Source organism: Sycon ciliatum, chromosome 3, assembly GCF_964019385.1.
Source record: "Sycon ciliatum chromosome 3, ocSycCili1.1, whole genome shotgun sequence".
NCBI classification, from domain to species: domain Eukaryota; kingdom Metazoa; phylum Porifera; class Calcarea; order Leucosolenida; family Sycettidae; genus Sycon; species Sycon ciliatum.
In genome coordinates this window covers 16361999-16468946 of record NC_088645.1, presented here as the reverse complement: position 1 = coordinate 16468946, position 106948 = coordinate 16361999, and the positions used below count along the sequence as shown (strand labels likewise).

The following is a 106948-nucleotide window of genomic DNA, read 5'->3' as shown; positions in this document are numbered from 1 at the left end:
GTGTGTGGAGCGTGCGTGTACACACACTACTTGGAAGCGTGTTTATTTTTACACACTACTACTACAGACTGTACTATGTACAACTGCCACAAAATGGCCACATCGCTCCCAGAAGCGGGAGACACACACACACACCAAGAGTTGCAAGCTTACTAATCGCTGATGCTCCTGTAGCGTGGCCCAAGTGGTTGGGCACACAACAACCAACAAGTCTCGCCAGAGCAAGGAGAAGTGGTTGAAGAAATGAAGGATGATCTTTCTTCAGAGACAGAGCTTTTTATATGTGCCAAGACTAAAGAGAGTTCAGGTTTCACATAACAACGAGCAACGGTTTAGACCAATCAGGAGATAGAGAGATGGCACAGATTCGGCCAATCAGAAGACATGTATTGGAAGAAAGTAAAGAAAAAAAGGAAAGCTTCTGAAAAAGGTAGGTTCGAACTTCACATGCAAAGGATACTAGTCCTATTACTGTGCAGGTTTTAACACACCAAGCTACAGTGACACAGGCACTAGACTACAATGCAACAGGTACAAGGTTGAAGAATCTGCATGCTCTACATGGATTTAGGCTCCAGTCATTTCGATGGCGTGGGTTCGAATCCCACCGCTGCCACCAGTTGTAGCGTGGCCCAAGTGGTTGGGCACACAACAACCAACAAGTCTCACCAGAGCAAGGAGAAGTGGTTGAAGAAATGAAGGATGATCTTCCTTCAGAGACAGAGCTTTTTATATGTGCCAAGACTAAGAGAGTTCAGGTTTCACATAACAACGAGCAACGGTTTAGACCAATCAGGAGATAGAGAGATGGCACAGATTCGGCCAATCAGAAGACATGTATTGGAAGAAAGTAAAGAAAAAAAGGAAAGCTTCTGAAAAAGGTAGGTTCGAACTTCACATGCAAAGGATACTAGTCCTATTACTGTGCAGGTTTTAACACACCAAGCTACAGTGACACAGGCACTAGACTACAATGCAACAGGTACAAGGTTGAAGAATCTGCATGCTCTACACTCCCTCATGCACACATATACATCCCACCCCCATCCACATAATGATGCCACACAGGGTCGGTTGAGGCAGCTCGAAAGGAATCGCAAATGCTGCTCCTCTGATTATCGCTCAAATGCGCCGCGAAACCTGAGGTTACAGCTCCACAGCCGTTCACCACATATGCCATCCTTCTGCCTGAGAATTCAAACAGACCACTGGCTACTGTTCTAAGTTCTTGCACTGCATGATCCAATTACACATGGGATGCTGAGAAACTCACCACCACTATCACCACTATGGTAACATACCCCGTAAAGTCGTGTATAAAAGCCGCGGCTTATACGACTTTTTGGGGGAAATTTGGCAGCCTTCTATACAAGACAGGTATTTCTATGTATGTCAAATGTCAACACTAAAACCAGACTTATGTGCCGATAGTGTATCTTGAAAATCAGGCTTCTATTAAAAACACGCTTCTATATTAGACAGGCTTTAATACAAGACACTACGATCAGTTACATAACCCTGAGGCACACCGCTTCAACACTGCAAGGATGCAAGACACACTGAGCATGAAACAGCCACTCAAACATTTATTCAGGACAGACAGGTCAGCACCAATCGCGCACGCACAAAAACAACGATGCCTTGGGAATTTAGCAATAGCCTAGAAGAGGTCTGGGCTGGGCTGATAAAGTACAGTAACACATTTCCATGGTAGCACAGGCACAAGAACATTGTGCTTTTCGTGGGGGTTATGGGGAGAGCTTACAGCACCTAATCACGAGCAGCAAACTAGTGTTCATCCTCACGCTGCAAACAAATTATAATTGCAAATAAGACACGATTCAACAGGCTTCAGCAGTAGCAGCAGCAGCAGGAGCAGCAGTATAGCAGGGCAGAAGGTGCATGAGAGGCGGCCACAGTAGGGAAACGTGCCGATGAGAAGACAATAGAAAACACTTTACCAAACAACAATTCACTTCTTCTTGGGACCGAATGTTAGAGGCTGTCCAATGTCTTTACCACGTAGCTTGATACCTTTCAACAGAGATACACAGAAAACGAAGGTTTAGGTATTATCAAAGTGTCCTACAACACTGATAATAATATAGTATGCCCGGTAAATGCAACAATAGCACGCATCTGGTGACATACTTGATTCTAGAAATGGTCTGTATACAAAGTGCACAGCACATAAAGAGGACATACACCGTTGCACTGAAATTTCACATAACACGGATGTGCTAATTTGGCTTTCTTTACATCCCCGTAGGGATGCTGCAAGGGAACAAGTCGCACCGGTAGCTCCAGTGACGAAGTCTTACCGGCCAATGATCCGCGAGTTAAGAAGACCAACCATGTGCATAATTTCGATTAAAGAGCCTACTGTACTTCAGCATATGAATGCCCTGGAGTTGCACAAAACTGCACTGCGCTCTGAGATAAGTCATCCGTGAATGGTATTTTGTCGTAGTCGATCTACGGAAAGTCTTTTAAAGTAAACAGCATGCGGATCTGTGTTTCGCTGTACGGAGTTTTCAAATCAAGTAGCTGCCCTTGGCAACTCCGAACGCGGCAGTGTACGACCGGTTCGACCTGGGGAGAGAGTCATAAATTTGAACCCGAATCCACTTACGGAGCACTTACGTTATCAGAGCCCTATCTACGTACTCTCCGTAGACAACTTTCCGTAACTAGAGTGCAAACTCGCAAATTCACTTGTTTTTCCCGCCCACTAACGTAAAGTTGCTGAACTTTAAGTATTGCAGAACCTCTCTATTATTGGACGCAGTAAGATGGAGTTGTGCATCGTATCACAAAATCGTATTACAAAATAATTCTAAGAGTCCCATTTTAAGCAGCATGTTTTAGTGCAAGGATACAGCATTCCACTTGACAGTTTCGCAGAATGATTACACACATGTGGGAGTGACCTTCAGTTCAGGAAAACTCACCAAGAGCTCTCTCCATCTTCGCTAGGACGGTATTCTGTGGAATAGCCTTTCCACTTTCGTATTCGTTCACAACCTGAGGCTTCTCATTAATTTTCTGCACACAGAAAGGATAAGATAGCAGTTTAGTTATCATCAAAAACAGGTACATTGAACGCCCTAGCATAATTATATTAAATTCATTCAATATGACCCCACACACACACACACACACAGGGAGCACACACGCAGGCACCACACACACACGCACACACACACACACAGCGCCACACACCGGCTGTTGGCGACTACCCGGAGAATGAGAAGAAAGAGGTGAGCGACCACAATAACCGGGAATTGCACCCACAATCTCTCTTCATAGGAAATCGACTGTACATACCACTGCATTATGGGACGTACGAATGCACAACACACACACACACACACACACACACACACACACACACACACGTATATCCGTGCACACACACACATACAACAGCAGCAACGTTGACAGCGGCGACGACGACAACAACAACCCACACAGAGTCGTTCAGGGTCCTCACCGTTGACAACTCTTTCTGTGTCATGGACTTATCTTGTCGTCCTTTCTGAATAGCACGGCCTACTGACATGGACACACGGTCATCTGAATTTTGGAGAGTACAACAAGAGCCACACACACACACATCGACATGATCACACAGACATAAACAGAGCCACATGAAATGAAGACAGCAGTAGCAACACTAAGTGACAAGCCGCCTTACAACAGCACAACGGTAATACTTGAATATGACCGTGCTGTGGAAAGACATCCAAGGACAGACTGACTGTGACTCCATGTGTGAACGCAGAAGGCAAGTTCAAACTGCCGCTCGTAATTAGACTTGCGAAAACCACGTGGCTTCAAGTGCGTCCGCCACTGACAAATTCTGCTAAAAAACATCTTCTTCGACGCCGGGGAGAAAGTGGAACTTACGATGTAATTCTTCTGTCTCTCTATCTAATTTCGATGTGTCGGCGCCCTTTCCTTGTTGCTTGTTTGTTCCGGCTGCGTCTGCACAAGTATATACACATACATAAACATGCATGCTGAATGACAGTTTACCAGGAAAAAAAGAACACTTTCTTTCCTAGATTAACACCCTTCAGCTTGCTCATCCAAACAAGTACATGCTCCATCAAATTACAATCCCATCAGAGTGTCCCCTCTCCCCCAAGCGCCCCGCCCGCCTCACCTTGATTTCTCTCAGGTGTCGCATGTTGGGTCGCAAAAGTGGTACAGTGAACGGGCCTTAACTTTTCTAGTTGTTTCACACTATGATCCTAAGTTTTTCTTCTTCTAAATCGCAGACATGCACATTCTACCAAATTATTTCACGCCATGATCCTACCTTTTTTTCTCTTTTGAAATTGTCAAGCTGTTAGATCTGTGGTAGAAGGAAGAGGGTATCCTTTTTGACACGTGAAGAGTGCCTGCGGTATAGCCATGTTTTGCGATCTTGCTGGGAGGGCAATGTTGATGCAGCACTCTGTGCCAAAGTTTAGCTTGGCTAGTGGGTATGATTTCGGAAGGTTGCAGATGCTGGAGCAATTGTCATTACTTCAGAGTTTCCTGGAGGTCATGTGGTGATGTTCCACCTTGAGACCATGTTGGTATCCTTCACATCTACCGTAGCTCTGTGCTGTTGTAGCTATGATATCTTGACTATAAAACAATCCGTTGCTCTCACAAATAAGTATAATCACTGCGAATATGAATCATAACAAAGGCCTTGATGAAACGAATGGCCGTAAAGAAGTTTACGCACCAATAAAATCAACAGATATTAGGGAACAACAGTGAAGCCAAAACGAGGAAACCAATCATCAGCCGAGTTCTGAATCTGTTCCCATTCGAACTTGGTGAAATCGGTGGGTGATGTTTCACAAACCAAATGGTCACACACGGCATTTCATGAAGATATTTTTTAAGAATCTTCAGATTCAGATACCCCTGAGTCTGATGCTGGCAAGAGAACGGACGCTAATGATATGGTTCCACCCATGACGGTCACTTCCCAGGGCCCCAAGTAACCTAACAACTTTCAAGAGAACTACCAGCTTGTTTATCAGAGGCCCAAGGTACCGTTTACCCTTTCACCCCCCCCCCCCCCACACACACACACCTCTCAACTTACATTTCTTTTGCGTGTCAACGTCCAATCCGTGCCGTTGAGCAGAGTTAACCGCCTAACAACAGCCACACAGTCACAAACACACACACACGCAAACACACACACACACACAACAAACAAGCGTGAAATAAAGACAGAGCCACGTGAACCCACAGCGTGTTACTGGTGAATTCCAGTTCAATAAGTTGTGGCCAGGGATAACACACAGATGTAAGAACACGGACCAAAGTTACCTCGTGTGAATACTGAACTTTAATTGTATGCTCCATGCCATGCTCCCATGCTGCATGCTGGCTTTGTGTGGAGGACTCTCTGTGTTGGCCCTGTGTTGAGGACTCTCTGTGTTGGCCCTGTGTGGAGGACTCTGTGTGTACTGTTGGCCCTATGTGGAAGACTCCGTATGTTGGCCCTGTGTGGAGGACTCTGCATGTTGCACATTGAGCCCTCCAACAGTAATGGTGCCTACCCAAGTATCTCTGTGCACTCACGAATGTCTGCGATCGGTCACACTAAACCCTACCATGACCCAGTCAAACTAAACCCTACCAGCACTCAGTTACACAAAGCCCTACCAGCACTCAGTCACACTAAACCCTACCAGCACTCAGTTACACAAAGCCCTACCAGCACTCAGTCACACAAAGCCCTATCCGTTCTCAGTCACACAACACTCTACCACATCACCCCAGGAAGATTTCCCCTTCCCCATCTATGGGTGCTCACAGAAGTGTAATGACTGTGCTCGCACAAGATCCAAAACGACAAGGAAAGGGATTATGGCTCATCAGGTGTGCAAAGTTGAACTCGGATGGTGAGCCAATTTCATTATGGTAAAAAAGGAGAAGGACAAAATGTTACAAGTTATGACTGTCGCACTCACTGACTGTATATGATCTGGTTGCGTTGGTGGACAGTTAGGCATAACTCGTAACATGTTGTCCTCCTTTTTTCTCCTTTTTTACCAAAAGGGATTACCTTTCCAAATTTCTTGACGTTGCTCTAGTCTACTGAAAAACTCGAAGGAGTGAAACAGCTGTCTAGAGGCGCTAACAAATTATCTGTCAACAGCAGTGTCCTTGCTGTGCTGGTGTGTTTAGGCTTCATGCATGGGTTCGGCTACGAGTGCATGGTGGTGACGGGTGGAAGATATAGTAAGTGGTATATGGTCGAAAGCTCTGTCGCAATATTTTAGGGGTCAAACGGGTGTACCTTTAACGAACGAATGGGTAATTTTCTTAACGAGCGGGTTAACGAGTACCCTTTAGCAGCCATGTTTAATTTTTGCGCAGTTTTCACATAAATAATGACATTAATTTTTCTGTTCTCAGGTTGAATTTTGACATCACATTATGATTCCCAAATTGATCTGTGCCTGATAGTTGCAGAGGTAGATCTACTAGGTTCACAAATGCAACAGCAATGCAGACATCCAGCGTGGAGTTGTAAATAATTGACTCCCGCCTGGAATGCGCAATCCCAGCAGTGTCGTTCCGTACTGACTGGATCATCGAAATCCAAACGGGTACCCTTTTACTAACGGTACCTGAGATTAACGGTCGGGTACCCGGAACACCCCTTTGACCCCTACAATATTTTATCGTGAAGTTCCGAAAGAGGTGAGCTTTTTCAAGTTTAAATTGAATGAGCTTTTAGTACCACCAGTAGAGGTTTGATCCTTGAGGGTGGCGGGGTTCCTACGGAAGCGGAAAACTCAGTCTAACGTAAACTTTGAGTTTTCGTAACTACCAGTAAACTATTCGTGCCTTCACCGAATTGCTATTTGAGCGAATAATCGTTTATGGATATCACGGCTCGCTACATCACTAGTACAGGCAGTCAACACCATTATGTCATCAGAGGCTAGGACCAGAACTCAGCTGAAACTCCAACCTCCCGCATTGACTGACGGCTGTTTTGCTCTTCTTCACGAGAGACAGTGCTTTTCCCTCGCATGGGTCCCCGAGTAGGTCAAATTCTCTGGCCGATGACCACCTTGAACGCAGGTCGAGATCGATCGAAAACACGGTTTGCATCCAGCGACTAGATGCCCAAAATATACAAAAAATCATGCCAAACATTCTTGATCTATGGCACTCTTGATGTCATAGTACTTGTGTGTGTGTGTGTGTGTGTGTGTGCGTGTGTGTGTGTGTGTGTGTGTGTGTGTGTGTGTGTGTGTGTGTGTGTGTGTGTGTGTGTGTGTGTGTGGAGGGTCCAGGAAGTCAGCAAAATATTCAGCGCATACTATTTTTATTTTCGCCCGTTGCCCATCTATTGGGTAGCAGCACGTACAGGCTGACATTTTAATGTGGCCATAAATTCATAGTGTTTTAGCCTGGGAGGCCGAAATTGAGACATGCCGAAAATCTGTAAACTTACAGTACACGAGATTTCCTGCTAGGAATGAGATTCTGGGCACAAATTGAATACCATCTCAACAGCATAATCGCTTGAACGCGAATAGCAGTGTTGTCACAGGATTCACTACCAAGTTTCACCCTGCATCGTCCTGGTTCATTTTCGTCCGTTTCTCTATCACCGCTCTTTATGGAAACCTTAGACTTCCAGACATCACAGTAGACAACCAATAAAGATACACTCAGCGATACATAATGAACGCACGTGCAAGGAGTTTGCTGGAAAGCACCAAGTGCTACCGAAGAAGAATAAAACTGCAAGAGCCACTTTCCAGAGAACTATTTTCTCCGTGAATTCGTGAATTTCTGGCCATTGGCCTGGAGGACCTCTTACACTTTATACTGCAGTAGCTCAATGATTTGGGTCAAATGAATTCGGCTGATTTCTCGCGTACCTGTTGAGAACGAGCAGCCTGTCCTGTCTTGGGCTTGGCACGAAGGTACGTGACAGTGTCCCAGTCTTCTCCACCTCCAGTGGCCATTCTTGACTCTCTATTTTACTGCGAAAAACCTGCAAAGTGAAGGAAAGTCTCCGACCTGAAGCTTGGTTCGACGGAGCTGAAAAGAAGAGATAAGTATGTACGATCGAGCTGGGATTGCGAATGTTCAAGAAAACTAACTTCAACAGTGTGAATAAAGGAGTTTTTTTTCTTCAGCTCTTTGACTTTGCAGTGAAACCACTCCACTCAAGCTCAATCCAGCTTCCAAGACAACCGATCAATGCAATGAATCCACTGACGTAATGAGTCTTTGATTGTACAGTCATGTACATGTGTTGGTTGCATCATCAACTGTTAGTCATTTTTGCTAAATAATTATTTAGTATAATCGTACCTCGGCCTAGCGCCTATCGAGTATCGTACACACTGCTCGATACGGTGTACAAAGTCAACATGGTCAAATAATTGCAAAGCCAAGTAAAGGTACAGAGAGGTTCTGCTACACGGAACTACGTACCAAACTCCGTGTCAACTGCAGTGAAGTTTGACACGGATTTTTCGTACGTTGCACCGGTTCTGCTGTACGTAGCATGCTCGAACCATGCACTAACACCCCGCCACATGTACTCTGTACGCTCACTTTTCACACGGAGTCCGGTCCGTGTGAACCGCGCTTCACACGGAAAACGGTATGAAAAAATCCGTATCAAACTAAATCCCGTACCGCGGCGAAGTTTCCATACGTACTTTGGCACGTTATACCGTGTGGCAGAACCTCACTACTAGGTAGAGATCTACGCAGTACTACTGTTTTTTTGTTTGAAGTAACTTCAGGGCTGGTATTTGGGATCACAAAACGGCAAACACGTCAGAGGCCATCTTGAATCACTCTACGTCATCAGATACCCGCACGTGATGCGGGGCCGCGAGATCGCGACTGTGCAAAAGTGTACTTGCCAGTGCAGTCTTTGACCTAGCTGCAAGAGCAAGTGCTAGTTTTTTTTATTTTTTGGTGGTGCTTGAACTAGTTCGAACTGCTTCCCTTCGACTTTCTTTGACAGAGCGGGTTCTGTTAGGGTTTCCTGTTGTCAGTTTGTATCCACCACCGGTCTTGTATGTCAGTGCTTGTACAAGGAGGTGTTCAGTAGTTATTTTCAGTCCGCGCCATGGGTCGCATCCAGGGTAGGAAAAAGTCGCACTCTGACCGGCTTGATTATCCCGAGTCGAGAAAGAAGCGAACTAGTGGCCAGTTCGGCTCAGTATCATGGCCAGCTGGACGTAGATCAGATCGCCCAGAGGTCGAACAAACCGGCAGTAGTCCTGAAATCCTTACTTCGCAGAACATTGACGATGTGGAGCGCGGTGTTCAAGAACAAGGAACCATGGTAATAATTGGATTCGCTCCAGAAAATTATTCTCGTGGTTCCCGGTTCCTTTCCCATGACTCTAATATTTCCTATGGTCTGGATACGTGCATCACGCTGAAGCCTAGATGAATCAGATTGTAAGTCAGTCTTCTCTCTAGCTCAAGATTTTGCGAACATGTTATCAGTGAACAATAAAAGCAAAGTACACAGTACAGTGCAACAAATGGAAAATGCACGTCTCCTTCTTTTCCTTGCCGTGCGCACTGTCACAGTCTGCAGTTCTGACTGGAACTTGGAAGGTGTCTTCCGTTTGTGAAAGAAGCAGCGCAAATCGCGCGTGGCGCAGCGTCCTTCAAAACGACACAAGTGAGCTCCACATGAGCCGATTTTGACAATCGATGGCTCAAAATTTTCAGTAGGAGATGCTCCATACTTTGACCGAAGCGAATTTCGCCAAAACGATCCTAGAGGTGAGACACGTTTACCGAGTTTGAGGGTGTTATTTGAGGTCCAAATTGCGAAAATCGAAAAATCCTTCGGTGAATCCCTTTGCCCACATCTGAACTCGGTGCCTGCAAAATCTCAGCCTGCTAGAGAGAACTGTGGCTCACTTGCGTGGATTTGAACCAGTCCGTGCGCCAGATTCAAAAAAGTCGTCTAAAAGTTGACTTTTCATTTTCCGCACGGGGCAGTTTGCGGGTACTTTTTGAGTCGCATTCTCAATGGTGGACAATTTTGGAAAATGGTTTTGTGTCTATGGCTCGTTTGTTTTGGCATTTCGCTACCTGTGTGGTGAGCCTAAAAATTGCGCTTAGCCGTGGCAACACAATGGTGTATTCCGTTTTTCAGCCAGATGACTTGCTTCGCTGTGGTCCGGCATCTTCCTAGATTCTCAGCCGTCGTCGAATTTGAGTATTTTCGAAACATTTTTTAGGGTGCAGGCGTGGGGCAAGGCTTTCACTCCCAGCCAATGGCACCATTTGGCATAACTCAGCCCTATGAACACGTCACCAGGCCCTCGTTAGTGTCCAGCCCATATTTCCAAAAAATGGACTGGACTTGAAACTTGAGTGTACAGACAGTACTATGCATTATGCACGTAATGACCGTATGCAATAACTTTCGCAAGCTACACGACAAGGACTCGCTGCAGAATAACATAATGATATTCACACCATATGCCATTGTGGTGCACCGTGATACCAATGACAGTATATTTATCGGTGATCAATTGCCTACTGGGTCGCTCCGTTGCCGAGAACGTCAACGTTGCGGACTGTGGAATGACCCGCGACACCGCCAACCATCCCTGACACAACGCCAAATGCTGAAAGAGCTGACTGATACGGTACCTAACAAGTTAACTGGATAATGTTTATCTTCAACAAAACCAGGACATAAAACAGTGCTATGATAAACTACCTCCAGTCACCGGAAACAAATACAGTGCAATACGCATATGGATAGAGATTGCACTAGTACATGTATAATTGTATACCAATCTTAGAGAAACAAAACAGTTATCGGGTCTATACCATCAGAGTTGGCAGCTATATGTATTGGATTCTCCTGGTGTGCAGAATGATGCTGGCGGCGTGGTTCATATCCACTGTTGGCTTGCTGTCGGCAGTACCTTCACTATCTCACGTCTAAGGCATTTTATAGTCCGCATGACTTGGATCACAACGCCATAGTTATCCACACGAGAATGGTAATAAATCCAGATTACTAAGGCCTTCTTCATTGCAGTTGGCGCAATACGTTCACGGGATCGCGTCTCCGACCTCCAAATTGTAATTATAGCTGGCTAGTCTGTTGTTTATTGGCAGACAAGAATTGCGATGCTTCTTCAAAAGAGGCAGTTTAGCGATGTCTGTCCATGACATATTCCGCATTGCTGTGTGTGGAAGGAAAGGTGCAACAACATTAGATTGCTGCTGGCCATAGACATCAAACTGCAACATCTGGGCTTCAGCTGTCACAGGTCCATTGACAGAGAGACTGCCGCATATTGCACATACTGCAAACTATTGACTTCATGCCATCGCCTCATGGATCAGAAGTCACCACACTGAAAGAAGAACAGCAGAGGAAAACAGAACTGATGCAGTTAATTGATGCAGTTATTGGGCAGCAACAAATTTACTCCTTCATTTCATTCGACGAATTTGAGTCGTGCAATGCAAGAAAAAAGTCAGAGAGCAGGATCTAGGAGAGGGCATGCACCAGTGCTGTTGTGCCTATAATAATTAGATGCTCAGAATTTCACCACAATAATGCACATAATACTGACATATTTACACTATGCAACCTAGTTGTCAACAAATTCAGAAAAAAATCTAGTACTTCAGCTGGTGAAATATCCCACCTCTATCCCCTAAGCTCAAATGTCCCTGTAAAATTGATAAAGGATTGGTAGATGCTCACTCGGAGTGGTGTTTGAAAAGTAACACAACAGGTCATGACGATTTAGAGCATGCTCAATTGTCTCTTCTCATAAAATCACAATATTGCCTGTGCGTGGTTTATTTCGGGTGCAATTGTGGGGCACATAGGTATCACTCTAATTTCTCGTGCATTCGAAAGATAAAGCTTTGGTCTATCACCCCACAAAGCGGCTTTAGTGTCCGCGATGGGTAAATGCCTTACCTGGTGTGAAATTGGTGACCATATTCCTCGTTTCAGCAATTACAAAAGTGAGACATTCGTCCTTGGTGGCTGCTCACGAACTGCAAGCTCCAAAATAATTTTCCAGGGTACGGCCATAGGTGTCTACATCACTCCGAGCCATCTCTCCAGTGTAGGAAAGGTCTCCTGATGAGACTAGAAGGGCTCTAAGCAGCAAATTTCATTGAAATATTCACCATTCGGAGATAGGCGAAATCAACAGAAAACAAGCCCGCAGGTGCGGCGCCTTGGAGGCTACGATTCCCGCGAGAAAATGAAAATCGGTCTCTCAAGGGCCTCGGCGCACGGACTGCAAACGTTAAACGGGCATTGATGCCCAATAATAATATAATTATTATGATGGCGATGGAATTAAAAGTGTGGATCGATAAAGCTGCACTTGAGAAAATGAGAAAACAGTCAATACTACAATAGGAAGTACAAGTCAAGTTCGAACGAAGTAACAATCAGGGAGAAATAGGAAGATGAGGACCTACATGTATGCCAGAGAGAGGTCACGCGGCTATTCGGCCATATTAACCGTAGAAAAACACTTTCACTAGTTTCAACAATCTTTTCTGTCCCTGCGGGAATTATTTGCGGAAAAAACGCTCGAAAACTTGCGCAAGAAATTGCGGCAGAAAACAACAAAAAATGCGACGAAAAGTGCGGAATGATGCAGAACTACTTGCCAGGAATTCGCGGAATTATTTGCAGAAAATTGCGGATTTGGGCCAAATCACGAAATTTGTTGCATTGTATATCTACTAGGCCTATACATAGGGAGTAGTACGAGTCGTACTGTAGGCCTTCCCTATCAAAATAATAAATTCTACTACTACTACTTCTACTACTGTGCAAATATTAGTATTCAGCATGGAAAGCACTGCGTGAAAAGTGCATAAGAAATGTGAGGTATAGTGCAGAAAACAACAAAAAAACGCGGGAAATCGCGGATTTTGCTGAAAATCGCGGAATTTGTTGCATCCGTGGAATCGCGATTTCCTGGAGGGACAGTCTTTTATTAGTTTTAAACAGGGAGTAGTATTGTACTACTCCCTGGTTTTAAACGGGGTTGGACGACGAGTGGACGTGAGTTCCCGGTGTGGCAGGGTGTTCCAAAGCTTCACGGCGGAAACCAATGGTCGGCTGTCGCCAGATGTTCGCCGAGTTAGCGGACCTGCGGCAACGTATTTGCAATTGTCATTGCCACGGGTGTTACTGGGAGGTTGGAGGGCCACTCTATCTTTCAGAAGAGGGCTGATGCTGCTGGTGTGGACACGGTGCATAAGGAAACGGAGTTTGCATTTGTATATGAGTGGTATATATGGGACGGGAAGGGCAGATCGGCTACGCAGCGAACACATCGCTTGTCGAGGACAGTGAGCTAGCTGGTGCCGCTGCTGAGCCGTAAGTGCAGAGAAGAACGCGTGTGATCTGTCTACTACTAGTGCTAGCAGTACAATCATGTACATGTAGATCCAGCTACCACATCCGGTCTACCGACGTTACACTTGGGTCATGGGTCCGCTGTAGACTCTGCTTTCCCCTCCTCCGACGCTCCGTGCTATAAAAAATATTATAGCCTATCAGGTGCTAGTGTGATTGAGCCTCCGTGGATCCCGCACTCTGCGGGCCTCCATTGGCTCCAACTCCCCTGCCTCGACCTCGCTTGTTGCAGCTGAGCCTGAGGCAGTGATCCCAGGACACTGATCATTTACTTTTGTTATTATTCTCAGCGGGTTGTTTTGGTTAATTGTTATGATTTCTTGGTCTTGGGCAAGTTTTCACCCGATTTTTGTAATCCGTCCATGACTGTTTTCAAAGCCAATAATATTACAGTATTTGCCATGTTTTTGAAAGCCTCTTCAACGGTATGGGGACATTGGCAACATAGCATCACAATGTCAGTGAAAGCAGACAACATACATGTACCAGTATTTTACTCAGTAAATTATTTGTGATACATTATTCTATCTATCCTGGTCCAACGACACATGTACATGTAGCGTAGCTACTGTGTCGTTGAGCCAGGAGTCTACTTAGGTCTCAAGACCGGTCTACCAACCATGGATGGTTTTAGACTGAAGGTCACTGTTTCCGAACATTATTTTTATTTTTACTAAGTACACAACCTACTCGTCAGAAGGGGAGAAGACAACAGAATATACAATAACAAAACAGCACGGAGAGTAGGGGCTGCAAAGAAAGCTGTGAACATGATGCAATACTTGGGGGGGGGGGGCGGGCGGAGCTTCAAGATGGAAAAAAGTCTGAACTGTTAGAGGGAATCTGTGGCCCAAAGCGACTGGATTCCGCGAAGATGGTAGTGGACATTCGTTTTGAAGGATTGCAGCCCATGGCTTAGGAGACGGTGGTTTGGTGAAGAGGGAGGATGGCAGCGCGTTCTAGGTGTTGATGATGTTGTATGGAAATGCGCGTTTTAGGTAGTTTGGATCACCTGGAGGGAGAACATTTTCCAGTTGGTAGGGGTGTGAAGCAGACTGTAGGCATTGCCTCCGGGTTACAGGTGGGGCGTGGTGGATAAGGAGAGGGGGACCATGGATCTCAGCAGAGGAGAACCTGGTTGGCCCAGTTGCTTGTAGACGGAAGTCAGCACCGCCACTGTCCGTCGGGCCTCGAGGCTCTGTAGCAAGATGTTGGGTCCTAGGATGTTACATGCCGTCAACCAACAACACGAGAGAGCTTGGAAGCTCAGGGCCCTACGCTATGCTTTTTTTCCTTGATGACCTAGACAAAAAAAAGCATAGGGATGTTATAAATTCTTTAAAAAATTCCTTTTTTTAAGACATAACCTGGGATTCGAACCCGCACTATCGCGCCCTGCATGCATCCCCCGATACACTTTGCATACATACTAATTCTTCCAAGTTGCTTCACATTATGATCTTGCATTTGAAAGCCCTATTTGAATTATCAAGAGTAGATAAACATTTTTTTCATCTCCTCTTGGAATTATGCATTGTGGCCAGCCGTCTTTGAATGTACGGTACGGTAGGGATAGGTACGGGACAGGTACGATCGAGGGTAATACGACACCGTCTCCCGTACCGTACCATCAAACACAGCTGGCCACATACAGCTGCCCGCAATATTCAAATAGGGCTTTCAAACGCAAGATCATAACGTGAAGCAACTAACACTGTTACTTGGAAGAATGGGTATGAATGCGAAGTGTATGGGGGAATGCATGTAGGGCGATAGTGCGGGTTCGAATCCCAGGATATGCCTGAAAAAAAAATAGGAGAATTGAAAAATTTATAACATCCCTATGATTTTTTGCCGTCAGATACGGGATAGCGCCAGGCGTGACACAAACAAACAAACACACAAACAAATACCAAACGAGAGAGCTTGGAAGCTCAGGGCCCTACGCTATGCTTTTTTGCCTTGATGACCTAGACAAAAAAAAGCATAGGAATGTTATAAATTCTTTAAAAAATTCCTTTTTTTAAGACATAACCTGGGATTCGAACCCGCACTATCGCGCGCCCTGCATGCATCCCCCGATACACTTCGCATACATACTAATTCTTCCAAGTTGTTTCACATTGTGATCTTGCATTTGGAAGCCCTATTTGAATATGCATTGTGGCCAGCCGTCTTTGGCTGTGTTTACATGAGAAATTTCAACCCGGGTCGAGTTCAGCCCGGGTTGAAAGTCTGTACGATAGACAAAAGAGGTGAGCGTTTACATGAAGACAGTTGACCCGGGTCAAATACTGATATGCCGCCAAAAGTCCACTTCTACAGTCCTGTATGGTCACGTGAATCTGTTCGCGCGAAATTTGCATCTGCAGTGCCGTTCAAACCTGGCGCGAGATACGCACAGAAGTACGTTTGTACGATTTTCTTGACCCGGGTTGATTTCAACCCTCCCCTTGGGGGGAGGGTTGAAACCAACCCGGGGCGAAATTTCAACCCGGGTCAAGCGCAATGCGTCATGTAAACGCGCCATTCACTTTGTGCACATGGCGGGTTGAAATCTGACCCGGGTCGAACTCAACCCGGGTTGAAACGCTTCATGTAAACACAGCCTTTGATGGCACGGTACGGTAGGGGATAGGTACGGGACAGGTACGATCGAGGGTAATACGACACCGTCTCCCGTACCGTACCATCAAACACAGCTGGCCACATACAGCTGCCCGCAATATTCAAATAGGGCTTTCAAACGCAAGGTAAAGCAACTTGGAAGAATGGGTATGAATGCGAAGTGTATGGGGGAATGCATGTAGGGCGATAGTGCGGGCTCGAATCCCAGGATATGCCTAAAAAAAGGAGAATTGAAAAATTTATAACATCCTATGCTTTTTTGCCGTCAGATACGGATAGCGCCAGGCGTGACACAAACAAACAAACAAACACACAAACAAACAAATACCAAACGAGAGAGCTTGGAAGCTCAGGGCCCTGCGCTATGCTTTGTTGCCTAGCTCCTCGTGCATGTTGTTAGAACTGATGGAAATGCTTTTTCCTTTGATTAGCTACATCATTGTATTGCAAAAACGTTTCAATGAGATACTGAAGTAACGTCTTCTGCATAGCTATGGGACCGGCGCTGACTCTGCCGATCACGGGCGTTCTGGAGTCGACGGGATGTCTGTCCTGACGTTTCCTGGGACCGGCGCTGACTCTGCCGATCACGGGCGTTTATCTTCTTCTTATTATTTTACTGACGGCAACTAAAATCCATTCTGATTGCATTTACTCGTCTCCCTACTTCGTATTTCTTTCCAGAAAAGCTCCCCATACAGCAGGGAGCCGTTTACATAATAATATGCCTCCCTGCTATACATCTACATGACTGCATAAACGTTATAATTATGATGCTATCCGCCTACATGCGATTCACGGGCTGGTCGACAGGCGGCCCAGCCAGCCTGCTAGAGGGATCTCGGCCTCGCACACAAATCCACACAAAATGTTGCTGCACTGAATGCATTCCCCCAAGAGTACATAAACCAGAGTGTGCAACTGACTGAGTCTGTGCATATCAGATCTGAAACAGCGCAGTTCGTGCACTACGTCACCCTGATGAGATCAGCCAAGCCGCGACTTGCGTACAGCTCAAATTTTCATGTTTCATAGCCCGGAAATCAGCCAAGTTTGCTTGATTTTAGACGGCTGGACACCTCCTCGGCTCCCAAGCCTCTGCGTGTGCAGTAAGCCGCTGAATGTGAGTCACGCCCTGTCGCGCCCGTTTGGTGGCTTCCCGACGCTGCGACACAACGAGGTGAGGGACATCACCGCCAGAGCTCTAAGGCAGGTCGCTCACAACGTGACAGTGGAACCCCACCTCCAGCCCGTCACCGGAGAGGCCTTCCGCCATCGCACAGCTGTCACGGAGGAGCAAGCTCGGCTGGACGTTGCGGCTAGTGGTGTGTGGGGTGGCCGATTCGAGCGCATCTTTATTGATGTACGGGTGTTCAACCCTTTTGCGTCTTCGAATCGTGCCACCTCCCTCGCTGCTAGCTACAGACGCCATGAACAGGAAAAGCGCCGGAAGTACGAGGAGCGAGTACGTGAAGTTGAGCATGCCTCCTTCGTGCCCGTTGTGCTCTCTGCCTCTGGTGGCTATGGCAAGCATGCCAATGCTCTTTTCACGCGGATCGCCTCTCTCCTGGCTGAGAAGAGTAAGGAGCCATACGGGCAGGTTATCTCCTTGCTGCGCTGCCGCCTTGGGTTTGCCCTGGTGCGTTGTGGTGCTATGTGCCTGAGTGGCTCAAGGAGCATGTTTGCTCCTGCCATGCCTGAGTCCCCTGCTGTGCTAGTGGCGGCGGAGGCACGCATCCAGTGAACCTGCACAGTGCAGTGATCCTACTGAGTGACAGACTCTGTAAATACTGTATCTGATGTATGGAATCGAGCATGAGTACGAGGACGAAAGTGCGGAATCGGAGCCCGACGCGCGCTAGCGCGGAGGGCTCCGATTCTAGCACTTGAGTCCGAGTACGAATGCTTTGATACCATTTCTGACATGCATTGCACGAACTACGCCTAGGCGTGCTCCGATTCAATCGGAGCACGCCTGGGCGTGCTCCGATTGGAAAATCGGAGACCTGCAAGCGCTCACAGGTCTTCAGTGGCTGATTCAAAGCACGGCAAGTCGCGCTAGGATTCGCTGTTGCCATGTCGATTGTCATGTGACATGTCAGAAGATTCGTTTTATGTGTTGATTCTTCACAAAATGTGTTATTTTGCCCGTACAAGAGGCTCAGTGAAAATTTAAAAAAAAAAAAAAATTTTTAGACGTCCTGTTTCAGGATTTCGGTGTTTTGTGTGACTGTGTACGCTGCGTACATCCACCGACAAGTAAAGTCACCAGGCTATCCGTCTCAAAAAACCGAAATCAGGACAAACTCAGTGAACTGCACCACCGCGACTGGTTACGCAACTTTTCACCGTACCTGTGGCTTACCATGCCGTCAGAAATGACGTAGTGCACGAATTACGCTCCCACAGGAACCATCCCGAGTTGCACACTCTGGTTTATGTACTCTTGATCAGTTGGAACACGCCATTGTTACCAAGCTGCTGCCAGCCCTGACTGGAGAAGAAGTCAGTCTGGAGCTGCGACGGCTGTTTGCCTTCCCTTGCCGGGATGGTGGCCTGGGCATCGTCAATCCAACATCTCTAACAACCCAATACGCCTCATCCCGCGCGATCACAGCGGCGCTCACCACCAACATCCTCGACCAAGACTTCAGTGTGACGGAAGCTCTTGCCAGCATTGCCTCAGCCAAAGCGTCACAGCGTGCAGATCACCGCCAGAAAGCGAAGACCGACATCCGTGGCTTCGCTGCCGACGCATCGCCCACTTTGCAGCACACAATTCAGTTGGCAAGTGAGCCTGGCGCCTCCAGCTGGCTCACTTGTCGTCCGCTATCCCGTCATGGATTTGTGCTATCCAAAAGCGAGTTCCGCGATGGTTTGGCACTGCGCTATGGCTGGCGGCCTTCTCGCTTACCGTCAACCTGTGTCTGTGGAGCCAGCTTCACAGTAGCCCATGCCCTGACATGCAGCACCGGAGGTTTCCCGTCACTTCGACACAATGAGGTGCGGGACATCACTGCCTCGCTATTGAAACGTGTCGCCAATAGTGTCGCTATCGAGCCACACTTACAACCGCTCTCTGGTGAGCAGCTCCGCTACAAGACTGCCTCCACAGAGGACCAGGCTCGACTTGATGTTGCGGCGAGTGGTGTTTGGGGAGGTCGGTTTGAGAGAGTCTTTCTCGATATTCGGGTTTTCAACCCCTTTGCTCCCTCAAATCGATCCTCTTCCATCACCGCTTGCTACCAGCGTCATGAACGTGAAAAACGGAGGCGATACGAACAGCGCGTCAAGGAGGTCGAGCGTGGAACCTTCATCCCTGTGGTTTTCGCTGCAACTGGTGGTACTGGTCGAGCTGCTGCCGCTCTCCTCAAGAGAATAGCTGCAATGGTTTCCGACAAATCTGGTGAGCCATACTCTGCAGTGATGGCATGGATCCGCTGCAGGTTCAGCTTCGCCCTTCTCCGTGCAGGCGTGGCTTGCCTGCGTGGTGCACGACGGCTGTATTCGCACCCGGAGGTGGCTGAGTCATCCGCTCGACTCGCTGTCTCGGAAGCTGCCATACAGCACTAGACACTTGTTTATGCTTCGTCATCATTGCTTTTTCTCGTATGGTCCATGTATGTAACTACTGGTAAAAAAAAAATAAAAATTTTTTTTTTTTGAGGTTTATGTACTCTTGATTCCCCCGATACACTTCGCATATATACTCATTCTCTTGATGGTAGAGGGGACGGTTTCAAATAGGACACCGGTTGCAAACCGGAACGGACTCAATATTCACTTTCTCTCTTGGTATTTTGATTAGAAAACATATGTCACAGTGAGACTACTATGTGTTATACTCCGAGCCAAAATTTCATGGCTCTGCGATGACCAGAAGCGCCATATCAAGCAGGTGAGTTTTTGACGTGTTGCTTCGCACTGCGACTTGAGTTTTACGACTTTCGAAAAATCAACTTCTTGTCGCAGGTAAACAGCGGCTCGCCTCTCGCCAATAAAGCACCGCATACCAATCAAAACTAATGGAAGCACACACAAGGCTTATTGTTACTCTATACTGGCCGTCGTGGAGCGATAGCAATTACCTAATTTCAGACCCAGAGTGAATTTGACGTGCACTCTAAAACGTGTCCGGTTTGGAGCCACCTCTGATTTGAACTTTTTTGAAGCGAAAAATTGGGCAACTTGGAGGCAATGGGTCAACACAAAGGAGTGGCTCAGTTCGATTGACTCTGGCCCCAGAGCAAACTTCAACATGCCAGTTTCCTTCCACAAACATATTTCGAGTGAAAAATCAACGCTGATGAACGGTTTGGGTCTATACAAATTTGGCTGTCAAAACGTCCCGGTATCGAGCCGTCTCCTCTACCGTACTCTTGATGGTACGGGACAGGTACGGGATAGCGCCAAAAATATTGTGGCCAGCTGTCTTTGCTGGTACGGTACAGTACGGGACAGATACGGGATAGCGCCAGGCGTGACACAAACAAACAAACAAACACCAAATTAAAGCTGTGTGGACCCTGGCTAGCGCCAGACGTTACTGAAGTAACGTCTTCTGCATAGCTACGGGAATTAAAGCTGTGTGGACCCTGGCTAGCGCCAGACGTTACTGAAGTACAACGTCTTCTGCATAGCTACGGGAATTAAAGCTGTGTGGACCCTGGCTAGCGCCAGACGTTACTGAAGTAACGTCTTCTGCATAGCTACGGGAATTCACGCTGATCATTAATTTTGGCCTTTTACTTTGAGAAAAAGTTGCGTCAAAGAATCTTTGCTGTGGAAGACTCCGAGCTCAGTTAAGAGTTGACGTCTGCGTGGTCTGTGATCTCTCAGTCTCAGTGCCATGCTCTTGACCCTGATGACTACACGTAATGAGTCCGCTAAGGCGCTAACTAGCTCGTAGATCGTCATGTGGGATGGTGTCTGCTCATATCGATCTCTACCGTGGATATATGCTGCTCTTGACCCAATTGGACTCTAAACTGGGAAGCTAAGGACTCTGAGTACGGAAAGTCGAAAACGCCGGTTCTAGCTCTCTCACCTCGGCCAAACCCTATCGACATCCTCTTCACAGCGTGGGTGCGTGTTGCACAGCTACACTGCACAATGTACATGTACATGATTGTACATGTTGTTGGTTGACAGCATGTAACAAGGTGGAGGACCACCGTGTTCGGAAACAGTGATCTTACCACAACCATCCACGGTTGGTACTGAGTGGCGCAGCACCTACCAAGGGCCTGACAATGCGCCTGAGCCTCCGCCCCGAGTGGTATGTACGGTATGCGGACGGGATTTCGCACGGAAAGTAGGCATGGCTCGGCATAAGTGTCTGGAGGAGCGTGCGCGGCCTGTATCTGAGCAGCGGGGCGCCAGTCAGTGCAGTCGGTGTGGGCGGTGGCTGAGAAGCCGCGGTGGATCATGGATTGGTCCGGCATGTGTGTGCCTCGGCGGTGGATGCCACAGTGCCATCTGGAGCTACCGGAACGACAGGGCAGGCATCGCTGTTCAAGGGTGGCCCATAGACCAACAGCGGATGCGACTACCCATGCACCTGGAGCGTCATCGGGCGTCGTGCCCTCTCTCTCTCTTCTCAAGTTTCCCAGTGATGGGATCACGTGACCCTTTTGCGGCAGTGACTCTACAGGACAGGACACTGGCTGAGGACAGGTGTGTGTGTGTGTGTGTGTGTGTCTGTCTGTGTGTGTGTGTGTTTGTGTGGTGTGTGTGTGTGTGGTGTGTGTGTGTGTGTGTGTGTGTGTGTGTGTGTGTGTGTGTGTGTGTGTATGCATTTCAGTATTTAAAAAAGCAGTAATAGTGGCGGTCATCAGCCTTGCAAGCCATTGGATGGTGTAATCCTAGCACAAGTTGCTATCTAACATACATGTAGCTGTTGAGTATCATCGCTTCCGCGTGGGCATGTCTGAGTCTGAGTGTATGCCTTTGGATGCCTGCTGCTGGGCGTATGCAGTCAATGTATTGTGTGCCTGCACATCAACTTTCCTTCCCATTTTGCATAATAGTGTGTGAACGTGCAGCCACCCTTAAAATAATTTCTCCATTGGCTCTGTAGTGTTTCTGCTCATTACTTTTTCCATTTTCGTATTTTTCTGTTTGGCGCGCATGAGCAGTGCTGAAACCGAGACCCCTGGTCGGTTTAGCTGCTCTTGCCCCGCCTCCACTGCTTCGGCTGCCAGCGCTATGTGCATCTCTGTGCGTTTTTGCCGGAGTTTGCACCGTGATGGTTTGTGGTTATCTTGTAAAAAAAGAAGAAGAAAAAAAGCACCCCTCAGGCACATCACACTGGATATGACCGAGAGAAAGCTGATCTGAAGCTATGGGGCACTGCAGTGATACTTCACTTCGCGTAGACCTAACGGCAAGCAATCGCGTGATCGTCGCACGATGGGCCAGAGTAAAATCAGTTGAGCTCAAGTCCACTTTTTCGAAATACGACGCGTTTCCCGTACGCGAAAGAAAGTATGAATCATGCTTGAGCCTCGCCCGTCTTGCCGACGATGAGGGACGCTATTTTTTATTAATTTTGTTATCACAGTGCACATACCTACGGAATAACAGGAAACAAAACAAAGACAAAACAAGAAAACCACAACAATGGGTGTGTAGGCGCTACACGAGCTGTGCTGGTGAGCTGCGGTTGACTGCCCAGCCAAGGGTCTGGGATCACAGCTAGCACCATGGGGGGGGGGGGGAGGAGGAGGAGGGGCGAGAGGAGGGTGCGGCAGGAATGCATACAAGACATGAGGTGAGGTACATAAACAGAACAACACAGTAGATTCTGCACAGACGAGGAGAGCATCATACATGGGCAGTCAACCATAACAATACACGCTCAGATATAGCAAATCATACAAGTCACACAACACACTACTAGAGTTACTGGAGCATGCATTTGACCTGCAAGGTTGACTGTGTGCAATATGATCTGGCATACAGACAGGTGAATTGCATCGCGACCATGATGTATTTCCGAAACGTGTTGGGACAGAGGTGTAAGCTGAGTTGCACATTCTGGGGGGTCGTGTACTCATGATTGTACTGGATTACTTGTTTCATTGGAACAAGGCACGTCGAGCGGCGGATATTTCCACTCCACCCGGTTTGGCGATGTCCACCTATAGTAAACACACGGACACCGGCACACAAGAAGGCAATGAGAACAACTGGTTTGTAAAGAATCATTGGTGGTCACACGCACGCACGCACCCCCTCCCCCCCCCCCCCCACACCCACACACACAACACACACACAACACACACACGCACGCACCCTCTCCCCCCCCCCCCCCCACACCCACACACACAACACACACACAACACACACACACAACACACACACACAGCACACACACAACACACACACACACACACACACACACACACACACACACACACACACACACACACACACACACACCTGGCCTGGTGTACGCTGCCAAATGCTTGGCGACGCCGCCCCCGAGACAGGGGAGAGTAGAAGAGAGAGTTCGGGAGAAGTCAGCACTGCCACTAGGAAGCCGCTCCGCCACGACGCCGTCCACGATTGCAATTGTGTCGCCGAAAGCCAGGAGCAGATTTAAAACAGCGATCACAGGTAGCGCAGTGCTGGTTGCAACACGGATGGCTGGTGATTGGTATGCGCTGGGGTGTGGGCGGTGATGCCGGGGCGGGTGCTGTGCACTTGTGCACAGCAAGTCCACCGGCACTTCGGAACCACCGAAGGCAGGCATGGCATTGACGTGCGTCCGGCTGTTCCGCTACAGGGAGCTGGCGATCAGCAGAACATTTGTGTCGTTCGAGTCCAGATTTACTCTTGAATGTCCGTTCTAACACACCAGGCAAGAGAGCGGTACCGGGGCAGGCCGCTGCACACGAGTGCGTTACGCATCTCTCCATTGCTGACGATCATGGGCCAGAGTAAACCATTCATCAATTTGGCACAGTTTCATGTCTGACTGTATTCTGTCCTTCCACCGAAGACGAGGTCCCTGAGCTGGTCGGGGAGCGTCAAGCCATCCAAACAGCAACTGCTTAGGGAGACGGTTGTCAGGCATCCGAGCTACATGGCCCAACCACTGGAGGCGGCGACGACGCATAGTGTCCGGCATCAGATCCTCATCCCCCCAACGCTTATGGAGGTCACAATTCCGGACATGATTCAACTCCTGATCCCAACGCGAGACTCCCAGGATACACCGTAGACATTGATGATGAAAGTTGTCAATACGGATCTCATCACGACGAAGAACCACACGCACGCGCGCGCGCACGCGCGCACGCACGCGCGCACGTATGCACGCACACATGCACACACACACCTTCCTTCCTTCCTTCGCCCACTGCCACGATTGGCTATGTGTCCCCAAACGGGGCGACTTGGAGGAGTGCTGTCTCCGGGACGCGGCATGAGGCCCTGCGAGTCCGGCGGGACGTGAACGGCTGTTTCACTGTTTGTTTTTTGCCTTTGCGGAGCGACGGGAGGTGCAACTATGTCTAGCGATGTCTTGAGGACGGCTGAAACGGCGTGTGCAGACCATACACAGGAGTGGTTTCACGGCAGGTTGTACACGAGAGCATACCACACTGTAGACTCCATCCTGACACCTGGTTCTCCACTCAGATCTATCAATGTGTGAGTGGCTGAAATGCAGTCTGCGAGTGCTTAGAAAAGTTTCCCAACTACCTTCATTAAACCTGGGGTATTTTGTCCCTCTGTAACCATCGGCTGAGAATGCTTCCGAAGTGCTTATGAAATCATCGGCACACACACACACACACACACACACACACACACACACACACACCTGTCCTGTCCTGTCCTCTCCTGTCCTGTTGAGCCACTGCCATGAAGGTTACGTGGGCCCCGGAGGGGCAGCTGAGAGAGAGGAGGAGCACACAACCCTGTGATGATCCAGGGGATGCGGTAAGCGATATCGGCGGGAGCAGCCGCAAACACATGTAAAACCCTGACGGTCCTGAACGGTCGGACGACTACAAGTCCGTGAGCAGCGATGACGGGCGCGGCCACGTGTAGACGCAAAGCAGCGGTCACAAGCCTGGCAGTGAGCGACGCAGCACAGCGGAGAAGCAGGCAGCGGCAGGAGCGCACCGACTGCTGACTGGGGGTAAGTACACTTGTGCCTTGCCAGACCCCCACGGGACTTCAGCCAACGGCCACACTCTCCACACTGGTATGCACCTTTCTGCTCCGCAACCGGCTTCGCACGCTCAACCCTACACTTGTGGCGTGCGCGATCACTGGGGCGTGCAAACTGTCGGTCGCAGGTGTAGCAGGTGACGGGAAAGGGGGGGGGGGGGGGATGCTGGGCATCTACCGGTGCTGAGTACGCCGAGCGCCAGGTGGAACGCGACTCGCATTCAGCTCGCCATTCCCCCTCGAGGCCGCGAGAACGAAGGTTGGACACAATACAATCCTTCCTGGAAGGATTGTATTGTCTCCGACACACACACACACACACACACACACACACACACACACACACACACACGCGCGCGCGCACACACACAAACATGTGAAAGAATATTTTGACCAAAAATTAGTTGTATTAAGGAAAAAATTGGAGGCGTATCCAATTTCGAAAGAAAAGGTGTCAGCACCGACGCAATCCACACAGTCAAGTAAGCCTATTTTGTTACCGAACGTTTTCGTTCCCTTCTCATCAAAAGTTAATTCTTGCTCAATTGAAAAGAGAGAAACGAAAATTGTTTTTCTTTTTAGGAAGAGATATTATTGTAGTGAGAACATCAAGTGCTTACCATGGAATATTTCTCTCTATTTCTTTTTTCTCTACATCTTTTTTTACGCGACTTCTTGACAGTGACTGGCAACAGCTTCTTCTCGACACTCTTTACCTGAGCATGATGGATATGAACAGCATACATCAGAGCTAGAATTATTGTATGCTGGTAGAACTATTGCTACAAATATCACACTGATGAAACAAGTCCTGAAAGACCCGCCAGACCTCTCCAAGTCAACATACTTGAAGTAGGTGACAATGAGAATGTGGTGTAATCCAGGAATTGTACAGGAGCACCTACTCAAGTCTCAAGTGAGCCTAGGCATTCTCCTACTCTGCCAACAACTCTGCTTACAACTCTGATTGAAAGTAGTAAAGCAACAGAGTGAGCTGGTGGACTGGTCTTGATCAATTCACATCACGACAGATTGTAACACGGCAAAGGGGAGATGAGAGTACTGTAACAGTACATGTACTGCACCAGTACATCAACAGATCTGGGATAAGCAGTAGCACTGGCAGTAATGCTTGATAGAGGGGAACAGAATTGAAGAGAGGAGAGAGAGAGAGAGAGAGAGAGAGAGAGAGAGAGAGAGAGACAGACAGAGACAGACAGACAGACAGAGACAGAGAGACAGATGGACAGACACAGAGAGACAGAGAGACAGACACAGAGACACAGACACAGAGAGACAGAGAGACAAAGAGACAGACAGAACAAAAAGACCCGAAAAGAAACAGATATAGAAAATAGAAAAGTCACTACTAACCTTGGGCCTATCATGTTCCTCATTCCAAGCATCCTCCTCATCGTCGACAATGTCTCGATCAGTTTTCCCCTGCTTGGTTGTCTGCGGCAAGGCTACACTCTTGGTATTCTCTGCCAATGGTAATATGACAATTGTTTGAAAGTTACTTTGCATCAGCTTTGGCAAGGTGTGAGCAAAGTTTAAAGAGGAGTTAGAGGTAGTAACCCTCAGTGATTCAGTATCACCCCTTTTAGAGCGACACCAGCAACATCTTTGCATCCTTGTGCGCATGATCTTGCTAGACCTGGTTCCCAAACACCTTGCTAAGTACAACCGGTTTGTGTCCACCAGATCCACACGTAATTCCTTCTTCGTCCTAAATAATCTCACCATTTTCATCATGCCTCTCCTTGCAGTACTCTCTTTTGCTTCTCTCCTTAATATTTAGTTCGCCGTGGTTGGCTACCACCCCGCTTCTCGTAAGTATTGGCAGTCTTACGATGAACCAGGAGATGTTGAATAAATAATAATTAAAAAAATTGGCTTTGTGAATAAACCCGTTCTCAAGTAACCTTAAGTGACACCGCTAATTGAAGGAAAAAGTCGATTGCTAAGTGTCTATCTGTGTCCAGCTGTTTCCATCACTAGCACACACCTACCAATAGCAGGGGGGAGGGGGGGGGGGGGGGGAGGGCATGGGATTTCCCCCCTCTGGACGTTGATGCTGCATGTTGGAAGTAGTGTCACTGGGACGTAAGGCAGTTTACCACATGAAAGTATTACGCAATCATACATTTTTGTTGTTGAGGAACCAACCCTAGCTTCCAAATACACAAACGCGATGAGTAGGCAACAATAGATGACTTGCACACATATTGTCTGGGTAGACGGGGCAAGTGGACCTTCTGACTCTGACTTCCCGACCCTTTGAGTTGAGACTTTTGCTTTTTGCCTGACGAACTTTGAGCTAGTTTTTTTGGTATCAAAAAAGTATTCTTTCTAGACTAAAGAGTGGTATATTTGATAAAATTTAATAACGATAGAAATATTTACGATACTTCTCCAGACGTTTCGTTGTTCTGAAGAAGTATCGTAAATATTTCTATCGTTATTAAATTTTATCAAATATACCACTCTTTGGTCTAGAAAGAATACTTTTTTGATATTACAATGAGAGTGAATAATCAACGGCTTGTCCACCAACTCTTCTAGTTTTTTGGCTAGAGTTGTTTTAATTTGGCTTGTATCGTCATGCCGAAGCACTGCTGCGCTCCCGAGTGCACTAGCAGACGAGAGATGGAACTGAGGCTCTCATTCCATGTGTTCCTTTCCGAGCCAGAAGGCAGAAAAACGGATTCATGCCATATCGAGATGAGCTTGAATGAGGGAATATTTAGTATCATAGGTGTAGGCTGCAGCAAGCAGGCTTGAAGTGTGACTAATTTCCCGGCAGTGGAAGCGAAGTCAAGCACAACGAACGTTTGTGGACGTCTGAGACTCGATTCCCTCTGCATTAGCTCCAGAGCGACCCTCTCGTGAGGACAGAGTGCGGAGAGGCCAGGAACCTGCCGAGTCACGAGTGGAAGCCCAAACCACGAAAATGAAGGGCGGAAGGACCGAGGGTGAGAGCCAGATTGCCTTTAGTAGTGCTTCAAGTAGTATCATGACCTGCACAGAAGCCGGATGCCCCAGAAGACCAGTTTGTGACTTAGTATCGAGCTACCTTAGGCTGCGGTCACACCGCACACTTTCAGACATTCAACTGCAGAAGCGCGGACAGTTTTTGCCTTTCCATGGTAACGGCTCAGTTCCGCAGCCTTTCCGCTGAACGTTTTTCAGCCAAAAAATATCCGGCTGAATTCTGCCAGACACATTCAGCCTCACGTCTTGTTCATGCTTTTGAATACCTTTCGATTGATCACCCAATTCTCAGTTTGACTGTCTTTCTCCCACAACGTCTTCACGTCCCTTTCAATGAGTGTCCCCTCCACCATATCTACTGAGGCGTGGCCTCTGCAGCCGGAGACGAGACTTGTTGTGAAGCTGAACATGGTTCTCTCAAGATCCGAAACGCCAAAAAAAATGATAGTTTGCCTCAACTCACACAATCAGTATAGAGTCTCTTTGCTGCTGCATACATCATTTAAAATGTTCACCAAATCTTCGGCCATGGCTCGTCATCAGGGTGAAAACTGTAAACTGTTTTTTACCCTGATGACGGGCCAAGCCAGAAAATTTGGTGAACATTCTAGTGATGTATGCAGCAAAGAGACCGTATTTTGAGTTGAGGGACCCTACTACTTTCCCTTTTCATTCCCTAAAGTTGATGAAAATAAGACGTAGACCGACATGCACGGTGCTCTTACCTTCAGTTAACTTCTTCAATATGGAGTTGATAGCGCGAGCAACCCATGAAACCGGTCTCTTCCAGCGTGAACCAGCGCTAATGGTGTAATGCCTCTTCCTCTTCCTGCCTTCACGACGGTCGATCATATCCCAGAAGTTCGCCACAGGTACACATAAAAGCACGGATGTAAGCACATACGCATTCACCCGCATCAAAATACGCGTATAAACAAGATAGGCCACATCATGTGGTGGGTCCAAAGCATTACGCAGCAAGTGAAATGTGTCGCTCATACGTGACATGCTCGGAATGCGCCGCAATCAAAAACTGATTATAATATGTCAAGCCAACATAAAAGAGAGGATCATTAGCAAGCATTCGTGATACAAAGAGTTGCATGCTCTGGGACGTGCCAAACTATACACGCACAAATGCTTTTGAGTGAGCGTGGCCAGTAGCAAGTACTTGACGGGGAAGAACTATTGAAGAACACACACGCTTCTTTTCCCGTCAACACCCGTCCTATTCCGTATGCAAAATGGTTGCAGTGTACAAGTTCACACTGATCCTATTTGAGCCTCCGGATCCGAAAAGGGGGCTTATGTAGTTTCGCGCAGTACTGAGAAGAATGCATTTGAAAGGTGAGTTTTCCATATGAAGTGATGTAAATGAACTTAAGTTACTTAACCCATAACTCTGGGATAGATGGAAATTTTGGACTTTGTTTTTTTGCACAGTGATCTGATGGATGACAGCAAGGTCATGCTACAGATAACCCAAAATACACCTCCCCCATTTTTGGATCTAGAAGATGATTTGGTATTCAATGCGACTGTCTGTATTGTACAAGCCCATACTTCGTAGAAATATCAGTTCCGGTCAACACCCTGCCCTAGGTAGAGAATTGCACAGTAAAAACTTGGTCTTCAATCTCCCCCTAAACACACACATACACACGCACACACACGCACACACACGCACGCACACGCACGCACACACACACACACACACACACACACACACGCTCGCATACACACTACTACTACTCCTGCTACTCCTGCTACTCCTGCTACTCCTGCTACTCCTGCTACTCCTGCTACTCCTGCTACTCCTGCTACTCCTGCTACTCCTGCTACTCCTGCTGCTGCTGCTGCTGCTGCTGCTGCTGCTGCTGCTACTGCTACTGCTACTGCTACTGCTACTGCTACTACTACTACTACTACTACTACTACTACTACTACTACTACTACTACTACTACTACTACTACTACTACTACTACTAGCAGCATGACTGCCCAGATGGGCAAGTGTCACCCCTAGGACTCAAAGGGGACCAGAAAACGGGAGTCGGATCACAGGCAGAACCGCGAATGTCTGGCTAGGTCCTGCTGCCGGCGGAAATTGCGTTTACAATGTGGGCAGCTGAGGGGCAGAGCTGCTCTCTCTCAGCAGCAGATGGTCTCGCACCACGATTGCAGTGGTGACGCTTGAACCCGGCTGCAGAACGGAAGCATTGCTGACATATTGGGCAGTGCTGCTGGCAACAAGCTTAAAGTGGCACAGACAGACTGACTGTTGGTGTAGGAGAACTCGTGACAGGCTGGCATCGATGAACAGAGTAGCCACCCTTGCTGCGGAACCACCTCTGGCAGTTCTGGCACTGCACTGATCCACGCTGGAGCTGGATGGGAAGCTGTCTCTGAGTGGTGCACTTGTGCCGCGTTCGATCGGAGACCCGTGAGAAGTTCCGGTCACACACTGCGCAATGCACAGACTTGGGCATGGTGGAGCTCGACTGAGGGGCACCCCGTACTTCCCTCCACTGTTGGCGGTCCTGAGCAAGGATGAACCACTGAGATGGCTGCTGCAGTGAAAACTTGAAGTCAGTCATCACCGTGTCCTTCCACCGTCGCCGGGGACCACAAAAAGGCCGAGGCACAGGTAGCCACCCAAAGAGGAGTTGGAGGGGGGGGGGGGGGGGGAGGGGTGCGATCCTCATCCATACGCGCAACGTGCCCAGTCCATTCCAGACGCCGATTGCGGAGGCGTGTAGACATCAGTACTGGGTCTCCCCAACGGTTCCGCAGGTCTGTGGATGACAGCCGCTCGGACCACTGATGATGCTGAGGACAGTGCGGATGCATTGATGGTGGAATTTATCCAAACTTCTGATATCCCGTTGGAGTGGGGTCCAACACTCTCCGCCATACAGTAATATTGAGGAAACGCAGGCCATGTACAGGTGTCGTTTACAAGAGAGGGACAGAGACCTGTCAGTAAATACCTTCTGGAGGGCTCCGAAGGCCTTTGAGGCTTCGGCAATGCGGCGCTTGATGTCGGATGAAGAACGACTGTCAGGGGTCACTATGGATCCTAGGTAAGTAAACTTCAGCACGGCTTCGATAGTGCCAAGGGGGAGAACGATGTCAGCCGAGTCTTCAGCAGAGACCCCATGGCCCGCCGTCATGATCGCATACACACACACACACGCACACACACACTCGCGCACACACACACACACACACACACACTCGCACACACACACACACTCGCACACACACTCACACACGCGCACACACACACACTCGCACACACACTCGCACACACACACACACTCGCACACACACTCGCACACACACACACGCACACTTCTTGTTGCTCACTGCCAAAACTGGTCACGTGGGTCTCCCCGGGAGAGGGGAGAGAGACTCAAAAGGAATCTTGGAAAGATGACTCAATTGGCTATTGAACCGCCCAACGGCCGACACCCCCCGAAATCCCCAAAACTCTGGGTGGACTTGAAAATGATCCCACTTATGGGCTCACCACACCTCAGTAAGTGGGTGAGGACAAGGTGCAGAAAAAAGGATTGACGGCATCAGGGTATCCGTCCCGGGATCCAACTGCAGTTACCCCTGCCCCCAGTGAAGGCAATACTTGCTACTAGTGTGGGTGGCTAAATCAGAGTAGATCTGATATAAGCATCACTAGCACTATTGATTACACAAGAGTTAATCTAGCCAGAAGCAGTCCATGGTTAACAGGTATGTATACTTCAAATAGAAAGTATGAACTCTGCAACCAACAAAGGTGGCAGGTACAACATTACACCTTCAAGCAGCCGAGCCAATTGGCAACAGGCCCAACACAATCAGGCATAAGTGTACCCACCAACCGAACTAGCTGGCACACACTCGCACACACACACTCGCACACACACTCGCACACACACTTGCACACACACACCGAACTAGCTGGCACACACTCGCACACACACACACTCGCACACACACTCGCACACACACTTGCACACACACACTTGCACACACACACTTGCACACACACACTCGCACACACACACTCGCACACACACACTCGCACACACACTCGCACACACACTCGCACACACACTCGCACACACACTCGCACACAAACTAGCACACCCCACACGCACACGCACGCGCGCGCGCGCGCACGCACGCACGCACGCACGCACGCACGCACGCACACACACACACACACACACACACCAGGGGCGTGCTTGGCCCCCCAACTAGGGGGGTGCACGGGGCCCGAGGGGAGCCCCCCCCGGGCAATTTTCTGCAATTTGTTTGCAACCTTTCTTGAATTTTAGAGCATATTTGCATACATTACAATTGCAATTACCCAGATTGAAAATTTGGGGGGGGGGTGCACGTGCCCCCCGTGCCCATCGCCGAGCACGCGCCTGCACACACACACACACACACACACACACACACACACACACACACACACACACACACACACACACACACACACACACACACACACACACACACACACACACACACACACACACACACACACACACACACACACACACACACACACACACACACACACACACACACACACACACACACACACACACACACACACACACACACACACACACACACACACACACACACACACACACACACACACACACACACACACACACACACACACACACACACACACACACACACACACACACACACACACACACACACACACACACACACACACACACACACACACACACACACACACACACACACACACACACACACACACACACACACACACACACACACACACACACACACACACACACACACACACACACACACACACACACACACACACACACACACACACACACACACACACACACACACACACACACACACACACACACACACACACACACACACACACACACACACACACACACACACACACACACACACACACACACACACACACACACACACACACACACACACACACACACACACACACACACACACACACACACACACACACACACACACACACACACACACACACACACACACACACACACACACACACACACACACACACACACACACACACACACACACACACACACACACACACACACACACACACACACACACACACACACACACACACACACACACACACACACACACACACACACACACACACACACACACACACACACACACACACACACACACACACACACACACACACACACACACACACACACACACACACACACACACACACACACACACACACACACACACACACACACACACACACACACACACACACACACACACACACACACACACACACACACACACACACACACACACACACACACACACACACACACACACACACACACACACACACACACACACACACACACACACACACACACACACACACACACACACACACACACACACACACACACACACACACACACACACACACACACACACACACACACACACACACACACACACACACACACACACACACACACACACACACACACACACACACACACACACACACACACACACACACACACACACACACACACACACACACACACACACACACACACACACACTGAACCAGTATTAAACTTGGCGTTGTGTAATTAGACAGTAAAGCAGTAGCCTCTGTGAACTGTAGCCAGGACGCCTCATCTCGCTACCCACGCAGCTTCAAGTCAGAGCGAGTACCCGGCAACCCATACCTTGCAGCAATACGCATCAGGCAAGTATTTGTCAAAGTGCCGCATGTCGCACACCGCATCGCAGAAAGCTGTGAATCGTGCTTTGCGTAAAAGCCAATCTTACCATTCCCAGCTGGCATGCATGTTCTCTTAAGCTTATTCGTGTCACTGCTGACGACACCATTCTTCTTGGCCAAGCCATTTTGAGATGGAGATTGCTTGTGGTGGTGCTGCTGCTGTAGTTTTTTCTTAGTCGTTTCTGCCAAGGGTGCCTACACAAGAAAACACATCATCCAACAGTAATGATGAATGATCACTGCTAGCTAAAAGAACAAAAGGAACAACGACGATGACGACGACGGCGGCGGCGGTGGCGGCAGCAGCAGCAGCAACAGTAGCCACTTCACTAGCACACAAACAGACAGAAAGAGAGGTCATTCCCCCACCCCACTCCCATAACACAATACCATCGTTTACTTGGTCAAAGTTGCACTTTTCATGACGATTTTATAGGTCAACATTGCCTTAGTAACCCATGCCTGGAAGTTCCCATTTTCATACAAACTGTAGTACAATGTAGGACAATTTGCTTTCAAGATGTGCTGCAGCATATACACTCAGCATACCGTAAAATGAGCGTTAGCATGCTAACGGGAGTTTGCAGCCAGCCCAGCGAGCTGGCCCAACCTGCACGCATGAGCGAGTCACGTGGGCACGCGCCCTTCAAAATTCTGCACAATGTCTCTTGCATGTCATTGCTGTTTGGACTTTCGAGCGTGAAACTTGCGGTTGCTCTGTTGTGAGGTGGGGGGGGGGGGGGGGGATGCTAAGTTTTGTATAAAAGCCGCACTTCAATAGAAGCCGCCCTCGAATAGAAGCCGCAATTTTGGGCCCGTCAAATCACACATAAGCCTGGTTTTAGTGTTGACATACATAGAAATACCTGTCTTGCATAGAAGCCTGTCTCATATAGAAGCCTGCAAAGTTTCACCAAGAAAGTCATCGAAGCCGCGGCTTTTATACAAGACTTTACGGTTTAACTGAAACCAGTGAGGGTAAGACTTTTAGGAGTCAATGTCTGAAATGACCAAATATCACCAGACATGGCCGAATTTCCAATTGATGGTTTGGTCCAGTTCCTTGGATAGTGCGCAAAATAAAAAGAATCAACCAAATTACGCACTGAAACAAGGTACAAGAACGAGGGCTAAATGCTGCTCACAATAAAACAGCACAACCAAACCCACTATGTTCGCACACTGATCCAAGTTACCTACATGTAGTAATGTTTCGCCATCCAAGTTTTGACCGGCGACTTGGCGAGTTCCTCGAACGATTCGATCAATTCAACCTGTCCAATAGCGGCCATTACAAAGTCCAACTTCAAGGGCCACAAGCAGCGAGGTTACGTCCTGAATTTGGCGGTAGACCATCACCATAGTCTGCTACAACATGTCCCCAAGCGCCACCAAGTGGTCTTCAATAAAGTTATTCAATAAATATCACTAGGGGAAATATTCAAATTTTGAACTCTCCAACGACCATGCAACAGGCAAATCCAACCATGCGCCAGGAAAGCACACACGGAGCGCCTCCATTGCATTTTCGTTACACTACCAACACTGAGACATTATCGGAATAATCCCTGCCCTCATCGCAGAAACTCGAATGAAGGCGCCACGAAGCGTCACTTGCTGAACAACAAATCAGCAAGGACGAGAGAGAGAGAGAGAGAGAGAGAGAGAGAGAGAGAGAGAGAGAGAGAGAGAGAGAGAGAAAGAGAGAGAGAGAGAGACAGAGAGAGAGAGAGAAAGAGAGAGAGAGAGAGAGACAGACAGACAGAGAGACAGACAGAGAGAGACAGAGAGAGAGAGAGACACAGAGAGAGAGAGAGAGAGAGAGAGAGAGAGAGAGAGAGAGAGAGAGAGAGAGAGAGAGAATGAGGGAGTGAGAGAATGAGTGAGAGAGAGAGAGAGAAAGAGAAAGAGAAAAAGAGAAAGAGAGAGAGAGAAAGGGAGAGAGAAAGAGAGAGCGAGAAAGAGCGAAAGAGAGAGAAAGAGATACAGACAGAGAGACAAATAGACAGACAGACAGACAGACAGACAGACAGACAGACAGACAGACAGACAGACAGACAGAGAGACAGAGAGACAGAGAGACAGACTGAGAGACAGAGAGACAGAGAGACAGAGAGACAGAGAGACATAGAGACAGAGCAACAAAGAGAACATAAACGACCAGAAAATAAACATATATAGAAAATAGAAAAGTCACTGCTAACCTTGGGCTTATAATATTCCTCATTCAAAGCATCTTCCTGATCACCGGCAATGTCTCGATCAGATTTCCTCTGCTTGGTAGTATGCGGCAAGGCTACCCTCTTGGTATTCACTGCCGATAGTGATAGGACAATTGTTCAGAAGTTATTTCGCATTAGCTTGGGCAAGGTGTGAGCAAGGTGTAGAGACGAGTTAGAGGTAGTAACCCTCAGTGATTCATACAATTGGCTTTGTGAATAAACCCGTTCTCAAGTAACCTTTTAAATGATACCACTAATTGAAGAAGAAACTCGATTGCTACTACTTAGTGTCTATCTGTTTCCATCACTAGCACACATTTACCAACCGCAGGGGGGAGGGGGGGGGGGGGGGGCATGGGATTTTCCCCCCTCTGGACGTTGATGCTGCAAGTTGGAAGTAGTTAGATAGACAGCATGTAACAAGATGGAGGACACTGTGTTCGGAAACACTGACCTTTCTACAACCATCCACGAATACCAAGTTGGAAGTAATGTCAATGGGGCGTAAGGCAGTTAACCACATGACAGTATTACACAATCATACATTTTTTGTTGATGGGGAACCAACACTAGCTTCCAAATACACAAACACGACGAATACGCAACAATTCGTACAAGTCCGAGAAACATTAGCTAGTACATTGTAAAAGGTATTTTGTCCTCTTTTCATTCCCTCAAACTAATGAATAATTCATGCATTGGGGCTCCCCGCATACTATTATAATAGTTCAGGTATATGTGGGACAGTGAGGGATGTATTCCACCAGCCTGTGTGGTTTCCTTCATGGAAGCCTGAACTTCGAGGTCTGAGCAAAATGTTTCAGAAGGTAGCAATTTAGTCTGGTTTCTCCCTACGACCTACTTTTACACCAAGGTTCAACTCGAGTGACAGGAAGCGGCTGTAAAAGTGACTGGTGCACGCATGAGCAAGTGACCACTTACTCACCCGTGTTTGATTGGGAATAAGGGCTGAACGCTGCATCGCAGCCTTTTCGGACCAAAACCAGTTGACTCAGCGTCCAAGAGACTACAACATTTGGACCAATTGCGGTCATCCGTGCTTTTATAAGAACGAAACTGCGCTTTTAGTGACTTTTGCATACAAATCTCCATCTAGTAGGGCGCAGTCACCCAGTTTCGGTGGAAGTGTGCGAGTTGGATTGGGAATAAAGTAGGAAGAGAGCGTCTCAACTTCCTCGGGCCAAAACCATTCGACTCGGCACCCCGAAGACTACAACTGGTGAAAATTTGATTTTAGGGTATACTTCTCCTTCAAGGTTCGCAACACCCATCCTTTAAACTCGGATACTGAGCCAGTTTTTTACATTTTTTAACACCCATCCTATTCGGTATTCAATCTATTTGTACTGTACAAGCTCGCAGCCATCCTATTTGAGCCTCCAGATCCGGAAAGGGGGCTTATGTGGTTTCACGTAGTGTTGAGAAAATGCATTTGAAAGGCAAGTTTTCCATATAAAGCGATGTAAATGAACTTATTCAAATGCCCATCACTCTGTAATAGATGAAGATTTTGGACTTTGCTTTTTGCACAGTGATCTGCTTGATGACAGCAATGTCATGCTACAGATAACCCAAAATAAGCCGCCATTATCGGATCAAGAAGCTGATTTGGTATTCACTATGACTGTCTGTGCTGTACAAGCCCATACTTTGCAGAAATATCAGTTCCGGTCATTACCCTGCCCTGGGTAGAGGATGGCATCATAACAAATGCTCTTCCCATTCCCCTAAATTAACCACACACACAACCACACCCACCCACCCACCCTGAGCAGACATGGGGTAGGTCGCTTGAGTACGGTACGCTGCGCGCTCCGCAGGCTAGCGGCCAACGAGAGTTTTGTTACATTTCGCAGTTGGAAATCCCTCTTTGATCGCCAGCACCTGCCACATGCGCTGCAATGAGCCTGGCAGCAGGGTAGTGCTATCCGAGTCCTCGCCGGCACCGGTACTGCCGCAACCGAGTTGGGAACAGACAAATAAAGGGCCATCCACTGGGCACGTAGAGCGAACGTTCTCGGGTAGACACTTATGGACAGCGAGGCCTCCGGCGCTCCTGAACCATTCTATGCACGCTGGGCATTTCCTGCTCCCAATCTGATCCGCGATCGGCTTGCTGCGCACCTCTTCGCACTTGTGCCAGGTCATACAGGTTGTCCCCGTTAGTACGAGTCCGGTTAGTACATAAACCCCGTTAGTACATAAGAAATTTCAAGTCCCGGACGAAACGTGGTCACTTCCATACAAATTTTGTCGGTTAGTACATAATCTGTTAGTACATAATCCGTTAGTACATAAACCCCGTTAGTACATAAACCCCGTTAGTACATAACATTTCTCTGTACCCGCATGTCACCTACCTTAATAGTACATAATTTGTTGGTCTTTTGGCCTTCCAGTGGAGGCACATCGTGTTCAAGTTTCTACTTGTGGACGCAATTAGCATAGAAATCAGAGCGCACATCACAAACCGACAAAGCTCTGTTTTTTTTCGAGTGACTGTACAGGTGCGGCTGGGCATGTACCATGTCAACTGTAGAATCGTCGCTGACTGTGACCGTTATAACATAAGTTTTATGTTATATCGAGGGAATCAAGAATATCTCGCTGCCTAGTCATGGTAGCAAGAAACACTCAGAAAAGTGGAAAAAAGTGAAAAATTCTGGTACACAAGCAAGCTATGTACACTTTCGTTTAGTACATAAACCCCGTTAATATTATAACATTTGTCAAGTCCCAGAGATTATGTATTAACGAGGGACGACCTGTACCACTCTTTGACTGACCGGCCACAAACCGTGCATGGTGTTCGTGGTTGTGGACGTGGTCCAGATGAAGTAACGCTGGAGTACGCCCCTCGTCATTCACTGCGCTCCTGTGCCAGGTCAAACCATGCCTCATCGCTCAGGTCGAGGCATCGAACATCCACTCCCACGGCGTCACACCACCTCTTCCGAGGGCCACAGGCAGGACGAGTCGGCAAGAGGGAGCCAAACAGCAGCTGACGTGGAGTACACTCCTCCCCCATTCTGCACAGATGACCAAGCCACTCCATCCGGCGACGCGTGAGAAAGGGTCGGTAGATCATCAACTGTCTGGCGGAGTTCCAGATTGCCACAACCTCGGTGCTAGTCAAGCGGGATGTCCACATGTCAAGTTGGGTGATGCTCAGGATCGATCGGATACATCTCATATGGAATATCGAGAGAGCGGCTACATCCCGGCTCAGTGGCACCCAGCACTCAGAGCAGTAGAGCAACAGGGAAACAACACACGCCTCATACACCTGGTGCTTAGTGGCAACTGATAGGTTGCGGTCCATGAAAACTGTACGACGCAGCGCCCCAAAGGCCCCCGATGCTCCAGCAATGCGCGACTTGATATCATGAGCCGATCTTCCATCTGTATGTATGATGGAGCCGAGATACCTGAAGTCAGCCACGCTCTCAACAATATCACCCGCTGCCATCAAAGGCAGACGGTCATGTGCTGTGAGTCCGTAGCTGACCGGCATGCCCTTGGTCTTTGCGAGATTCACCTTCAGGCCAAATGCACCAGCAACATGTACAAACGCAGCCAGAGCCTGTTGCGCACCCTCATGGGAAGTGGCAACCAATGCAGAGTGGTCATCAAGCTGGCAGTTCTTCTTATCCAGATCTGACAACAAAATTGATGTGCATATCATATGGATAGTATTTATTTGAAGGTGCATGCTGTGGCAAATGTAAACTTTTTTTCTTTCAAAACATAACCCAGCAACACGTGAGTACAATGTACAATGAATTCATGACAGCATGTCCTCCGCCTTGTAACATGTGGCCTTGCGACTGCTTGCAACAATACGCAACAGGCAATTCTTTGCCGCAAGTGCCGCATGTTGCACATGGCATCGCAGAAAATTGTGAATCGTGCTGTTCGTGAAAACCAATCTTACCATTCTCAGCTTGCTGCGGTCTCTTATGCTTGTCCGTGTCACTCTTCTTGGCCAAGCCATTGTGAGATGGAGACCGCTGCTGTTGCTGTCGTTCTTTGTTAGCCTTGTTTGGCTGAGGACTGATGGTTGGGCTGGACGAGGGTGCCTACAAAAGAAAACAGATCCAGTGTTGCCACATCATTTTACCCAAATGTGAGTATGTTTGATAAATATGGTGGTAAAGACACACCTGGCAATATGGCGGTAAACACACGCCTGCCCACACACGCTCTCTAGGCTGCAAAGTTCTGGCACTGAGCTCTCCTTCTCACCACCACCACCATCAGTTCGCGCCTGGCGCCTGGTCGATGCATGGCTGGCGGTATCCGGCATAGCAGGCTGGTACATCAAGTAGCACATGGCACATAGATGATGACACAGCAACGACATAGCTCGATTTGTGAGTATGTTAATCCAAAAATAAAACGGGGAGGGAGACCGCGGACCCCATTCCTACCAAACCCAGTATACACATACAGAACTTCCTCTTTTTGTAATGTCACTGCCCACGACCTTTCTACAGACAGATGATTAACTTGCTTAGCACTTTAGGGGAGAGCTGTGGAAACGCCTATGATGTTCAGTGACAACAAAGAAATCTGGACCATAACTTCATAACCAAGATTGTCAAAAGTGGACATTCATGACTGTTGTCGGCAAGGGAAGGTCAAATTGTCGGCAGGTCATGACGTGCCTCCAAACTTGGCAGGCAACTGATATATGAGCAGGTGTGGCAACAAAGCAGATCTGCTACATGACTAGTAGTTGCACCAGCACCAGAACCAGCAGCAACAACAAAGTCTACATAATGGCACTGGGACGAGCCACTCCACACCAAACCTACACAAACTGATGCGCGGCCTCCAATCCTCAACAACAACAACAACAACAACAACAGCAACAACAGCAGCAGCAGCAGCAGTAGGAACAGCAACAGCAAAAGCAATAGCAACAACAAAGTCTACATAATGTAAGTAATGGCACTGGGACGAGCCACTCTACACCAAACCTACACAAACTGGTGCATGGCCTCCAGTCCTCATAACGACCTACTCTGCCAGACATGCTCTCCTATGGTCAGACTCTCTCAACCCCTGCTGAAAAAGCAACCGCCCTGAACGCTTTCTTCATCCCGCAGAGACAACAGTCAGTCAAGGGTGCGACGAGGAACGCCCCCCCCCCCCCCCATTCATTTCCCCACCCCCAATACACCTGGTCTAACTAAACTTGAAACAACAGCTCCAGAGGTTTCAAAGCTACTGCCTAACCTCGACCCGTCAAAGAGCCCGGGTTGTAATGGCATACCAACCCGCCTACTGTAAGAGGCAGCCAGTTCACTTGCGCCATCCCTAGCAACCCTTTTTAACGTCTCCTTTGAACGTTGCACTATCCCTCAAGAGTGGAGGGATACAACAGTCACCCCCTCAACAAGAAGGGCAGCAAAACCGAGCCCTCCAACTATCGACCGATATTACTGCTCAGTGTGACGCCGAAAGTGCAAGAGAGGATTGTTGCTGACCGGATCTCCAAGCACATTCAACCTCACCTCCCCAAACGCCAATCAGGCTTTCGGCCAAAAGGCGGCACCACACAGCAGCTGTCCCGATTAATCCATCAAATCATCGAGAAAAGAGCTGCTGGACAATCAGTATTTGCTTGCTTCTTCGACTTATCTAAGGCGTTTGACCGAGTGTGGCACCAAGGACTGCTTGCAAACTTGGCCCACCTCTGACTCGATGGCGAATACCTCAAGTGGCTTGTCTCTTATCTCACCAACAGACGACAACGTGAACAAGTGGAGAGCAGCAAGTCAACCTGGCTGAACATTCCAGCAGGGATCTCCCTAGGCTCTGCCTTGGAACCGCTTTTGTTCACGGCCTACATAGTCAATCTGTCAACCGCCTGCATAAATGCCAACACCGGGTGCAGCCAGTTTGCAGATGACACTGCTATCATTGTTGCCCATGAAACATTTCTAGCCGAAGAGGAGCACCTGCAGTCAGCTGTGACAACCGCTGCAGAGTGGCTGAAGGATTGGCATCTCCTGGTCAATAACAGTAAAACCACTGTCATCCACTTTCACCATGCGAACCGCCCACCTCCTAGACCACCATCAATCACACGCAACAATGCCAACCTCACTGTGGCCTCAAGGCATCGCCACCTTGGTCTCATCATACAGCATAATCTATGCTGGAACTCACATGTTGATTATGTTATCACTAAAGCTTCCAGGAAGATGTTCCTTCTCCTGCGACTACGCAATTCCTGAAACACTTCTGCTCACTCCTCCATCTATCTATCTTACATCCGCCCCATTCTTGAGTATGGCTGCACTGTCCTCTCACCCCTACCCTTAACCCTCAGTGACCGGCGTGAGCGCATCCAACGGCCCGCCGCTCGCTTCTCTTTGCATCTCCCCCTCTTTGAACACAGAACCCACTCCGTGCTGCTGCACCGGCTCAAATGGCCATCACTTAGCAGCCGCCGTACCCTCTTCCATATTCTTCTTGCACGTAGCCTGCACCATAGATATGCACCACAACACCTTCTTGCAACTCACCTATCCCGAATACAACCCATTCGCACGCTCAGGTTCCCCCCAAACTTTTGAGCTACCCACAACACGCACAAACCAGCTAAGAGATTCACCCCATCTGTGCTGCGGAGCTGCGGCAGAGGGTCGCAGAGTTAGGGAAGAAAATCACACAGTCCAGACCCTCTAGCAACGACAGCAGCATCCTGAATAGTAGTGCCATCGCGAGGAAGCCAGCCATCAAGATGCCTAAGGTTGATGGAAAGCAAACGGTAGAGTTCTACCTTGAGTTATTCGAAGATGTGGCGGCACAGAACGAGTTTAGTGAGGACGAGTACCTGATAAGATTGCACTTTGCTGTTGCAGGCAGCAAGCTAGAGAGCGCATGCTACGGATGCAGCACGTTTGCGGACGCCAAGCGCGAGCTACTAACTGCACATGGAAAGGCCGCCGACAAGGCCTGGCAGGCATTGGTGGTCATAGTGCGGAAAAGTGATGAGAGTTTCTACCAATTTGTGGTACGAACAACAAGAGAAACGGAGAAATGAGCGAAACTTGCCATGCCTGAGTCATCAACTCGCAGTTCATCGACCCGCAATGGGACCAGCCAGGCGGACGAGAGTGGACTGTTCGTGTCCATAGTACGGCAAGTGCTGCTGGAATCAGTCGGTGCTGACATGAAGGCATTCATGATAGAGAAAAGGTGCTATACCAAGAACCTGAAAGCGTTCGCCAAAGATGGTATGGCGTATCAAACCGCCCATGGTTGTAAGGCGAAGACAACGGAACCGATCATGGGTGACAAGCATCAATTCACGTCGGCAGAGTGCCTGACTGTCTGGGTCGAGTTGTCGGGTCCAGCTATGTGCGCTGCCCAGCCACCGGCCGTCAGTGTCTGCTGCGTTGAGATCGACCGCCTGAGGAAAATGGAAATATTTCCCGAAGTCACCAAGACATTACCCGACTTTCCGATTGATCGTTGCAGTACGTTCTACCCGGTTGGATTGCTGTGGCGGTCGGAGAAACGCCTCCCAGACAACCTCAACCAAGCGATGGCAGCGGCACAATCGCTACTGAAGCAGTTGTAGTGTAAAGGTCAGCGTACAGCGTATGATGAAGTTCTGATCATTGAGTATTTGGCATTGGATGCCATCGAGAAAGAGCCACACCCAGAGAATGCTGGCTACTACATGCCACATCACAAAGTATTCTGTGTCATTTGTTGTTAACGACTTGAGTGTGCCCATTCAAAAGATTGTGAGTTGGACCGACAGTCTCCCAAGGTGGCCCTGGATACTCGGCTTGATTTGTGATTCAGTTGACTGAAGCCCTTTGGTGGGGAGAATGTTGTGTATGGCGTTGTCATGGAAAGGTCTTCAGTGCATGTTTGTCAGATCTCGTCATGACTGTAACTCCTGCTTGGTTCCCTGGCTAGGTGCTGCTGTGCTAGGCTATGCTATGCCTGTTTTGTTTGAATTATTTCTTGAGCATTGAATTTCTTGATTTGTATTTGACTGGTCTTACCTCTTATCCTTGATCGTTGTGTTAGGCAATTGCCCAGATGTCGTAGTATCCATGCTGGTTTAGTCAGTAGACTGCTCTGCTGCACTATTTGACGACGGAGTTACGTTCTTCTATTTTGCTTCGCACTCGTAGTTTGTATTTCTTGAGTGCACACGCGGTGTATTTTTTGTGTCTAGTTTTAAGTTGACGTCATGAGGTACTATGTTAGCTACCCGGACTGTACGAACTGTAGTCAGTCGTGATCGAGTATCGATCTGGCTACATTTTCGGTGCATGTGTTTCCCGTATTTGATGCATGCAGTACGCTGGCGTCGTTTGCGCTGGTTGTAGGTGCACTTGTACGTGCACGTTCTGATGAGGACAGCATGTTTGCATCCGCTTGTGCTTTGATAGTCCGTTTATCTGTGTTTCTATTTGGTTCTTCTTCTCTCTTGCTTCAACACAGTCATGCATTTTCATTTGTCTCCTTTTCTATCCTGCATATCCTCTATATCCTTCGTGCCATGTAAACATATACTGGTCGGTCTCAGTTCTTGGACTTTTTAGTGTAAGAATAGATAGACAACAGACAAAGAAACAGAGGAGGAGACAGAGAGAGGGGGGGGGGGGGGGTAAAGGGGCATAAATGGCCACAACAGAACAAAAACCCAGAAAGGAAAAAGATGTACAAAAGTGAAAAATCACTGACCTTGGGCTTATCCTCTTTCTTATCGTCGGCAATGTCTCGATCAGATCTCCTCCGCTTGGTTGTCGGCGGTTCGATAAAACTCCTGGTTTTCTTGTCCCATGTCCTTATGTCGAATGGTTTCGCTGCCAATAGCAATAGGACAATTGTTCAGAAGAGTTACTTTGCATTAGCTGAGGCAGTGTGACAACGAGGTGTAAAGAGAAGTTTGAGGTAGTAACCCTCAGTTACTCACGCAATTCGCTTTGCGAGTAAACCCGTTCTCAGGTAACTTTCAGTGATACATCTCAGTTTATACGTAGTATTAACTGTAGTTAACACGCATGTAACGCTCTCTCAGCGCGTGTCCGCCTGCGTTTACTGCACATAGCACTCAATATTTACCCGTAGCGATGCCGCTACTTCACACTGCATTCCACATCTACCCGTAGCGCTGTCGTTGAGCTGCCCACGCACACCGCTGTGCACGTGACACGGGCACGGTTCGCGCCACGAGGGAGCATGTTCCCCTCTAGCTCTGTCGGCAGCTTAACCTACCAGCGCATCTGAGCCCATATGTACATGCACTCGTGTTCTTTGTTCCTGTTGTTGCTTACCACTCTCACTTGCTGTTTGCTCCAACACTAGCTCTTTGCCAAAATTTCCCCATCCCAACCCACCCAATTTGGCGTGGTACTAGTATCACACTACTCATTACTACATACTATCCGAGTCACGAATAAAAAATAAGGAACTCACGGAAAGGGTGGCATTCACATGGAGTGGGTGGCTACAAAGCACTCCGTAAGCCTGTGAGCTGATACCCAAGTCCAGGTTACCAGCCCCTCTGCATTCGTCCTACCATCCAGATGTCCGGGTGTAAGCGTAACCCCGTTAGCAGCCTACTTCCACATCTGTCCTACCATGTGGAAGTGCGGTGTAAGCCTAACCTTGTTAGCGGCCCCCTCTAGATTCGTCCTACCATGTGGTGGCCTGGGTGTAAGCCTAACCCCATTTCCCCCGCGTGAGTTCCAGTCTAGCCCAAACCTTGTCTTCAATGTCTGTGCGTGCAGTGGGATGTTAACACTAATTAAAGTATGACACTTGATTCGACCTATTCCTGGGAGAAAGGCATGTGGAAAGAATTGGCTGCCACCAGGACTCGAAATCAGAGGCCTCGACTCCCTGATGCTCTCCTACTAAGTGTCTCCTCGTGTCCAGCTGTGTCCATCACTAGCACATATTTACCAATAGCAGGGGGGGGGGGGGCATGGGCTTTTCCCCGCTCTGGACGTTGATGCTGCATGTTGGAAGCAGTGTCACTGGGACGTAAGGCAGTGTGCCACATGACAGTATTACGTAATCATACATTTTAGTTATTGAGGAACCAACCCTAGCTTACAAATACACAAACGCGACGAATACGCAACAATTCGTACAAGTATGACAAACATTAGCTAGTAGTACATTGTATAAGGTTTTTTGTCCTCTTTTCATTCCCTCAAACTAATGAATAATCCAAGCATTGGGGCTCCCCGCATACTATTATAATAGTTCAGGTATGTGTGGAACAGTGAGGGATGTGCAACTGTGTAGCTTCCTTCATGAAAGCGTGAACTTCGAGGTCTGAACAAAATGTTTCAGAAGGTAGCTCAATACCAGAAAATTGGTCCGAAGATTGGCCTGTTTTTGTTGTTGTTGCTGTTGTTGTCTTAAGCCCTTCTCTATTGATGTTTGGAACAAGAAATGGCCATTTATTTGGGCATCATCTTCCAGTATGCCGCTCTGAAAAATATCGTATTTTGCGATTATGCAGAAATTTTGTGAGATTTCTCCCTATGGGCTACTTTGTTAGATAGCTCTGCACAGGCTAATATCATGGTGTAGTTCCTGCCAATAGGTCTCCTGTACAGAGCAACATCTCTACACAACAAATTCCAGACTTTTCACCCACTGCAATCCCGCTCCATAGCCTTTCGCCTGCAGTGAATTTTGCGTGAAAGTCATTGTGAGCATGGTGAAATACAAAGAATGGTCCGAAGATGTCCCTGTTTTGCAGCCTCTATGTCAAGTCACAGCCTTGTTGAGTAGGAAAAACAAAAGGTTATAGGGGGCATGTGGGCAAATTCTTGCTGTAAAGCCTCGATTTCTGTGGAAATGGGGTATTTCAGTGAAAAACACCACGCAGAAAAAGTTGTCCACGAGGGGGCTAGACCCATGAGGGGCAGAAAGTCATAATATTACCACTGATGACATGCGCAGAAGGATGCTCAGAAGACCAGTTTGTGACTTACCGTAAGTCTAAAAAATCGGCCTATTTAAATTACGGCCTCCCATTGCTCAAACCCATTTCGACCGCATCAAATTTCCAGCCTGTACTGCTGCCGCCGGTATACACTGTCACTGTCACACTGTACCTTGCAAACAGTGTTTTTTTTCACGGCTGAGCCTAGCGAAGCGTGTAGCATATGACATATCCTGTTTAATACATTCAGGTTTTCTTGTTTCTCTCTATTCTTGGGTCTGACTGAAAGTGAGGCAGGCAGTAATGAAATAGATGGGTTTTTTTGGCCTGAAGACGTGATTTTTCTATAGCCCGGTTGAGCGGTCGTGGCCAGGAATGTAAGGAGTCATTGTTCTCAGGTACTCCCCTGCTGCCCAGTCACCCATGTTCACCACTTACCGTGCTGTTTCTCCTGATTTTGCGGCCGTTTCTCCCGGATGCTGGCAGTTCTTTTACTGATTTTAAAATAATAGATTGTTTTATCTATTATGTGGCTGCGAGGGTGGTTTTCTTCTACTCATTTCTGGAAAACCACTACGGTGGTGAGTGTGATCGCTCGGGTGGACCACTACCCCATGTACCAAACAGTCCCTTTGTGAGTGAAAACTATTTTGGCCGCAACAATTTTTTAGCCAAACATGACCAGGCCGAAAATAGCCGAAAATAAATACGCGCCGAATATTTGTTGACTCGCAGTATCGCGCTACATTGAACGGTCTGAGTTTGGATAGCGACCGCAGCATAACTTAGCGGTGGCATTGCTTTGTGGTAGAGCATCGCTGACCTATAGCGAAGGTCCCTGGTTTGAGGCCTGATGTCAATGTGGTTACAATCATATGTTCGCACCCTCTCCTTTTCTAAGAACTCGCAGACTCCATTGCAGCCATCTACACATTAGGGTACCTCAAATCAGACAATCAATATAGGGTCTCTTTGCTGCTGCATACATCATTTAAGATGTTCACCAAATCTTCGGCCATGGCCCGTCATCAGTGTGAAAACTGTAAACTGTTTTTTACCCTGATGATTGGCCAAGCCAGAAAATTTGGTGAACATTCTAGTGATGTATGCAGCAAAGAGACCGTATTTTGAGTTGAGGGACCCTACTACTTTCCCTTTTCATTCCCTAAAGTGGATGAAATGAGATGTAGTACTACTGCTGCATAGCCGCAAGTCTGAAGACTTGGCAACTTCACGCCTGCACCTGACTCTTGCGCTATGATACGCGTCGCCTATGACGCCCCTCAGAATTTCCCACCTTGCTCCCCCTTATGTTCTGGCTGCCCGTTTTGGATCCATCAGTTGCCTGATGATCGTAGTAATACGTGAAACTCAGAGTTGTAACAAAGCTTCCAAACTCTCTCTTGTGAAATGAGATGTAGACAGACATGCATTGCACTATTACCTTTAGACGAACTGATCTTCTTCGGTTTCTTCGGGAGTGGATTTGCGTTGTCGTCAGCAGTACTTGTGTCGGGACTCTTCAGCTTTCTGCCTTCAGAATCATAACCATCGAGTATTTTATCTTGGGCTGGAAGGAATATTCGAAATACGCAGACCAGACAAAGAATTTACAGAAAAGAGAAAGGACCAAGGAACTACTTGTACAAGTTACGCTATAATGTCCACTAACACCACCAGTTCCTAAACAATAAGCTCATGCGATAACATTGCACATTATAGCGTAACTTGTAGTTCCTTGGCCCCTTTTCTTTTCTATTAATTTATCCTTGGCTCTCCATCCGAGTCCAGAAAAAGAATATTCTTCATTCATGAGGAATAAGAATATTCGTAAATGCGCAGAAACCCACCTTGTTGATATAGAATAGGCTTATGTGGTGCAGAATATGTGTAGGCTTGTCTCCATCCATGTGTTATCATCAGCAAGCCAATGATAACAATGGCTTCTCAAATGGCTCTCTCATAAAATGGGCAGTCACCAGTTGATGGTCTATGGTTACCATGGATACAACTAGGTATCCATGGATATTGCATAGTTCAAAATATTCGGAATATTCTTCGTTTCAGGTGTATTCGGAAAAAAGAATATTCGTTCGCTTCATTGAGCGTTCGTTTCCGCCCTAGTGTTATGAAAGATATAGTGGAGTCGTGATATAACGACACTCCCCTCTGGAGAGAACACAATGCCAGATATTGATTGCAGATGTGCATGTACAGGCATGTGTCATAAACATGCAGTACATACCGGTGTCATGCATGTACAGGTCTCCTCTCCATATAATAACTCTCACTGGTACGTAACCCTCGCTAGTACGTAAAAAATCACTCCCATACAAATTTTGTTCTGAACAACGTAATCCTGGATAACGTAAACCTCGACATAATGCACCCTACGGCGAGGTTCTCGAAGTGTGCACTCTCAATACAACGTAGATTTACGCGAGCGGTACAATGAAGCTGTAGCTGTAGCTAGCCAGTTTAGGCCAGTTTTATCCTATATAACCTAACCTCGACATAATGCCTGCTACAGGGCAGTGCATGACGTGCGCACTCTCGATACACCAAAGTAAAGATTCACGTACGCGGTACGATCAAGCTGTACATGTAGCTGTAGCTAGCCAGTTTAGTCCTATTGTGCACATTCTGGGTCATTGATTGCATCTGATGTCGATGGTGGTACAGTTTGTACATGTTGGTATGGTTAAATCAGCCTTCACTTTGAGGTACATCTTGTATTTTACACACGGTTTCCTACATAACTCTCGATATAACATAATTTTTGGGTGGTCCTAGAGAATACGTTACATGGAGAGGAGACCTGTGATACATTATGTTCAAGCCAAAAGACATGCACGGAAACAGCACTACTGCACGGCGGCATGTACATGCATAGAATACTTCTGCTCTGCAGTGTATGGTGTACAGGTCGCGTGGTCCTCGCAGGTGACACAGCCACGTTCCATGCATGCCAGTCGGCCTGATGAAGCGAAATTGTACAGAAAAGTTGTCATATTCGATCCATTTTCAGGTCTTCGGGCACCAAAACCGTGTCAGTAAATTCGATCTGTCGGTATTTTCGCGGTCGTTATACCCGATCTAAAATGTACGCAAATGACTTGCTAAACGACTTGGGCAACAGAATTGTGTCCCTTAACAATAATATCATTATATGCAGGTCATTATATCCGATCCCCACTGTACACCTAAAGCACTGAAGCAAGCATATACGCAGTCACCCAAATCAAAATACGCGTATAAACAAGATAGGCCACATCATGTGGTGGGTCCAAAGCATTAGGCAGCAAGTGAAATGTGCCGCTCTGCGTGACATTCTCAGAATGCGCCGCAATCAATCAAAACCTGATTACATGTAAAGCCAACATAAAAGAGAGGATCACAAGCAGGCATTCGTGATACAAAGAGTTGCATGCTCTGGGATGCTACAAACTCTACAAATGCATACACTTTAACACTATTCATAAATCTAGGCTTGAAATGAATGCACCATTATAATCCATTTCAAAAAGATTTAACAAACCTTTAAGGGAAATTCGGACAACAAAGTACATAGGAGACGGTGTTGTGGCATGGCGGACTGTTCTGTAAAGGTTTCGGAACAATTGGAACAGCCGTTAAGGAGTGAGAATTTCGGCCAGGTTTCTGGCCCTTTCCCATGGTTTAGAATTTCCCCTGAAAACCAGTAGCGACATTTCGTCAAAAATCCACCATTTATCTACGGCTTTTTGGCTGTGCGGTTATTAATACTGTCTGCTGACAATGAAGTAGTGGGTTCAAAACCCAAGCTATCTTCAACTAAAACTTTGTTCACCGTTTTGGTGATCAAGCTGCTACATAATTGTACAAGATTCAAGAAGGTGCTGCTCCAGACGTTGGAGCTTGCGCTTCCTGTCGACTGCCCTGACACCGGACTGGCTTACGGCAAAGTTACGTCAAAATGGTGTGAATGAAGTCATTGCACCGTCAGCTGTAGCTGACACCGGCACATCGATCAATCGACTTCTTGTAGAATTTTTTATTATTTCACAATCACCAATATATTTGAATTTAGGAGTCGGCACCGGCTTCTATCAGCTTTCACAGGCGTCTGCCTTTCTCAAAAAGTTGTCGAAGTCACACGGATGGCTTGGCCAGGTCATGGCCTTGAGAATGAGTCTGTGCCCATGTCGTTTTAGTCCCATACTGGAAGCAAATTGCACCGCAGCTCAAAGAAACTGTTTGATGACAAAACGGGACCCATGGCGAGCTTAAACAATTACCACGGTTTCGACATGTTCTCTGTGACTCCATATCGAGGAAGAACTTGTTTGTTGTAAAAACCAGACGTACCTACATGAGTGATTTAGTCAATTTTTCATGCTTTTGCATGGAATATTTCTTCGAGTTCGCAGAGTTTTTCCAGGCACCTCATACGGTGAAACGACAAAGTCCCTGGGTGATCGCCAGGATTGCTAATCATTTCGCTGCGGACTGTAGGTTTTGGGCGAGCCTGGCCAGCAGCAAGTACTTCACGGGGAAGAACTATTGAAGAACACACATGCTTCTTTTCCCACCAACACCCATTCTCTTCGGTAAAGAAAATGTTTGTACTTGTACTGTACAAGCTCATACTTCGTAAATATCAGTTCCGATCAATACCCTGACCTGAGTAGAGAATTGCACCATAAAAAATGATCTTCCCCCTCCCCATAAACACACACGCTTCTTTTCCCGTCAACACCCGTCCTATTCAGTATTCAATCCATGTGTACTGTACAAGCTCACAGCCATCCTATTTGAGACTCCAGATCCGAAAAGGGGGCTTAGGCCGCATTCACACTACTTGAAAAAGTGCAGTATAGACCATTTTTCAGGCCATTCTCCTTGGCAACCTAGGTAATTTGGCACGAAAGTATAAAAGTTGGCTATCCATGTCAGCAAAGAAGGATTTCCTTGCAATATCACCACGGCAAATTGAGAACGATCAACAGAAATTTGATGTGTGTTCAGATCGCCAGAAAATGTGGAGTTGAAATATTATGACACACTCGTCAGGGCGAACGTAAAAAGTGCATCACGTGATGCGCGTCGCATATCGTGTGTGAACAGATTTTTTCAAGTCGCCTTCAACATACTTTTGCAGGCAGTTGCTTTTGCGTAGTGTGAATGCGGCCTTATGTTGTTTCGTTCAGTGTAGAGAAAAAGGCATTTAAAAGGTGATTTTCCCATATATTATATATATACTCAATCTGCGGACAGAACTGTTTCGTCCTTTGTGAACTCGTCAGCGCAGCACAGAGGAAATGAGGCCGAACCTGGTATATACAAAATGCTTTGCTTCACGGAAACGTATTTCATTGCGAAGCGCTGCGCTTCAGTCCTCTGAGCTGTGTTGAGGAGCTCTAACAGAGCGAAACAGTTGCTGTCCACAGAATTTTGAGTATTATGCTCCCTAGCAGTCAGCAATGTCGTTAGGTTGAGCACTCTTACCTTAGCGCGAACCCTTGCCGCTCGCCTTGTGCAACGCTCACTGCTCTTGGAGCATTTAGAGCACTCTTGGCGGGGTTGGCAGCTCTTTTTGCTTTGCTTCACGGAAACGTATTTCATTGCGAAGAGCTGCACTGCGGTCCTCTGAGCTGTGCTGAGGAGCTCTAACGGAGCGAAACAGTTGCTGTCCACAGATTTGTATATATATACCCAATGCTGTAGACAGCAAGCAGTTTGGCCATAAAGGCCTCATCAGTACAACTACGAGCTAAATAGGCCGAGCTACCAGCCATGGTATATCTTGCGATGTATTTTTTAATGTGCACAAGCTCCACTGCAGCCACTTCATTACATGAAAACCTTACACACACCATCTTCAAATCAAGTGGTCTCTTTGCTGCAAATTACACTATCGTAATTAATCCTAATGATGGTTCCTGGCCGATTTAATTGAGACATTGTAATTTGCAGCGAAGAGACCACTTGATTTGAAGATGTTGTAGTACGTTATTTTGTGTACGTCGTGTGTACGTCATGTTGGTGCATGCGCGTGTTGCTGTGGTATGAAAAGCTGTCTTCGTCTTGAGTTTATCATGTCTTCGTCTTGAGTTTATGATGTCTTCGTCTTGAGTTCGTCATGTCTAGTTGTGTTTCGTCGTCGTGTCAATAAACAGTCTTCTAAATGTAGTTATCGTCGTCCCTTTGTACAAGTGTGGAGATGGCACGGGACTGGGAGCAGGTAGAGAAAAGCGAGTTACAACATTGGTGGCAGTTACAACATTGGTGGCAGCGGTAATGGAAATTGTTGTACACTTCAACTTCTGGATTCGTCCTGCGTGGCCTTCGCTCCCAGTTTCCGATGTCATCTCCAGTCGTCCTATCGTCACAGTTTTGTCCGTCTTGAAGAAGTTCGTCCGTCGTCCTCGTCCTTCATCATTCGTCTCTCCCGTCTCTTGGCAGTCGTCGTCACTGGTGGTCCCGGACACGACGTAAAACTGTGCCCAGAAAACCTGAAAAAGAAAAGAAAAAAGAAGGATGGAAGGTGAAGAGAAGAAGAAGAGGCTGCAGAAGTGAGGATGTCGACGCTGAGCAGCGCTCCTGGAGATGGTGGACGACATGGCAGACGGCGTGAGGAGTTTCGTTGGTGAGAGGGTACGTGTGTTGTTGTGAATGTGATGAGAATGTGAGTTTTGTATTTTCTGTTCTCCCAACATTTTGTTCTTTATTATTTGCTCTCCTCGAGGGTAAAGAGGCGCCCGCACAGCGCGTGTGTTCTGTTTGTTTCTTTATTTGCTCTTCTATGAGGATAACTAGAGGCCCCCACAGAGCCAGTGGATTTTGTTCTTTTTGTTATTCATATGATTTGTGCTCTCACATTTTTAGAATTTTTGCGTGATCGTGAGGTGGTGTGTTGTGTGAAGTAGAGTTTTTGAGGTTATCAGTTCCTACACGTGTGACAGCGATCGTGGCTGGTGTTCTGGGTGGGCGGACAGAGTTTTTGTAATCTGCAGTGCAGGCAGAGGTATTTTATTTCTGGGTGTGACTGGTGTGGTATGATTGAGTGATTTGTGTGATCTTTTCCTCTTTTTACTCTGTTTTATTATTAGAATCGAGGACGATTCTACTCTTGGGAGGGAGTTATGTTGTAGTACGTTATTTTGTGTACGTCGTGTGTACGTCATGTTGGTGCATGCGCGTGTTGCTGTGGTATGAAAAGCTGTCTTCGTCTTGAGTTTATCATGTCTTCGTCTTGAGTTTATGATGTCTTCGTCTTGAGTTCGTCATGTCTAGTTGTGTTTCGTCGTCGTGTCAATAAACAGTCTTCTAAATGTAGTTATCGTCGTCCCTTTGTACAAGTGTGGAGATGGCACGGGACTGGGAGCAGGTAGAGAAAAGCGAGTTACAACATTGGTGGCAGTTACAACAAAGATGGTGTGTGCAAGGTGTTTCATGTATGGCAATGTAAATGAAGTTATACAAACGCCCATAACTCTGTGATAGATGAAGAGTTTGGACTTTGTTTTTTTACACAGTGGTCTGATGGATGACAGCAAGGTCATGCTACAGATAACCCAAAATATGCCCCCATTTTTGGTTCTAGAAGATGATTTGGTATTCAATCTTCTTTTTTTCTCTTTTTTTTTGCCATGGCTGGCTATAATCGCCCTCACTTCCTCCTTGATTGGCCTTGGCCACGAGTGTGCGCGTAATAATAATAATGTGACTGTATTTTACAAGCTCATACTTTGTACTTGGTCCGACTTATTAAAATGTGCGTTTCGCTTCGAACGTCAACCAAACAAATTCAAATAATCTCAGGACGGAATAAACTATCCAGCTACCTAACACTATCCTTCAGTTGTCAATTTGTGATGTTGAAGAAGAAATGGCTCCAACTCCAAAGGAGGCAGCGGCTCAGGATCCTAGTTGACTCGAGCATTTTGCGTCCAAATTTTGTCGTCAGAGGACTCCCGTTGCTTCTCGCGCTACACAGAGAAGGCCTGGTGCTGAAATCAACACCCTACTGCGATGGGGGATTGTCACGGAGTACCAGAAACTCCTGGGCGATCGTTCTCGAGTACCTCCTGGCGGATTGAAATCGCTGCAATCGCTGTTTCCTTGACAGAAGAACAGCAAACGCGTCATCCAGAAATCGTGCAGAAAGCACCATAATCGCTCCGTCCAGTTTGCTGATCTCTCTCGCAGTCGTTCACGATGTGGCGGCCGACGAATCAAGATTACAGAAGAGATCGTCGAGAAGTTGATCGAAATAAATAACCGGCCTTGAGGTCGACTTTCAGGCGACAACCTGGCTGGAAAACTGAAGCGCAGAAAGGGTGAATTATCCGGCGGATACGGTGCGGAGTCCTCAGAGCCGCGATCGCGATGCGTCACAACTGACACAAGATCGCCAGTCTCCGGGGCCAGTGGATTCGTGAAACAGGCAAGGAAGAGCAGTTAGAGCACGCATGGTCTGACTGCATGACATGTCGATACAGATCAGACTCAGTACTAGTGACAGTACGCGAAGTGTCTTTACGCGTGGTGGTTTACTTGTTCGCCTCATTTGAAGGTGTCGTGGGAGTGTCAGGCGAAAACACCTACAGCCACCATTCTGGCAGTCGTACTGCATGAGGAGGAGGCGAAGTCGATCGTCTAAATCGTGCCTATGGAGTGAAAAAATCAAGGAAGCGCAGTGTAGCTTGGAGGAGATGAAAAAATGTCGACGTTTTGCAGGTTAACGCACTTACAGATGCGCCCGGAGACACCAGCAGCGATGAAAACTAGAAGGTCAGGCCAAGAAACGACACAGTAGTTATCTATCTATCGTTTCTTGGTTGATTTTTTGTACAGGTGCTCCTTTGTACATACGCTTGAGTTTTGAAGTGAAGCGCACATTTTAAGAAGTCGGACCAAGTAGAAACATCAGTTCCGGTCAATACCCTGCCCTAGGTAGAGAATTGCACCGTAAAAACTTGCTCTTCCGTCTCCCCTTAAACACACACAACACACACACACGCACACACACACACACACACACACACACACACACACACACACACACACACACGCACACACACGCACACACACGCACACACACACACACACACACACACACACACACACACACACACACACACACCTGTCCTGTCCTGTAGAGTCACTGCCGCAAAAGAGTCACGTGATCCCATCCAGTGGCGTGTCCAGGATTTGGCTGAGGGGGGGTTGCGGCCGGGATCAAGGCGGGATGGGGTGGGGGTAGATGACATCATGCTACTGTCCCAGGTCAGCCATTTTGAAAACCGATGTCAAGAAGCTCCTCCTGTAGCCCCCTTCTTCAACAGTTATTCACCCGAACGGCCCCAGAGACTGTTCCGGAGGATCAGCGCACCACACGGGGACAAGTGTCGAACTTGCTTCAAGTTCCCTTTCTTCGTGCGCATGCGGGACGATCGACCATGATGTTTCGGGGAAGCATTCTCTGGAACGCTCTCCCCTCTGATTTTAGAGTGATACCTGTCCCTGGTCCCTTCCGGAAAGCTCTTTCTGCCATTGATCATACTTTGTGAATATCCTCGTTAAACTTTAATTATCTGCCATAAATTCCAACCTTCTCATCTATCACATTTGTGCATGCATGTCTATAAAATCAACCACGTGTTCCTGACTCCATGAGATTGTCTTTCTATTCTTTGACTTCATGAAATTATTGTCTTTCTATTTCTGACTCCATGAAATTGTCTTCTTATAATTTTTTCCTTTTCTTCTTTTGGTCCTTTCTGTCTTATAATTATTATTATTATCATTTCTTGTTTTCCCTTGCATATCATCCCTTCATCATTCTGTGAGAACCTGTCCTATGGGCACGTGAGAAGGCATCTCTGCCTGCTCATTTGGTGAAGTAAAATAAACAACAACAAGCCGTAAATCTCACACACCACGAGCAGTATTTCTATACACGCAGCAACAATGTACATTGTAAACTTCAAATTTGCCGTTAGGTGAGCGAATCAACTGCAATTATTTATGCGAGTCCAACAATTTCTCACCGCTCTCAAAGAGTCAAAGCATTCTTTACATAGGCAGCGGTACTTGTCACTGTGCGCGCGCTGTTCTTCATGTTCTGGCTACTCGCTGACAACAGATTCTTCCGCGTCTGGCGGAGTGTGACTGTCAGTCCGCTCCGAAAGTTCAACTGGAATAACAGCGACTTCATCACTCCGACTGTTTCCTGTTGGAGCGGCAGCAGGAGTTGCGCCGCCACAGGAACGCTTTGCAAAAATTCCAGGCTCTGCTGGCTAGAGCTTGGCCTTTTGGGATGCCCCTGAGACATCGAAGAAAAGCCTTCGAGTCAACAAAAACACGATTCGAACGAGGATGATCGCCTGAGCCCTCGGCATTCGAATCGTGTTTTGGTTGACTCGATCGAAAATAGAAGACTTTTCTTCGATGTTTGTACCGTTGAAGACGCGTCGAGCGCGTCCCAGCGCAGCATGCAGGGATCACACTGTCAACAGTACACAGTCGACAGTCATGAGTCTAGTCAGGTCACCGTGTTTCTGTAGCCGCGCCGTGCATGCTCACTGTACGTAGACTCTACTCTGTAGACTGTACTGTACTAGTCTGTAGTGCGTACTCGTACAATCAACACCAGCTCGACCGTGCAACCGCTTTTGGACAATCGTTTCAGGCCGCGCGCGCCCCGAGCCTAGTCTAGCTCGACCCGGCGCCGGCGCCCTAGCGCCCTGCCTATTATTTTTCGAAACCTAGGTCGAAATTTTTGAGGGGGGGGGGGGCGCGCGCAGGCCCCGGAGGTTTGGGCAATCCTTGCGGCGATGTCCCGGGACGAACGGCAACCGCTGTCCACTACAGAACCTTCAGAGAAGGCTGCAGGTATTCGCAGAGGAATTTCTCCCCGAATCCCAGTGCGGGTTCCGGCGAGGGCGTGGCTGCTCTGACATGATCTTCACCGTCCAACAGCTCACGGAAAAGTCAATCGAACATCAGGCCAAGGGATTTTTTTGTGTTTATCGACCTGAAGAAGGCCTATGATTCAGTGCCCAGGGGGTGTCTGTGGCAGGTCCTCGGCCGTGCGGGAGTACCAGAAAAGCTTATCAACATCATCCGGTCATTCCACGACCCCATGTCAGCATCGGTGCAGTTCAACAACATATTATCAGACCCGTTCAGCATTGGCAATGGTCTTCGCCAGGGGTGCTCTATGGCGCCGGTCCTTTATATATTTTTTATGTGGGCCGTGATGACCCAATGCCAGCACCGCATCAGGAGATTTGACTGGGTTGGCTTCGAGCTCCGCTCAGCATACAGCAGCGATCTATACCGTAAACCCCGCCGTGACGACCAACACCATTGCTTAACAGATTCCCAGTTTGCTGACGACTCTTGTCTATTCGCTACGACTCGGTCTGGAGCGGGGGCAGCATTGTGCTGTCTTCACGAGGTGGCGTCGGGATTCGGCTTGACCATCAGTGCAACGAAGACTCAGTTTGTAGTTGTTGGCCCCGACATCACGCCTACTGACCGCGCTCCCCTCCAACTTGGTCAAGCGGAGGTGGAATGCGTACGGCATTTCCAGTACCGACAACACACACACACACACACACAAACACACACAAATACACACACACATGCACATACACACATGCACATACACACATGCACACAAACACATGTACACACACACACACCTTGAAACCTTGAAACCTTGAAACTGCCACCTAAAGGTGATGCAGTGCCTCAAAGAGGCAAGGAGGGCAGAGTTACTTCTTGCATTTGTGTTGAGCCAGGTACCGGAGACGTGTGAACTTCCGAGAGCAGGTCGGGCATGGGATGGTGCGGCGCTCTGAGCCAGAGCTGCATGTTCTGCGGTTGCAGTGGCAGTTGTGCCGGCGGTGCCCAGCTTTGCTCCGGAAACAGCGGTCACAGGTGTGGCAGTGGTAATGACATTGACTGCAATCAGGTGGGCGAGGTGCAACAATCTCTGGAACTGGAGCGTCACCAAGACTGGGAGAGCAGCTGTGCACAGCAAATCCACCTCGGCTAGCAAACCAACGATGGCACGTTTCGCACAACACAGCACCGGCCTGTTCATGGATCGGCTTCAGTCGCTCTTCCCTGCATTTGTGCCGCCGAAGTCCGCTTTCACTGGCAAAGAGTCGCTCACAGACCGCACAACACACTGACTTGGCTGTCGTTTCAAGGCGTAAGTGCCGTGCAACAATAGCATCCGAGATGGACTGGATCCACTCGCCACGTTCAGCTGCGAGGTCGTACTAACCGGTGCATAGACCGAACGCCTTGAGGTCATCGCGTACCACATCACGCCATCGACGCCTGGGGCCATGAGCAGGGCGTGGTGTATGGAGCCACGAGAACAACACTGCCTTTGGAAGCCGGTGGTCGTCCATCCTGGCAATGTAGCCGTCGACGGGCAACCATGTCAGCAACTGGCTCTGTAGCGCACATTCTATGCAGCGAGGCAGATGACAGGTGGTCCTCCCACTGTTTGGAACGCGAGATGCCGAGAATGACACGAACGCAGCGGTTGTGGAATTGTTCAAGGCGACGTATGTCGGCACGCAACAGTGTCCAGTTCTCAGCCCCGTACAACAGCACCGACAACACACAGCATCTGTACGTGTGTTGTTTCGTCTTAGATGTTAGTGAAGTGTTCCGAAAAACTGACGAGTAGAGGCTGCCAAAGGCCTTAGATGCAGCAGCTATGCTGTTGGACACATCGGTGTAGAATCGTCCGTCTGGTGTTACCACTGAGCCGAGATATGTGAACTGGCTGACATGCTGGATGGCGTTGCCTTGTACGCTTAGCGCGGTACAGTCACTGTCGTTGATCTGATGCCCAACAGCCATGAACACTGTCTTTGCCATGTTGAGAGACAGCCCGAATGCTCCACTGACCTCCGCAAATATCTCAAGCATACGCTGAGCATCCGAGTGGCTGGGTGCAAACAATGCTGCATCATCAGCAAACTCACCATCTGTGATGACCATATCATTACCACGCTTAGATCTCTTGAAAAGCTGACCATCGGCACAGGTACGGAGTGGAAAACCAGACACTCCACGCTCTTGGACGCGTGCGCACCAAAGTTCCATCACTGCACCAGCAAACAAGTTGAAAAGGACTGGTGCCATTGTACACCCTTGGCGCAGTCCGTTGCACACTGGGAAGCCTTCAGTGGGGGAACCATTGACGATGATCGTGGCTGTCATGTTGTCGTGAAAAGACTTCAGAAGGCTGACCAGTTGCTCCGGGACTCCCAGCTTCAGCAGGACAATCCACAGTGCAGCACGCGGAACAGAATCGTATGCCTTCCTCAAATCGACAAACACCAGGAATCCCTTGGATTGGTGCTCGTGGCACTTCTCCACAACCCGGCGAACAACAAACGTCATGTCCGTGCGGGAGCGACCTTTTCGGAAACCACACTGTGATTCAGGCAGCACACTTTCGGCGACTTTCTGCAATCGGTTTTGCAGCAGGCGTCCGAATAGCTTGCCAATGACGTCGAGGAGTGCGATGCCACGCCAGTTGTCGCAGCTAGTGAGGTCACCCTTCTTGGGTATCGGTATCATCTCAGCATTCACCCAATCTTGCGGTACTACACCCTCCTCCCAAACCGCGGTAATGAGCTTAAACAGATTGGCATAGAATAGGTCGCAGTTGTATTTGACCATTTCCGGTAGAATGCCGGAGCTTCCAGCAGCTTTCCCGTTCGTAAGATAGCGAAGGCAGCGCTGGGCCTCTTCAGCATTGGGTGGGGTGGCCAGGTGTTCCATGATGTTGCGCTGCTGGACCAAGTCGATTTCAGATCGGACAAAGCCGCTTGGAAGGTTCAGCAGCTTTTCGAAATGTTCAGACCAGCGGTTCTGCTGTGCCTCAACGGACGAGCATGTTGAGCCATCAGTCTGTCTGATCAGGCACGACTTAGTGGGAATCAATCCGCGCCGGGCAGTCTGTAAATCCCGGATGCTGTTCCACACAGCCTCACACACAAACTTCCTAGATTCGGCATCAGACGCAGTCTTACGGAACCAGTCCTCCTTAGCACTGCATACAGCATCCCTTGCAGCTGAGCGCGCGCGCGCGGACAAACTCTCGCCGGACCAGAGGTGCTGGATCTGCTAAAGATTTCTGGAATAGAGTGTTACGATGTAAAAGGAGGGGCTCGAGAGTGGCAGAACTGGCTGAGAACCAATCTGGCTGACGACGGCGACTCTTGCCTAGGACAGAGGTAGCTGCTTTAACTGTGGCGTCCCGTAGTGAACTCAATTGATCCTGAACTGAGATCCCTGGTGCAGCGTCTTGCAGACAGTCGGATGAGGTATGGTACCACTCAGCCACAGTTGCTTGCCTTACTAAATCATCATCCTCTGATGCAGTTGGTTCAGCAGGTCCGAGCTGTGATACATCAAATCGACGGCGATCAGGGGCCTTGCTCTTTGGCGGGTAGAAACGCCGGCGGCAACCAAGTGACAACGTTAGCCCAACAAGTTTGTGATCGGTCCCACACTCAGCAGACCGGTACACACGACAATCTGTACAGCGCTGAAAATCCCGCTGCCGGGTGATCACATAATCAATACAGTGCCAGTGCTGTGAACGTGGGTGCTGCCAGGTAACTTTGTACGTATTACAGAGTCGAGAGTTGAACATGGATAGAACGCTCAACAGTTCCTCACCAGCTTCATTCATGGTACCAACGCCATACGGACCACGCACTTGCCTCCATGCGTCCTCTTCATGACCTGGGCTGCTGCCAACACGGGCGTTGAATTCACCAAGTACGACGTACAAATCGCGCTCCGGGATGGATAACAGACAATCACGAAGTTCGCCATAAAATTTCTCCTTTTCATGGCGAGGCCTCGCGAACGTTGGAGCGTAGCAGGAAATGATATGCAGCCACTGATCGCCAAACAACAGTTTCGCCACAACAACTCACGAGCTGACAGCTCGCCACTGACACCCGCCGTTTTTCCACGCTCGTTGGGCCAACCCTAAAAGAACGATTGCGACTCCCTCGCCGCGATATGCGGGCATTCCTCGCTCTGTTGGGACGGGGCGTCCTGCATTTAGAACAGACGCTCCACTGATCAAATACTCGTGATCGCCAAACCATTTCGTCTCCTGAAGACCTGCGACTGAGAAATTCAAATTTTGAATTTGGTGAAGAACAAATTGAATTTTTCTGTCTTCCGCGACGGGCAAGCTTCTTTCGTGACGAGCTGTCTCGATGCTTCCATCATTCTCCACTAAGCTGTTGACGTTCCAGGTACAAAACTTCACACAAACGCTTCGTTTCTCCGTCTCCTACTTCGTGCAAGGGGGTCTACCTGGAGGTTTGCAAAACCGTCGCAGGTGTTGTGGGTACGTGGCGGGTTGCAAGTGGCAACATCAGGCGTTGCCCCGTCATTGCTTCCCATGTCTCCACGCACCATACTCACAACCTAGCCAGGGGTGGCCCTAGGCCACCCCTGGGGATATTATAGCTGAGCAAACTTGTGAACCAGCAGAGCTCAAAAAAGTGCTTCCTACTACAACTACTCATATACACACCATACACCCACACACACACACACACACACACATACACACACACATACAAACACACACACAAACACACACACACACACACACACACACACACACACATTGAACCCGTATCAAACTTGGTGTTGTGTAATGAGGAAGTACAGCGTGCTTTACGTAAAAGCCAATCTCACCATTTTTAGCTGGCGTGCGTGTGGCCTTACTCCTAAGCTCATTGAGGTACTTGGTTGCACTCTTCTTGATGCCTTGTTCTTTCAGCCACCGATTCGTCTTCTGCAGGAATTCTATCTCAGCCTTTTTTGCCAAGGCCGCCTACACAAGAAAACAAATCATCCAATAGTAGTGATAAATGACCACAACTAGCAAAAACAACAGTGGCCACAGCACTAGTACACAAGGAGACAGAAAAATAGGTCATTTCCCCACCCCACTCCCATAACATCATACCTCATGTACTTGGTCAAAGTTGCACATTTCATGAAGATGTATAGGTCAAAATTGCCTTAGTAGCCCATGCCTGGAAGTTTCCATTTTCCTACAAACTGTAGTACAATGTAGGACAATTAGCTTCCAAGATATGCTGCAGCATATACACTCAGCGTATACAACTGAAACCAGTGAGGGTTTGACTTGAGAAAATATCATGCATGCTTATAAAAGAACACCTGTCCAAATAGTGCCCAGTGCACTGGATGCACTTCTCCATACACCTGGTTGCTTAGTAACTGAAACACAGAGGAACAACCCAGTCGTAAGCAGTTTCGATTCCCTGGATGTAAATAGAGTAACCCCACCTCCACCAAACGTGCTCTCTGGCCGACCTCACACACCAGAAGATGACTCCAAGTCGTAGCTACTGACAAATAGTTTTTTCCTTCATACAGTGCTGTTTTGGCCACTATAGGTCTCATCAGTGAAGGTTGAGAACAATGAATGGCTAGAATAAATTTGAAAGCATGGTGTATACGTAGAATGAAATGAAGGAGCGCGATCCCGCAATCAGAGGTCACAGACGTGCGATGTCCTAACACGCGGAGAAAAGGTGCAAAATGGCACTGCTTCGTGCCATACGTGTGCTGAGAACATCATTGAAACTTGCGCAACCGATTCTAGCACTCTGAAATACAATCATGTAGTGTACATGTACTGAAAATAAGGGTGACAGTTCCGACATAGCGCTCCAGCCCAGTACTCCCAGTACTTTATTTATAGACAGGCCGAAAGCTGCTGCTTACCCTTTGGGAACAAGTATTTGCGCCGTTCAACCAGCAGCCAACGGAGTTGGAGAAAAAAGAGGAGAGACGAAGAGCAACGACGATGAAGAGCTACGACTAGAACAGTATCTAACGACCATGTGGCGGGTGGAGTGAATGCCCCACGGGCCTCTCAAGTGTCCACAAGCGTGGCCGTAAAACGTGTATTTTTCAACACCATACCAGAACCAGAAACAGAACTATAATTATGAGACAACAGCCGCATGACGCCCGTCTATGTGACGACGGCCCAGTATAGTGGTGAGCGAGTTTACGGAGCGAATGCCCCAGGGGCCTCTCTCGTGACTACTTGCAGTACTGCGTTGGAGCGCTATGTCGGAAATTTCACCCTTATTTTCAGTACGTGAATGCTACATGATTGTGTTTCAGAGTGCTAGAATCTGTTGCGCAAGTACGGTATCAATGATGCCCTCAGTACACCTATGGCGCGTAGCAGTGTCATTTTGCACCTTTTCTCCACATGTTAGCACATTGAACATCTGTTACCTCTAATACTGTAAAAGCCAGATAAATAAAGAAGTGCTAACTCTAACGAGTTAACGAGGAGAAATCTGTTGTTAAAATAGAAATTGTTATACAGAAATCGATACATATACTGTCCTATTGAGCGTTGAGAATGAGTGAGAATCGTTACCTTTGGTACACGTAAACCAGTCAATTTTGGGAAATCGTTATATATGTGCCTCGTTAGGATAATGGCTTTTACAGTAGCGGGATCGCGATTCTTCATTTTATTCTGTATTCAGAACGAAGTCTGTCTGGTTGTGCAGGAGACTACCAATCAGTGACGTTCCCGCCAAGGGCCTTTTCAGAGTTTATAGTCCGCTCAATTATAATTTTACTACTCTTTGAGGCGCGTACAACTCCCTGTACGCATTCTAGTACGGTGCAAATAATGAACTCTGCATAAAAATGTACGGTGTACTACAAAAAGCTACGCATTTCAGAAGTGTGTACGGTTTTTTGCCTCCCATACTCTTTCATCTGTGCGATTTTCCTTTGTCAACAGCTTGCGGAACCCTATAAAACCGAAGATCAAAGTCATTGTAGGTACCGAAAAGGGGCTCTCGAAGCCCTAAATAGCTCCACAAGCTATGAATAAGAATGAAGCTCCCAATAAGAGCCCAGCATTTCATTTGCTTCTATTCTCCTTTTAGTAGTCCTCAGTGGTGCTGAGTTACCACGCCCATTCTCTCTGCACACAAACAACACACCTATCCAATATCAGGTTACACATGCATAATGCAAGTGAGACAATGAATGTAACCTCGTTCTAAAATAGTTAGTGCATGGCAGGGAGGGCCCAATGGCTTCTTTGTGCCCTTCAGGTTAGCTCTCGGACCTACCGCCCTCAGGCTAACCTGTCGGGCACTAACAAGCCATAACGCCCTCCCTGCCGTGCACTAACCTAAAAATAAAACCTTGCTTTCAAATAATTATTAATTCTAGCCATTCCATGGCCAGCAATCGAGGACATCTGAGAGTTGTAATTTTTGTACTCCTCCGAGGTGTGATTTTTGGCGTGCTGGGCCAAGCACAAGGAAGCCATCTGCAACAAAACTGCAGAAAATGGTTGTTGTTTGATCCTTTGGTGTAATCTTTGTTTCTAGTCGAAGCTAGTTGCTGTTTGGAGCAGAAACGCTGAAATTGACTATTTTCTGCATGTACTCATGTACTCAGGCATGCAGTCTCACTCGTATTTTAGCTCTTTTTTCTGGAATGGATGCTGCTCTGCGCCCCTTGGTGAACACTTCCTGCGCTCGTGGAGCAGCTGAAAAGGATCACTGGTATGTCTTGTTCCTGGTTCGAAAGTGGAGAGTCGACTTTTGTGCCTTGAAAAGGGAGTAGAGAGCGATAAAGGTACGTCTGTGGCTTATTTCTGAGTGCTCCTCGTACATTTTTGATCGTGATAGAAATTCTCAGACCAAAGTCAGACCAAAGTCAGCGCGATGATGGCCGTACAGTTTTCTTGTGGATTTTTTAGTTGTTTCATCTCGTATCTATGTCAGTATCGTGATGGTGAAGTGGAGAGGGTGATTTTCTTCCTCTAGGCTTCGTTCGGCCGACTTTGCTTCGTCCTCGTTGAAAAGTGATCCTGAAAAAAAGGTCGATTCGCAAAATTATGTTGATTTTCAATGTACGTGATGACATGCGATTGCTGGCTATGAATATTCTCAACCTTCACTGATGAGACCTATAGTGGCCGAAACAGCACTGTATGAAGGAAAAAACTATTTGTCAGTAGCTACGACTTGGAGTCATCTTCTGGTGTGTGAGGTCGGCCAGAGAGCACGTTTGGTGGAGGTGGAATTACTTGATTTATAAACAGGCCAAAAGCTGCTGCTCACCCTTTGAGTACCTGTATGTACATGAAAAAATAACCTAACGCAGTCGAGGGAGACAGAATGTGTCTGCTGCAGAAAAAAGTGTGGCATTACTGTAGAAGGTCCAAATCATTATCCAGCAAGCTTCTAGAAATGATGCAGAGCTTGAGTGTACCTTGCTTGGACAGACGAGGAGATTTGGGCGAATCCAACCATATGCTCAGAACGACATAAACAACCAAATGAAAAAATTAATGTGTACAGTAGAGCATATTGGTGCTGAAGTGATTTTTCTCTGTTCTCCGGCTATGTGCAACTGCTGGCCTTCAGATACCAGTCGCAATCACTTCAGGACTGACTTGCGCCAGATATGCTTTGTCTCTCTTGTAGTAGTAGTAGCCTGGCTTCAACCTGTAGGCGCAGTTGCTGTGTTCCGTGGAGTTTGTGTGTGTGGGGGGGGGGGGGGGAGTGCATGCCTGCAGTGGGTGTAGCGGGGTGTGAACAATAATTTTGAACAAAATTTGGCTCTCGCTCGCAAATTGAAAAGAATGAAATGAAAAGTGTTTTTGTTCTTTTTTTAGGAAAAGATATGGTTAGTGAGAACATCAAGCGCTTACCTTGGAATATTTCTTCTCTTGTATAACCTGGAAAGGATTGACTTTCGGTTTACTGACGTCATTGTCTGGCAACGGTTTCTTCTTCTTCTTCTTCTTCTTCTTCTTCTTCTTCTTCTTGACTTTCTTTACCTGAGCATGATGTACATAAGCACAATACATCAGAGCTATACATTGTATGCTGGTATGACTATTGCTACAAAATAATATCACACTGATGAAACCAGTCCTGAAAGACCCGCCAGTCCTCTCCAAGTGAATATGCCAGTTGTCCTCATACTTGAAGTAGGTGACAATGAGAATGTGGTGTAATCCAGGAATTGTACAGGAGCACCTAGTCTCAAGTGAGCCTAGGCATTCTCCTACTCTGCGAACAACGAGAGAGAGAGAGAGAGAGAGAGTGTGTGTGTGTTTTATTTTTTTATTTTTTTTACTATGTTCACATACCCAACTCGTAAATAATAATGAAAGACAATGGTACTGAGACAAGGACAAACGTGACAACTACTGAGAAGGGGTTGCACCGAGATGCAGCGGTGATGGTGGGGCATTGATGGCTCTGCCGACCTGAGGTCTCGGCATCACGGCCAGAAACACGCACCAAAAACAAAAGATAGAGCTGTAAGGGTCAGCAAAAATAAAAAGAAAGCAAGGGCAAACAACAGCTAGTACTAGTGTGCAGCGCATTTGTAGCAATGGGAGTCGTTGACGGGGCACTAGAATGTAGGTGGGTCGACAGGCAGAATGTCCGTAGACCATCGCCAATCCTGTCGGCGGAGGTACTCGTTGACGTTGCATTTAAACTTTTGAAGATTTTTGCGAGTTGGGGCGGAGTCTAGAAAAGCTGGCGGCAGGGAATTCCACAGCTGGATTGCACAATGTGGGAAACTGCGGAGAATGGTGTCTGGCGCTTGACGCGGTAGGGGATTTCGTAGCTGGTAACTGTGGCCGGCGGCCATGCGGAGATCATTTCGAGTGCGAGTGGCGTCACGGGGCTCAAGCCTTGGTGGGAGGACTGCTAGCAATTGAGTCGGACCGGTGATGAAATGCAGTTTGTACGTGTATGTTAATGCAGCAACGTATCGCCGTAGGCTGAGGCTCTGGAGCTCCGTCCCGGGACCAATGATGCACAATGCACGGCGTCGGATGCTATCTAGGCGTGCAAGATGGGAGGGAGCAGCTCCCATCCAGACGAGCGGAGCATACTCCAAAACGGGCCGTACAAACCCCTTGTACACCGTGAGGCGGCCTTCTCGGGAGAGATAGGGCCCAGCTCGCCGCAGGAGGCCCAAACGCTGTTTGCCACGTATAGACACTGCGCGGATGTGCTCCGCGAAGGACAGCTTCGGATCAAAAGTCACCCCAAGAGCTTTATTGTGGATGACTCTGGCACAGGGTTGCCTCCAAAGAGGAGAGAGGACAAGGCTAGCTGCGCTCTTTGCAGCGTGACTGTCATAGCCTGGGATTTCGACGGCTCAAACGCTACACGCCATTCCTTGCCCCAGTCTGACAGACGATTGACGGTGTCCTAAAGCAAGGCAGCAGCAGTGGGGAAGTCGTTACGGAGAAGAGTGTACAATGTCGTATCGTCAGCATAGGCTTCCAGCTGCGTATTCCCAGCAAGGCATGTTGATACGTCGTCAATGTATATGAGAAGCATGGTTGGCCCCAAGATGCTGCCTTGTGGGACTCCCGCCTTGATGGGCTATGGACGGGAGGTTGCACCACCGACGACACACTGTATTCTTCGGTTAGACAGGTACGATGTCAGCCATGCAAGGAGGATTCCTTGGATGCCACATTGCTGTAGCTTGAAGAGGACACCTGCGTGAGAGACCTTGTAGAAGGCTCCAGCAATGTCAACTGCAAGTACGCGTGCTGCACCCCCGTGTCCGATAGAGGATGCCCAGGAGTGGTGTAGCGCAGTAAGAGCGTCGGCTGTACCCAGATTCCGTCGGAAGCCAAACTGATTCGCTGCAAGCAGTGAGTTACCCTCGAGGTAGTTCGTAATTTGCATGTTGATAATGGTCTCCATTACCTTGGATATCACACTAAGGAGAGATACGGGGCGGTAGTTCCTGAGCTGTGAGCGAGATGAGCGTTTATGCACAGGAACAACATTGGCGAGCTTCCAGGCCTGAGGTTGGTATCCATACCGGAAGCACAATGAGAAAAGCTTGGTCAGGACCGGTGCGAGCACCGAAGCGCATTCTTTCAGGACACGGGGGGGGGGGGGGGAGATGCTGTCCGGCCCCGTGGCTTTCGACGTGTCGAGACGGCGCAGGAGGCGGTGAACATTCTGGATGCGGAAGTGGACGTGGGTGAGTGGTGGATGTGGGTGAGCAGGCGCTGGGGTTCCAAGGGAGGCTCGATGTAAGTCCCTGTCACCCAGGCTGCACTTGCCAGCAAAGAAGTGACCAAAGCAGTCAGCCTTCTCCTTGCTGGTGATGTGCTTCCCGGCATTGTCGAGGAGGAAGGGATGTCAGAGTTTCGGCCAAGACCGCATGCTCCTTTCAGGTTTCACCACCATGCCTTGTCGCGAAGCGACCTGCATGTGAGTCGGGCCCGAAGGTGCCGTTCCTTCTCCTGCCTGGAGTGTTGAAGTGTGGTGGTAGCGCGGGTAACAGAGTCGATGAAGGATTGCTTCTTGACGTCATTACCGAGGTCGTGCCACCATTTCCTCCATTCTCTGTCCTTGATACGCATCACTTGTGTGCACTCAGGGGTCCACCACTTGGGATCAGATGAGCGGATGACGAGAGTCTTATGGGGAATGAACTGGTCCATGCCTGCAGCGATGGTATTGGTGACTTGTAAGCAAGACAACTCTGGATCATCTGTGATAATGGAGGCCCAAGGGACAGCCTTGAGGTGTGCTCTGAGTCGCCCCCAGTCAGCACGCTCGTAACGCCACACAGTACGCGTGGTGGCCTCTCCCCGGCATGGTGAAATGGTCAGGAATTGAGCTATCACAGTTCCATGATATGAGCGTCCTAAAGGGGCAAGTACAGTGGTGCTGATTGGTTGTTGGAAAGTGGACATGATTAGGTCTAGTGTGTTGGCACCTCGAGTGGGCTCTCGAACATATTGCGTGAGCTCGTGGGTGATACAAAGATCCTCGAGGGCATCCCGACCGGGGTTAACTTCGCGCTACCAAGCCAATCTGCACTATGCACGTTGAAATCCCCAGCGAGGATTACGTTCGGGGACAGCTCTTTGGCCTGATGTAGTGTATCATCAAGTGAATTGATGAGACAGAGGTCGGTGGGGCTACAGGAGCCTGGACAGTACACAGAGCCGATCACCAAGCTTGTGCCACCACGGAGGTGGACTTTAACCCAGAGTGTTTCATGTTCTGCAGACTGGAGTTGGTCTAGATGAGCAGAAGCAAGGGTGGACTTGATCCACACAGCAATACCTCCTCCGTGCTCGTTCCGGTCTCTGCGATATGTGACGCCGTATCCAGGGATGGACGAGTCAAGGCTAGTTATGGCATCAGCAGAGAATTTAGTTTCAGTGATAATTGCTACATCTATGTCGTGCTGGTTGAGTGCATGCATCAGGTCGTCCAGCTTGTTACGAAGGCTACAGGCATTAGTCACCAGCAGTTTGAGTGTGTGTGTGTGTGTGTGTGTGTGTGTGTGAAAGAGAGAGAGAGAGAGAGAGAGAGAGACAGACAGACAGACAGACAGACAGACAGACAGACAGACAGACAGACAGACAGACAGACAGACAGACAGAGAGAGACAGAGACAGACAGAGACAGACAGAGACAGACAGAGACAGACAGACAGACAGACAGAAACAGAGACAGAGAGACAGAGACCGACAGAGACCGACAGACAGAGTGACAGAGTGACAGGGACAGAAACAGAGAGACAGAGACAGAAGGGGGGGGGGGATAAAGCGGCAGAAATGGCTTTCCACAGAAGTTGTATTTCCCGCCGGCCTAGCGCAGCGAGAAAGGCGAGATATGATTTCTCGCGCAACATTTTCGGTTGCAAATATGGCATCAAGGGCGTCGGAACCGCACCGGCCGGGGCGGCCATGGCCGCCCCACTTTTTCGGCCGTTTTTTTTTTTTTATATAAGTTTCCGTGCATGGCACGGTAAGTGAAGTTAGCAACCCACCAACAATTACATTCCTAACATAATTTGCACGTACTTGCCATAGCGCATCACGTGCCCGTGCAGAACACGCACTCCGAACTCCCGCGCCCCGGCACGGGACCACGCGGAGCATGCGCATTACTCCGGCTCTCGATGCTGCTTCTTCTTCATCCTTGCTGCGCCAACAGTCAGATCGCTTGACAACCTTGGCCAGTTTTTGAGCTTGCTCTTCGCTTTGCTGTGCTGACGGTCAAATTGTTTGACTATCGCGGCCAGTTTCTGATCAATATCCGATCAACCAGGTCTCTGTCAGTGAGCGATGTCCAGCCAAAACGCTCCGTTTGCTTTGCTGCGCTGACGCAGTGACGGTCAAATTGTTTGACAATCGCGGCCAGTTTCTGATCAATATCCGATCAACCATGTCTCTGTCAGTGAGCGATGTCCAGCCATAACGCTCTTTGCTTTGCTGCCTTGACGGTCAAATTGTTTGACAATCGCGGCCAGTTTCTGATCAATATCCGATCAACCATGTCTCTGACAGTGAGCGATGTCCAGCCAAAATGCGCTCTGCTGAGCTGCGAAACGCACTGGCATCCCGCAATTATTTAGACCCGACAGGAACAAAACCTACTCCGCGGACTCGCCTGCTCGAGTTGAAGTTGGCTCCAGACTACTACTGTACGCGAGGACTTGGCCGCTCCGGCAGCGGAGCAGAACCTAGCCGAGGCAACTGCAGCCCCATCCCTGGCCTGGGAGACTTTAGTCGGGAGGAGGTTCGCGACGCTTGGAGCACGTATTGTGCGACTGACGCAGCAGCACACCCCTCCAGGGCCCCCGGAGCTGTTTTCGCACCAGCCCATAATCTTGAAGATGGCTCGGAAATTTAGGTCCCTGATGCTGAGCTCTCCTCTCTAAAGCTGACACGAAGTATGCCTGGCGGCTTTGGTCTGTTTCCCCTCATGTCTGGCCCCGGCTTGGCATTTTTTGGAAGGTTCGTACCATGTAGATAAGGCACCACCATTTGGCCTTAGATCCTCCCCCTTCCGTTCAACAGACCGGCTGATGTGGACTCAGCCCAACGGCGACTCTGCAATGATCCTGCTAAGTCTCTTACTCGTCTTCGAGTACAGCGCTTCCGGACTCTCAGCCCATGTACCGACGCAGTGCTGACACACCCTGCACAGTCCACCCTCCAGCAGTTGACGACGCAACCATGGACCTCATCCGCCAGGGCCTGGCGGCCAGTTCCAGCATAACATGCGCTTCGCTGCCGCGCTCCGAACACTTGTCGCCCTGCGCCAGGGCAAGCCACACTCAGGGACTGATCAGTGCCGGCAGCATTGTTCCAGATCCTGTACTTTGAGTGCATTGCCCACTGTGCTAATGGCTAGCCGCATTGGACGGCACTCACATCAAATGCAGTGTAATAGTAATGCAGATAAATCCTGTTTGGGTCAGGTTGTCAGCGCTGCCGGACTCGCATCCCAACTGCCGAAGTGGTGCCGACACAACCAGCGCAGTCCACCCTCCAGCAGTTGACGACGCAACCATGGACCTCATCCGCCAGGGCCTGGCGGACAGCTCCAGCATGGCATGCGCTTCGCTGCAGCACTCCGAACGCTTGTCGCCCTGCGCCAAACATCAACAGGCTACTACAAACAGCCTTGCCTAACAGACGTGCGCAGCCACAGCCTCAGACGAGGCGCTGCAACGCTGGCAGGCAAAGCTGGCGTGCCTGAGTACGTGCTGAAGACCGCCGGCAGGTGGCAAAGCTCTGCCTACCTCCGCTATGTCCGCACCCCTGTCGCAGACAGAGCATTGCCAGCGGCATTGTTCTAGTCTCTGCCCGTTATGCTAATGGGTAGCCGCATTGGACGGCCCTAGCAACAGCTGTAGTGTACATATGATATACCTATTATACTATAACTATAGTAACGCTACTATAACTATAGTAATGCCGATAATTCCTGTTTGGGTCATGTTGTATTTTGGGAGAACGGTAGGGATCGTGGGTCAGGCCGGCATTGAGCCAAGTGCGCCTACATGTGCTCACAAGTGCATCCCTACCGTATGCGTGTATTGACACGCCGGGCAATTGTTGCCCCCATTAGCCCTGGCATTGGCCAGTCTAACGCACATTGGTGCTTGCGATACTACGGCATTGGTCCATAGTATTGCATACTGCATGCGGCAATTGTTGCCTGCGATACTACGGCATTGGTCCATAGTATTGCATACTGCATGCGGCAATTGTTGCCTGCGATACTACGGCATTGGTCCATAGTATTGCATACTGCATGCGGCAATTGTTGCCTATGCCCTGATAATACAACGCGTAATAGCTCCCAAACAGGTCGGCTTGTGTGGTTGTTAAATATAAGTTTCCGTGCATGGCACGGTAAGTGAAGTTAGCAACCCACCAACAATTACATTCCTAACATAATTTGCACGTACTTGCCATAGCGCATCACGTGCCCGTGCAGAACACGCACTCCGAACTCCCGCGCCCCGGCACGGGACCACGCGGAGCATGCGCATTACTCCGGCTCTCGATGCTGCTTCTTCTTCATCCTTGCTGCGCCAACAGTCAGATCGCTTGACAACCTTGGCCAGTTTTTGAGCACCACCACCCACCCCATCATCTCTAACCATCATTCTATTCTAAGCCATCCCGGAAGGGAGAACGGTAGGGATCGTGGGTCAGGCCGGCATTGAGCCAAGTGCGCCTACATGTGCTCACAAGTGCATCCCTACCGTATGCGTGTATTGACACGCCGGGCAATTGTTGCCCCCATTAGCCCAGGCATTGGCCAGTCTAACGCACATTGGTGCTTGCGATACTACGGCATTGGTCCATAGTATTGCATACTGCATGCGGCAATTGTTGCCTGCGATACTACGGCATTGGTCCATAGTATTGCATACTGCATGCGGCAATTGTTGCCTGCGATACTACGGCATTGGTCCATAGTATTGCATACTGCATGCGGCAATTGTTGCCTATGCCCTGATAATACAACGCGTAATAGCTCCCAAACAGGTCGGCTTGTGTGGTTGTTAATTTTTTTTAGCACACTGCAACAAAGCGCGAAGATCTCAGCGTAAACGTGGCAAATCCTTGTCCCCCATCGTGGTTTGTTGCAGAATCAAAAGTCCATGTACACTGAAATGGCACCAAATGCCTGGGAATGCTTGCAATTGGCTTCAATTTTTGAATTTTTTTCCTGGGGGAGGGTAATGTTTGTCCCGGATCGTAGCATCTTCTTGGTTTTTTGCAGAATCAAAAAGTCTTTCATTGTAGTTACCGTACACCGAAATGACACCAAATGCCCGGAAATGCTTGCAATTGGCTTTAAATTTTGAATTTTTTTCCCGGGGGAGGACCCCTGGACCCCCCCCCCCCTTCCATGGCCGCCCCACCTCCAAAGTCCTTCCGACGCGCCTGGGCATCTAGTGTGTTCTTTATCGTCGTTTCTTTTCCTGACTTCTTCAGTCATATTCGAGTCTCACCAGTGTGGACCGGCTTATTCGATCTCAGTAGGATTTTCCTTGAACCAACTCTTTTGTCAGAATGCCTCGAACGTGAAACGCTTCTTTCTCAGTTCCTTTGACATGTCCCCCGATTACATCGTCGTCAGCGTATTCTGCATTCCTGGTCGGCTCGCCCCGTGTCCCCCAAACCGTCAGCTTCGTCATCCAATTAACCAACTGAGGCGGACTGGTACCCTTACGCGACTCGTGGAAAGCCAGCAGTTGAAACTGCAACACCCACAGGACAAGATCCAGGAGCTGAGGACATCGTCTGAAACGGGCCGTGACCCCAAACTCCAGCAAACAAAAGCCCCGCTCGTGGCGAAAAGGCTGCGAACAACAGTTTGAACTAAAAATATAACTGCTCGCAACCAAGGACAGCACCAAGCCCCAGGTCCGTGCAAGACACCAGCAAGGCACTATGTCATCCATCGACCAATGCGCGAGCCTGATGTACACATGAAACAAACCTCTGAGAATTGCGGAGGAAAACATATGGGATAGTGTGGTCATGATTTGGTGCTGGTGATTAAGCCGCACGCAAAACATGCAGAGCAAAGAATCATGTATCTCCAGCAAAAGCAGCGACCACTGCAGCAGCTACAGTAGCCTGCAGCCGCAGCTGCCACCTGGCAATCGACCGTCGTCAGCCGCGAGATAACGAGGCCAGCGCACGGCTTGCCGCCAGTGATTATCCGGATAAGCTGACTTTTACTGTATGCTTTTTCTCATGCGTTAAACAGATTGGTGCCGTGGTGTATTCTAGGCGGCTCCGTTCGAGCCCTGTTGCCCTGTTGTGGTCATGAATGAGATTACTTGTTTTCGTACTCCAAGCATCCTCTGTCATGTAATGGGTGTTGTCTCTCCCTTTTCCTCCTTCTGGCACACACCGAATAATTCGGTAACTAGAGTAGCGCCGCCAACCATGCCAGATTTATATGTTGTGGTACTCAGGGATCAACGGATTTATGTTGTGGTATATAATGCTTTTGTCGTGCGTATTTGTAAAGTCGAATACGCTCCAGCTGATCGTAATCATTGATTTAAAGAAGTAAAGCAACAGAGTGAGCTGGTGGACTGGTCTTGATCAAATCACATCACGACACATTGTAACACGGCAAGGGAAAATGGGAGTACTGTACACGTACTTCAACAGTACATCAACACATCTGGGATAAGCAGTAGCACTGGTAGCAATGCATGATAGAGGGGAACATAATTGAAGAGAAAGAGAGGAGAGAGAGAGAGAGAGAGAGATAGATAGATAGATAGATAGATAGATAGATAGATAGATAGATAGATAGATAGATAGATAGATAGATAGATATCACACTGTTGAAGTCCTGAAAGACCCACACGTCTCAAGGGAGCCTACCCTGTGGTGTTGAGCACTGTTGAAACCTGGGTATACCCACTTATGTAGATAGATAGATAGATAGATAGATAGATAGATAGATAGAGAGAGAGAGAGAGAGGAGAGAGAGAGAGAGAGAGAGAGAGAGAGAGAGAGAGAGAGAGAGAGGGAGAGAGAGAGAGAGATAGAGAGAGAGATAGAGAGAGAGGGGGAGAGAGGGAGGGGGTTAAGGGGCAGAAAAAGCCACAACAGAACAAAACAACCAGACAAGAAACAGATATAGAAAATAGAAAAGTCACTAACCATGAACCCATCAAATTCCTCATTCCAAGCATCATCCTCATCGTCGGGAATGGTTGTCGGCAGGAAGGAACTCTTCATATCCGGGTCCCATGTACCCACTGCCAATAGTAATAGGACAATTGTTCAGAAGAGTTACTTTGCATTAGCTTGGGCTGGGTGTTAGCAAGGTGTAAAGACAAGTTTTACCACCCGACAGTATTACGCAATCATACATTTTTGTTGATGAGGAACCAACCCTAGCTTCCAAATACACAAACGCGAGGAATACGCAACAATTCGTACAAGTATGACAAACACTAGGTAGTAGTGCATTGTATAAGAATTTTGTCCTCTTTTCATTCCCTCAAACTAATGAGTATTTGATGCATTGGGGCTCCCCGCATACTACAGTCAAACCTCGTTAGGACGAGCTTCAAGGGACCGAACAATTTTTTTCTTATACGGAGTTCTTGTTATCCAGATCTGCCAAAAAATTGATATGCATATCATATGGATTGCATTTATGTGAAGGTGCATGCTGTGGCCAACGTAAAACAATTTTCATAACATAACCCAGCAACAGGTAAGAACAATGTGCAATGAATTCGTGACTGCATTACATCCGCCTTGTAACATGCTTTGCCAGTACAAGAGGAGGCCTGAGGCCTCGACTATCGGAAAAAAAAACTACAGCCAGCGTACCGACGGGGACCGAAAGTTCGTACTACACGTTCATTTTGTTCAAATCGCGCTTGAAATTAGTTCGTCTTCACGAAAGTTCGCCGTACAGAGTTCGTCATAAACGAATAATATTGACTTGATATGATGCCTGGCCAACAATAGGATTGGCCCTTGTTCGTACTAAAGGAAAGTTCGTCTTATTAGTGTTCGTCCCAACGAGGTTTGACTGTATTAAAATAACTCGGGTATGTGTGTGGCAGTGACGGCTGACCCTGTTCTCCTGTGTAGCTTCCTTCATTGAAGTATGCGGCAAGGAGACCATATTTTGAATGAGGGACCCTAGTACTTTACCTTTTCATTCCCTAAAGTTGATGAAAATGGAATATAGACAAAAATGCACTGTACTCATACTTATCATTAACCTTTTTCATGCCAAGGAGTAGTCAACTCCTTTACTACATCGCTGGTAACGTGACCATCCCACGAAATGAACGTCTTCGGTTTCTTCGGTGGTGGACTAGCGTCGTCCTCAGCGGGACTCTTCCTCTTCCTACCTTCACGGATGTCAATCATTTCCCTGAAGTTCACCACCTGTACACCTAGAAGTATGATGCACATGTACACACGCACGCATGCACCCGTATCAAAATTTGCATATATACCAGATAGGCCTCATCATGTGATGGGTCCAAAGGCATTTTAAAAGCAGTAAGCAAAACGTGCCGCTCATGCGCGATATGCTTGAAATGCGTCGCAATCAAAAACTGATTATATGTCAAGCCAACATAAAAGAGAGGATCATTAGCAAGCATTTGTGATACAAAGAGTTGCATGCTCTGGGACGTTACAAACTATACACTTACAAATGCATACACTTTAACACTGTACATAAATCTAGGCTTGAAATGAATTCACCATTAGGCTTTTCAGTGAGCGTGGCCAGTAGCAAATACTTCACGGGGGAAGAACTTTTGTAGAACACAAACGCTTCTTTTCCCGTCAACAGCCATCCTTAAGGTGCGCAACACCAATCCTATTCAATCTATTTGCACTGTACAAGCTGACAGCCATCCTAGTTGAGCCTCCAGATCCGAAAAGAAAGCTTATGTAGCTTCGCGCAGTGGTGAGAAGACTGCATTCGAAAGGTGAGTTTTCCATGTAAAGCGATGTACCGTCAAGCCTCGTTAGGACGAACTTCAAGGGACTGAACAAGACTGTTTGTCTTATCCGGAGTTCTTATCCAGATCTGACAAGAAAACTGATATAAAGATTGTATTTATCTGAAGGTACATGCTGTGGCACATGTACTTCAAGTAAAGCATTTTTTTTAATAACATAACCCAGCAACAGGTGAGTAGAATGTGCATTGAATTCATGACTGCATGTCCTCCGCCTTCTAACATACGGTCAATTCGTTTTGCCCACGCAAGAGGCTTGACTATTGGAAAAACTACAGCCAGCGCACCCACGGAGACCGAAAGTTCGTACTACGCGCTGATTTTGTTCAAATCACATTTGAAATGAACTCGTCTTCACGAAAGTTTGCCGTACGGTAGTTCATCGTAAACGAACAATTCGGACATAATATTATTATGATGCCTGGCCAGCCAAAGGATTAGACCTAGCTCGTACCAATGGAAAGTTCTCCTTATCAATGTTCGTCCTGATGAGGTTTGCCTGTAAACGAACTTATACAAACGCCCATCACTCTGTGATAGATGAAGGTTTTGGACTTTGGTTTTTACACAGTGGTCTCCTTGATGACAGCAAGGTCATGCTACAGATAACTAAAAAAGTCCCCATTTTTGGTTCTAGAAGATTATTTGGTACTTCCTCCAGCATTACATTTCACCTAGAACATTAACGACCAAGCTTGGCCACACCAAACACGACACGTTGCTTCAACAATTTCAACATAACTATACTATCTTTCTGTACACACAGATTACGCTTGTACAACCGCTGATAAATGGCTTCCGAAACTTTTAACTGTAGTCCATAACCATGACAACCACGGCACAATACAGTGAAAGAAGAGTCGGAATACGAATTGCAACAATCCGGACTAGCTAGTAGATGATTATGTGTTATAATTATGTTATCACTTTGTCCTTCCTTCTTTCTTTCTCTTGTTTGTTCATTTTTCATTTGCAAGTTTAATGCTAGCACACGCATTCAAGTTCGCTCTCACTTTCATTGTTATAATTCACATTTGTAAATTTCACTGCTGTTGTTCTTGGTGTTATTTCTCTAACTTAGATTTTCCATAATACATTTAGTTAAATTTTGTTTCAGTGTCCTTTAGTACAACGACGATTCCTGAGGAGTCTTGTACAAAAACTTGTTTGAATCCGAATTTTTCTCTACACTATTTCTTCATATTTTCATTGTTTTATTGCACATTGTCTACACCGTTTAACATTGCATGAATAAAGTATACACAAATGTCGATTCAGCTTGTGTTATCGATTGCGGTTATCAAATTATTGGCTCCTCGCCGTTTGTTTAAATTTATTATTTTGTGATTTTTGCAGTGTGTGTTCGCGCGAGTGTCCTTCATAAATATTAGGGGTCCGATGGTGAGCCTCGCTCTATTATTCATGTTGCATTGTTGGCAGAGTTGTAACTATGCTGTTTAGCCGTGCCATTCAGATTGCAATGTTCCTTGTAACTCTTAGTTTATTGGGCCAATTTTGTGAAGGATGTTTGGCCCGCCGTTGTTGGCAATGTTTATGCTAGCTTGAGTATTGCGTATAACTAATACTTTAGAAGTAAAGGAACATGATAACTGTAGTGCATGTTAGTATAACACTTTTATGAGATCCGTGCGTGGTGTGTGTGCGTGTGTGTGTGTGTGTGTGTGTGTGTGTGTGTGTGTGTGTGTGTGTGTGGTGTGTGTGTGTGTGTGTGTGTGTGTGTGTGTGTGTGTGTGTGTGTGTGTGTGCGTGTGTTCGTGTGTGTTTTCTTCTCCCTCAGTCATTTTCTCTATTTTTGTCATCGTCTTCTTTGTTTCTGCAAGGTCGCTGTTCTTTTTTATGGAGGGGAGGTATGTTAGGTACCTCCTCCGGTACAATCTTATCTACAACCTTTCCAAAGCTGGCCTGCATGCACCCTGTACTTACCCCCGTACCCACCTTTCGTTCCATTGGCCTGGGCAGCTATTTGCGCGCCCATATTTGCCGTAGCTACCCAGGCCATTTATCTTGGATTCTCTACGACTCGATCTCTCTCTTCCATAATGCAGTTGTGTAGTTCGTTCGTCTCTTCGTCTCCCATTATAGCTGTCTTTCCCCCTAACCGTTCCTGTGTCCGTTGTGTCTGGGGAGAATGACGTCTTATTGTAACTCAACTTCGCTAATAACGACTGCGGATATAACGCCAGAATTTCCATGCCCAGAGCAAAGTCCCATCTAGCTATATAAATGTACATTTATCTTCGGATAGAACGGCTATCTGACTATTTTAGTGCATCGAGGTCATATTTACTGCTTGAGTAACGACTTTCTGAGCTTATGACAACCATTTCAGGTACGTGTCATGCAGAACCCATGGCGATGAATAACGGCACACATGCAAGAAGATGCAGCCAAGGACTCAAGGAGGGGGGGGTTCTTTCTTTTTTTAGGCCACACGTTTTTATTTCTATGTTTCTCGCCACCCGAAAATCTAAAATCATATGCGAGAGGTGGAAAAAATGAAAAATAACCGAAAAACAAAAAAAGTTTACTAGAACTTTGGTCATACTAACATCGACCAATACACCTTGTAAAATAGCACGTGCAGCTAGATTGCGCAACAAACTGTATGCAGTGTACTGTGCTGTGTAGCACGCACAGCATGCACGGCATGCGTTGGCCGAAACTTGAAAAGATCCGCGCACTTGTAGTCACTACACGGTAAGTCAGTCTCGAGTACAACGCTAGCGACCTCGTATCATGTGGCGCGCAGGCCAGGGTGCACATGTGCATGTGCTGATTCCCAATGTGCGGCACAGTTTTTTTTCTTCCAGACTCCTGAATCGTATGCGCGGGTGACGAAAAACACAGCAATAAAAATGCCTGGCCATATTTTGCTTCAAATAGTTGGAGTGATCAGCACAACCACATGCAGCTGTACATGATTTCGGTGTACAGAAATAATCATACATGTACGTGTACATGTCCCTGTAGATGGCTCCAAAAGGCTAATTTTTCAATTTTTTCCTTTGCATATTGACTTTACAGTTCCTTTCATTTGCAATATGAAAATAAAGTACACATTGACATAATGTTACGAGTTATGACTCATAACTAACTGTCCACCAACGTAACCAGATCTTATACAGTCAGCGAGTGCGACAGTCATAACTTGTTACATTTTGTCCTGCATTCTCGTACCGGAAGGCCGTCGCTAGCAGCAGTGAACCCTTGTTTTAGTACCTTGCGTGAAGGTGTTTCAGTTCGTATTTTTATTGATGTTTTATTTTGGTCAATATCTAAAGAACGGAGGGTTTCTGGACCAAGCTGTTGTAGTGGGTGAATGAGGTCCGCCTAGGGACAAAAGGAGCCAACTTTGAGCACAATCGGAAATTTGGCCATGTCCGGTTGCAGTCTGGTTGCAGTCATATGCGAACGATGTGGGCTGGCACGAAAGCCAGAAAAAATACGCGCTCTGGGGCAAAATATGAATTTGTTTGGTGCGGAAAGAGAGCTGCGAGGCCACCACGACTTCCGTAACAACTAGACATTGCGTAGGAAGGGTCGTACCAATGTTCGAGCACAGAACAGCGATTCAGACAGATCGACTAAGACAAGCAAGTCACAAACATTGCGATGTGCAAAGCCACAACTGTAATGACGCGGAGGAAGTATTCAATATGAATGTCTGTATTGTACAGTTGCGGCAAGCAAAGTTTTGCTATGTGATCCACGGCATGCAACACCCGCGACAAGCTGCAACCACGACACACGATTCACAATCTTTTCTATTGGTTTCTGCATCATCATCATCACCATCATCATCATCATCTGCTGTGCATAGTACATGCAGGTGCACCCAGCCTAGTAAACTGTGCTCCATTGATGTTAGCTGCAGTGTGCCACATGTCGCAAAAGTCTAACGTTGGTCAACTGCTCCGACAGTGGCCTTGCGACTGTTTGCAGCAGTACGCAACAGGCAATTCTTTGTCGCAAGTGCTGCATGTCGTATGTCGCATCGCAGAAAGTGTTATTGTGAATTGTGCTTTACGTAACAGCCAATCTCACCATTCTCACTATCCCGTGGTTTCGTAGACCTCCCGACAATACTCTTCTTCTTCTTCTTCTTTTTTGATTGAGGACTGATGGTTGGGCTAGACAAGGATGCCTACACAAGAAAACATAGTAGTGATAAGTAGTGATGAATGATCACTGTTAGCAAAAATTTATGACAAAAACAAAAACTACAACAACAGCAGCTGCTGCAGAGCCACTGCACTAGTACACAAGCAGACAGAAAAATAGGTCATTCCCCCACCCCGCTCCCATAACATGATACCTCATTTACTTGGTCAAAGTTGCAATTTTCATGACGATTTTATAGGTCAACATTGCCTCAGTAACCCATGCCTGGAAGTTTCCATTTTCATACAAACTGTAGTACAATGTAGGACAATTTGCTTTCAAGATGTGCTGCAGCATATACACTCAGCGTATACAACTGAAACCAGCGAGGGTTTGACTTGAGAAAATATCATGCATGCTTATAAAAGAACACCTGTCCAAATAGTGTTCAGTGCACTGGATGCACTTCTCCATTCACCTGGTTGCTTAGTAACTGAAACACAGAGGAACAACCCAGTCGTAAGCAGTTTCGATTCCCTGCATATATACATACACACTAACCATCGGTCTTACCTGTTGCTCGCGTCGCTTCGGGGATTTGGGGGACACGATCTGTCGGGAAATATTCTTCCTTAGGACAGCAGAGCCAAGCTCTAGCGAGCCAGAACCTGCAAATCGTGTCAGCAACACAAGAGCAGGAAATACCATGCGCACAAACAGCAACAAACAAACAGCTAATGAGGACACAGAGAGCAACTGCAACACCAATGACCAGGCTTGTTAGCAAGAAAAGTTACACGGTACACGTCTAGCAGACCCTTTGAACAGCTATAGTGTTGATGTGCAGCGATAAATGTGTGATACAGCCTGGAGAAGGATAGTTAATAGTACCGTCCGTACTCACGTGATGGGGCACTATTTTTTCAATGTCCATCACAGATGGGGCACTATTCAAGAGAGGGTAATATTCAAGAGAGGGCACTATTCAAGAGAGGGCACTATTCAAAAGAGGGCACTTTTTCTTCAATGTTGGTACATTGACGTAATCCAGCGTAAAAACAAAGAAGTCAAAGAAAAACAGAGCCTAACGTTTAATGTTAACTATCACGACTTCGCAGAATCGGCAACAAAAACTATGATTATGATCCTGAAACAACCAGTGTAATGACATGGACAAGAACATTAGCAAACAAACACCAAGCTGGCACATGTGCTTGGTTACAGGCCGGGGGGGGGGGGGCACTATTCAAAAGAGGGCTGTATTTTTTCAATATTCGAGAAGGGGCACTATTCGAGAGAGGGCTCTATTCGAGAGAGGGCACTATTCGAGAGAGGGCTCCCATCCCGCAAGTACGGTATTCTCCCATACTGAATGATTCAGGAGGGCAATCGCAGCAACACTATACATACGACGTCCATGCGCTTTTTCAGGCAGACCATCGTGGTTGTGTCGTGGCCCTGCCAGTGCATCAATGGCATCAGCTCTCGAGTCATACATGATCCTGATAAGGACAAAAGGGCAACACAGAATGCTATTATTATTATTATGGAGTTGGCTTTATTTCACTCACGTTGTCATGACATGAGGTAAGAACCCCATCACCGGGCCAAAAGAGACCAAGGGTAATGAGAGAAAAAATAGATAAATGGCCAACGCAATGGAGACCGAAGCAAAAAGGATTGTAAAAACCAAAGCAAAAATATTGAAAGCCGACGCAGAAACTGAGAGACGGACAGAAATAAGCAGAATGATGGAGGAGGCCAGGACATATTCGAATACAAAAAGATGGAGGAGGACAGGACATATTCGAATACAAAAAGAGTAATCACAAAAATGGACTACCAGTACAGGAATAGACCTGTAGAAATAGAGGAAGAGATGAATGCCGGACATACTCAAATGGCAAGAGAAAAATCAGGCTGTGAGGACCGTCATACTGCACATTCATGGATGTCAAAGCAAATGCAGTATTGGAGGTTTATACGGACTAGCTCTACCCGTAACATGAGGAGCCTAATGCCGGATGCCAAGAACCGACTTGACGATGTTCAGCGTGCCCAGGATAGCACATTGCTGAGCCCTTTCAATGCGCAGAGTGCCTGCCAATGCCAACACAAAGTGTGAGAGGGACACACCAGTCAGTCCACCAAGCGCCCCAACAACCAGGGGCACAACGCGGACATCATCCACATGCCAGATGCGCCACAGCTCTTGGCAAAGGGGAGCGTACTTTGTTATTTTTTCGTGGATTTTTGTGGGCACATTCTGGTCCAATGGAACCCTGACATCCATCAGCAGCACCTGTGTGCTGGACCGCAACACCAGGTCTGGACGGTTGTGGCGCACTTGCGTATCCGTTGGGATATTGAACTCCCACAGGAGCTTCATGTCAAGATTTTCCGTGACAGGCACAAGATGATGCTTCAGCGGGTTGCTTCCCGGCCGACCCAGACCATGCCGCTTGCATAGTGCCCAATGCACCAACTTGACGAGCGTGTCATGCCGTTCGATATACAGTGTTTTGGCTAGGGCTGGGCAACAGGCCACAATGTGATCAACTGTTTCTCCGCGAGTGCCGCAAACTCGACAAATGTCCACAACGTCTCCCCGTCCAATCACCGTGACCTGATAGTGCCTGGTCGCAATGGCCTGATCCTGTACAGCCAGCAAGAGTCCCTCTGTCGCAGGCCTGATCGTTGGCGATTTCAGCCAGCGAAAACTCAAGCCCAGGTTCAAGCCAGCATCAGAAGCTCGTCTCCAGAACTGGCCATGGAGAGGCTTGCCTTGGATAACGGCCAGGCACCGGAGAGCAACGGCCTTCTTGACAATGACTTTTGTGGCAGTCTCCAAGTCGGGTAGGTTAAGTTCACCCAGAAGTCTGGAGGCTTGACGTGTAACTGATTTTGACGGTGCCACATCATTGTCGTGATGGCGCTTAACAGCAGCCAACAGTGGCACGTTTGGGTGGGCTTGTAGGTACCGCGCCACCCGGACACGGGTTCTATCCAGGAGATCCCGGAATGATAGAATTCCTCGACCACCCATGTCACGAGGCAGGTGGACCCTGGTGGCAGAGTCCTTGGGGTGGCGGGCGTGTTCTTTAAACAGTGCTTGGCGGGTCTGTCGGTCGAGTTCCTCTATCTCTGCCTTTGTCCACTCAACGATGCACAGGGAGTAGAGGATGACTGGAATGGCAAAGGTGTTGATGGCTTTGACCAAGTTCCTGGCGTTCAATTGAGACGAGCATATCAATTGAAGGCGGCGGCCGAACTCAGACTTTGCCGTGGTCTTCAATTCGGTGGCGTGAAAATGTGCTGATTCCGGGACACCAAGGTACCTGTAGGATTCCTCCGCCTGCAGCTTAGCAATAGCGTGACCCTGGAGTGTCTGGAGAGCAGACTGCTGATCGCTCTGGGCTCTCCCCCGTTTCAAAGTGAGCCAGCTAGACTTTGACGGGTTGAAATGCATACCAATGCAGTCGCCCATTGACTCCACAACATTGGTCATGGAGAGCAGATTATTGTCGTTTCGGGCGAAGAGCTTCATGTCGTCCATGTACCACAGGTGCGATACAGGGCACACCTGGGCCAGTGGGCCACAGCGGTAGCCAAGACCCGTCCTGGTCAACTCGCCACTGATCGGATTTAGAGACAGGCAAAATAGTTTATTATTATTATTATTATTATTTATGAAAGGATTGGGAGAACTTCAAATTCAAAGGAACAGTAGGGGAAGTGAACTGTCTGAAAAGAGAAAAAATTGCCAGACCCACCAGGACTCGAACCCGGGACCTTGCTTGTCATGAGCAATGCTCTAACCACTGAGCTATGGGACCGGGCTGAACCTAGAAGGCGCTGACAAGTTTTTCACTCCAAAGGCAGCTCACAACACGTGCCACACATACTGATGGCACTTGGGTCTTTCTCCCTCCCCCAGGGGACCAACCACGGTCAGTTTCTGGACCCTACCAGAAGTGAAAGAGAGTGATAAATTTAATGCCATCAGTATGTGTGGCACGTGTTGTGAGCTGCCTTTGGAGTGAAAAACTTGTCAGCGCCTTCTAGGTTCAGCCCGGTCCCATAGCTCAGTGGTTAGAGCATTGCTCATGACAAGCAAGGTCCCGGGTTCGAGTCCTGGAGGGTCTGGCGATTTTTTCTCTTTTCACAGTTCACTTCCCCTACTGTTCCTTTGAATTATTATTATTATTATTATTATTAAAAGAATGGATCAAAGCTGATCCCTGAGTGATTTGAATTTTGAAGTTCTCCCAATCCTATAAAATGTAATCACTTTCTTTTACCTCTGGTATGATTCAGAAACTGACTGTGGTTGGTCCCCTGAGGGAGGGAAAAACACTAGGGTTGAAACGATTATACCAAATACTCGGAATATAAATCTTTACAAGCTAACGAATTGAATATTCGAAAAGACTCGATTACTCGATTACTTGATTATGAATACAGTATACATGATTCTACACGTATGATTGTTCTCTTCTCCACAGGATCAATTTCAAAATTCTGAATTTTCGCATTTTCAGCTTCTAATACTGCTTTTATTTGTGGAAGAAATAATCAAAAAATAATCGATAACCGACCGAAAAAGGTTTAGGTTAATAATTATTGTTTCACCCCTTAAGACCCAAGTGCCATCAGTATGACATACTGATGGCACTTGGATCTTTTTTTAGGGGTGAAACGATTACCAGTCACCTAAACCTTTATCGGTCAGTTACCGGATTAGGAGGCCCGTGTCGTGAGCTGCCTTTTGAGTGAAGCACTTGTCGGCGCCTTCTAGGTTTTGCCTGGTCCCATAGCTCAGTGGTTAGAGCATTACTAACGCCAAGCAAGCTCCCGGGTCATCCATGTTCCTGATACTGAAGTCGGACACCATGTCCTTTGCCGCGACGTCCATCTCCAAAAAGAACTCCATCCCCGTCGAGTGAAAAGGCTTAAAATACTCAATATTCAACCGAGATTCGCGGTCTCACCCTTTCTCAGATCGAATCATTTTTTGTTGTAGCAGTTGCAGGGTATTTCCCCGCCACTACTTCAACAGGAGATGGCTCCAAAGCATGCCTGGAACAAGCCATATCGAGGTCGCAAGCCACCCCTCTCAGCAAGAAATTCGAAATTTCATTGGTGGAAGATATACTATGAAGAGAATTTCAAAAGGTATGTTTCGCAGAGCGATCGCTCAACCTACGTCATTCAAACTTTGCAGGATGGTTCAGACCTACATACCAGCAAGAGTACATGAAAAGCAGAGTGTGCAGCTTGGGGCCTTTTCTGCTATGGCAGTATGGGTGTCTATCACGGCGGAATTCCGTGATTACATCATATTTGGCGCAGATATATCTGAGGCGGGAAATGACGTAGTGCGTACAACTGAGCTGCAGTTGTGCAGAAAGAGACCTGCTTGAATCCTGCTTGTACGCACTACATCACTAAAATGATGTAATCACGGAATTCCGCCGTGACAGCAACCCATCCGAGCTGCACACTCTGGAGTCTGGTTTTCATGTACTCTTGATGCTAGGCATGGAACCACAGGGGATGATGCCATAGCTGACACACAGAGTCCCACACACAGCAGATTCGTGTGCACAGATACATGTACTAAATTAGTGGACGTCGTCATCTTCTTCCCGCTGATCTCAAATGTACTATGACGTGCTATTTCGCCTGACGTTGAAGGACAAATACGTCAGCACATAACGCTATCAATTAAGAAACCCTCAAGGACGCCCTAGCCTCGCCAACAGTGTCCCTATTGTGCTCCAGTTTGGCATCAAGACCACGCACAACGATTTCCTTCGGTTCGGGGCTCATACTCAATGTAAAACTGCGATTCAAACTGCACCGAACTCGTGAGATTCAAGCGATTCAAACAATTATGTACTCATACGTCATGTCACCTTTGACACGTCTTTGGGAAATGCCCTTGAATGCCTTGAAAGTTCGAAAAAAATCGCCAAACAGAAATTAAGGAAATTCTTTTCCAGAGTTATGGCTGTTTGTACAGTGATCTATCCAGTGCGTACGGTACCGTGCACTGCACAAAAACTAGGATCACTCGTCATTGCCCCGGCGCGATGGGGTTACATTACTCCTCATAAACCCGGAAGGGTGGAAGAGCCAATAACAACTCACAAATAATTAATGCTGTTCACATAAACAACTGCTTGGAGATATACCGGTTCTCCGCTCAACACTGTTATATTTCAGAAGACAGCCAGTAAGAATGCACATGCACAATGACATTCTCTGCATGACCATACATATGCCCGCACAGGCTGTGTGTCTCATAATAATAGACACACAGTGCTCTTACCTGCGGTCAACTAAGTCACTTCTTCATTTGATTTACTGCAGCAAGCAAGGACAAGGAAAAAGAACATTGTTAGCAAACATATACATGTACATGTAAAGGAACATGAGCACCCAAAGCTGCTTACCTAAGCGTTGTTGTTGGAGAAAGGCAGCAGCAGACCACACAACAAAACACTGTTAGCTTTCCACGAATGCTTGTCTTCGGCAGGAATCGCACTTATTATAGGAGAAGAAATGTGCTAAAACTGATACGAAAGTATTGCAGGCAAGGACATTGAGCGGTTGCTAGCGAGAAGTAGTGCCAGATAGTAGCTAAAGCAACACCACTGTACTTGAAAAAATAGAAACACCTTGTACAAGTTATAGGTCAGAGGCAGAGAAAGTAGCACATACTGTAGAAACATGCACACAAGACTGACAGCTAGAGGCGGCAAAAGTAATGCGATATTATGTGAGGAGCAGAAGCAACACCTTGTAAAATTTAATAGAACTAGCTGCACAACATGAAGAAAAGGACTTCCTGCTTCCGCAAGCAGTGTAGTTCAGTGCAGCTCGCGCCAAAACAGGAACGACATACATATCCAGAGCAGGTCCCTGGTTGTCGTATCTGCGAATCATCGCATCGATTTTCGTGCTCTCGCCAAACGTAACAAAGTGTGAGGATGAGTTGTGGCCGTCTAGTCCATAAAATCTGACCTTGCACAGAAAAATGAAACACCACAGCAACTGCTAAATTAGTGGTGGATCCATATGGTGGTAAATACACACCTGGCAATATGGCGGTAAATACATGCCTGCCCTCATACGATCTCTAAGCTGCAAAATGTTCTGGCACAGAGGTCTTCTTCTCAGCACCACCACCATCAGTTTGCGCATGGCGCCTAGTCGATACACACCTAGCAATATGGTGGTAAATACACGCCTGCCCTCGCACGCTCTCTAAGCTGCAAAGTTACTGTGAGCTCTCCTTCTCACCACTATCACCTTCAGTTTGCGCATGGCGCCTAGTCGATACACACCTAGCAATATGGTGGTAAATGGTAAATGCATGAGCTCTCCTTCTCGCCACCGCCACCACCATCAGTTCGCGCATAGCGCCTAGTCGATGCATGGTTGGCGGTATCCGACATAGTAGCCTGGTACATCAGGCTGGTACATCAGGCTGGTCCATCAGGCTGGTCCATCAGGCTGGTCCATCAGGCTGGTCCATCAGGCTGGTCCATCAGGCTGGTCCATCAGGCTGGTCCATCAGGCTGGTCCATCAGGCTGGTCCATCAGGCTGGTCCATCAGGCTGGTCCATCAGGCTGGTCCATCAGGCTGGTCCATCAGGCTGGTCCATCAGGTTGGTCCATCAGGCTGGTCCATCAGGCTGGTCCGGCTCAGGCTGGTCCGTCAGGCTGGTCCGTCAGGCTGGTCCGTCAGGCTGGTCCATCAGGCTGGGACATCAGGCTGGTCCATCAGGCTGATCCATCAAGCTGGTCCATCAGGCTGGTCCATCAGGCTGGTCCATCAGGCTGGCCCATCAGGCTGGTCCATCAGGGTGGTACATCAGGCTGGTACATCAGGCTGGTATATCAGGCTGGTCCATCAGGCTGGTCCATCAGGCCGGTCCATCAGGCTGGTACATCAGGCTGGTACATCAGGCTGGTCCATCAGGCTGGTACATCAGGCCAGTACACCAGGATAGCCGGATGCGTCCAGCGGGGACGGAACGAGTGTCGCATCTCGAGCATCCTTGATGGAGAGGTCGGCCTGCTCTGCTTAGGAGCTGTGACCTGGAGCACACAGAGTGTGAACCGGTAGTGATTGAAATGAGCCAGCTGCAAAGATTGACTGCCCATTCCCAATACTGTAGAGGGAGACAATTTCGTCGGTCAATAATTTCGTCCAACTCGAAAGAAAGGGAGTTCGTCCGGTTCAAAATTTCGTCCATTGATCATAAGAGTGTATAGAAAAGATGGACAAATCGACACTAGTCCGGCATTTAATTTAGTCCAAAGGTTCGTTGGACGAAAAAGACGAAATTAAATTCCAGACGAATATTTCTGCTTGTACAGTATGCCCAGTATGGCACGCGGGAAATAGTGAAAATACGATTGTTGTATTGTGCTGTACTGACAGCCACACAGTAATGCTAAAAGTATTCAGTTCAGGCACAATGTGCTCACTGACCTACAGATACCACTGATGACGTTGAACTGCAGCTAATTGACATGACACTTTCAGAGTGTCAGCTATAGCAGCCTGGATGTAGCATTGGACTGCGTCACTGCGCCATCTACCCATGACAAGGATGATGTGCCAGCTGCGGCTCAAGTGTTGCTTCCTCTGGCGGTGTCCAAACACACGCACATGCAAACACACACATGTACACATGTGTATGTGCACACACACACACACACACACACACACACCACATACACACACACACACACACACACACATACACACACACACACATACGCCACATACGCGCATACACACACACACACACACACATACGCCACATACGCGCACACGCACACGCACACACATAATATACACACAGTGATTAAACTAAACACAATCCGTACAGCAACTTGCTAACTTACTGCAGGAAGTCTTTGCGTTCAAGTCATTTTCAAGTCAGCCCTACCCCTGACCTGAAGATGAGCCGGCAAACATGCCGCACAGTGCATGCTGATGGATATACTCCTCCCGTTTGGCACGCATACTCGACATCTATGATGCCAGAACAAAGAGTAATAACGAATCAGTGTGCTGAAGTTTCTGTTCTTGGACAATGCAAATTTGCACAATAGTAGAGTAATTCCAACAATGAACTTTACTCAGAACACTTTCGTGTTCCCATGGTATACTAAAACACATTAGAATGAGGTCTGTCTCGTTGTCCAGGAGACGACCAATCAGTGACGTTGCCGCCAAGGGCCCTATCAGAGTACGGTGCAGATAATGAACTCTGCGTGAAATGTATGGTGTACTACTAAAAGCTAAGCATTTCAGAATGGTGTACGGTTTTTGCCTCCCGTACTCTTTAACTGTACGATTCCCCTTTGTCAACAGCTGGCGGAACCCTATAAAAACCGAAGATCAAAGGCATTATATGTATCGAAAAGGGTCTCTAGAAGCCCCTAAATAGCTCCGCAAGCTACATATATGGATAAGAATGAGGAGCATGGCGAAGGCCCGTCGCGACGATTTGGGAGAGGAGCGGTGGTGACAGCGGGTGAATTCCCCCAGTTGGGACTCCCATTTCTGTCCGCCGCTACGCTTGGACGGTCAATGGCAGCAAGCAGAATGTGTCGCTATCGAGCGCTGGCGGAACCGGTCGGTCCACACAGCGGGCGTGATGTAACGGCCAGCGGAGGTCTGTCGCTCGAGAGAACACCTGAGGGGACTCTGCGGGGACAGTCGTCGTGGTGCGTGCATGCCATCCTGTGATGCATGGGCTAGGGCTGTGCTGTCGAGCTGCGACCATTCACGTGAGCATGAGGGCGTTCAGTATTCATAATACTTATTTTATACCCAATGCTGTAGACAGCAAGCTGTTTCGGCCATAAAGGCCTCATCAGTACAGCTACGAGCTAAATAGGCCGAGCTACTTATTTTATATTAATTAATATTCTTGTTTAGTTGCTTGCCAAAACTCTTTTCTTTTTCATGATCAGTTACGAATTTACACGCTCGTAGTCTGTATCTGTGCTGCATTATCGAGCCATGCAAAATGTTAGCAGCTTGTGATTGGACGAATACAGTTTCTCACCTGCTATTTTCCTAGAACCAAGGGCTTTGAGAATATTCTTGGAACTTTTCAGTGTTACACCTTGCCTAGTTTCTTTCTTGCGCCCATAATAATTACACCGTATAAAATCAGTATGCCATGCCAATTACAATATCAGTATCACCTTCTCTGACGAGCCTTTGATAGGCGAAACAGCTGTCAGAAGGAAATGTTTTACCCGTGACCCCTTCGTTGTTTGAAGTTATTGGTGTGAGTAATGGCTGCCGAGGGTAGCAATGGTCGGCTTTAGAGCGCATGGAGGAGGAGAGTTAGTATATTGTATTATTCAACAGCCGAAAGGTACCGTTCAACAGTTTATTGATAAGAATGAAGCTCGCAAAAAGAATGGACTCGGATGGAGAGCCAAGGATTAATTTACACAAAAAGAGAAAGGACCAAGGAACTACAAGTAACTCGTAACTTTAGTAACTGGTGGTGTTAGTGGACAGTTAGCGTAACTTGTAGTTTCTTGGTCCTTTCTCGCAATAAGAGCTCAGCATTTCATTTGCCTCTATTCTCATTTTAGTACTCCTCAGTGGTGCTGAGTTACCATAACACACGAATTCTCTCTGCACACAAACCACAAAACTACCCAGTACAGTAGAGTCGCGCGCCCAAGAGCGTTGTTTTTTTTTGGGGGGGGGGGCGGATTTTGCAAGGGAATTTCTTATTTTGTCAGCAATCTGGCTGCGTCCTTATAGCGCGTTCTTAGAAACAGTGCGTACTGGATCATATGTATCCCACAAGCTGCCAGAAAACCAACACCGCCGCTCTTAGCTTAAGGCTGTGGCGTTCTTAGTATTTCAGGCTGGACGTTCTTGGGCTCCACGTTCTTCAGCGCGCGACTCTACTGTATAAGGGTGACTCTACTGTATAAGGGTGACTCTACTGTATAAGGGCGACTCTACTGTATAAGGGTGACTCTACTGTATAAGGGCGACTCTACTGTATAAGGGTGACTCTACTGTATAAGGGCGACTCTACTGTATAAGGGTGACTATACTGTATAAGGGTGACTCTACTGTATAAGGGCGACTCTACTGTATAAGGGCGACTCTACTGTATAAGGGCGCAAAAAACATAATGCAAGTGCAAGTGAGAGGTAATACAATCATATACATGTGACCTCGTTCTAAAATAGTTAGTGCATGGCAGGGAGGGCCATATGGCTTATTTGTGCCCTTCAGGTTAGCCTGCGGCCCTCAGGCTAACCTGTCGGCCACTAACAAGCCATAAGGCCCTACCTGCCATGCACTAACCCATAAATAGGCACACTTGATGATTCACCAAACACCATCGTTAGAGGCCAAGTTTTCCGGCACCAGTGAGTTGTTCGTCCAGCAACAAGCGAAACCATTTATTTTTCTTCAACACTTTGTAGAGCAGCCGTGACAAGGCCTTTCCTTCACGTTAGGGTAGCGATCCTTCCTAGATGCTATCGCCATTGAACATTTGAAGTATAAACAGCTACTATTTTTACTACGACGATACTAGTGTTTCTCCGAAAATAAAGTCAGCTCCCATTTCTACTACAGTAGAGTCAGGCGCTGAAAGACGTGGAGCCCAAGAACATCCAGCCTGAAATACTAAGGGTGCGTTCGAATTGTCACTCCTTGACTTTTCGAGGAGTTTCGTTTTTCTGAAGAGGTGGCCTTATTGGCCTCTTCAGAAAACGAACTCCTCGAAACTCCACATCCTCACCCGATGGGAGAGGTGGATTAGTTTCGAAGAGTTTGGAATAGCTACGTCACCGGGGCGTACTACGTGGAGATGGTCGATCTGATCGGACGTCATCATCGCCATGACAATTCCACTGAAAAACTCTAAAAATAAAAATAATGATAGAAACCGTTCTAATGGGACGCTTCAACTAATCTCTTTATAAAATTTGTTTGAACAGTTGACGAGAGAGCTTGGAAGCTCAGGGCCCTATGCTATGCTTTTTTGCCTAGCTCATCGTGCATGTGAACTGATGGAAATGTTTTTTCCTTTGATTGGCTACACCATTGGGTTTATCGGGTGTTAGCGGCCGTCGTGAGTTCCCTTCGGGAACGGACACGATGATTTACTTTTTTTACTTATTGTCTCCCTATTTCTTTCCAGAAAGTCTCCCGATACATCAGGCAGTCGTATACATAATACGACGAATATTGTGGCCACCTGTTTGTGGCCAGCTGTGTTTGATGGTACGGTACGGTACGGGACAGATACAGGAGCCAGAAAATATTGTGGCCAGCTGTTTGTGGCCAGCTGTGTTTGATGGTACGGTATGGTACGGGATAGATACGGGATAGTGGATAGCGCCAGGCGTGACACAAACAAACAAATAAACAAATACCAAATTAAAGCTGTGTGGACCCTGGCTAGCCCCAGACGTTACTGAAGTAACGTTTTCTGCATAGCTACGGAAATGAAGACAATTCGAATGGTTGATGGAGACAATTCGAATGCGGCCTAAGAACACTACAGCCTAAAAAACTGACCTGCTTCGTAATTTAGGTGAGAGTCATGGCGGATCGAAGCAGAAGACGGTCGCTAGCTCAAATTGCTGTGGGCTTCTCCCCAGAGGTTTCATCCGAACTCCTCTTACTAGAGATCCCCTGCCAGACCACCCCACACTACCCCAGCTGAAATGTGAAAGCTTTTTCACAAGGCGTTCACAAAGCCTGGTGGCAAAGCTGCATACAGTACGTTTGGCAGGATTTGGAAAATATACTGCCAAAATATCACCGATTATGAAACAATCATGAATGTTTGCAGCAGATGTAGACATACAATCATGTACCGTATTATCTCTAATTATAAGCACAGTCTCCAATAATAGCACGTCTCCAATAATAGAACACCTTGGGGCGGCATTCAAAAAATAAAGTGCTCAGTCTCATAGACATAAGCACACTGTGTAAATTCATTATCATTCTGTACCGGCAAAAAAACCCTGAAATGTGTGTGTCATACATGAATTTGGCATGGCAACATGCCTCTGAAATGAGGTTGAAATAATAATGGAACAGTCTCCAATAAAGGAACGTCTCCATTAATAGCACGGGGCGGAGGTACATTGAAAAAATAAAGGAACGTGCTTATGTTAGAGATAATACGGTAACTGTAAAGTTCGATCCTTGAACTTTGTTACTTATTTCGAGCACACACACCCAACATGCGAGAGCATTCTATTCTGACTTCACTTCTTGGGAACATGAACAACAAGAACAAAGAAATGCAAATCACTCCAGATTATCAGCACTGGACGGAAGGTGCTAGAAGCAGTAGAAGAAGATAGAAGGATCCAGAACCGGATGTGTACAATACGATGACAAGCTAGACCACTGGTTGCTTGATCATGAACGTGTGTCATGTGCAGGTAAGCCGTACATGGATGGAGTGTCATGCGATGGCATAGCAAGGCACTAGATGACTGTGCATGATAATTTCAAGCAACACAATCATATAATTTCCCATTTCACAAGCAATGGAAAATTGTGTAGTGAAGTGGGAATTGTATAAGGAGTTGGAGGTGCGATATAACTATGTCTAGCCCTCGCGATTTACGCGATTTCATGCTCGAACACAGCATTTTTTAAAAGTTCAATATTCTAATGAAGCTGTACTTGATGCAGCTCATCCAAGGCCCTTCAGGCCTATTTTCATGGAGAACAAACCCAAACAGGGTGGGTGGGTGGGTGGGACATAGTTATATTCCACCTCCAACTCCTTATACAATTCCCACTTCACTACACAATTTTCCATTGCTTGTGAAATGGGAAATTGCATGTCGGAGTTTCCCGTGAGATATAACTATGTCTTGTTTAAAGTCGGTTCCGCACCCTGAGCGGAAACAAGAAACTATCACACTGTCCACACAAGGACGTAGTGAAAGTTCTAGTAAAAGGTGCGTGGTATGATAAACAAGCATAATCAGCCCACACTATGCCAGGCACTGACCACCGAATGACCATCACGGAGTACAGATGGAATTATCATAAAACTTTCGCACGGAACAGCGAGTGGAGTAGATCATACCAAAATGGAATACAACTTAGCATTGTCAACTATGCAGATTTAACGGACAATGCAAGCTCCAGAGTGGGAACACCTGGGAAAAACTGGTGTACCAGGTATATACAGGACCTTTGGAAAGGAAAAGGTCTGAGAAAAACCCAAATGTGTAGGAGAAAAGAACACGGCGGACTGAAGCCGCGGACCCTATCGGCCGCAATCATGAGCGGCGGAATAACAGACTGTCAGCCAAGGACAGTCGCACCGAAGGTGGTGCCATCAGAAGGAGGAGGGTGAAACATCACGAGAATAAAACCTCTGGAATGTAGAGGATTGCGCCCAGGCGGTGGCCCAGAGGATGTCGGGTACAGAGACTCCCTTCCGACAGGCAGCGGAGGTGGCCGCACTACGTGTGGAATGCAGTGCTGCCAAATAATTTTCACCCAAAATCGGACACCCTTCACCGCCAACGCTGGCCACATTGTGCGAATTTTTCTCCTCCGCAATTTTTTTACAGAGAATTCAAAATATTGCCTAAAACACCATGAATATTCGCTTCGTTGCCATGGTAACCCCAGAGTTGTCATGAATTTTGTAATGATGAGTGTGGTCGCACACTGACTCAGTACAGACTGTCAGCGTACATGCCATCCAGCCTGATCCAGACATGTTACTTTGCACTTCTACAGCCAAGCGCTAGCCTTTTTAGAAGCAAATGTACAGTGATTAGGGCCGTCAGTTGCGCTGAAAAGTGAAAGTACAGGACTTCTGCATAGGAAAGTAATGATCTCCGACATTTTGGCTGCTTTTCGGACGTTTCCCTTTTCGGACCGGTTTTCGGAAGAGCCTTCAAAAATCGGACACTATCCGAAAAATCGGACGGTTTGGCAGCACTGGGAATGCGCCTTGAAAACGATGGTGTCCACACCAGCATCCGACATGGAAGTGAGGAGCCACCTCAGCGGCAACGGTGCTCGGTGAGACCGGCTTGTGAGGACGTCGGAGCGACAGCAGCAGAGGGTTGGCAGACGCGGCGGCAGCCGGCCGGAAACTCTCTCTCTGTGCGAGAAGAATACTGCTTTGGAGCATCCACACACAACGGAGGGTGCTGAGGGCAAGCAGGGAAGACAGACTGCTTGGCTGGATCACCGACGCGCTGATTCTGGGTAAAAGTGGGGATCCCAAATGAAGCAGCGTTGACAATAATGTCCATAAAACGAACATCGAGCTTCTGCAGCTCAGAGCAACGCCGGGCACCCGTCAGAGCCAGCAGCATAGTCAACCTGAGAGTCAGTTCTTTGACAGACTCATGCGTGAAGGACATGTTCCGGAACCGATCCAGGACTGCCTGTACATTCCACATGCTGCCATAGCACGGCTGAGAACGACGGGACTGGTATGCACCGGGGAGCATATGAGACACCAGAGGATGCAGGCCAACCACAACACCATCGATGGGAGGAAACGTCATTGACATGGCTGACCGGTAACACCCTAGCGTATGATACAGTCGACCCAGACGGAATTGGGAGGTCAGAAAATCGAGGACCTCTGAGGGAACACCCAGTGAATCAATTTGCCGTGTGGCACACCAATCACACCATGTGTTCCATGCCGACTGATACACACGTTCGGTGAGGGAACGCCATGACGCCAAGAGTAGGTTGGCAGTGGCGCCCGAAACTCCGCTGCGGCTGTTGCTAGCCCGGAGAGTTTCCATGTGACCAGGGGGAGGTGAGCTGACTGTACCAACGGGTGAACTTTGTGATCTGGACCAGCGAACAAGACTGGAGAGACTGCTAGCACACGTGGAATGTCCACCACTAGTGCCAAGAGAGCTGGAAACCAAGCCTGGCCGGGCCAAAGCGGAGTGACCATGACTATGGATGGGATCTCCTGTAGAACAACCCTGGCCGGGCATTTGCCAATCAGATAGATTGGAGGGAAGGCATAGACTTGAAGGCAGGACCAGTCGAGACTGAAGGCATGCAGGCTGTGTGCATATCGGCGCCAACTGACGTACGTGTGCAGTCGAAAGTTAGTGCGAGATGCAAACAGGTCGCAGGTACTCGGTCACATGATCTGGTGATCCTGGAAAACTGACCTGTCGAGCATCCAGTCGCTGGTATCGGTGTGATGGCGAGAGTGATAATCAGCAACTGTATTCACTGCATCAGGTAGATGTTGGGGAATCAAAGTGATATCTCTGAGCAGACACCACTCCCACAGCGTGGCAGCTATCCTGTCTAATGTCGGTGATGAACGGCTGCCAGTGCGGGGCAAACAGGGAACAGCCACACTTTAGTCGAGCTGCAGGAGAATACTGCCCCGGTATAGAGAAGGCGCTAGCGACTGGACAGCATACTGGGCTGTGAGCGGTTCCGGGACATTTATGCAAAGCTGCTTCTCGGCAGATGTCCATCAGCCACCTGTGGTGACATTGGCACAATATGCACCGGGCCCCACCCCGAACGACCTGCACGGGATGCATCGGACTGGATGGCGAGGTCCGGTTGGGAAAGGCGTACAGGTCGCCCACTCCACAGCTGGAGATGCCGAATCCACTATTGAATCTCGGCACGGCACTCATGACTGAGAGTAAGCCGGTAAGTGCAAAAGGGACCCTGCCGTAGGAACGTGTTCTTCAAACATTGCAAGCGACGATAGTTAAGTGATGCAGGAACCACGGCAACCATGGTGGACACCATCATGCCCACAATTGACGCAATACCCCGAAGAGATACAGTGTGAGCAGCCAGCAGACGCGCACATTGTTGTTGAAGCGTGGATGCTTTTGTGTCTGGCAATGAAAACTCCATGGTGACGGAGTTGACCTGAATACCCAGGTATTGTATCTGCCTGGTGGGAATCAGATACGACTGCGTCCAGTTGATGTCGAACCCAAGACCAATCAGCAGATGAAGAAGGGTAGCAACAGGGCGAAACAGGTCGGACGTTGTCCGTGCCACGATGAATAATTGGGCGAGGTAAATTACCAGTTGTAGGCCGAGCGAACGTACCATCTTCACCACAGGGTGCAGAGCTAGTCTCGGTGAAGACTCTGGCCTCTGGGACCACTGCGCAAGCCAAACAATAGACAGTTAAACTGGGAAAGCCGTTGATACCACTGAAAACTGGAGAAAACGACGATCGAGCCGCTGGCCTGGAGAAATAAGCGTCTCTTAAGTCTATCCCGATCATCACATCCCCTAGCTGCAGGTGATCCGGCACTGTCTTCAATGACTCCATTGCGAAGTGGTGATACTACAGACAGTTGTTCAGCGCTCGGAGGTTGATAATTGTGGGGGCCGGGGTTTGCCATTATTAAATTTTTTATTATTATTTGTTTTTTGTTTTGTCTTCTCACATTCGTCCCTCTGTGAAATGTCACGAATGATAGCAAATTGCCGTGTACCACAAAGAGCCATTGGCAAAACAAACCAATGCATGGCTCGTAATTATTATCGCCTTACTCAGGACCGCCGGTTGCAGCGTTTGAATGGTCCGGTAGTATCATGGCCGTTATACTTTGTGTATGGTATGACGGGTACACCTGCCCTCCACAGTAGGAAACACGTGTTCGTGGCTGAAACGTTGGTCCGGTAATAACTTGACCGGCTCCGGCGGCCTGTTATTAATCACGGCAGTATGCTACAAGAACAATTGACAAACATGTAACCCGGCAACTGCAAACGGGTGCGCGTTACAGGATTGGCCTGGCAACTTCAACCAGGCGCAATTGACAAACATGGTGCTCCGCTGGGCAACGTCAGCGGGAATGCACCAATCCAAACACAGCCCCGGCATCAGCAAACGGGAACGCCGTTACAAATATGGTGCCCCGGTAAACTCAACGGGAACGCACTAATACAAGCTGGCCTGGTAGCTTCAAACAGGCACAACTGACAAACGTGGTGCCCCGCTGGGCAACTTCAAGGGGAATGCACCAATACAAACACGGCCCCGGCAACAGCACACGGGAACGCCGTTTCAAACATGGTGCCCCGGCAAACTCAACGGGAACGCACCAATACAAGCTGGCCTGGCAACTTCAAACAGGCACAACTGACAAACGTGGTGCCCGGCTGGGCAACTTCAACGGGAATGCACCAGTCATGTGACAAACACGGCCACGGCAACAGCAAACGGAATCGCCGTTACAAATATGGTGCCCGGCAAACTCCACGGGAACACACCAAGCTGGCCTAGCAAATGGGTACACGGTTACAACATCAGACCATCACATCAAGATGCCGCTGCGGCAACAATGTATATGTAGCAGCTATACAGCAGACATGTGAGGTGGATGTGATTGGGACCGGTTGGCCCGCGTGCTACGCCAGAGGTGGTGGCAAGTAACACTGTCCTGATGTGAGGACTGCTAGTCGGCACTAGCATCTGAGCTCTGACTAGAACTAGACTAGTCTAGAGCGGACTAGAGTAGTGCTCACCCTCATCAGAGTCGGAGTATGTCTTTGACTGAGAACAGTCAGACTCACACTCGGAGGCACTGGCAACAGTGTCCGCTTGACTCATACTGAGTCGTAGGCACTTAGGCCAAGCAGGTCGTGAGACCGTTCAGGCCGTTAGTGCTTGTCACATTTAAGGACGCACTATGGTGCCGACAAGGTGCCGGGCTGGAGCCACTCGTGCCCTGGCTTCGCCAGAAAACATCACACGACCCAAAGTCACGGCGTGACTCGCGTGGACGCAAAACACTCAAAGCACCCGGCCCATCTTGGGGTGTCATCACACGCCCGCATCCACGGCTCAGGGGGTTTCGACCGCATCGGCCGGCACGTGGGCAAGGCGGCGAGCCGCCTGATCATCATCACGCAAAGACTCTAAAAGCTTCTCCATCGCCGAGAGTCTAAGACGGCGAGAGGAAAATATCCAAGGCACTTCTTGTTCGAGCATGAAAAAAGGCCTTGGATGAGCTGCATCAAGTACAGCTTCATTAGAATATTGAACTTTAAAAAAATTCTGTGTTCGAGCATGAAATCGCGTAAATCGCGAGGGCTAGACATAGTTATATCTCACCGGAAACTCCGACATGCAACTCATGTGTAGCACATGCAACAGTAATTTCCCATTTCACAAGCAATGGAAAATTGTGTAGTGAAGTGGGAATTGTATAAGGAGTTGGAGGTGAGATATAACTATGTCTAGCCCTCGCGATTTACGCGATTTCATGCTCGAACACAGCATTTTTTTAAAGTTCAATATTCTAATGAAGCTGTACTTGATGCAGCTCATCCAAGGCCCTTCAGGCCTATTTTCATGGAGAACAAACCCAAACAGGGTGGGTGGGTGGGTGGGACATAGTTATATTTCACCTCCAACTCCTTATACAATTCCCACTTCACTACACAATTTTCCATTGCTTGTGAAATGGGAAATTGCATGTCGGAGTTTCCCGTGAGATATAACTATGTCTTGTTTAAAGTCGGTTCCGCACCCTGAGCGGAAACAAGAAACTATCACACTGTCCACACAAGGACTTAGTGAAAGTTCTAGTAAAAGGTGCGTGGTATGATAAACAAGCATAATCAGCCCACACTATGCCAGGCACTGACCACCGAATGACCATCACGGAGTACAGATGGAATTATCATAAAACTTACGCACGGAACGGCGAGTGGAGTAGATCATACCAAAATGGAATACAACTTAGCATTGTCAACTATGCAGATTTAACGGACAATGCAAGCTCCAGAGTGGGAACACCTGGGAAAAACTGGTGTACCAGGTATATACAGGACCTTTGGAAAGGAAAAGGTCTGAGAAAAACCCAAATGTGTAGGAGAAAAGAACACGGCGGACTGAAGCCGCGGACCCTATCGGCCGCAATCATGAGCGGCGGAATAACAGACTGTCAGCCAAGGACAGTCGCACCGAAGGTGGTGCCATCAAAAGGAGGAGGGTGAAACATCACGAGAATAAAACCTCTGGAATATAGAGGATTGCGCCCAGGCGGTGGCCCAGAGGATGTCGGGTACAGAGGCTCCCTTCCGACAGGCAGCGGATGTGGCCGCACTACGTGTGGAATGCGCCGTGAAAAACGATGGCGTCCACACCAGCACCCGACATGGAAGTGAGGAGCCACCTCAGCGGCAACGGTGCTCGGTGAGACCGGATTGTGAGGACGTCGGAGCGACAGCAGCAGAGGGTTGGCAGACGCGGCGGCAGCGGGCGGGAAACTCTCTCTCTCTCTCTCTCTGTGCGAGCAGAATACTGCCTTAGAGCATCCACACACAACGGAGGGTGCTGAGGGCAAGCAGGGAAGACAAACTGCTTGGCTGGATCACCGACGCGCTGATTCTGGGTAAAAGTGGGAATCCCAAATGAAGCAGCGTTGACAATAATGTCCATAAAACGAACATCGAGCTTCTGCAGCTCAGAGCAACGCCGGGCACCCGTCAGAGCCAGCAGCATAGTCAACCTGAGAGTCAGTTCTTTGAGAGACTCATGCGTGAAGGACGTGTTCCGGAACCGATCCAGGATTGCCTGTAAATTCCACATGCTGCCATAGCACAGCTGAGAAGGACGGGATTGGTATGCACCGGGGAGCATATGAGACACCAGAGGATGCGGGCCAACCACAACGCCATCGATGGGAGGAAGCGTCATTGACATGGCTGACCGGTACAACCCTAGCGTATGATACAGTCGAGCCAGACGGAATTAAGAGGTCAGAAAATCGAGGACCTCTGAGAGAACACCCAGGGAAGCAATGTGCCGTGTGGCACACCAATCACACCATGCGTTCCATGCCGACTGATACACACGGTCGGTGAGGGAACGCCATGACGCCAAGAGTAGGTTGGCAGTCTCGCCCGAAACTCCGCTGCGGCTGTTGCTAGCCCGGAGAGTTTCCATGCGACCAGGGTGAAGTGAGCTGACTGTACTGACGGGTGAACTTTGTGATCTGGACCAGCGAACAAGACCGGAGAGGCTGACAGCACGCGCGGAATGTCCACCACTAGTGCCAAGAGAGCTGGAACCCAAGCCTGGCCGGGCCAAAGCGGAGTGACCATGACTATGGATGGGATCTCCTGTAGAACAACCCTGGCCGGGCATTTGCCAATCAGATAGATTGGAGGGAAGGCATAGACTTGCAGGCAGGACCAGTCGAGACGGAAGGAATGTGGGCTGTGTGCATATGGGCGCCAACTGACGTACGTGTGCAGTCGAAAGTTAGTGCGAGATGCAAACAGGTCGCAGGTACTCGGTCACATGATCTGGTGATCCTGGAAAACTGACCGGTCGAGCATCCAGGCGCTGGTATCGGTGTGATGGCGAGAGTGATAATCGGCAACTGTATTCACTGCATCAGGTAGATATTGGGAATCAAAGTGATATCTCTGAGCAGACTGACACCACTCCCACAGCGTGGCAGCTATCTTGTCTAATGTCGGTGATGAACGGCTGCCAGTGCGGGGAAAACAGGGAACAGCCACACGTTAGTCGAGCTGCAGGAGAATACTGCCCTGGTATAGAGAAGGCGCTAGCGACTGGACAGCATACTGGGCTGTGAGCGGTTCCGGGACATTCATGTGAAGCTGCTTCTCGGCAGATGTCCACAGCCGCCTGTGGTGACATTGGCATTATCCACTAATAAATCTCGGCATGGCACTCATGACTGAGAGTAATCTGTAAGTGTAAAAGGGACCCTGCCGTAGGAACGTGGTTTTCAAACACTGCAAGCGACGATAGTTTTAAAAGTGATGCAGGAACCACGGCAACCATGGTGGATCCCATGACGCAATACCCCGAAGACATACGGTGTGAGCAGCCAGCAGACGCGCACATTGTTGTTGAAGCGTGGAGGCTTTCGAGTCTGGCAATGAGAACTCCATGGTGACGGAGTTGACCTGAATACCCAGGTATTGTATCTGCCTGGTGGGAATCAGATACGACTGCGTCCAGTTGATGTCGAACCCAAGACCAATCAGCAGATGAAGAATGGTAGCAACAGGGCGAAACAGGTCGGACGTTGTCCGTGCCATGATAAATACGTCGGCGAGGTAAATAACCAGGTGTAGGCCGAGCGAACGTACCATCTTCACCACAGGGTGCAGAGCTAGTCTTGGTGAAGACTCTGGCCTCTGGGACCACTGCGCAAGCCAAACGGTAGACAGTTAAACTGGGAAATCTGTTGATACCACTGAAAACTGGAGAAACTGAAGATCGAGCCGCTGGACTGGAGAAATAAGCATCTCTTAAGTCTATCCCGATCATCACATCCCCTAGCTGCAGGTGATCTGGCATTGTCTTCAATGACTCCAGCGCGAAGTGGTGATACTACAGAGAGCTGTTCAGCGCTCGGAGGTTGATAATTGTGGGGGCCGTGGTTTGCCATTATTAAAATTATTTCTTTTCTTTTTGTTTTGTCTTCTCACATTCATCACTCTGTGAAATGTCACGAATGATAGCAAATGGCCGTGTCCCACAAAGAGCCATTGGCAAAACAAACCAATGCATGGCTCGTAACTATTATCGCCTTACTCAGGACCGCCGGATGCAGCGTTTGAGTGATCCGGTAGTATCATGGCCGTTATACTTTGTGTAGGGTATGACGGGTACACCTGCCCTCCACAGTAGGAAACACGTGTTCGTGGCTGAAAAGTTGGTCCGGTAATAACCTGACCAGCTCCGGCGGCCTGTTATTAATCGCACATCACAGCAGTATGCTACAAGCACAATTGACAAACATGTCACCCGGCAACTGCACACGGGTGCGCGTTACAGGATTGGCCTGGCAACTTCAACCAGGCGCAATTGACAAACATGGTACTCCGCTGGGCAACGTCAGCGGGAATGCACCAATACAAACACAGCCCCGGCATCAGCAAACGGGAACACCGTTACAAATATGGTGCCCCGGTAAACTCAACGGGAGCGCAATAATACAAGCTGGCCTGGTAGCTTCAAACAGGCACAACTGACAAACGTGGTGCTCCGCTCGGCAACTTCAGCGTGAGTGCACCAATACAAACACGGCCCCGGCAACAGCGAACGGGAAAGCCGTTATAAACATGGTGACCGGAAAACTCAACGGGAACGCACCAATGCAAGCTGGCCTGGCAACTGTAAAGCGGCACAACTGACAAATGTGGTGCCCCGCTGGGCAACTTCAACGGGAATGCACCAATACAAACACGGCCCCGGCAACAGCACACGGGAACGCCGTTTCAAACATGGTGCCCCGGCAAACTCAACGGGAACGCACCAATACAAGCTGGCCTGGCAACTTCAAACAGGCACAACTGACAAACGTGGTGCCTGGCTGGGCAACTTCAACGGGAATGCACCAATCATGTGACAAACACGGCCACGGCAACAGCAAACGGAATCGCCGTTACAAATATGGTGCCCCGGCAAACTCCACGGGAACGCACCAAGCTGGCCTAGCAAATGGGTACACTGTTACAACATCAGACCATCACATCAAGATGCCGCTGCGGCAACAATGTATGTAGCAGCAATACAGCAGACATGTGAGATGGATGTGATTGGGACCGTTTGGCCCGCGTGCTACGCCCGAGGTGGTGGCAAGTAACACTGTCCTGATGTGAGGACTCCGAGTCGGCACTAGCATCTGGGCTCTGACTAGAACTAGACTAGTCTAGAGACTAGAGTAGTGCTCACCCTCATCTGAGTCGGAGTATGCCGGTCTTTGACTGAGAACAGTCAGACTCACACTCGGAGGCACTGGCAACACTGCCAACAGTGTCCGCCGGACTCGTAGGCACTTAGGCCAAGCAGGTCGTGAGACCGTTCAGGCCGTTTAGGCCATTAGTGCTCGTCACATTGAAGGACGCACTATGGTGCCGACAAGGTGCCGGGCTGGAGCCACCAGCCACTCGTGTCCTGGCTTCGCCAGAAACATCACACGACCCAAAGTCACGGCGTGACTCGCTTGGACGCAAAACACTCAAAGCACCCGGCCCATCTTGGGGTGTCATCACACGCCCGCATCCACGGCTCACGGGGGGTTTCGACCGCATCGGCCGGCACGTGGGCAAGGCGGCGAGCCGCCTGATCATCGTCACGCAAAGACTCTAAAAGCTTCTCCATCGCCGAGAGTCTAAGACGGTGAGAGGAAAATATCCAAGGCACTTCTTGTTCGAGCATGAAAAAGGCCTGAAGGGCCTTGGATGAGCTGCATCAAGTACAGCTTCATTAGAATATTGAACTTTAAAAAAATGCTGTGTTCGAGCATGAAATCGCGTAAATCGCGAGGGCTAGACATAGTTATATATCACCGGAAACTCCGACATGCAACTAGATGTTCTAACTACCAGTACCAGATAAAACTATCAATATTCTTTAACCCGGCATTGATCCTAGCTTCTTCACTACTTATCACCTGCCTCTACCCATCACTCCGGCTGGCATATCCTCATACACAGCCAAATACCTCTTCCAGCAGATTTGTGAGCAACACCATCCACAGAACAGAGATAGAATGTGTCTATCTCAACAACAGGAAGA

At 48.2% G+C, this 106948-nt stretch overlaps 2 protein-coding genes and 1 long non-coding RNA gene across 3 annotated transcripts; all 3 read right to left on the bottom strand.

Moving 5' to 3' along the window:
* Positions 1-1568: 1568 nt before the first annotated feature.
* Positions 1569-8179, bottom strand: LOC135811573 (endothelial differentiation-related factor 1-like). The gene is made up of 6 exons (XM_065324803.1): positions 7920-8179; positions 5111-5162; positions 3910-3987; positions 3494-3576; positions 2952-3045; positions 1569-2034 (listed from the first exon to the last, which is right to left on the bottom strand). The coding sequence occupies exons 1-6, from the start codon at positions 8004-8006 to the stop codon at positions 1973-1975; spliced, it is 456 nt and encodes a 151-aa protein (XP_065180875.1). The 5' UTR covers positions 8007-8179; the 3' UTR covers positions 1569-1972.
* A 2218-nt stretch (positions 8180-10397) lies between these two features.
* On the bottom strand, positions 10398-12537 carry LOC135811572 (uncharacterized). Its single transcript, XR_010552659.1, has 2 exons — positions 11981-12537; positions 10398-11402 (listed from the first exon to the last, which is right to left on the bottom strand). It is a non-coding gene; the product is annotated as an uncharacterized LOC135811572 (long non-coding RNA).
* A 9938-nt stretch (positions 12538-22475) lies between these two features.
* Positions 22476-90987, bottom strand: LOC135812506 (serine/arginine repetitive matrix protein 1-like). The gene is made up of 18 exons (XM_065325843.1): positions 90844-90987; positions 88672-88706; positions 83748-83839; positions 82911-83005; positions 82281-82380; positions 77460-77636; positions 76378-76475; positions 67084-67212; positions 63042-63180; positions 48736-48861; positions 45071-45192; positions 40284-40428; positions 36311-36420; positions 34154-34301; positions 28978-29085; positions 26633-26742; positions 25879-25974; positions 22476-23217 (listed from the first exon to the last, which is right to left on the bottom strand). Exons 3-18 carry the CDS (start codon positions 83833-83835, stop codon positions 23155-23157), a joined length of 1854 nt encoding a protein of 617 aa, XP_065181915.1. The 5' UTR covers positions 83836-83839; positions 88672-88706; positions 90844-90987; the 3' UTR covers positions 22476-23154.
* Positions 90988-106948: the final 15961 nt, after the last annotated feature.

Excerpts from the sequence above, each read along its gene's own strand:
- LOC135811573 (XM_065324803.1), bottom strand. The coding sequence starts at position 8,006 with ATGGCCACTGGAGGTGGAGAAGACTGGGACACTGTCACGTACCTTCGT. Across the intron at positions 3,577-3,909 it reads AGAGACAGAAGAATTACATC|ATGACCGTGTGTCCATGTCA; the intron begins GTAAGTTCCACT and ends TCCAAAATTCAG. Across the intron at positions 2,035-2,951 it reads GAAGATGGAGAGAGCTCTTG|GTATCAAGCTACGTGGTAAA; the intron begins GTGAGTTTTCCT and ends CTCTGTTGAAAG.
- LOC135812506 (XM_065325843.1), bottom strand. The coding sequence starts at position 83,835 with ATGTATGACTCGAGAGCTGATGCCATTGATGCACTGGCAGGGCCACGA. Across the intron at positions 67,213-76,377 it reads AGGAATTTGATGGGTTCATG|GTAAAGAAAGTCAAGAAGAA; the intron begins GTTAGTGACTTT and ends CATCATGCTCAG. Across the intron at positions 23,218-25,878 it reads ATAGAGAGAAATATTCCATG|GTGGACATCGCCAAACCGGG; the intron begins GTAAGCACTTGA and ends TGTTTACTATAG.